General features: G+C 34.5%; 1 protein-coding gene across 9 annotated transcripts; it reads right to left on the bottom strand.

The window, feature by feature from the left end:
• Positions 1-42,645: 42,645 nt before the first annotated feature.
• LOC149828625 (protein MLN51 homolog) lies at positions 42,646-117,122 on the bottom strand. 9 transcript variants are annotated; one of them, XM_090016923.1, is made up of 8 exons: positions 116,139-117,122; positions 114,813-114,915; positions 114,404-114,615; positions 114,248-114,303; positions 113,450-114,139; positions 112,434-112,548; positions 103,599-103,730; positions 51,986-52,101 (listed from the first exon to the last, which is right to left on the bottom strand). In XM_090016923.1, exons 1-8 carry the CDS (start codon positions 116,705-116,707, stop codon positions 51,999-52,001), a joined length of 1,980 nt encoding a protein of 659 aa, XP_089873049.1. In that variant the 5' UTR covers positions 116,708-117,122; the 3' UTR covers positions 51,986-51,998. The 9 variants fall into 9 exon arrangements, with proteins under 9 accessions (XP_089873044.1, XP_089873047.1, XP_089873049.1 ...); XM_090016924.1 differs by having other exon boundaries at positions 114,455-114,615; positions 116,139-117,121; XM_090016918.1 differs by lacking the exon at positions 51,986-52,101 and adding an exon at positions 42,646-42,755 and having other exon boundaries at positions 113,450-114,303; positions 116,139-117,121.
• Positions 117,123-144,179: the final 27,057 nt, after the last annotated feature.

The following is a 144,179-nucleotide window of genomic DNA, read 5'->3' as shown; positions in this document are numbered from 1 at the left end:
ATCCTAGCAGAGCCACTCTGCTATAGCATGAAAACAACAAATTTGAGAAAACCCACCTGTCAATAGGAAATTAGTTTCAGTTTCTGATAGTTCATGCTCATGGCTAAATAACACTTGTTATATCTCCTCAATAAACAACAAATTGTTAACCGCTGCCTTAAACCTCAACTGTAATGCAAGCTTTCCATGATGTGGCAATCTTGACGCAAAATTCAAGATGGAAGGTATGATCTCTACCTTCTTATCCTGATCGAGTCTTTTATCAAGATTTTGTGTTACGAGAAGATCTGTTCTAGGAGTTAGCAAAGTCTCCACAAATAACAAGAAGAAATTTAGATACAGAGATATTACCTTATTTTGTTACACTGTTAGCTTTTACAAAATGCTAGATTACATTATAGCATATGCCTCATTATTTTCAATAAACAACAACAATAACAGAAAAATGAGGTAACACAGGAACTTAACTTGCCAATTGGTTTTCTTTGGTAAATGGATTTCTTGCAATGGTAATACATTATGCAGTAAGTTGGTTTCCCAACACATCTTAAGAGGACTCTCTCTCTTTTTTTTTTTAGGTAAGTCACAGTCATTGTGATTCCCATTCAATAAACCAAGGTGGTTTCACACGGCTACAGAGCATGTAACTCCTTATTGATCAAAAGTCCAGTTTTGATCAAAGCATGTGTCTGACTTTGAATTGGCAGGGCATGGGTTTGACAATCAATGCAATAAACTGAACACAGTGAGGGTTGTGAATGGAAAATGCATAAAGGGTGTGACATTGGTGATATAGAGAACTATAGTGAAGTGATATGCAAAAACAGGTGCCATGGGTGACATTATAAAAGTGCCATGGGCACTGTGCTAGTGAATGTGCACAGGTGATGAAGATAGTGAGTGATGAAAGTTGTGGGAGTCGTATGCAATGAGAATGCAACAACGTGAAGGTGCCAGAGATGAAGGCTATGTGGGTGAGGCAGACGGTGCTGCTATGAAAAGGGTATAACAAGTAAGTGCAAAGTGCCTGGGTGCTATTACATGTGCAAATGGAAAAGTGCAGGAAGTGAATGTCCTTATTACTGAAGCATGGATGACAATGGTGCTACCACCAGATGGCAGTGGATGTATATGAGTGAAGCAGAGAATATGCAGATGGACATAAGATATGTGAAGAATATTGCAGGGGACGACTGTTGTAAGGCAGGGTGCTTGAGAAGTTACGACAATGGCAAAACGACCAGTCTCACTTCTATGCAAATGAATGCTCAAGACTGAATCGATGAATGCAAGGCATAAGTCTATGTGAATGCTATTTACATATGAGGTGCGATAACGATGCAGATGCCATGCCACCAGAGATATAGAGCGAAACAAAAGAACTAAAGAAAAGTGGAAATTCAGTAATGTTAAAACAACAACTATCCCCACCCAAAAATAAAATAAAATAAAAATAATTACAAGTTAATAGATGAATAAATAAAGCTGGAACCCAAAATAAATGATGCATGAGATTGGAATAAAATTCATAGATAATTCAAGCGCAGTATACAAATGATGCTATTGAAACTGAAAAAGATAAGAAGAATGAAATGAATGGACATGAAATGATGGGTAGATGAAACTGATGTTATGAAGATGCCAGGCGACCTTGAGCAGAGGATATCCCTAACCGATATATATATGGGTGTAATAGAAACATAATGAAATGGAATGTACAGAGAAAAGGGGATGCAGCAAAAGGGAAAACATCAGGACATCCTACAAGTTATGGAAAACAACAACTCTTATTTAGCACCCAAGAGGATATGGGATACTATCATCCAAAACATGAAGTGCTCTCAAGAAGTATCATACTTCATGATAGCGATAGAAGAGGAAGGCCCAACAGAAGCCCAAGAAAAATTTGAACCAAATCATAGTTTGAGACCTCATCTTCAGAATGAGGTAAGCAGGATTTAAAGCAGGGCAATGAACACAAACAGACGATTCAAAAAAAAAATTGATGAATCTGAAGATATCAAAACTAAGAAATAAACACAAGCAGACGATAAATTAAAAAAAAGAAATATATAGAAGGAAAACAGAAAAGAAAACTATGTTGGAATGAAGCATTCTGATTATTGTTGCACAAGGTGGGTGGAGATTGCCACAGGCAACTCAACGTCACCCATGGTGCGTTAATGGAGATAAAAGCAGGAAAACAAAGAGGAAAATTCAAAGAAAATCCAGAAGAAAAGGATAGGGCCTTACTTGATTCTGCAGATATCCAGAAGGAAGGAGCCAAGCTCGTCCCCTTTATTGTAGAAGCCTTTTGCTACTTGTTTGCAGGGATTTCTGAAGAAGGAAGGAGGAGGTCTCGAGAAAATGCAGTGAATAGGTGAATTGCAGACATCAATGGATGAGGTTGCTTCTCGGTCTCCTTTTCCCCTCTCTTGTGCCTCCTTTTATAGAGGAAGGGAAGATTCGGGAAGGAAATGGGTTCGTTGGGGATCAATGATTGAAGAACGAGGATGGTGATCGGAGGGTGGAGAAGGCGATTCCAGCGGGAGAGCGTGTGAGAGGGGAAGGAGGCAGAGGTTGTTGATGATCAAGGGTGGATGAAGGATGAATGGTTGTGATGGAGGTATGCGATGGGGAAGCTTCTGGAGGGAGAGTGTGCGAGAGAGAGAGAGAGAGAGAAGTTCGTGATTACGGGAAGGCGAGAGCCGTTGAAAATTTTCCTAATTTTTCAAAAAAAGGGTTCTTCTAAAAGGATTTTTCAAAAAGGTGGTTCTCACTACAAACGGTTTTTAAAGATTTTTAAACCAAAATTTTCCGTATTTTCTTCAATTTTTATATTTTTTTGGTATTTTTGAAATAAAGTTCTAAAATCTAAGGGAAAACAGGGGATTTTAAACTAACTTTATAAAAAATTGAAAATATTTACAAAAGATAGGCTTTCTGAGATTTCAAGTTTGATCTTTTGGAATTTCTTCAGAAAACGGGTTTTTGATCCAAAATTTGAGGAAATATTCGAGTTTTTAACCTCAAATTGAGAAATACAGAGTCGTGAATCCAACTAGATGTCGGATGGACTGTCTATGTCATTCAAAAATTATTTTTGATATTTTTTGTTTAAAATTGGATAACGGGGCTCAGATTGGGATTTTGAACTATATCCAGATCTGAAACTGAGTCAGATATAGAAAATGAATTTGATTCCAGTAAATCCGAGAATAACTGAAATTGAAATTGACTCAATTTTCTTAGAAAAATGGGGTCAAGGGTAAAAAGAGAATGTTTACAATATTTTGAAAAAATTGGGGTGTTCACAACAGTAGACCGAGGATGAAAGCTTAGCCAAATGGATGTTAAAAATGCATTCTTGCATGGGGTTTTAAAGGAGGAAGTATATATGGAACAACCTCCTGGATATGCAGAGAAGGATCCTACTGCATGGGTGTGCAAACTAAGAAAATCTCTATATGGGTTGAAACAGGCATCTCGCTCTTGGTTTGAAAGTTTCTCCATGCAAATTCAAGGCTATGGTTTTCGAAGATGCTCTCTAGACCACTCGCTCTTTATTTACCAAAAGTCAGACATTGTTACACTTCTTCTCATATATATTGATGATATTGTGATCACTGGAAGTTTAGACAATCATGTGCAAGAAGTAAAAAAAAATTGATAAAAATTTTCAAGATTAAAGATTTAGGGGAGTTTGAAATTCCACTAGAGGGGGGGTGAATAGTGAAATACGATGCAGATCGATAAAATAAAAAATAAGGCAATAAGGCACAACATAATAAACACAGGATATATACTGGTTCGGCCGAGTTACTGACCTACATCCAGTCCCCAAGTAAAACACTTGAGCCTTCCACTACAACATCCGAGTTACCGGATAAATAGTACAACACCCTCTTCCTTAGAGGTCTACTTCTCTCAACAGAGAAGGGAAACACCCTCTTCCTCAGAGGTCTACTTCTCTCAACAGAGAAGGGAAACACCCTCTTTCCCAGAGGTCTACTTCTCTCAACAGAGAAGGAATATAGCAGAAATCAGAAAGTTACAACACTTTCCTATAGAACCTTCAGAATGATATGTAGAGTATGAATGCATGTATGAAGATTCTCAGAATGATCTTTTTCTTTTCTTACACACTTGTATTTTTATGAGAGCTTTTCTTGACTTTTTCTCTTTCTTTTTCTCTTTCTTTTTCTCTTTCTTTTTCTAAGCTCCTTTCTCAGAGTGTCGAGCAGGAATTTTTCTCATTGAAAGCTTGCTTCCGTTTTCACACTGTTGTGTTTGTATATATATAGTCTTTAGAAAACTAGTCGTTGTCTTTTTGAAATGATTGTCCTTTTGGGATATGAGAAGTCAGGTCATTTCAAAAACAACTTAGTGTGAAAAAGATAAGTGTACTATATTGCTTTTTCAAAAAGTCTTTTTTCCATACGAAGCATTTTTGGAGTACACTATTCGTTGGTGTATTTTAAATGAGTTATTCTTTGTATTAGGTCTTTTCTCATAATAAATGTTTTGTAGTATTTTTGAATGTTGAAGTGTAGTTTATCATGTAGTTTTGTCTTTACTTAATTTAATGGTTTGTAGTACATTGAACGTTGGAATATATTCTATCATGTAATTTTGTCTTTACTCAATTTAATGAATATTAGTATATTAATATTTTTCTTACAAGTCGTCACTTACAATAAATGTATGTAAGTGTGATAAATGTTTGTTGAGTACTTTATTTATAAATGGTCATTTCTTAAAAGCTTTTTGGAATAGCTTTTAATGTTTACAGAAAGAATGATGACTTTAAGTAAGTCGACATTCTTGAGTGTGGGTTTTATTTATAAATAAATAGTCATTTCTCAAATACTTTTTGAGGTGGCATTTAATGCTTACAGAAAGAATGATGACTTTAAGTAAGTCGACATTCTTGAGTGTGGGTTTTATTTATCAATAAATAAAGTCTTTTTCAAACACAATTGTCTTGTATATAAAATAATATTTGTTTTCTCAAATTGACAATTCAAGATGAATGGTTGTGAAGTACACTAAATGCTTGAGTAATACTTATATTACAAATAGTCATTTCTCAAATAAATGTTTGTGTATTATCTTTTCATAATTTATCTTTTTTTACATAAATGTTTATGTATTATGAACCAAAATTTCTTACGTAAATATCTGTGTATTATGAACTAATGCATTTTGTCTTTTCTTACATAAATGCTTATGTATTATGAACCAATACATCTTTTCATATTTTGTCTTTTCTTACATAAATGCTTATGTATTATGAACCAATACATCTTTTCACATTTTGTCTTTTCTTCATAAATGCTTATGTATTATGAACCAATACATCTTTTCACAATTTGTCTTTTCTTACATAAATGATTATGTATTATGAACCAAAATTTCTTACGTAAATGTTTGTGTATTATGAATTAATTCATTTTGTCTTTTTCTTTCATATTTGAAATCATTAGCTTTTATATCTTTTCAAGTTGTCTTTTTCATAAATGCATGTTAGAAGGTACAATTAATGCTTTTGAAATCATGAGCTATTATATCTTGTCAAAATGTCTTTTTCATAAATGCTTGTAAGAAAGTAAAATTAATGCTTTTGAAATCATGAGCTATTATATCTTGTCAAAATGCATTTTTCATAAATGCTTGTAGGAAGTACAATGATTTGTTTCAAAAAGGTGTTTTTGAAATGCTACAATATACATAATGTATCCTTTTATGAAAGCTTAACTTTTTGTAAATAAATGGCTTGTATGATTTCAAAGCATATAGTCTAATATGAAATATGCATGCTTCTGAAGGTTCTGTTACATATGACTCTAAAGAAGAAGAAAAATCTTCATCTTGAGGTAGCCGATCTTCTTGGATAATCTATATGAATGTATGGCCCATCAAGCTTTTTCTTCAAAGTAGTATGATTGCATCAAATAGTTGCACTTGATCAAGTTGTCTTCACTCTTCTTAAGTGAAATAACCTTTCTTCAAATACTCGTTAAATACATAGCACATCATATCCAGTCATAATATAACATATTCAGTTTCACATATGAAAGCATATCATATTTATCATATCTCATGAAAGCATATAATGTATTTATCATGTATCATATATATGCATCATGAAAGCATATCATATTTATCATGTATCATCAAAACATAGTTTCTCAACATTCTCCTCCTTTTTTATGATGACAATATATGCTCCCCCTGTCAATAAGCCATATATATTATGATGATTTAAATATGATATCAGAAATAAAAAATGCATAGAAATAGTAATCATAAAAAACACCAAAATTAACATAAAAAATGTGTGTATACTTCATGTGTATGAGATAAAGAGTTAAAGGTTTTTCTCCTACATAGGAGAGGTAGGTTTTCTCTCCCCTTTTGTCATTGACAAAAAGGAGGGATCAGAGTCGAAGAGTTAATATTATAGACCAAGTTGAAGCAAGTTGAGAGTTGAAGACAACAAGTCAAGAAATGGATTTCAAAAAATACATGGGGTGATCCATTGTTTTGAGACAGAGTAAATAAGGAAGTGAGCTCAATTCATGTGAGAGAGATGAATAGAGATAAAGTCAAGCTGAAAAGACATAATGAGAAATTTTAAGTTGGGTGTATGAAGAGAGTGATGACAGACATGGATTTTCAAATAAGACATGGATAGAGAAGAGGACAAAAATAATTAATGAGTGATATGAGATGAAAGAGATAAAGAAATGTCATGATTGCTTATTTAATATATAAATAGTTTTTATGGATAGACATGAAAGGAAATATGTCATAGGGTGATCATGTGATGTGTACTTTGAAAGATATGACATTTTTGAAAGAAAAGAATGACTTAAAAAATGTGTCATGATTAATGTGTTTTCATATTTGTAATTTTTATGAGTATACGTAAATATGAGAAGGACACACTTTGACTTTGAATAGTGGTAAGAGAGATGATGAGACAAAAAGAGAAAGAGTCAAAAATATATTCGAAAAAAAAATAAGAATTGATAAATGATAGATTAAAAAATAAGAATAGACATAAAGGAGTCGGATTCAAAAATCTAAAATATATAATAAAAAAATGTATTCGAGAGATGAAATAAGGAGACAAAAGATATTCATGAGTGCAGAGTAATAATTGCTTATATAAGAAGTATTTTTATGGATATGCATGGAAGGAGTAAGAGTAGACATAAAGAAAAGTGAGATGACATATATGGATTTTCAAGTAGGATAGGAATAAAAAACAAGAAAAAATTCATGATTGATATGAGATGAAAGACATAAAATAAAGTTATGATTGACATGAATTAATGTTTATTTGATAAACATATTTTTAAAGAAACTCGATTTGAGGAAGTTCATAGTTTTTAGAGAATAAAGTTAAGTTTTAAACTAGTAAAGGAGTCAAAATCACGGATTGAAAAGAATGGAGGCTCAATTCGTATGAGAGAGAGAGAGAAGGATGGTACTAAAGGTACTAATGAAAAGAACATTTAATAATTAAAAGATAAGATGAAAGACAAGTTTGTCGAGAAGGAGTCTTTTATGGATTTTTTTTTTATAGAAAAGTGTGAAAGATGATAGGACAAAAAGTAGATTGTACTTTGAGAGATAAAAAAAAAATGACATAAAGTCTTTGTTTTCAAGGTAACATGTGATGTACGTGAATACATGGACCCTTTTTTTTTAACTTTGAAAAAGGTGGTGAATGGGATGAAGACAAAATAAAAATAATAAGAAATACAAACACTCGATTATGATAAAAAATAATTTGTAAATGAAACCAAGATTTGACATAAAGTGAATTTACCATTCAGCTTTGGTTAAGATGAATTTTGTCAAGTAAAGATTATATTTTAATATTTTATAAAGGTGAACTCGAGTAGACTCATTTTTCTATATTTTAATTAGTCATATGAATTAATTTTATAAATCACTTAATTTACATATTCCTAAATCTCTTTTAATTCTTACAGAGTCTTCATTTTTTTTAAAGGTTTAGTGAAAATGTCTGCTAATTGTTTATTAGCGGGTATAAATTCCAGTTTGATTATATTGTTTAGAACTTGTTCTCTTAAAAAGTGGTGTCTAATTTGAATGTGTTTAGTTCGAGTGTAAAATAGAAAAGTTTTAAGTCTCGTACCACGCACGAGGTGCTTATTTTAATTCATATAAAGCACGTTTTAGTTTAAAAAATGATCAGGAAATTGTTCATTTTCAAAACCTGGAGGTTGTTTTACATAAACTTGTTCATTTATAAAACCATTTAGAAAAGCACTTTTAACATTCATTTGATATAGTTTAAAATCCAGATAGCTTGCATATGCTAAAAACATTCTTATAGATTCAAGTCTAGCAACAGGAGCAAATGTTTTATCAAAGTCAATACCTTCCTCCTGATTGTATCCTTGAGCCACTAGTCTTGCCTTGTTTCTTACAACATTACCTGATTCATCTAGCTTATTTCTGAAGATCCATCTTGTCCCAATGATTTGATGATCTTTTGGTTTTGGTACAAGATCCCACACATCATTTCTTTGGAACTGGTTAAGTTCTTCAGTCATTGCTAGCATCCAGAACTCGTCTATGATGGCTTCATCAATCTTTTTAGGTTCAAGTTAAGAAATGAAGGTCATATTTGCAATATCTTCCAACTGAGCTCTTGTTTGAACCCCCTTGGTCAGGTCTCCCAAAATCTGCTTTTGAGGATGATCTCTGATTTCAGCAAATGTTCTTTGATGATCATCTTCATTAGATTCAGATGTGTTATCTAAAAGAAAATTTGTACTTTCGAGATCATCAACATTAGTCTTATTATGAACAGATTGACCAATAGATTCATTAAAACTGACATGCATAGATTCTTCAATAGTATTAGTACTCTTATTGAAAACTCTGTATGTTTTACTATGACTTGAATATCCTAGAAATATGCCTTCAACAGATTTATCATCAAATTTATCAAGGCTATCTTTTGTGTTCAGGATAAAGCATTTGCACCCAAAGACTTTAAAGTAATCTATTCTTGGAGTTCTGTCATAGAATAATTCATAGGGAGCTTTATTCAACAAAGGTCTAATAAGTACTCTATTTGAAATATAGCATGCAGTATTAACAACTTCATCCCAAAAATATTTAGCAAGATTGTTATGTTGAAATATAGTTCTAGCAGATTCATGAAGGGTTCTATTCTTTCTTTCTACTACACCATTTTGAGGTGCAGCTCTAGGAAAGGCAAAGTTATGAGAAATACCATGCAAGTTACAAAAATTTACAAAAAGATCATTATCAAATTCTCCTCCATGGTCACTACGAATTTTAACAATTGTAGAGGATTTTTTTATTTTGTAATTTTTTACATAAAATTTCAAATTCACAAAACGTATTACTTTTGTTTTTCAAAAATATTACCCAAGTGAATCTTGAGTAATCATCAACAATGACAAAAACATATTTATTATGACTAAGACTAGCTACCCTAGAAGGACCAAAAAGATCCAGGTGGAGAAGCTCTAAAGGTCTTTTACTTGACACAACATCCTTTGATTTGAAGGATGATTTTGACAATTTTCCTAATTGACAAGCATCACAAAAAATAGTCTCTTTTAAATGGTATTTTAGGTAACCCACGAACCAAGTTATTTTTAGCCATTTTAGAGATATATTTAAAGTTAACATGTCTCATTCTCATATGCCATAAATTTTGAAAGTCATTATTTGCTTATGAGACAATGTTCAGTAATATTATCTAAGTATAATTCATATACATTATTTTTCTTTATACCTTTTAAAACAATATTTTCGTTTGTGTCCACTATGAGGCATGCATCATGTTTAAAACTGACATTATATCCTATGTCACACATTTGACTGATGCTTAAGAGATTGTGTTTTAAACCTTTAACAAGGAGAACGTCTTTGATAAGAGGTTTATTGATATTACCAATATTGCCAATACCAATTATCAAACCTTTGTTGTTATCTCCAAAGGTGACGGTTTCTCCTTCTTTATGATGAAGAACAGCAAAAAGATCTGGATGTCCTATCATATATTTTGAACATCTATTGTCTGATATCCATCTGTTCTTCTTTTTCAATGCATGCAAAAGATTAAGTAGAAACTCTTTTTGGTACCCGATCGGGTCCCTTTTTGTTAGATTTTGGAACCCATATCCATTTTGATTTGGGTTTATCTATAATCTTAGAGTAGTACATAAAATTACAATTATAATACTCCTATTTAGGTTCAGCAGAACCTTTGACAAAAGTGGTCTTTTGATTCGAACAAGAAGGTTTATTATAATGAGAGTAATCAATACCATTCTTGTAAAAAGAGAATTTTTGAGAGGATAGGAGTTTGTCCAAGTTCTCTTTTCCCTTGGTAAACTTGAAAACCATTTTCATAAGGTTTTCAATTTTACTTTTTAATTCTGAAAATTCTACTTGAAGATTTTTAGTCTTGGAACTAGTAGAAGAGATTTCAGAAGTAAGCAAAAAAAATTTCTTTTTCAACTCAGAATTTTCAATACTGAGTTTTTCATTTTTCTGGGAAAGCTCTAAATTTTCATATTTTAAAACTTTATTTTTGAGACTCATTTTTCTAGATTCTTCAAATAGTTCTTGAAAAGCATCTAGAAGTTCTTTAAAGGAAAAGTCATAAATTTTACTTGCAGAGCTTTCGTTTGCCATGAAGCACATGTTTGCAGTTTCGGCTTCATCATCACTTGACTCTTCACTGGTGGATGGTTCTGAATCATCCCATTGAGCATGGAGAGCCTTCTTCTTGAAGAACCTTTTCTTTGGTTCCTCGACTTTAGATTTTTTTTTCAGAAGCGGACAATCACGTCTTACGTGACCTGACTTATTGCATTGATAGCACATGGTATCTTCTTTAGAATCTTTGTGCTTTTTGAACAGCCTGTTCTTTCTCATAATGCGCTGGAATCTTCGAGTAAGTAGCGCAATTTCAGATTTTTTTCTGAGTCCTCATTCTCAGAAATGGCTGGGAAGGCTAGATTTTTCTTTGGAGGTTGTTCTTCTTCCCTTCTTTCCTTCATATGAACTTCATAGGCCATAAGATTGCCTATTAAGTCATCCAGAGTAAGCTTGGAAAGATCTTGGGCTTCTTCAATAGTTGTAGTCTTTTTCTCCCAGTCAGTTGTGAGAGATCTCAAGATCTTTTTTACCTTATCAGTCTGGGAATGAGTTTCTCCCAGAGATTTAAGATCATTGGTGATATTGGTGAATCTAGTGAACATTTCAGTAATGGTTTCATCTTTGATCATCTTGAAAAGTTTGTATTTTCGAACCAATGATGTGATCTTAGCTTCTTTTACTATGTTTGTTCCCTCATGAATAACTTCCAGAGAATGCCAAATATCATGAGCAGAATCACAAATGGATATTCTGTAAAATTCATTTTGGTCTATGGCACAGTATAGAGCATTCATGGCTTTTGCATTTAAGTTTGCCATTTTTCTTTCTTCATCAGTCCATGAAGAGTAGTCTGATATAGGAGAAGAATATGAATATTCTACGATATTCCATACAGCCAAATCTACAGACTTGAGAAATATGATCATTTTATATTTCCAATAGCCATAGTTAGTGCCATTAAAAAAAGGAGGGCGAGATGAGTGTTGACCTTCGATGTCACGAGCATAAGAGGTTGATGCCATTTTTATGTCGGAAGACTTGTTATGTCGAAACCAGCAGAACCTGCTTTGATACCAAATGAAATTCCACTAGAGGGGGGGTGAATAGTGAAATACGATGCAGAACGATAAAATAAAAAATAAGGCAATAAGGCACAACACAATAAACACAGGATATATACTGGTTCGGCCGAGTTACTGACCTACATCCAGTCCCCAAGTAAAACACTTGAGCCTTCCACTGTAACATCCGAGTTACCGGATAAATAGTACAACACTCTCTTCCTTAGAGGTTTACTTCTCTCAACAGAGAAGGGAAACACCCTCTTCCTCAGAGGTCTACTTCTCTCAATAGAGAAGGGAAACACCCTCTTCCTCAGAGGTCTACTTCTCTCAACAGAGAAGGGAAACACCCTCTTTCCCAGAGGTCTACTTCTCTCAACAAAGAAGGAATACAGCAGAAATCAGAATGTTACAACACTTTCCTATAGAACCTTCAGAATGATATGTAGAGTATGAATAGACGTATGAAGATTCTCAGAATAATCTTTTTCTTTTCTTACACACTCTTGTATTTTTCTGAGAGCTTTTCTTGACTTTTTCTCTTTCTTTTTCTCTTTCTTTTTCTAAGCTCTTTTCTCAGAGTGTCGAGCAGGAATTTTTCTCGTTGAAATCTTGCTTCCGTTTTCACATTGTTGTGTTTGTATATATATAGTCTTTAGAAAACTAGTCGTTGTCTTTTTTAAATGATTGTCCTTTTGGGATATGAGAAGTCAGGTTATTTCAAAAACAACTTAGTGTGAAAAAGATAAGTGTACTATATTGCTTTTTCAAAAAGTCTTCTTTTCATACAAAGCATTTTTGGAGTACACTATTCGTTGGTGTATTTTAAATGAGTTATTCTTTGTATTAGGTCTTTTCTTATAATAAATGTTCTGTAGTATTTTTTAACGTTGAAGTGTAGTTTATCATGTAGTTTTGTCTTTACTTAATTTAATGGTTTGTAGTACATTGAACGTTGGAATATATTCTATCATGTAATTTTGTCTTTACTCAATTTAATGAATATTAGTATATTAATATTTTTCTTACAAGTCGTCACTTACAATAAATGTATGTAAGTGTGATAAATGTTTGTTGAGTACTTTATTTATAAATGGTCATTTCTTAAAAGCTTTTTGGAATAGCTTTTAATGTTTACAGAAAGAATGATGACTTTAAGTAAGTCGACATTCTTGAGTGTGGGTTTTATTTATAAATAAATAGTCATTTCCCAAATGCTTTTTGAGGTGGCATTTAATGCTTACAGAAAGAATGATGACTTTAAGTAAGTCGACATTCTTGAGTGTGGGTTTTATTTATAAATAAATAAAGTCTTTTTCAAACACAATTGTCTTGTATATAAAATAATATTTGTTTTCTTAAATTGACAATTCAAGATGAATGGTTGTGAAGTACACTAAATGCTTGAGTAATACTTATATTACAAATAGTCATTTCTCAAATAAATGTTTGTGTATTATCTTTTCATAATTTATCTTTTCTTACATAAATGTTTATGTTTTATGAACCAAAATTTCTTACGTAAATATTTGTGTATTATAAACTAATGCATTTTGTCTTTTCTTACATAAATGCTTATGTATTATGAACCAATACATCTTTTCATATTTTGTCTTTTCTTACATAAATGCTTATGTATTATGAACCAATACATCTTTTCACATTTTGTCTTTTCTTCATAAATGCTTATGTATTATGAACCAATACATCTTTTCACAATTTGTCTTTTCTTACATAAATGATTATGTATTATGAACCAAAATTTCTTACGTAAATGTTTGTGTATTATGAATTAATTCATTTTGTCTTTTTCTTTCATATTTGAAATTATTAGCTTTTATATCTTTTCAAGTTGTCTTTTTCATAAATGCATGTTAGAAGGTACAATTAATGCTTTTGAAATCATGAGATATTATATCTTGTCAAAATGTCTTTTTCATAAATGCTTGTAAGAAAGTACAATTAATGCTTTTGAAATCATGAGCTATTATATCTTGTCAAAATGCCTTTTTCATAAATGCTTGTAGGAAGTACAATGATTTGTTTCAAAAAGGTGTTTTTGAAATGCTACAATATACATAACGTATCCTTTTATGAAAGCTTAACTTTTTGTAAATAAATGTCTTGTATGATTTCAAAGCATATAGTCTAATATGAAATATGCATGCTTCTGAAGGTTCTGTTACATATGACTCTAAAGAAGAAAAAAAATCTTCATCTTGAGGTAGCCGATCTTCTTGGATAATCTATATGAATGTATGGCTCATCAAGCTTTTTCTTCAAAGTAGTATGATTGCATCAAATAGTTGCACTTGATCAAGTTGTCTTCACTCTTCTTAAGTGAAATTACCTTGCATCAAATACTCGTTAAATACATAGCACATCATATCCAGTCATAATATAACATATTCAGTTTCACATATGAAAGCATATCATATTTATCATATCTCATGAAAGCATATAATGTATTTATCATGTATCATATATATGCATCATGAAAGCATATCATATTTATCATGTATCATCAAAACATAGTTTTTCAACAGAGTTGAGGTACTTCTTTGGTGTGGAGGTTGTCAAACAAAAAGACACATTGACACTCATGCACCAGAAGTACACTCTTGATCTTTTGGAAAGGGCCAGGATGACGAATTGCAAACCAGTCAACACTCTGAGTGTATTACATCAAAGGGTGAGCTCTGAAGATGGTCACCTTTTTGACAACCCTACAACGTATAAAAGTCTTGTAGGGATGCTGTAGTATTTGACTTTTACCAAACCTAACAGTTTATGTTGTCAATCAGGTATCTCAGTTAATGCATGCTCCAACGGAAGGTCATATGGAAGTCGTGAAGCGTATTCTACGTTATTTAAAAAGAACTATAGGAGACAGACTTGTTTATCGCAAGAATGATAACCTACATCAAGGACATGAACTCGTCACTTACACAGACGCAGATTGGGCAAGTGATCCAGATGAGAGACGATCCGTCTCTAGATATTGTGTATACATTGGACATAATTTAGTGTCTTGGAGCAGTAGAAAACAAAAAGCAATGGCACGATTGAGTACAGAGGCAGAATACATGTCAATGGTTGTAGACACGGTGGAAGTTATATGGATTAGACACTTATTAAGTGGTCTTGGGGAGACTGTTATTCGATCATCTCTTCTATACGACAATCAAAGAGCAATAAATATTGCATGTAACCCTATTTAGCATAGCAGAACAAAGCATATTGAGATTGATCAACATTTTATACGGCAAAAAGTCGAGATGAAAGATATGGAACTATGTCATGTTCGAACAGAAGATCAAGTGGCAGACTTGTTTACCAAGGGGTTAGCGGGACGTCAATTTTGGTTGTTGAAGAGCAAGTTATACATGCTCCAAGACCATATACAACTTGACGGACGGTGTTAAAATAGAGCATGTGTATGGATTTGGATTCAGCTCCATACGCACGATGTTGTTGACGTGTGTTTCACATTAATAGAGAATGATGTTGTTAACGTGCATGCATTTTTATTCTCATTAATGGCATTTATGTAATATAGTCCCATTATAAATTACTTTATATATGTGACAATTAGGGCTCGGTGGTTGTGTTCGGCCACCCAATCCATTCTGCATCTCTCTCTCTCTCTGCCTCTTCTCTATTTTCTGTTTTTGTGCAGCTTGCACTGCGGTAAAGACCCCTCACCACATCTCATAATAAGATCGTATTTTCTACCTTTGATAGGTGGTGCCCTTTGATGGTATGAGTAGCTTGGCCTCTAACATGGAAAGCCCACATGGCCTGCTTTTGAGGACTGAATCACAAAGAGATTCGATATTTAGGATTGTGGCCTTTGGAGGCCCTAATCCCTGCATAATCAACAAAGTTGAATACCCTATCGACAGATTTGCCACCGACAGTGATTTCTCCTCCAACAGGGCCATCACAGATGCCATAATAATGCACCCTGGACCAGGAGCCGGATGGCAGCTCAAATAGCCCATAGAATGTGGATGCACCCATGATGACAACAAGAAAAAATTTTGTAGCACCACGCCTACAGAGGAGGACGCCTTTGTGTCGAGTAAAGAATCATCCTTGTGTGCATCAACGACCTAGAGTACCTAACCAGCAATGATCAATGCACTCCCAGGTGTGCAGGGCACTCAAACCAAGCTACTCTTGGCTCGGCATGACCAACAACCAAATGCACCCTCCTGACCTCTCCTACTACAACTTGTGAACTTAATTATAGGAAATGTTTTTGCAAACATGTTAGGCCATCAATCGAAGTGTGTGCAAGCACTCACATGCCTCCCATCCTGCATGACTTTATGAGCAGTGTGTTCTAGCCTGGAACAAAGGATGAGCATGCTCAATATGCCATCTTGGATTTGATTGGGTCACTGAGTTACGCTTACCTCAACTTCGTTGCAACAGGTGCAGCATATCAGAAGGTGGTATTTGATCCCAGAGGTGATCAACATCATGTGTGCCACTTGTGCGAGGGAGTTCCTACTATCATCTTGGAACTTAGTCACTACAGATCGCGATCTAGCAGACAATCCAAACACGTTACAAGTGGTGCCATAGACTGTTGTCGGAGTGCGCAAATGAAAATCTTTGATCCTGGTGGAGCGGCAAAGTGGACCCACTTTGGGAGGAAAGTGGTGTGGAGTGTGATGGTCTATTATGGTCCGATTTTCAAGAGACGCCTAGGATCCGTGTTCCAAATCCCAAATGTCAAATCATCCCCATAGGAGGTGATTTTAACATGTGTGTGGAGTATATTATGTTGATGTGGAAGCTTATATAGCATAATACAATGTGAAAAAGTCAATGAACACATGTTCATATACCAGAAGGAAAGTGAGCTTAACACATACCCACGTCAAAACCAAGGAGAGCCACCCAATGGGGCTCACATAGGGGGTGTGAAATAGAATACCAACATGAGACATCCTCCATTTCCAGATACTTCATATCTTTTAAGAACTTAATTAATCATTAATTAGCTCAAGTCATAATTGTGCCTCTTTTGTAATTGTTTAGGAGTTTTAATTAATGTAAGAGTCCTGATAGAGATTGGCCTTTAGGGCCCCTCTCTTATTATGTTTCTTGTTCTTCATAGGATTCTTTGTGAAGCCACAGTTGGTTTAGGATTAGGCTCCAGGCCTCCACTTTATAAATATGGGGTTGACGAACCCCTTTGGATGATGGATTGAATTGATTTCCTAAACTTTTCTCTCTCTATAGACACCCCTTTCTAGACGTCTTTTTTTTTCATTCTCTCTCTCTTCTATCCTCCCACATGTTTCTCTCTCTCCTCTCTGTGATCCACGTGAAGCCAAGCCTCCCTATATTAGTTATTCATCCATTCTAATGGCTCAATCCCTTCTTGTACTTGTATCTTCATTACAGAGTGATCCCTACCTTGAAATTCATTATAGGAGCTCTATCAGCCATGGTTCTTATAATCAGTCTTCCTTATGAATATGTCTTAGCTATTTATATCACTCTCTGGACCTCTATTATATTTTAGGACTAATTCCTAACTTTCCTTAAAACTGCCTAAGTCATTTAGACCAAGATCGCATCTATAGAAGCAGTGCAGTCTTGTTTTTGGGGTTGTTTTGCCTTTTCTGACCCTCTACACCTTATATGACCTTTCTTAAATGTGTATATCCCTTTAAGACCTCCCTAAACCTGCTACACAACCCCTTAAACTGATCTCAGCCTTAGCTAAGAGTCTACCCATGTTTGGAACCTAAAACACTAAAACTACATTTTATCGATTCGGCAGAACGTGTAATTTTGCCAGTTTGACCTCATAAGCCCCTCCAATGACCCAACCTGACCTCTTTGACCCTTGGTACTTATATTTGACCTTAATACACAACCCTAGGTTCCTCCAAAAGCTCTGGATAAGGTCCTCTCAGATATAGACTTAAATTCCTTGTTGATTCATGTATCAGGCCTAGTTTTGACCTACTCAATTTAGTCATTCTGACCTTACAGCTTTTCATACCTCTTAAATCATCATCATTAGAGGCCTTAGGCCCCTACCACATCGTGTCAACTAGGACATAGCCTCCTAGACACGTCAGCCACAGGCCCAGAACTGCAAACACAATCATCTCACTTTTGTCAGGTGTCATGCATTTATTTTAGCATTTTATCATATTAATTCATGCATGATCCGATGAATAATTGTATTAAATTCTCATAATTATCGTTAGTTTTGAGAAAAAACGTGAAAAAGGTAAAAATCAAAAAGCATAAATTGCGAGTTCAAATTGGCGATTTAGGTCGTTTAGGAATTAGTTAGAGATATTCTCTTTGGGATTTAGATTTTAAGTAGTTAGATTAGAAAAAATAATTGGCGTTAGAGTTTTTAGGAGTTTTTAGGAGTTTTTAGGAGGTTTTAGTAGTTAGTGTAGGTTTTTAGAGTTTTTTAGAAAACATTTTTCGTTTTAAGCCCTTTTTAAGAATTTTAGAAAACAAGTGAGGCATTTTCTAAAAACCCCTCTCTTTAAATAACCCATGTATGGGTTTAGAGGGGTTGTCTTCTCCCTTGAAAAGCCCCTCTTTCCTTCCCCTTCCTCTCTAACTGGATCTCTCTCTTTCCTCTTTCTTCCCTCTCTCTTCTCTTCCTCGATTCCTTCCCTTCCTCTTTTTCGGTGGAGTGCAATACGGCGGCGGTGCAAACGGTGGAGGCCAATCTTCTTTTCCCAACCAAGATTTTCACGGTGAGTTCTTCCTTCTCTTCTTCTTCTCTTCTCCTTTTCTTCTTCTCTTCCTCTCTTCTCTTTTCATTTTCGTATAGAGTTAGATTAGATCATTGAATTCAAAAAATTTTAAAAAAAAAATCTAAAACTCAGAAATCTAAATCAATAAACTACACAATTTAACTAAAACACTAAGCAACAGAAATCTAAAAACAAATGCATAACACGCAGAATTAAATTGAGGTTTGTTTTTTGTTTTTGTTTTTTCAATGATCTAATCTAACTCTATACGAAAATTAAAAGAGAAAATCAAGAACAAAGAGAAGACGAAAGAGAAGAGAGGAAGAGAAGAAGAAAAGGAGAAGAGAAGGAAGAACTCACCGTGAAAGTCTTGGTTGGGAAAAGAAGATTGGCCTCCACCGTTTGCGCCGCCGCCAGATTGCACTCCACCGAAAAGGGGGAAGGGAAGGCAGAGAGGAAGAGAAAAGAGAGGTAAGAAAGAGGAAAGAGAGAGAGATCCGGTTAGAGAGGAAGGGGAAGGAAAGAGGGGCTTTGCAAGGGAGAAGACAACCCCTCTCAACCCATACGTGGGTTATTTAAAGAGAGGGTGTTTTAGAAAATGTCTCACTTATTTTCTAAAATTCTTAAAAAGGGCTTAAAACAAAAAATGTTTTCTAAAAACTCTAAAACCTACGCTAACTACTAAAACTTCCTAATAACTCTAACGCCGATTATTTTTTCTAATCTAACTACTTAAAATCCCAAAGAGAATATCTCTAACTAATTCCTAAACAACCTAAATCGTCAATTTTAACTTGCAATTTATGTTTTTTCTGATTTTTACCTTTTTCGTGTGTTTTCTCGAAACTAATGATAATTATGGAAATTTAATGCAATTATTCATCGGATCATGCATGAATTAATATGATAAAATGCTAAAATAAATGCATGATCAAATACCCCCATGCTTATCATTTGCTAGTCCTCGAGCAAACTGAAGCAAAAATGCAAGAAATACAAACTAACCAACTAACTCACTTTTGTAAGAATCACGATTGCATTTAGCTCATGCAACAAGCCCTTTCAACCCCTGGGTTACCTCAGTGGATGAGTAAGGTCTCGTGAAGGTTTGCAGTAATGCTACCTACAAATATCTCTGTCATGTATGCATAATATTACACATCTTCACAAGTAGTAGGTAATTAAAACTTTGTTTTTACAAATATTTCTTGTTATTGCAAAATCAAAACATAATTAAAGCCTTTTATATACCACCACAGAAAAAGAATTTCTTTCACTTTTCTAAATATCATAATTATTTATGTTTTATTCTCGGAAAGTCAAATAAAAACAAGTTATTATTTACTTATCCTCACTCATATGTTTTTTGCACAGCTTTTCTCAATCACACTTCTAAGTAGTGAACTTTTTCTTTTTAAGCTCTTTTCTTTCTTGATTTTTAATTTTTCACATTTTTTCTTTTTGCGCACTTATTTTTATTTTATGGCTTGCGTATGGTCTGCTTTTATGCCCTGTGCAATGCCAATATCTTTTATACCTTTTCAATGTATACCAAAAGATATTGACTAAGACACAAAAGTGACTTCCTTCATTTACCTTTTCGACATGAGACTCAAACACTTCAACTTGTGTGTGTTCTGTAAACACCCCAAATTTTCACCCTCATCCAGTGTTTACATTTCATGTGTCACTGCTGGTCACTGCATGCATTTGGCATATTATTTCATTACATTGAATAGCATTGCATGTCATGTCATTTTATCTCATCATCAAGATCCAGAATTCCCGTTTTCAAAATATTAAATCCAGATTCGAGTTTTTTAAAACTTTTCTTTCAAAGTCAATTTCAAAACCTGGGTTTTGAATCGACATTTTATCATTTGTCAACCTCCAAGATCTTATATTTTGAAGTGTTTTTCTCATAAAACAATCTGGATTCATTTTAAACTCAATTTCAATTAATTTCAATTCTCAGATGAGACCCATTTAGGTGGTGTCACTTCTGGATCCCTTTATTTATTAAAAATCTCAAAAATTCCAGAGTCCTAGTCGGATCAGGACTCTGTATTTTCATCTTTTTGAATCTTTTTAAAACCCCATTCTGATTTTAAACCAGTTGTGGTCATATCCTTGCCCATTCTCGTCGTTTTTGGCCAAAATTTTAGAATCTCAGTCCAATCAGGACTCTTTTTCTAGAACCCTAATTGGATCAGGACTCTTTTCCCAGAGTCTTAGTCGAATCAGAACTCTATCTTTTACTACCCTATTTACCTGTTTTTTAGAAAAATTATCAAAGTCCTTTATTTTGACCAAAATTCTAGAGTCCCAATCAAATTAGGACTCTTTCTCAGAGTCCTAATTGAATCAAGACTCTATTCTAATTTCGTCTGTTATTCATGTTCTTCACTTGTTTTCAAAACCTTCTCATCTGACTTTCAAAATTTTCTATTTTAGCCAAAATTCTAGAGTTCTAACCGGATTAGGACTCTTTCTCGGAGTCCTAATCGAATCAGGACTCTATCTTTCGTTGGTATTATGCCTACTTTTAATCAAATATTTTTAAAATCTTTCAAAATGAGTCAAAAACTCAGAGTTTTAGTTGAACCAGGACTTTATTTGAAGAGTCCCAGTTGGATCAGGACTCTGACTCTAATTTCAATTTTGAGAGAATCTTTCAAAAATCCTTCTATTTATCTCTTCAAGAATCAAAATTTTGGGATTTTATCCCAGAGTCCTATCCAAAGTTTGTTTTCTCACTTCATTTTCACTGGTTTTCAAAAGCTTTGTTTAAATCTCAGCATTTGTTTCTCAGAAAATCCAAAATTTTGAGTGTCCTAGTCCAATTAGGACTCTGCCCCCAGAGTCCCAGTTGGATCAGAAGTCTGTTTGATTTCAATACTTGTCATTATTTTTACTATTTTTGCAAATTATTTTATTTGTTTTTCAGAAAATACCAAAAAAACTAGAGTTTTTATCCGATCAAGACTCTATCTTAGAGTTCTAATCCAGTTAGGAGTCTATTCTGAAGTTTGCTTTCACTTCTATTTTCATTCATTTCCATTTGTTTTTCAAAAATTAGGTCATTTTGCAGAGTCTTCGTTGATTTAGAACTCTATTTCAGAGTTTCGGTTGAGTTAGGACTCTAACCCTGACTGTATTTTCTGACTTATTTTACCAGTTTTGATGAAATCTTTCAAAAAACTTTTTCATTTAGCTTTCAAAAATGTAAAATCTTGGAGTCCCAATTGGTTCAGGACTCTGGTCCAGAGTTCTAGTTTACTTAGGACTCTATTTTCAAACCTTTGAATTCCATTTATTGATTTTAACCCCTTTTTAAAGCCATTTTCAGTCTTTATTTCAAATTTTTCAAAACTTCGATGTGGGGCTCACCCAGTTGGTGCGACATTTGGAGGAGTTCTAACCCACTCAAAACTCTGTGTCATTTCAAAACTTTCAATTCCAAGTTTACTTTTAAAACTCTTTTGAAAAGCTGCTCATTTTCAAGTTTTAAAATCGTTTTTTAAAATTCAAGTGGGGCCCACAAGAGGTGGCGCCGCATTTGATAAAGTAAGGGTTAGACTAGGGTTAGTGAATGTCCTACTTAGGTTAGGAATTTAGAAGAGTCCAAACTTGATTTTAAATGTCATATTTTTTTACTTTAGATTTTAACCTTGATTTTAAAGTTTTAAATTAGGGTTTTTTGAAAAGTGCCAAGTGGTGCCACATTTGGATTTTTTTAGGGTTTTTTTAGAGTCAAATTAAGAGTCAATTAGGGTTAGCTAATTAGGGTTATAGTTAGGTTAGAATCCTCTAGGAAAATCGTTGCTCCTTAGTGGATTTATTAGAAAGAGTCCTGGAAAAAAGAAAAACCTCTTAATTAACCCTAATTAAGTGACTTTTTGAAAACCTATAAAAGGGGGGACTTCAAGAGGTCAAAAGAGGCTCTTTTCTCTCTCAATTTCATGGCCTCTCTCTCTTCTCCAGCCCCTCCTTATTTTTCCATTGCAGCTGCATCGCCCAAGGTAATTTTGTATACTTTATTTTATGCTTTTTATTAGTTTTTTTATGATTTTTCAATAGATTTCACCATGGGAGCCTCATGTTTCATGGATTTAACCATGGAATCCATCCAAGAACCTCAAAAACGACCCAAGAAGATGATCTAACTCAATTTGAGGGTGATTTCCAGGATTCTAATTTATTAGAATCGATGAGAGGTACGTCATTTATGTTCTTAACCGACGAAAGATGTGATTTACCCGTTAAATGGGCTAAATCCATCCTTTCAAAGGTAATATCAATTTCAGCCATGGATTCCTTGTTTTCTTTTTATTTTTTAGCATATTAATGTTTATTGCATATGTTTCAATATTAAAATAGATTTTGTTTTGGTGTTTAGATATTTTTTATTGTTTTTCATTGTTAAATCATGCTTTTCTTTAGGGTTTTCTTAGATTTTCATGTGTTTGAATCTAAATCTGTAGAAATCATGTTGTTTCATATTTAAATATGTGTTTAAAATTTCTAATTGTTTTTTATATGTGATCCACGGATGTGTCAGTGAGTCTGTAAAAAAATCAAAGGTTTTGGGATTCAGGAACTCTGTTAAAAAAATACAAAGTCAAATCAAGATTTTTGTTGATTAAAATCGTTGTTCAGAATTAAGTATAACTTGTAGATGTGATATTTCTTTCATCTGATATCCAATTTGAGATCAATAAAATACAGTGGCTTCTTGTTAATGTCATATATTTACTGAAAAATTTTCACAATTTTTTGTCATTGTTTAATATTTTTCCTTTGTCAGAAAGTCAAATCCATGTTTTAAAACTCGTTATGATTTACTAAAACTCTAATTCAACTTGTGTTGATCATAGATCATTAATCGTAGATTTGATTCATGATTTGTAAAAAATGAAGTTAATTATTTATCTGTCTATTATTTACTTCTGAAATTTTAGAAATTTTTAATGAGTTTTGCTATTTTTCCCTATATTTGCAATCGAAAGTGTCTGTTTTGATCAATTTTATATTCGTTAAATTCAAGTACAGATTGTCGGAATGATATCTCCCTAACCGAAGTTGATTTTTCCAATTTATAAAAAAGAAATTCTTTGCTTTTATGTCTATTTTATTTTTGTAAAATTTAAGGAATTTCCATGGTGAATTGACCCCTGATTCAGGTCTGACACTGGCACTGGTATGTGACCGCGAGTAAAAATAGTATATTTTAGGGTTTTAATGTAATTTTTGAATTGAAATAATATCAAAAATATATTTTTATGATTCCAATCTCATTTTAGTGTGATAACAAGTGTAGCTGATGATTTTTTATGAATTTTTGAACCCATTTGATACTTTAATGAGCCAAATTGCAAAATAGGGTGCCCGCAGGATCCCGAAACACTGCCAAAATCATGTTTTTCATGATATTTTTGAATTTTTTTGTATAAGTTCATGTTTTTAAGGTTTTTTCATGTTTAGAATCATGTTAGAACACTTCATGGTCTATTTGGTTGTTATTTGATTTTATTTAAACCCTAAACCCAAAGTTTTTACCAAAATATTTTTTGAAAACCCTGATTTCAAGGCCATAGTCTTGCTATCGGTGGCATTTTGGTCATTTGACCTCATTTTTTAAATATCTGACTTTGATTTTCTTTTTTTCAATCATATCATATCATTTTATGTTTGATTTATTCTCATTTGAATTTTAAAAGTTGCATTTTACAAAACATCTTTCTGAAAACCCTGATTTCAAGGCCATAGTCTTGCTATCAGAGGCATTTTGGTCATTTTGACCCAAATTCCGAATTTTCAAATCTCATTTTCGTATTTATTCCATTTCATTTCATATTTCATTATGTTCATCTCAAAGAATCATGGAAAAAGGCTCATACATAGCAAAATCTAGTAATTTCCAGATATTACTGGATAAATCTAGAAAAACTGACATATCTTTATTAACAAGTTTTCTAGTTTTGCAGGGATATTTCAAGGTTGTATTTTCCTTTATTTTCATTTATTTAAATTCAATTAGTGATGTAATTTAAATGTAAACTTTGAAATAGGAATTTCAATTTCTACTTAGAATAGGATGCATTGCATATAGTTTGATTTTGCAAATATCAATATCTGATGTATGTCAATTCATGCATATTTTTTTACAAATCCACTATGTTCTACACTAATGGCACATGCACAAGCTCTTAGGGAGTTGACAAACTTGGTGGAATTCGTATTCATGGTCATAGTCAGAATACGAATGAGAACCAGATTTGTGATCTTCGTATTAGCCACATTCAGCCTACACTCTTAGGCTAACTTCAAAATGCACTGCATTTCTTAAAACTCAAAAAGATTTTCTCAATTCCTTAAAGAAATATCTTTCAAATCCATATTCATTCACTTTATTCAATTTGCAAATTCCAATTCTAATTCAGAGAAATCAATTTTCTCAAAATTTTTTAAGTTTTCTCAGAAAATGATTTTCTCAAAATTCTGAGCTTTCAAATGATATTTCAAGTATTTTTCAAAGTTCAAAATTCGATTTTTCAAGTTATATATTCAATTTCAAAGTTTGGATTCAGGTAAATCAAATTTTCCAAAGTTACTTGAAATTCCTCATAAATCCATTTTCACAAAACACTTGGATTCTTCAGAAATCGATTTTCATTTTCCTTAGAAATATTCTTTCACCATGATTCACGATTTTCCAAGTGACATCTTTTCCAAGTATTTCAAATCTTAGAAGCAAACATCATGTTTTCAAATCTGCATTTTCAGAAAATCCATAGCACATGCCTCATTCTTTGTGAATTTAGGAAATAGAACACGATTTAGACAAGTTGAGCAAAGCTAAGCACACTTTTGATCCTTGGTTCAATTACCCCTGGTAAAGGCTCCAGGAACGGTTGAACCTTATACCGACAGGCGAGTCTCATTCTTCGAATTTATTCCATATTTTTAAAACGGAGGTGAGTTATTTTCAAAATCTTTTCAAAGGTCAGTTTGATTTGCAAAAGTAAAATTTTGCGATGATAACATGTTCTCAGCTGCTAAGGATCACGAAGTTTTTCACTCTTCTTTTTGAAATGAAACTCAAACGCTTCAACTTGCGTCTAAGTTCCATCTACTAGGGATTGTGAAATTATCCAAACAACCTAACGCATTCTCTTTTTCACTTTTGAGCTCATTTTTGCGCTTTTATTCATTTGCTTAGTTTTTTCAAAAATAAAACTGTGCATATTCATATTTGTGATTCAAAATATACTCTAACATGTATCTATCATCATTTCTTTGAAATCCACATAGACAATCACAATTTCGAGATCCATGTCAGAAAAAAAATTGTGGGGCTTAAAAATCCTCTAAAACATTAGATTTGAAATAACATTCATATAAGTTCAAACTCTTTCTTAAAAAACCTACTTTTTGTGAAAGATGTGTAAAAATGTGTAAGAACGTAAATAGAAATATCAGGGTGTGCAAACTACACCCTCCCCCATGCTTGAATGGCACTGTTTCAGTAGCATTCCCCCATGCTTATATGAAACTAAGTGAATGCACATGAGACACAATTGAAAGTGCACTAGGATAGAGGCAACGAGCATTAGAGGGGGGTGAATAGTGCTTTTAAAAAATTGTCTGTGGAATATTTAATGATTTTGCAAATCTCAATGCAAACACACAAAGAACACAAGATTTTATCCTGGTTCGGTCTAACCCGACCTACATCCAGTCCCCAAGCAAAACCCGCTTGAGATTTTCACTATCAACCTTGTAAACTACATGATCACACAGACCATAACTGGTCCCACTTTCAGTAACAACCCTACTGAAAGCAAACAACTCCTTTACACCAAGGAGTCCTTCTTTTTACAGAAAATAAGTAACAACTTACAAAACAACCTATGAGCGTTCCTTTTGAATGCAAATGAGATGCAATTGGCTTTTGAGGTTGTTGAAATACTCTTACTCACGAATTCACTATCTCTCAAAGTGATTTGAGTGAAAAACTGAAGTGAAAATATCACGTGAGTGAGAAAACAAATACTTGAATGAATAGGAGTGAAAAGCAATAAGTAAATGATTCAAATCGATTGAATTCTTGTTCTTTTTTAGTGTACAATGCACTCATATTTATAGTTAAAGTTTTCCATATGTTGAGGGTATGAAAGGGTATCAAAACTGTCCATTTCGAATGATCAAAATGTTTGAAAAATGAAAAGATACGCCTTTTTGAAGTTTCAGGAAAACGGCAAAATTAGTCGACTGAAACATCAGTTAGTCGACTAATAGTTAGTTATTAGTAGACTGACAGTTATCGTCGGTCGACTGATCTGTTAATCGAGCCGTTTGAAAATCTGAACTTTTGAAACTTAGTCGACTTGAGAAAAGTTAGTCGACTGATAATATCATCAGTAGATTGAAAAACCTTTTACTCGACTGCTGCTAAAATCTTCTGAAAAACAAACATTCTGTTTGGTCGACTGATAAAAAGCATTAGTCGACTGCTGCTAAATTTTCAGAAAACACATGTTCTGTTCAGTCGACTGATAAAACCATTAGTCGGCTGCTGCTAATTTTCCAGAAAACAGACATTCTGTCCAGTCGACTGATAAAACCTTCGGTCGACTAATTTGACAAAAATGACTTTTTAGAAAATATGGCGCGAAAGGATTAGTCGACTGGTAAGTCTATTGGTCGACTAATAAACATGAAAATTTAAGAAAAGAGTTTTCTAAAAAGATTTTCATGAGGGTTCTTTTTAGAAAAGTTTTTCTAAAGACTTTTAAGGTGAAATGCAACCTAAATATGCACTCTAAGTAAGGCTCTTACAAGAATCTAAGACTTTAATGAATTAAACATTTGCACACTAGTCTTCAAAGATTCTTCACTGAATTCTTCAATTTCTTCATAGCCTTAGCTGAAATGCAGTTGATTCCACTTGCTCATCATCAAAACCTTGTACTTGAAGTATCATGTATGGCTTCATTGTCGTAACAATCTCCCCCTTTTTTATGATGACAAACTTAATCAAAGATGAAGCATTTAGATGCATAGATGGAGATTTTACTCCCCCTATCAATATGCTGCAAAACATTAAAAGTTAGCACATTTAAAGCACATATATCACATATTGATTGGTTTGCATTTCCATTCATCATTTCTTCATGCATTTAGAAATACATTCATTCAAAGCTTTCTTTTTCTCTTAATTTTGCATTTCTCATGCAAGATCTCCTGCAATTTCGATGTAATTGCTATCATCTTTTTCTCCCCCTTTGTCAGAATCAAAAAGAGTAAGGGCAGAAATAGCATAAGCAAAATAGAGATACAAGTTTAAAAAAAAAAAATAGAGTTACCAAAAACAATGACGACTTCCAAATGATTTTCGGCAGAAGTAGAACGCTGTCTGGCGATGTGAAACAGAACCAGAGGAGGATACAATGGCTGACGGTGAGTGAGAAGTCGGCCACAAGGGGATTCCGGCAATGCACTGTCACACAAGAGGGTTCCGGCGTGTTTTGAAGATGCGCCAGTTACTGCAGGAGGATTCCGGCGTTTCAAGATCACGACCAGAAGATTCCAGCGTTTCCCTGTCACGGCAAGAAAATCCCGGCGAAGATGGAATCGAACGGCACTCCGAGGGTTTTTTGGAAGAGAGAGAGGAAAGAGACCAAAAGGGGTTTTCGTTTTTAAGGGTTTCGTTTTTAAGAAAAACGAAAAGATACGAAAACGAAGTGAAACGATGCTTATTTTAAAAAGAACAGGTGTTTTAAAAAAAAAACCAAGGGGTATCGGGTCCCTTCATTTAAAATTTTTTAAAAAAATTTAGTCGACTAAATCTTTATCGGTCGACTAAGAATGTGTGACTCATTCTAAAAATATCATCAGTCGACTAGAAATATATCGGTCGACTAATATGGTGCGATACATTCCAAAATTTAAAACACCAGTCGACTAGAATTTTATCGGTCGACTAATATAGTGCGATTTTGAGATTTTGTTCAAAAATCGACATTTTTATAAATCCAAAAACGAGCAAATACCTAGTTCTCTCCTAATTCTCATAAAATCTTCATTTTTAAGAGGTTTAGTGAAGATATCGGCATGTTGTTCTTTAGTGGAAATAAAATTTAACGAAATATCTCCTTTTAACACATGATCTCTTAAAAAATGATGTCTAACTTCAATATGCTTAGTTCTTGAGTGCTGAATAGGATTTTTCGAAAGATTTATAGCACTAGTGTTATCACAATAAATAGTTGTTGTGGAGTAATTCAAACTGAAATCTTTTAAGGTCTGTTTCATCCAAAGTACTTGTGAACATGCTAAACTAGCCGCTATATATTCTGCTCCAGTTGTTGAGAGTGATACTGAATTTTGCTTTTTGCTAAACCAAGAGACTAAGGAATTTCCTAAGAAATGACAAGTTCCACTAGTACTCTTGTGATCAGATTTACTTCCTGTAAAATCTGCATCACTATATGAAACTAAATCAAAGGAAGATGATTTTGGGTAAAACAATCCGAAATCTGAAGTATCTTTCAAATAACGAAAAATTTGTTTTACTGCAGTTAAATGAGATTCCTTTGGATTAGCTTGAAATCTTACACACATACAAACACTAAACATAATATCAGGTCGACTAGCAGTTAAGTATAATAGAGATCCGATCATACCTCTGTAGAGCTTAGTATCTACACTTTTACCATTTTCATCTTTATCAAGAGAAGTAGTTGTACTCATAGGATTCCTTCTTGATTTCGATGAGTCCATCCCAAATCTCTTGAGAAGTTCTTTTGTATACTTAGCCTGATTGATGAAGATTCCTTCTTCAGTTTGCTTTATTTGAAGTCCAAGGAAGTAGTTTAATTCGCCCATCAAGCTCATTTCAAACTCTTCCTGCATAGCTTTAGCAAATTCTTTACAGATAGAATCATTAGTAGAACCAAATATTATGTCATCAACATAAATTTGCACAATAAGAATATCTGAATTAAGATTTTTTAATAAATAAAGTGGAGTCTACCCGACCAATGGAAAAACCAGATTGTTCTAGAAAATTTCGTAGTCTTTCATACCACGCTCTTGGTGCTTGTTTGAGTCCATACAAAGCTCTTTTCAATTTGAAGACTTTTTCTGGATATTTCTCATTTTCAAAGCCTGGAGGTTGCTCTACATAAACTTCTTCATTGATGTGTCCATTTAAGAATGCACTCTTAACATCAATTTGATATAACTTGAAGTTCATGTAACTAGCAAAAGCAAGCATCATTCGAATTAACTCTAATCGAGCCACTGGTGCATAGGTTTCATCAAAATCTATGCCTTTTTCTTGATTATAGCCTTGTGCCACTAGCCTTGCTTTGTTACGAATGACTTCACCATTTTCATCCAGCTTATTTCGGAAGACTCATCTTGTTCCAATTACCGGATGATCCTTTGGTCTATCAACTAGATCTCAAACATCATTCCTAGTAAATTGGTTAATTTCTTCAGACATGGCCAAAAGCCAAAATTCATCAACACAAGCCTCATTGATATTCTTTGGTTCTAATTTAGATATGAAAACAACATTTGCAATATATTTTTCTAATTGCCTTCTAGTTTGGACACCACTCTTTATTTCACCAATAACTTGTTCATGTGGATGATTAGGAACTTCTTTCCAAACCGGTTGAAGAGGAATATTTTCTTGAGAAGTACTCTCTATCAAGGGTTCTTCTTGAAGTATTACTTCTTCTACTTAGCTTAGAGGTATAACCTTCTCACAATTCTCATCAAATGCAACATGTAAAGATTCTTCAATACAAGATGTTCTTTTATTGAAAATACGATAAGCTTTACTTCTAGAAGAATATCCAAGAAATATTGATTCATCTGATTTTGAATCAAACTTATCAAGATTATCTTTGGTATTTAACAAGAAACATTTACTACCAAAAATTTTGAAATATAAGATCTTTGGTATACGATCATAATACAATTCAAAACATGTTTTATGTAAAATTGGTCGAATAAGAACACGATTTAAGACATAACATGTTGTATTAATTGCTTCAGCCCAAAAGTATTTTGGTAAATTTTTATCTTGAAGCATGGTTCTAGCACATTCTTGCAAAGTTCTATTCTTTCTTTCAACAACTCCATTTTGTGGAGCCGCTCTAGGAAAAGCAAAGTTGTGAGATATACCATGTAAATCACAAAACTTTAGAAAAGATTCATTTTCAAATTCACCACCATGATCACTACGAATTTTAATAATAGATGTAGATTTTTCATTTGTAATTCTTCTACAAAGTTTAGAAAATTCTGAAAAAGCATCATTTTTGCTTTTTAGAAAAATCACCCATGTAAACCGAGAATAATCATCTACTATAACAAAAGCATACTTGCTACCATTCAAACTTTGAATTTTAGATGGTCCAAATAGATCTAAATGTAAAAGTTCAAGAGGACGTTTTGTTGAAACTATATCTTTTGCTTTAAAAGAACTCTTGATTTGTTTACCCCTTTGACAAGTATCACATAAGTGATCCTTTTTATATGGTATTCTAGGTAGGCCTCTTACAAGATCATTCTTGGATAACTTTGAAATAATTTTAAAGTTAACATGTTCAAGTCTCTTGTGCCATAACCATTGAATTTCATTTGAAACAATAAGACATTTTTCATTAAAAGAGGGTAATTCATCTAGATATAGTTCATACACATTGTTTCTTCTTTTACCTTTAAAAATGATTTTTTTAGATTGAAAATCAAAAATTAAGCATAAATCATTTTCAAAAGAAACATGAAAACCTTTATCACATAATTGACTGATAGATATTAAATTATGCATTAAACCATCTACTAAAAGAATATTTTCTATCAAGAGAAATTTTGGATTACCAATATTACCAATACCTATCACTTTTCCCTTGTTATTGTCACCAAAGGTGACGGTTCCTCCATCTTTATTTTGGAGGGTGGAAAATAATTCCGGCCTTCCAGTCATATGTTTGGAACAGCCGTTGTCCAATATCCATTTGCTCCTTATGTTGTCTACCTACAACAAAATCAGAAAACAGAGCATTTGACCCCTTTCTATTTTTGGGTCCATGAGAGTTAGTCTTAGGAACCCATATCCATTTGGATTTTGGTTTCCTTTGATAATAAATATTCTTTCTATAAAAGGATTTAGAATAAACATGTCTAGAATAATCATATCTAGATGCATTTCTATTAGAACTAAAAAGTTTAGTTTTATGAACAAAAGGTTGAGAATAATGTCTTTGATTTTTCACCACATAGTTTGGTCTATTTTGAGTATCAAAGAAGCTATATCCCAATCCGGTTTTATTAACCGAGCATCTTTGAGAACCAAGAAGTTTTTCTAGATTCTCTTGACCGTTTGTGAATTTGGTCACTATAGAAAGAAGATCATTTGACTTTTCTTTAAGACTAGATATTTCTTTTTGTAAGAGATTGGTTTTAACTCCAATTTCTTTTATCTCAAGTGCTTGGAAAGAATTTTCCTTCTTGAGATCTTCTATTTCTTAAAGTAACACTTTATTTTGAGAGTCAAGAGTTAAATTTTCAGTTTTTAACTCTTTATTTTTAGAACTAAGACTCTTAAATTTAGCATATAAATCATTAAATGCTTCAAATAACTCATCATAGTCAAATTGACTTACCGAATCTTCTTGTGCTACAAAACACATGTTGGCGACTTCTTCATTTGATTCTTCATCGGAAGAGGAGTCACTATCATCCCAACATGCTTGAAATGCCTTTTTCTTCTTGAATTGGTCCTTGGGCTTGATTTTGAGAAGAGGACAATCTTTCTTGATATGTCCTACCTTTTTGCAGTTAAAGCACTTTACTTCATTGGGAATGGAAGAATCTGCTTTCTTTGTCTTTCTTTGAAATCTTCCCTTTTTGATGAATCTTCTAAATTGCCTTGTGATGAGGGCAATATCTTCATCTTCATCTTCTTCTGAATTTTCTGAGTCAGAAGTAGCCTTAAAAGCAAGAGATTTCTTCTTAGGCTCTTCTTCTTGTTTGTCTTGAAGTTGGACCTCATATGCCATTAGGTTACCAACTAAGTCTTCAAGAGTGAGAGTATTGAGATCATTTGCTTCTTCAATAGCAGTGGTTTTTCTCTCCCATTCAGGAGTTAAACACCTTAGAATCTTTCTGACTAAATCCACTTGTGAATATTCTTTTCCAAGGGATTTCAAAGTGTTAGTTATATCGGTCATTCTAGTTACCATGTCCGATATAGATTCATTTTGCTTCATTTTGAACAATTCAAATTTATGAACTAAAGAAGCAATTTTGGATTCATTTACCTTTGACGTACCTTCGTGAGTTACTAGAAGAGTATGCCAAATTTCATTTGTTGTAGAGCATTGCGAGATGCGATTGAATTCTACCTTGTCAACGCCACAATATAATGCATTCATGGCTTTGGCATTTAGTGAAGCAGTCTTCTTTTCATCATCGGTCCATCGGCTGAAATCAGTTGATGGAGTTTGGTACTTTTCTGAAACAACTCTCTAGATATCGAGATCCATGGATTGCAAGAATATTGTCATTCTTATTTTCCAGTATCCATAGTTTGTTCTGTCGAAAAGAGGAGGACGAACAGAGGAGCATCCTTCTTTGTGCTGAGATGTTGTAGTTGCCATGCTAGATGATGGTCAAATCAAAGTAATAGCAAACATGTGCTCTGATACCAAATGAAAGTGCACTAGGATCGAAGCAACGAGCACTAGAGGGGGGTGAATAGTGCTTTTAAAAAATTATCTGAGGAATATTTAATGATTTTGCAAATCTCAAAGCAAACACACAAAGAACACAAGATTTTATCCTGGTTCGGTCTAACCTGACCTACATCCAGTCCCCAAGCAAAACCCGCTTGAGATTTCCACTATCAACCTTGTAAACTACAAGATCACACAGATCATAACTGGTCCCACTTTCAGTAACAACCCTACTGAAAGCAAATAACTCCTTTACACCAAGGAGTCCTTTTTACAGAAAATAAGTAACAACTTACAAAACAACCTATGCGCCTTCCTTTTGAATGCAAATGAGATGCAATTGGTTTTTGAGGTTGTTGAAATACTCTTACTCACGAATTCACTATCTCTCAAAGTGATTTGAGTGAAAAACTGAAGTGAAAATATCACGTGAGTGAGAAAACAAATACTTGAATGAATAGGAGTGAAAAACAATAAGTAAATGATTCAAATCGATTGAATTCTTGTTCTTTTTTAGTGTACAATGCACTTATATTTATAGTTAAAATTTTCCATACGTTGAGGGTATGAAAGGGTATCAAAACTGTCCATTTCGAACGATCAAAACGTTTGAAAAATGAAAAGATACGCTTTTTTGAAGTTTCAGGAAAACGGCAAAATTAGTCGATTGAAACATCAGTTAGTCGACTAATAGTTAGTTATTAGTAGACTGACAGTTATCGTCGGTCAACTGATCTGTTAATCGAGCTGTTTGAAAATCTGAACTTTTGAAACTTAGTCGACTTGAGAAAAGTTAGTCGACTGATAATATCATCAGTAGACTGAAAAACCTTTTAGTCGACTGCTGCTAAAATCTTCTGAAAAACAAATATTCTATTCGGTCGACTGATAAAAAGCATTAGTCGACTGTTGCTAAATTTTCAGAAAATACATGTTTTGTTCAGTCGACTGATAAAACCATTAGTCGACTGCTGCTAATTTTCCAGAAAATAGACATTCTGTCCAGTCGACTGATAAAACCTTCGGTCGACTAATTTGACAAAAATGACTTTTTAGAAAATATGGCGTGAAAGGATTAGTCGACTGGTAAGTCTATTGGTCGACTAATAAACATGAAAATTTAAGAAAAGAGTTTTCTAAAAAGATTTTCATGAGGGTTCTTTTTAGAAAAGTTTTTCTAAAGACTTTTAAGGTGAAATGCAACCTAAATATGCACTCTAAGTAAGGCTCTTACAAGAATCTAAGACTTTTAATGAATTAAACATTTGCACACTAGTCTTCAAAGATTCTTCACTGAATTCTTCAATTTCTTCATAGCCTTAGCTGAAATGCAGTTGATTCCACTTGCTCATCATCAAAACCTTGTACTTGAAGTATCATGTATGGCTTCATTGTCGTAACAACAATAAATGAGGGAAAAGAGTAGAAACACCTGATATGAATTATGAATGCACGTTCTATGAATGCAATGGATACATGACATAACATGAAAATTTATGAATGAAAAGAAAAAGGAAAAATAAAGCTTAATAAAATCTATAAATCCTAAAGGCAAATCTAATAATATACAAGATATGGGTTGCCTCTCATAAAGCGCTAAGTTTCACGTTCCTAGCTAGACGAATCCCTGAAAATACCCTTTATCATCCATGAGATCAATGGACATGAAGTTACACTCAACCGGGCTCTCTGAAGAAAAGAGGGTCATCTATAACACTACGCACAGTGTTCCCTCCCACTCAACCCCTGAAAGTGGTATCATGACTCTCACTACAGGAAGGACAAAGATTAGTCTCCTTTGGGAGACTACTCTCAAAAGGAGAGTCTAGGACCGATCGACTATCGATATATGAAACATCAAACAAGGGGTCGTCATGATCCTTCTTGACTAGGTCAAGCGTCTTTTGCATCTGCACCTCTTGCTTACTAAAAGCAAGTGACGGTCTGAATGCTTGGGAGACTGGGGCTCGGTGAATATATGATGATAATGCAAGTTGTTGGCCTTGCCCCTTCTCTGGAGGCCGAATGGAGGAGATCGACTGGTCAGTGGGTATGACATTGAGCTCATGAGTCGATTCCTAAATGGGGTGATACACCTCATTTTGAAGGAATGTAACAGATTTGACCTACGTAGGGTGTGAATCTATGGGGTGTAGATCAAATGACATGGAATCATCTGCCTTTGAGATGACAACAGGCTTACTAGAAAGGTGCCCCTCGCTTTGTCTGCTGAAGGTCTCAGTCAACTGTCTCATTTGAGTCTCTAGCTTGGCTATTGACTGTGTATGGGAACAAAGAGTGGCCTTAATATAAAAAAAAAAACTCTAACATATTCTCCTGAAATGATGTGGTCGAAGTGTGCTTCTGAGGAGAAGGCAGACTACACTAGGGGTGGACCAGTGGAACTATGGAACGCGAGTAGCTTTATGAAAAGTTATTGTGTATGTTGTGTCTGGGAGGGCTGATGGATTGGTTTTCCCATCTTGGGTTATATGTGGGTGCAAATGAATCATGCACGGGTCTAGCGAAACCTTGGGCAACCTTCACTTGCTCCTTAATGAATTCAGGATCAAGCGGTGCTTCCATACACTCAAAAACACAGTGTGCAGGGCTAGTGCATAGCTCGCACACTCTTCCTACTGGACTTCACAAGGAATTAGCTAGGAATTGATCTAATTTTCAAGTCAACAGGTCAACCTTAGTTTGTAAATCTCTCTCGGACCCTACTTCATAAATCTCTACTTTCCTAGGACCACTAGGCACAGATGTAGTCCTATCGAGCTGTGAAGACAAGGCATGATGCATTGCATTCTCTCTCAAAGTCTCAAATAAAGACCAAGCCTCATCCTCACTCTTGAGCATGAAAGTGCCCCCACATGACGAATCAACCATTTGACGGTTCTTCTCAGTAAGACCGTCAGATAAATATTGCACCAGTTGCCAGCGAGGCACCTGGTGATGGGGACACTTGCAGAGAAGATCCTTCATCTTCTCCCAAGTCTCATGAAACATTTCTTCCTCTATTTGCGAAAAGCTGGTGATGGCCTTTCGATAGTGATTTTTCTTACCAATTGGGAAATATTTCTTTAGAAACTCCCTTTGCATATGTTCCCAATTGGTAATTTGAACCGTATCTAATGCTTTCAGCCAATGCTTGGCTTTATCCTTCAGAGAGAAGGGAAATAAGGTCAACCTCATAGCATCATCTCCAAAATTGTTGATTCGCACTGTCGAGCAAATCTTAAGGAATTCGTCGAGATGACGATATGGGTCTTCATTGCTAAGGCCATAAAATGAAGGTAGCATCTGAATCACATTGGCCTTAGTCTCAAAATGGTTTGCTCCTACATCAAGTTTCGTGATGCAGGAGGTGGGAGTATAGGTATTGGGCATGAAGTACTCCCTAAGTGGATGAATCATTTGTTGATCCTCAGCCATGGTTGCAGCTCTATGGGCTCTCTTGATAAGGGACTCGGGGTCCTCGATTGGCTCGACAAGCTTGGGTTCAAGCGAGCGTCACCCTTGCATACACCACGCGGTAGACCGGCGTAGCACACATCCTAATTTAGGGTTTTCTATCTAACTAACGTGCTAGCAGCCAAACCACGCAAACCACAAAGCGAGTAAACAAAAACAAATACAAGAAATAAATAAACACCACATACTTGTACTCAACAGGGAATTTGCGAAAAGCAAACTATGAGCACGGTACCAATCGTGCACGATCACCTCTAAGGGAATCCTATAGGTGGGTTGTGTAAGAAAAGTAAATTGTTCTCTACGTTGTGCAAACACGTGGTTCTAATCCTAAGTACAAAAAGCAAACTAAACAATCCTAATTAATCTACTAAACAAATGTAAATAAACGACGCCAAAAATTTGATGTCTCTTTTTGATAAATGATTTTTTAAAAGATATTTTATGTGAAAAGCAATGTGAAAACCAGACATCAAATATAAAAATTTGTTCTCACTAGTAATAGAGACCGGGTCGAACTCAGGGAACAGGGAATACAAAGTATTTAAACACGCAACTAAACTACGCTTTATTGCCAAAATGGAAAAGTACGAGAAAAATAAAACTACTTAACTATTACATCAAATGATTACCCTACGCAGAGGGTTTAGAATGGTTTTATTACAAACCCAAAAATTAAATTAAAATTCTAATTCTAAAAGAAAAGTAAAAGGTGTCTTCTACGCTCATGCCTTGTGTCACGCATCGAATATGCACCACCACGTATCTCGCTCGCTTCCCTTCACTCCGCGCTTTCTTGCACAACACAAGCACACAAAGCAGAAATACGAAACAAATAGTGCTATACTAAAAAAGAATATAAACATACTGTAAGAATGTGCGAAATAAAAGAATGCAATACGTAAAAACTAAAATGACTAAAATACCTAAAAATGCCTAAAATGTACAAAATGATATATCTAAAGTAAAGCTAAATGCAACACGTAAAATAAAACTAAAATGTAATGTTTGAAATGCAAAATAAAATGATATGCCTAAAATGAAAATAATGTAACAATCAAAGAAAAAAAACTAATGAAAATAAAATGTTTTACCTAATGAAACTAATGAAGTGTTGTGACATTGAATATTGCACACAACTGTGAAATTTGGTTTTAAAAACACACAAGCCCGTGAATTTCAAATGTTTTTATAACATACAGTCATGAAAATCTTTTTAAAAATAGTCTTCCCTTTAAAAAAAAAATGGATCCCCTCTTTTCTCTCAACCCTTCTCCTCTCCCCCACCGGATCCTCTTCTTCTCTTCTTCCTTCCTCCTCATCTCTTCTCAAACCCTCTGCTCGTCGGTGGTCCTCGATCCTTTCTTCCTTGCAACGGGAACGTTGACGCTAGGGAACGACCAATCTTTTTTCCAACACAATCTGGTTCGTGTGGTAAGCATCTCTTTTCCTCTTTCTTCTTCTTCTTATATCGTTCTCTTCTCAGCATAATCTTGTATCAATATTGTAGGTTCTGGTTTTCATTTTTGCATTTTTGTTGCATCATCTTCTTTGCCTCTGTTTCAGCATCAACATCCACCATGTTTCATTGCATCAGTTGCATCTGATCGGAATTCATTAGCATCATCAGAGGATAAATTATCATGATCGATCAATTGATTCATTAGCATTAGCATTTACTAATTTTTCTGGCAGCATCATCATTTACTAATTTTTCTGTCGATCGACAGTGGTTTGTGTGAAGGAGCATTGTGATCATCTGATCTACTAATCTTCAGTTTGATCGGACGTCTGGATTGATTCTATTCTATAGGAATTAGTGTTGTTGCTGTTTTTTATTTCTATCAGAATTTTATTAATCACTGTTGCTAATTCTGATTCCCGACGATTATTGTTTCTAAAGCTGATCAGCGATTTTCGAGTATCGATTCCCAAGCTGATTTTCGGTTTGGGATTTTGATTGAGTGCAGTCCAGCAATCAAACACACAAGTTGTGATCAGCTGAAATTGAATATCTGAATATCGATAGAAATTCAGAAGTTCTGATTGCCAATTTTTTACTATTCTCCGGGGACTGTGCTGTTACGAATCTCAAGTTTACTGGATCGGTTTGATCGGATGATTGGATCCGGTTGGAGCACTGAGATACTGCTTGTCTACTAGATTCGGTGATTGTTACTATGACTGATGTCTGGATTGTTTACTGTTTATTGGATCGGAATAGCATTAGTATTGTTTACAGAGTAGTGTGGTGAGTGTGTTAGCATATGAGTGTGAGTGTGTGTTGAGTGAATAGCAATAGTGTTGTTTACAGAGTATTGTGGTGAGTGTGTTAGCATATGTGTGCGAGTGTGTGTTGAGTGAATAGCAATTGTGTTGTGAGCATTGTGAATTGAGAGTAGAGTGTGTTATGGTTACAGCATTTTTGAGTTGAGTTGTGTGTTATGTAGCATTTACTAAGCATTTAGTTAGCATTCATCACATACATATCACTCATTTAGTTAAGCCGATCACTCTTGCATAGCAACTAGCATCGGCATATCATTCACCTGCACATTAGTTAGTTAAAATCTTAATTTTGTATGGTTACTTGCATTCATTAAATGTGTGGGTGTGTTTAGTCTTTTGCTTTACATTAGTATACTTTAGCATCGTCATGTGTGTATGTTTTAGCTTTTTAGCTTTTTAGCATTTGATTGTATTTGTATTAGCATTTAGCTTTAAGTAGTCTCTTGTACTTTTGAATTATGTAAGAAATCGTGGAGAAAGCAAGCAAGCGATATCTTGTGCACGCATCTGACACGCGACACGAGGCACAAGCGTAGAAGACATCTTTTGCTTTTCTTATAGAATTTAGGAATTCAATTCAATTTTTGGGTTGTAATAAAACCATTTTAAACTCTCTGCGTAGGGTATTCATTTGTTGTAATAAGTAGTTCATTTTTCATACTTTTTCAATTTTGGCAATAAAGAATAGTTAATTGTGTGTTTGAATACAAAGTATTACCTGTTCCCTGAGTTCGACCAGGTCTCTACCACTTGTGAGAACCGGTTTTATATTTGGTGTCTGGCTTTCACATGGTTTTTATATAAAATATCATTTTCAAAAGCGTTTTCATAAAACTCACACCATCAAGCTCCAACTAGAATAGTCGTATGTTGCTAGCCCAGGACTCTCTTTAGGTCCAAGTTTCGAACCTTCAAAGCCAGATCTAGAGGAGGACCTAACAACTTCCAAAATTAACTTTTTTATCCTATCATCAACTTGAAGACCACTTAGTGCAGTAAGGTCATGGTCAGGCTAGTAGGCACTTATGTGACGCAAGCAAAATCGTGGATTACATCCGATTTTGATGCATAAATGAGATTTTTTAAGGCTTTAAAATCAATGGCTCATAATCTTCATAAATATTTAAGCATTCAAAAATCACATTTTTCAACAAAAATACATGATCCAATAGTTGATTCCTAGCAAATTCACCGTGCTAAGCACATCCACATGGTTGGATTTGCAATAAAAGTGTTGGAAATGCCCATATTTCTAGTTCTCATATTCTAGTGACTATATATCACATTTTTCATCGAAAATACAAGATGTAATGGTTGATTCCTAGCAAATTCACCATGTCAAGAGCATCCACATGGTTAGATTTACAAAAAAAAAGTATTGAAAATGCCCATATTTCTAGTTCTCATATTCTAGTGACTATATATATATATATATATATATTTTTATATATATATATATATATAACAGTGGACAACATACAAGTTGTCTATTGTTAGTGGACGCGCACCCGCCACTGATCGTGAGCGTTTAATGCATTTGTGACTTTTAGCGCAGTTCTCGACCCCTGCTAAAAGTGAAAATCGCAAAAAACAACAATCGGACAGTTTGTGAGGCGATGGGGTGTCCATTGTTACGCCCAATCATACATATATTATATATGAGCTTTCTTTCGCTCAGCTCGTTTAGCTGGGAATTTTTATGAGCTCAAGCTTTGCTCAGCTCGACACATGAACGAGCCATGCGGGAACACCCTATGTTCGGTTGGTTGGCTTGCTTACCAGGGCTTGGCGTATGACGAATGTTCATCATTAAATTACATTTCACGAGCTTTGACTTTAGAAAGAACTTGGTTACCTAGCGCCTTCAATGTGAACAGTAAGGGTTTTTTTATTTTGAGGATAAGAAAAGAACAGAATAACGTTAAGTGCTTCAGTCACGTCTTTTAGTCTGTTGAAATTGGTGGTTTTCTGTGATCTTTGAGATGAAAAAAACTTCTACTGAAGCATTGACTTTGAAAGGATCCTTAAAAATGGTCTCTGATCCTGAGTGTGTCCATGTATATTGTTGTGTCCCCCTGCACAAAGGATCCTTAAAAATGGCATGTGGCATACTTCAACACATTTATTTACTTTAAAGAATTATTTGATTCTCATGAGCTATTCTGATCCCTAGAAAGCAATTTCAAAATTAGTTAGCTTATGCAATTTCCATTTGTACTGTCTTTAATAAAATAGAAACTGATCGAAATACATTAGGATGAAGGAAACCCATTTGTACTGTCTTGTAATTAGATTTTAAATTTAGCGCCGAGTTTGATGAAGTATTCATTAATATATGTGTGCGCATGTGCATGCCAATTGTTATCAAGTATTCATGCGCGTAAGTGTATGGAACATAAGCACATACAACAGATAAAGAGAGGACAAGGAGAAGTGCGATCGACCCTACACTGAACATATATGGTATTATCTGGGTCACTTTGATTATGTTCAAATCTGGCAACTCAATAATAACATGCATTGATGGTTACCACTGTACATGACCAATCACTTGTAACTACCAAATTAGTTCCATGAATAATTTAAAATAAAAATGTGTTTCTCATCAATAACGTTTCAGTTATTACATTTAACCACCTGCTTTTATAACTTATATTTCAAAAACACGCTTGGTCCTGAATTCAGTCATTTGACCTTGGCTGAGAATGACTAAAATACCCTAGTTCTTAAAAGAGAGAGAGAGAGCTCTCTCTTAAGAACAATGGGTATTTTAGTCATTTTTTACTCTGTCAAGATTAACTGATTGAATTCAAAACTAAGTGTCTTTGAAATATAAAATTTAAAAGTAGGCGGTTAAATATGCTACAAGGATGAGGGTCAATAGCGGCAACTCTTTAACGATGAGAAAAAAGCTTGCTGTTATTAATGAAGCAATAATGGCGAGAGTTGTGTTTCTGCTAATTGATAGGCAATAGATGTGACATAAATATTGCACTTTTATTACTCTATTATGGCTATGCATCTCGTCATTATTGCTTAATCAATAAGAGCGAGCTCGACTGGGTCGTGAATCCCTTGCCCCTAATATAACTCTCATCGTTGAAAACACATCTATAACAGCGACATCTGGATACGTAGTTAAAGATATGTTTATAACGATGAGACTCTATGGTCATTAAATATTGCCTTTAAAACACTTTAATGGCAATATTTAGCGGCCACAGAATCTCGTTATTATCGATCAATAAAGGCAAGATTTGAATCTCGCCGTTATAAAGTTCTACTCTATAACGATGAGAGTTTTATCATCGTTAAAGACATGTATAACAGTGAGATTCTTGGCCGTTAAATATTATCGTTAAACCACTTTATAGGGTTTTACTTTATAACAGTGACATTTGGATCATGCTCTTATAGGGTTTTACTCTATAATGGCGACAGTTATGTCACCGTTATGGAGTCGTATCTAAAAAGTGTTTGCTCTCTCTCTCTCTCTCTCTCTCTCTCTCTCTCTCTCTCTCTCTCTCTCTCTCTCTCTGCGATCTTGTCAGCCACCTCCAATCCTCCTCCTCCCTTCCCCGCCAGATCACTGTCGATCCATCTTCAGATCTCTCTCTTTGCGATCTCATCGGACCACCACGGGACCTCTCTGCAATCTCGCCAGACACCTCTAATCCTCTTTGATCCTTCCCACTGGACCACTGTTGATCCACTGCCGGACCACTGACAGACCATCCCTATATATAGATATGTTAGAACATTTTTTTATAAGACCTGAACCTATATATATGTAGAGTTTTTGTCTGTATATGTTTGCATATGTAGGGTTTTGTTTAGTTGGTTATGCTCGCTATTAGCATAACAGAACTTTAGGGCATTATATATTTAAATGCATTGATCTGGAATATTATTTTTCGAATTTAATTTTTTGAAGAATTACATGTTTTCTTGTTTACAACATATTTATTGGGATTGTTCTTGCATATGTGATCTTCATAGTCAATATAGTTAGCACTATATTGGTAGAGAGGGAAGAGGGAAAGTGACTAATTAAGGGGTTTTCATTGTGCTTTGATTTCAATGAATTTTCATTAAATTCCGAAAGTCATATTTATGTGAATGTTAGAAACTTATAATTTTAGGGGCATTTTTATGAATTTTATAAATTTGTGTTTTTATTTGTAAATGCCACTAATCAACAATTCTCTTGTTGCATATAGTGGAGTCGTCGTCTATGAATATGGATCAATCATGGAAACACATTCATGACAGAAGTTATGAACCTTATACATCTAGAATTGATAAATTCTTTGAAGTGTTATGTGCTCATATCGATTTTGCTGGTAGAATATGATGCTCATGTCGGGACTACAAAAATAAAAAACATAAAGTTCTACCACCGATCAAACTACAATTGATTGGATGTGGTTCTACATGGAATATACTCAGTCCCGTGTGAGTGTGGCCCAAACTCACGTAAATGCAGTTCATGTACATCATGATGAGAGTGAGGATATGACAGAAGTTCATGATCGGGTTCAAGAAATGTTGAACAACGTCATTATGGGAACAACATTAAATCCAGCTCTGGACGATGGTGGTGAATGCAGGCCCTTGCAAAGACTTAATGGGTGATGCTCTAGACAATCTATATATAGGCTATACAAAGTTAACAAAACTAGCTTTCATTCTCAAGTTGTTACATATCAAATCAATGAGCAATTGGAGTAACAAATCGTTTGACATGTTAATTGATTTGTTAAAGGAGGCATTGCCCGAGTGAAAAAGTTTGTCAAACTTTTACTACGAGGCAAATAAATTTATGAATTGCACGGACTTTAATTACATGAAGATAGATGCATGCGTGCTTTTCTAGGAGGAGCATGAGAAGAAAGAAACATGCCTAAAGTGCAATGCTTTAAGATGAAAATCACACAAAATCAAGGGAATGAAAGTTTCTCAAAAGATGATACGACATTTTCTTGTAAAATTGAGGTTGTAGTGCTTGTTCAGGACAACGAAAACAACATCAAATATAAGGTGACACAAGACCCAACATGAAAGTGATGAGAACATACTAATCCATCCATCAGATTCTGCAGTGTAGAAGGAGTTTGAAAGAGAACGTATATCATTTGTGGTGGAACCTCGCAATGTTTGTCTCGGCTTGGTAAGCGACGGTTTCAATCCATTCAAAAATATGATCCTGTCATACAGCATGTGGCTCATACACTTTTCCCTACTTTTCCCTAGACCAAAGACATCTGAAAATGAAATAGATGTTTACATGCAACCGTTAATCAAAGATTTTTAAGAGTTATTGGATAAAGGCATTAGCACGTAGGACGCATCAACTAAAGGGATATTTCATATGTGAGCGGTGATAAAGTGAAGTATCAATGATTTTTCAGCATATACCAACTTATCAGTGTAGTCTATGAAGGAAAAGCTTGTGTGTCTAGTTTACAACATCGATACAAGGTTAGATAGGTTGAAGTTCAGCAAGAAGAATGTTACATGACACACCATTGATTTTTACCAAAAAATCACCCATGGCTTCGTCAAAAGAAGGAGTTCAATGGTAAGTAGAACTTAGAGGGCCACCAAATGAATTATCTGGAAGTAAACTAGAGGTACAGTTAAGTAACGTTATTATTGATTTTGGAAAAGTATGTGTTGGTGGAAAAAGAAAAGAATGTGCTGACAACAAACGGTATCTAAATTAGACAAAAAAACATATGTTTTTTACTACTATATTGGTCATCACTGAAGCTAAGATACAACTTAGGTGTGATACATATTGAGAAGAACATATATGACAATATCTACACTACTCGATGTGAAGGAAAAAATAAAAGACAATGAAAATGCATGGAAAGATTTAAGACTCAGAAAGATATGTCATCACCTGCACTTAGTTAGAAGTGGTACAACAGTGAAGAAACCACATGCACAGTACACATTTTTGAGTAAGCATAAAGAGTTTCTTGATTGGTTGAAGGATGTGAAGTTTACCGACGGCTACACATCTAACATTGGGTGATGCGTTAACATAAATGATGCTAATTTTTTTGGAATAAAGAGTTATTATAGCCATGTCTTCTGATGATGCATAAATATCATGTTTTATTAATACAATTTCATTGCATAAATGCATCATCTATAGGTTTAAAGCATAAACTTAGGTGCATAATGATGTTAGGAAGCTCTGGCTCGAATTTCATCAAAATCGGAGTTAATTTGAAGGAATTATGGCATTTACAGTGTAACGGGCCAAATATCGGATCCGATTTGAGAGATTTGGATCCAGATGCCCATTTGGACTTTGGATCTGGACCAAATTACATGGATTTAACCTAGATCTAGCCCACTTAAGTTTTGTAAAAACATTTTCTAAAAACCCCCTGCAGAAAGAGGCGCCCAGTAAATATTTTGTTTTTAATCCTGTTTTTGATAATAAACCCAAAGAAGCAAAATCGTCAAAAGAGGGGGAGATGCCCAGCCATTCTTTGTCTTTGGCTTTGGATGTGACGTCCCTTGCAGTGCCTCTAGCTCCAGCCCTCTTCCCATCTCACGTTCCATCGCATCCTCCATTGAAGATTGATTTTTGCTTGGTTTCCAAGCATTATTCTCTCTCCCGTTCCATTTCTAATCACTTCTTTAGCATCCTTGTTGTGTTTTCTCACCATTTTCTGGATTTTTGCAGTTGTAGCAGAGGTGGAGACCATTGACCTTGTATGGGAGTGCGAAACACACCAACAAGGTGAGCCGGCCCTACCTCCATCCGGTTTTCTACGTCCTCTGATCGCGAATCGGCAACCGCTCCATCTTCGGTGGATCTCCAACGTGTTGAAGCTGCAAAAGTACTGTTCGTGGTGACATTCCAGCATTCTCGAACCGTTCGGGACCTCAAGACCAAGCCACTGTCCGCTCTTCTTCTTCCCCACGATCGTCGGATCGCCCGAGAGGTAGGTCTTCTTCTTTCTTCTCTTCTAAGTAAAACCGAATTGTGTGTGGATTTTATTTTATTATTTTTCTGTGTGTTTCTTGTTTTTCTTTTTGTTTCAACCTTAGAATAGATCCCGTGCATAGACCAGCACGTTAGATTAGGTTTATGTCATTGTTTGATTCGTTTGCATCTTGATTTTTCAACGTTTTTCTCCCAAATCGTGTAAATTGGCTAGATCCTCATCTAGCCGATTCTTCAAGTCTGTCCAGTGTGTTTGTGGTTCTGTTCCTACAGAAAATCCAATTAAAAATTTTTCACTTTGATTCATTTTTATCATTGGGTCTGATTGTTGATCATTTAGTGAAAAGAAAAGAAAAATCGGCTAGATTAAGTCTAGCCGATTTTTAGGTTTTAGCAAGTCTATGGTCTGTCATTAATTCATGTGTGTTGACTGCGTGTTATGAGTTTATTCCATTGTTTCCAGTGTCAAGTTACTTTCGTTTTAGGGTAGTTTAGATTTTTCATGTGTTGAGTGAATGTTTTTACCAAAATAGTTGAATAAAAGTTTGAAATTCGTGAATTGCGTGTGTCGCCATTGCATAATTTGTTTAGTCTGTTGTGTTTTGGAGTTTAACAGTTTTGAAAGTTGTGTGAGTCTAGTTCATCGTTTTGGGATATTCCTAAATAGGTTTTGGATGTTTTTGTATGTTTTAGTTTCTAGGAAAAATATAAAAATTGAGTTTTTCTTATGTTCTTAAGTTTTAGTATTAGCTTATTTGTTATTTTGGTTATTTGATTTTTGTATTTTAGTTGATCTTCTTTCCCAAGGAGGGGCGGCAGCCATTAGAGCTCCCCTTGAGCTCTTGGTCGAATTTTTATTAATTACAATTAGGTAGGTGTAATTAGGTTGTCTAGGTTCATTGTATTAGGGTTTAGTGTCTAAGCCATTTTTAGGGGTCATTTAAGGAAGTTTTGGGAATTAGAATAGCTCATTCAATTAATTTAGGAAATTGTGTTTTTCAAATTAGATCCTCTAATTACTTTAGGTAGATTTTAAATTCCTTAGTTTAAATAGCCTTAATTAGTGTAGACGATTTTTGAGGAGGAGGGCAATTAATGTATGGAAATTGGGAAACTCTTTCTTGGAAAGAATTGAATTTTCAAAAATCGTGTGGAGTAAAGAAAGAAAGCATTAAAATCCGATTATTTATTAGAAGGGAGTTACGAAGTGAACTTTGGAAAGTGATTTGAAAATTTATTGAATTTCCCAAGTGAGAGGTTATGATTTCAAGAAAGAAGTAAGTGCTTTTAATTTCTTTTTGGAAAGTCCAATTCGTGGGGTTCTCTAGACTAGACGTTTCCATTTCCCAATTTGAATTTTAATGCCATTCTTAATGGGGTTAGACGGTTTTTGATATTCCAATTTTCTAAAAATCATCAATGAGCCTTTCTTTCTTCTTAGTTAACCTTCCTTAGTGGATTAAATTAGAGTAGGGTCTAATTAACTTAGTCATAGTTGCCTTAATTTAGTTTTGTTTTTTGTTTTTTAAAAAAATCGTGGAGTTAAGTTAGGTCGAGTCAACCAACCCTAGCCTAAACTCATTTGAGTCTAGTCAAGAGCACACCTAGGTCGAGTCTAAGACCAAAACCCAACCTTAGTCAAGCTTAGTGAAGTCAACCCTAACCTAAGTTTAGGTTAACCTAGTCAAACCGAGCCTAGGTCGAGTCAACTCTAGTCTAGTCAAACCTAACCTAGGTTAAACCAAGTTGAGTCAACCTTAGCCAAGTCCAAGACCAACCCTAACCAAGTCTAGTCAAGTCAAACCTTGGTCAAAGTTAAAACCTAACTTTAGTTCGAGTCCAAGACCTAGACCTAACCTTAGCCAAATCAATCCAACCTTAGCTAAACCTAAATCGAGTCCACCTAAGTCAACCAAACCTAGTTGACTAAGGCAACTCAAACCCGAACCCATTTAGCTAAGTCAAACCTAGACCGAGTCCAACCTAGTCCAGGTCAAACCTAAACTCAACTTAAGTCAATCAAGCCTACCTAACCCAACTCTATCCTAGTCAAACCAAACTGAGCCCATCTAAGCAAACCCGAACCTAGCTAAGTCAAGACAGAGCCTAGTTGAGTCAACCCTAGCCCTATTCCAAAGTCTGCACCCCATGGTTCTTTAGTGGTCTCTTCTCCTTTAGATTTAATTCATATTGTCTTTAGAATAGTTAGTTTAGTTATTTATTTAATCATTTTAGTTAGATTTTATCATTGGTTGATTTAATGTGTACTTGTTAATGTCTTTTTATTATTAATAGTTTAGTTAGCATAGTTGTATCTAGTTTATGTGTATTGCATGTCTTATGCATATAGCTACTTGCATGTATTAGTACTTTAGGGACATTTGCATCATTAGCTCATTCAGGGCAAAGTCATGAAATGCATATCATTTGTTATTTAGATCTCATTTAGTTTTATCATATTCAATATCAGCATATAATCTGTCATATAGGATTATTTAAGTCTGCATTATAGTTAGATTTACGTTCATAGTGTTTAAAATAGATTCATATAGTGAATAGTGCATTGAAAGAAAAACCAGATTTTTGCCCCATCGCACTGCCATAATTTCATGTGCAAAAATTCCGAGTTTTTAGAAAATTCTTTTTCTATTCACTTTATCAACGTGTTAGCTAACTGCAGACCAAATTTCAGCTCAATCCGAGTTGGTTTGGTTTGATTTTTAAGCGTTTTGTGAAAACCGCTTTTTCTGGTTTTTAAATTACAGGACCTTCGATATCCTGATTTTTCCCAGATTTGAAACGCTTATATCTGGAGTTCCAGATACTGTTTTTCAATTCTTTAAAAACTGTCAGATTGTTTAATCTGTCAGTTGCAGAACAGAACAAATTTCGGGAAAATCAGATCTCGTTTGCCCTGTCAAACAGTGGTTTTTCGATAACCTGTCAGAATGCTATTTTACACTAGTTAGGGGCAGTTTCGTAATTTTCTTAGTTTCGGCAATTTAGACTTGTTTTCAGTAGTTTCTGCATTTTAGGAGTTGCATAATCATCATACAGCATTAATAGAGTTAATTTGGTTAATTTTAGAATTAATTTAGTATTTTATTTAATTTTTGCTTGATAAATATCATTTGTTTTATTATTTTCGTAAAATTAGAAATAGTTTTAGTTATTGTTTTCATTGGTAGAATAGAAAACTAACTTGGTATTTTTCTGCATTTTTAGGTTGAAAAGCATATTTAGTTTCCAGGGTTATTGTCCAAGTGAGAAGATTCTCTAAGTGGTGAAAAGACGGAAATACCCTTGGTGTGGAGCAGAAGACTGAGTGCTTGTTTACTTTTCTTTTAGTGATTATATGTAGTTGTATTAACTTTATAATTGTAGATTGACATTTATCATTATCTTCTTTCAGCACCTACTTCTTATTATAGTTCATAGATATCTAAAGAAGACAATCGACATGTCTTTAATCTGTATGAGTGATATGTTCAGACTATTGTGTGCAAGAACGTTGAAAAGAGATGCTTTAACGAAGATGAAAGAACATATTTCAGTAATCTTATGCATTTTGGAGAAGATATTTTCACCCGCATTTTTTACCATCACGGTGCACATAGACATTCATCTACCACATGAGGTTGAACTTATTGGACTAGTACAATATCGTTGGATGTATCCGATCAACAAATTTTTTGGTAGATTAAAGCAAATCGTGAAAAATAAGGCATGAGTGAAAACTTTCATTGTTGAGGCATATATTTCAATAAAATATGCAACATTTTGCTCAATGTATCTTAGTAATATTGATACTAGATTTAACCATCGAGGTTGGCATGATGATAGACTCAGCATGACAAGGATAGTTAGTTTGTTTATATTCTCACATGACATTCATGTGAAAGCTTAAGGTGATTTACCACTTGTACTTTCATGTTCGGAATATGTGAGAGCTCAACAGTATATACTGAACAACTGCATTGAATGTGAGTCGTATCTAATGAAACACATACAAATAGTCCACAGCTTGTGCAATAATATTCAAGAAGCTACAATATGACATAACCAGGAGTTTACAAGTTGGTTTCTATAAAATCATGAGGACGATTCTCCATAATTATGAATTCTCGTAAGAGGACTTGAGTGTGAATCATAGTCCTATCAAACTTGTGATGTGAATGTAATCAGGTTTCATACATAGTCTCACGATGAAGGTCGTAATTCTTAGAATAGTGGGGTATTGGTTATGTATGAAGGCATTGTCAGGGAGCCTAATGTGGACTACTAGTGTGTTCTAAAAGATATTATCAGATTTAAATATATAGAATGAAATTGAGTGCATACATTTAGATGTAATTGGTTTGATAATGACACATATGTAAGGACGACTATTTTACATGTGTCAACATGTCTCACCCAGTATACCAAGAAGATCTTTTTATTTTAGCCTCTCAAGCTATACAAGTATTTCATATAAAAGATTCCACAATCAGCAAAATACATAAAGCAAAGAAGATAATATCAAGAAATGTGTATGAGATTCTACTATCTTTATCTGAATAGAATGAAGAACAAGATAATAGTGTGTATCGAGAGGACGGTTGCAGAGTAGTTGTGGAGTGGTTAATTCATTACCCCCCACACCATCGACGAAGATCCCATGTTGTTACACTGAGATGATTCATAGAATGGTTAATAAATATTCTAATATATAATTTCGTAAAATATAAAGGTTGCAATGGAATCCAAATAAAATCACCACAAACTGACTAACTTTTGTGCATCAAAAGCAAATCAGGCAACGAAAGGCTTCAGTAACTATCAAGCCTAGTACATTTTTGTACCTTCAAAAGTATCATACGAGGGTAAGTTTTTTATTTTCTAAGTATTTTTATATAGTATAGTGCTAAATATGTTTGATCTAATAGATTCTTAATTTATTCTTTACGGATTGAAATAGATGGATAGGAACCGACGGCGAGTGCATTCAATAAACTATGGATCGTCTTCATACCTCTAGAAGTATTATATAAGGGTAAGTTTGTTATTTTCTAAGTTTTTTTTTTCATATAGTATAGTGCTAAATATATTTGATCTAATATATTTTTAATTTAATGTTTCCAGGCTGATTTATGTGAATAAGATGATATAAGGAGTATAAGGGGTTTGTATTTGAAGTGTGTTTGTTGTAGGCTTGAAGATGATGTAGTAGGTTTGTATTTTTGAAGTGTATATATTTTTTTGAAGTGTATGCATACTTTTTTAAGTGTATTTAAAGTTTTTGTTGAATGTATATTTGAAGTGAATGTGTAAGGATGTATGTTTGAAGTGTATGTATGTTTTTTGAAGTGTATTTGAAGTTTTTGTTGAATGTATATTTGAAGTGAATGTTTGAGGATGTATTGGGTTTGCATTTAAAGTGTGTTTGTTGCATCCTTGAAGTGAATGTAGTGAGTATGTATTAGAATTGTGTTTGTTGCGGGCTTGAAGAGGATGTAGGGAGATTTGTATTTGAAGTGTGTTTGTTGCTGGCTTGAAGAGGATATAAGGGTGGTTTGTATTTTTGAAATGTATGTATGTTTTTTAAGTGTATATATTTTTTAAAGTATATTTGAAGTTTTTGTTGAATATATCTTTGAAATGAATGTTTGAGGATATATGTTTGAAGTGTATATATGTTTTTTGAAGTATATTTAAAGTTTTTGTTGAATGTATATTTGAAGTGAATGTTTGAAGGTGTAGTGGGTTTGTATTTGAAGTGTGTTTATTGCAGACTTAAAGAGGATGTAGTGAGTTTGTATTAGAAGTGTGTTTGTTGAAGGCTTAAAGAGGATATAATGCCCCAAAATTTAACTTAAATTTATTTATTTATTTTTACAGCAAAAATATTCAATTTAACCAGGCTAAGCATTTCAGACGCATCACAGGAATCATCAAAGCAATTAACATTCATTTTATTTCTAATAAAAGTTTAAAACATAAGATTAGAGTTTGAAATAACTGAATAACATATTTAATAATAACCGAATTGGAATATAACATCCCGAGAACACAATGCATCATATATCTTGGTCCGCACACTATCCCATAACCGCTCTTGATCTTTTACTCTTCTCCTAAAAAATAGTAAAATAATTTATGTCAGACTACAACCAGTCTACGTAGGAGAATACTATGATTTTGCAGATGTACTATGTAACAAGTATGCAATGTAATTGAATAAATATGAACAGTAAAGCATGAGACTAAGCATGTCATATTTACACAATTAATAGGAACTGATCAAACGAACAGTTCTATTTCATAAACTAGCATGAAATGAATCATCACATATTCAAGTAAATAATCACATGCTCAAGCACTAATAACATGCTCAAGTAACTAATAATATGGTTAAATAACTAATCACATGTGAAATATCTAATCACACGTACAAATACAAAATTTCGCAATCTTTTGTCTAAGTGATACACAAAAAATGTTTAATTTAAGTTTTACTTGAATTATCCTGCGGGTACTCGCAGACCAAGGTAACCGTAATAGAAAAGAACATTTGGGGGTTTGTTATGCTTGGTGTTTTGTTAACCCGAACTTCTAACTAAAACTAAAATCCTAAGGGAGCGGTTGAATAACCGAGGGAACTTCTCAAAGGCCCAAACAACAGGATGCATCACTAACTTCTGCAGAAGAACATGAAGCTACCGCCTAGGACAAAATTTTGTAGTCCGGGTTCCCTAACTCTGAAGGCGGGAGACCAACGAGTCATTGCCGCTCGAAGCAAAAAACATGTCTCCGGCGTTGTGTACCACCTACCCTCTCCTAGGTAAGCCTGCATTTGAGTGGGTTGCGATATTATTAATTTGTATTACCCGATTTGTCAGGATCTCCTTGATCTGAACACAGTAGCTCAAAGACACTGGAGTTCTAAAAAATATTAAATCATACCACAGTAGTAGTAGATCCTCAACCATTCATACCTGAAATAGGTATGTTAACCGACCCTTATCCATTTAATTGTGCAAACCCACCCAGAGTGCTTTGGTACCTTTAAACTGTCAAACATGAGTGCCCTGGTACCTTTAAACCAGTCAGACGCAAATATACATATATGTTTGAATCTACATGTGTATTCATTTTATAATTTCGAGGGCTAGTGTGTGACTCTCAACACACAGGCTTGTCACTTATGTGCCCACAATAAATCGATCTGTAGGCTCAGTTAAGAGATCGTCATTTCTTTTTACCAATGGCAAATTGCCACAACCTACCATTAGGTTTTACACTTGCAACGTCCCACACGTGGTGATGTGCACTGGCAGCCTTTGCCAAACAAGCAGAGACCCATTTGATTCATTTAGAGATCATGCTATGTAATCTCAAAGATTTTGTAGTACATTTGTATACATCTATTCTCAATCACCTTTGTGTTCGGTCATTCCAGATGATATACAACTTAATGGCATTTGAACGTCTCAGGAAATATGCAACTTTATATGCATGTGAACATCAATTTAATATGCCGTTAAATATGCGATTGAGCATCAACTTAATATGCAGCTAAATATGCATGAAGCATCAACTTATTATGCGGCTTCGTATGAAATTGAATATTGACTTAATATGCAGTTAATTATGCATTTGAGTATCGACTTGGTATGCAGCTGAATATGCATTTGAATCTCACTTGAATATGTGGCTATACGTGCATCGAGTATCAATTGAAGATATAGCTAAATAGGCATTCGATCAACCACTGAATATGCTACTAAATATGAAATTGAACATCAACTTAATTTACACTAAATAGTCATTGAGCATCAACTTATTATGCAGCTTCGTATGAAATTGAACATCAACTTAACGTGCAGTTAATTAGGCATTTGTACATCAACTTAAAGTGCAGTTAATTAGGCATTTGCACATCAACTAAATATGTAGCTATACATGCATTTGAGTATCACTTAATATACAACTAAATATGCAGTCAAACATCAACTTTATATGCAGCTTAATATCCTGAATTGAAAATCACAAATTACCACATGGTAACCAAAAAGGTTGATTCCACTAAATAAATACCTATATCAGTCATTGTTCACTGTCATGGTTGTTCAAATAAGATCCAGACTTTCATTATATAGCAGTCGACAACTGCAGGATACAATTGCAATACATTTAAAACAGAATTTCTAATGTTTTCAATGTCCTTACAATATAAACAATGGTTAACCTATGCTATGTGCCTAAAAGGCAATCCATTGGGTTGTTTGTTTCATCTGACACTTCAATTGAATCAGTGAAACCAAAAAAGGTACAGAACTTTCATAGTCGTATGAATAAAAGACCATTTAATGCTTGAGTAAGAGCAGCTGCAAAGCCCAATAAAACTTCTATGATTCATGCACATACCAAGGACAGGAGGATTATGCATATCATCCTATAATACCCTTTTTGGCAATATCCCAGGCAGTTTAACATAAAATGAAATCTATATCTATGTGTAAAATTAACTCCCACACACAGTACCTGGTTCTGGACAGAACTACAAGATCAAACTACCATGCATACAAAACGATCAAAGGTCTTATCGTTTTATGCCAAGATCAAACGTAACTTAGGGTTGGACAAGCCTCAAAAATTTTACAGACTGCATGTTCAGGAATTCAAATTATTCACAAAACTGTTTACATATTTTCTTGTAAAAAAAAAGTCTGAAACACAAATATTAATATTGTCTCTGTACCAACAACGCACCGACAATAAGGTTCTACCAAATCGTCAATTTTATTCAGAATCTCTTATTCCTTTCATTGACTTTACCTATTTATCAATGCATAGTACTACAGCCTTGAGCATTTAGGTGTAACAAGAATTGAAATCCTACATGAAAATTGACAACTAAAATTTCATTTTACGACAAACAATAACATGGCCGACAGAGATACAAGACTCGCAAATTCAAGTTATGATAAAAAAAATGATAGCAAGTCTGATTAACAATATTGAATCTAAAGAACTTGAATCATGAACAGAATTTGACGAGCACAACACCCAATCATATGCACAATACTTAAATCAAGGTACCTGCTCATACTCAGGGACTTTATATATATATATATATATATATATATATATATATATATATATATATATATATATATATATATATATATTCAGAAAGCATGCAGATAAATATGCAGGTCGTATACTCAAGTAATGCAAAGGAAATCAGCTCATCCCAAAAGAAAACTCTCATTCATGTCATTAGATAAATAGAACACAGAAAAATCGGCAGTGCAGGGATTTTCCCTTTTTTTGGGGTTTACGGTGAGACATTTCATGCTTGAAACAGGTATGTAAGCAACAAGCATAGTGAATCCTACTTGTGAATCAGGAATCCCAAATTTTTTTGTTGATTTCTCCCTTCCAGCTATCGTAACTCTATGAATTGCCTTCTTTATGCACCGTGCAAGGGAGAGGGAGAGAGAAAGATAATGAGAGGGAGAGAGAAGTGGGTTTGAGAAACACGTGAGAGGGGGGGAGATGGAGGAGGATATGGAGATCATGAGGGGGGGAGGTGGGTCGGTTACCCCCTTCCCAGCTACGTGAAAGGCATTTTCACGCAACTGCCACCCCTTCACATCCTTAACAAAAAGAAACGTAAACCCTACTTAGGGTTTACGTATTCACTCTTTTAATACACTTTACCCCATTTTTTTTTGCTTATTACCTTTTTAACGTGTATGCGAGTTTGGATCGACCGATCTCATGATCCGCAACCCACTTATAGTTGGGTCCACGTTTTGGGCCATTCGGATCCATCCGAGGATCCGACTCTTTTAAAATTTTGAAGTACTAAAATTTTTTATTATGAACCCAAATTAGATTTCTATGGATCCAATTCCGTTATCTTGGATTCCAAGTGACTTGTTATGGATCCAAGTAAAATTTTAATTGGATCCTACCCTTTTTATCTCTCCGATGTCTAGGATCCAAATGAATAAATGTGGATTTAGCCATTGCATGTGCTATTGCGGATCCCTCTAAAGTGTTATAGGTCCAATATAGAAATTTATCATTAGAAATCTGATTTAAACTTCGTGGATCCACTCCTTCATCCTGGATCCAAAATCAAATCTGACCATGATATGGAGGGTCCAACGCCAAAGATGTGATCCATTAAACCAATATCTACTATTAAATATCCAAATAAAATGTTCGAGATTCAATATCTAAGATCCAAATGAAATATCGAAGATCCGAACAGAATATTAGGGATCCAACATTGAAGATCCAAACTAGATATCCGAGATCCAAATACGAATAAACAAATAAAACCATAAAAATAACCTTGTACCAGCTTAAGAACATAAATTTCAAGTTTATTTATCTGATAAAATTCATGGGTATTACAGAGGATGTAGGTGGATTTGTATTTGAAGTGTGTTTGTTGCAGGCTTTGAGAGGATGTAAGGGAGGTTTGTAATTTTGAAATGTATGTATATTTTTTGAAGTATATTTGAAGCTTTTGTTGAATGAATGTTTGAAGTGTATTTGAAGTTTTTGTTGAATGTATGTTTGAAGTTGAATGTTTGAGGATGTATATTTGAGGATGTATGTTTGAAGTGTATATTTGAAGTGTATATGAAATTTTGGTTCAATGTATGTTTTAGTTGCAAGTTTTTTAATGTAATTTTTTTTACAGTAATTTTGAGTTTTAAATTTGCAGGTTCATAGCCTATAACGATGACATTTATATCTCGTCGTTATAGACAAAATCTATGTCTCGCTGTTATAGCCAGCTTATAACGACGAGTAATTCTCCTGGTTATAGCCTACAATGGTGAGCTAATGCCAGCCGTTATAGGCTATAATGGCGCGAATGAATGATATAATATATAGGTAGCCTATAACGACGAGCCATAGATCTCGCCATTATAGGATATCTCATCATTATAGACTACCTCGTCACTATCAATGTTTCCAGTTCTGGCAAGATTATTCGTTGGTATTGGTTCATCCTTTAACAACGACTTATAAATGTCATCATTAATGATCAACATAGGCAATTTTTTTGTTGACGCCATATCGGCGAGAAATATTACCATTATAGACCAATAGCGGTGAAATCAGGCTATTGACCCTCATCCTTGTAGTGATATAATAATTATAATGTTAGGCATTTGTTTATAAATAGATGATAAGTTAGGCACTTTTTTTGTAAATTATTCTAGTTCTATTCATGGTTACATTTAAAGTTGATCAAAACACTAAATTGAATTTGAATAGATGACATAATGATAATATAGATGCAGAACGTAAATTCGGTTGCATTATATATATATATATATATATATATATATATATATATATATATATATATATATATATATATATATATATATATATTCTCACTAATCACTCATTAATTTAATTTGGCACTCACACGGCACTATACTCACTAATAACTCTTTGATTTCCTAATGTTTGCGATAGAAATTTTTGTCAATTTGACTGTATTGATATGATTTTGTTGTCTTTTTAGTGGAGCACACAAATTATGTTAAGAAATTAGTTAAAGCAAGTTTTAGAAATACAGCTTATTAAAAAAAAGTTTTAGAAATACAAATTTTTAGAACCTAATTTTAGCATATGAATGAATGAACTGACGGTAAAAAAACAAAAACTTCGCTCACTTTCACTTCCAGCAACCATCCGAACATTTGTTGGTGGAAATGGTTGGAAAGGTGCGTACGACCTACCTATTTTCGATGACATAAGGCCGAAAAGTATAAAAAGACTTGTTTCATTCACCGTTTTTCCGATTGACTTTCGGCTCATGGGTGGACGGCAAATTGTATAAATACAATAAGAATCCTGGCACTCATTTTCCGGCACTTATGGTCGGATGAGTCGCAAGGAAATGAAAAGGTAAATTTGAAAGAGGGGGATCGATGTGGGAGAAAGGGGCCTACATACATGTGGTTTGAAAAAAATGGTTATAAAGAAATAAGTTCCCACCATTTTCAAAAAGTTGACTTTTGACAGCCATTCTTGCTATAACCTACCCCTCTTGGCTTTTGACATCAGAACAATTAATCTTTGAACGTGTTTTTTACTAACACAATGATGGCAGAAAGCACCTACTAGAGCATTGTCTACGTGGGCTTTATATACATACGACAAATTTGATGCATTTCATTAAATGCTCTACAAATTTTGAAATCCGCCCGATGTTCAATTTCACAGGTTCTTAAATTTTTAGGACCTTTTTACCCTTAGCACGTACGAATGTCTCCCAATTTTCACAATGCACTCCTGTCTCGCGAAATCTCAGTAAAAATAAAATTTGTACTATATTTTCACAAAAATCACCAATTTAGCATAAAATAATATACTATCACGACATTGCTTGCGAAAATCCGTTACTTGTGAATTTCATTAAGAATTTTGCATTGGTGGTTGCAAAAGTTTGTCTTTCAATGTATAATTTATAAACAGTTTGCGGAATTCACAAACTTTTGCATGTTGTTGACTTATAATGATGCAAAATTTTGTTTTAGCATGCGAATTTACATGTATATATAGGTGATTAGAGTGTGAATTTCGTCAAGAGTTTCGTATCAGTTGTTGCAAAAGTAATGCAAAATTCATAAAAAGTTTGCAGTATTCACGAACTTTTACATGCTATCTATTTTAAGCGATACGAGATTTCATTTTAGCGCGTGAATTTGCCTGTATATATATATATAGGCATTGGTGTTCATTTTTTTGTTTGTATATAGAAAGAGCGATTGTGGTCGTTGCAAAAAAAAAATTAAACTCTCGCAAGTCCACTTGACCATTTGAAAAAAGTTTTGAAAAACTCGCCTCTGTTTTTAAAAAATGTGAGAAAATTGAGAAATGGGATCCGCCTGTCGGTACGAGGTTCAACCCTTCTTGGCGCCTTTACCGGGGTAATTGAACCAAGGATTGAACTGTATGCCTTGCTTTGCTTAAATGCCTAAGTAATTATTCTAAGTCCTAAAATGCACCAAAAATCATACATGTGTTATAATTTTTGAAAAATGTTGTTTTAAAAAAATGATGCATGCTTTACAAATTACTTTGGTTTGAAATTGCTTTAAAATATTTCAAAATTGAATTCCAAGTGATTTCGAAAATATACTTTGAAAAATTGCTGGAAAATATCTGAAAATTGGCTTGAAATGGTTTCGACATTGATTCAAAATATCTTTGAAAATCATTTGGAAAATTACTTTGAAATAATTTTGAAATTAATTTGTAATTACTTTGAAAATTATTTGGAAAATGTCTTAAGAATAATTTGAAATGATTTCAAAATTGATTCAAAATTACTTTGAAAATATTTGTTAAATATCTTGAAAATAATTTAAAATGATTTCAAAATTGATTCAAAATTACTTTGAAAATATTTAGAAATTGGATTGAAATGATTTTGAAAATTACTTTGAAAATATTTGAAAATCATTTAAAAATGTCTTGAAATCATTTTGAAATGACTTTGAAAATTAAATTTAAAAATATTTCAAAAATCATTTGGAAAATGTTTGGAAATTGGTTTTGAAAATCACTTGAGAATGATTATGAAACTATTTCGAAAATCATTTGGGAAATGTTTGGAAATTATTTTGAAATGACTTTTGAAAATGATTTGAAACAAATTTGAAAATATTTCAAAAATCACTTGGAAAATGTTTTGAAATTGAAAATGAAATCACTTTGAAATTGAAATTGAAATTGATTTGAAAATGACTTTGAAAATATTTTAAAAATCACTTTGAAATTACTTGGAAATTATTTTGAAATTGAAACTTGAAATTTAAATTGAAATTACTTTGAAATTGAAATTGAAATTAGATTGAAATTGAAATTACTTTGAAATGGAAATTGAAATTACTTTGAAATTAGATTGAAATTGAGATTACTTTGAAATTGAAGTTGAAATTGCTTTGAAATTGAAATTACTTGGAAATTGAAATTGAAAAGAAGATTTTTGGAAAATTCGAAATTCTGAAAATGCCTTTGAGATATTTTTGAGAAAATTGATTTTTGAGAAGAAAAAATTCATATGATTTTAAGAAAATCGATTTTGAAGAATATTTTCTTATTTTTTTGACAAGTTTGAGAAAAGAAAAATCTTTGTAAATTTTCTTTATTTTGAATATTGTTTTTGTGTTTTTACAAAATTGAATAAAGATGAATTTGCCACATATCCATGACTATGGCCACAAATATGTTTTAAATGCATCTTATTGAAAATATCTTGAAAAACTTTTGAAATATAAAATGTTTTTGAAAATAGCTTAAAAGTGTAGGCTTTTTTAACTTAAAAGAAATTAATAAATCTGAATTTCGTTCATATTCTGACTATGGCCAAAAATATGAATCTCATTAAGTTTATTTGACTTATTAGAAGAATGTGCATGTGTCATTCGTGTTGACCATTGTGGAATCTGAAATATGTATATGACAAACCATAACAATTTAATATCGGAAAAATAAATTATATGCAAATGCAATCTATGTAATGCAAAAATGGAAATTTTCACTATTTCTGATATTTGATTATAATTTACATCGAATAATTGAATAATGAAATAAGAAAAATAAAAGAGGAAATAAAGGAGAATATCATCTTGAGATTTTCCTACAAAATTAACAAACATGTTAGTAGAAAATGTAATCTTTTCTGGATTTATCTAACAATATCTAGAAATTGAAGGATATTTTCAAGAAATAAGCCTTTTCCATGCTTTTCATAAAATCAAAAATCATAAATGAAATAAAGAAAGGATGCATGATTTGATAAACTATCAAAATAAATCTATTTTGGAAAATGAAATTCAAAATTAGGGGGAAAATGACCAAAATACCCCTAAAATTAAAATTATGGCCATAAAATTAGGGTTTTCTGAAAGGAATTTTGAAATATGTATCACATAGAAGATCAAAAGTTTATGAAATTGATTGGAGAGCTTGTTAATATGATTAATAATATTATCATAATTTTAAATCATGAAAATAATATTCAAAATTGAGAAATTAAGTGAGAAAATGCTTGATTTGCCCTTATTTTAGCAAAATTTTAACTTTTTAGAAAACTGGTTTTGAAAAATTCAATGAATGAGATGCTAAATGACCTTGAAAATTTATGAAAATTGGTATGAATACTTCTAACAACCTTAGGAACAATCTAGAATTAAAAATTTTGAAAAATCATTATAGAAAAAACTGAATTAGGGTCTTCTATCAAACTAAAACAAGAATTTGCAAAAATAAAATTTACAGGAAAATCTGTCATAGTGTTTCGGGTGAAAAAAGGCCTAAAAGAACTCAATTCAAACCCAAATTTAGTCCATGGTATCAGAACACATCAGAGAAATATCTCATTTTTACAGAATGTGAAAATCATTTCTAAATATTGAGATATTAATGAAACATTAGAGAATTAAATTTTAGAATTAGGAGATTGAATTTAATAGATAGGTTTCTGTAATTTGGGTGTTTTAGATACTAAACTGACTCAATTTCTCCCAAATTTATGGGAGAAGTTGATTGAAAAAATGAATAAACTACCCCAATTTACATAAATGAAAAATCTATTTTGGTTTGGGCGCGGTGACTCTGCAAAGGCACTATTCTATCTCAGGAAATGAACCTGTTACAGAACATAGTGTTTTGTAACCAGTCACAATTTTCAACAGAAATAAAATAGCAAATGATCATAAAAATTTCTAAAAATTGGCAAAGATAGGTAAATAAAAAAAATCCCTTTTACAAATCTAAAAAATGATCTCCCATTAGAGAGATATGATTCAAAAAAGTTGATCCTAAATCTTATCAATGACTGAGATTGCAAACAGACAAGGTTATGGTTTTTAATAAAAATAAAATAGAAATCGACCACAGAAATTGCTAAACACTGACAGAGGTAAACTAGACATGTAAATGAAGAAAACCTTTTTTACAGATCTGGAAAATGATCTCTCATTAGGGAGATATGACTAACAAAATGAACTAAGGTCTCAGCAGACTCAGGTGATGCAGAATGACAGGGTTTGGGTTTTTGATCAAAATCAAGCATGAAATGACCATAAAATTGTTAAAAATTGACATGAATAAGATAAATTCAATCATGGAGACACCACTTTTTACAGATCGGAGAGATCATCTCTGGTTAGGGAGAAATCACTCTGGCAAGTCGGTCCTGATTCTGCTAAAATCCTGTCGGTGCAGAATAACAGGTTTTGACTCTTGATTTTTAAAGTGGGTCATCAGATCCCCAAAATTTGTGAAAAAATCATAGATTCATGGAGACACAATCATGAATCTCCTATAAAAAATCAGATCAAAAAAATGAAGATAAACTCCAAAAATTATAGAGCTAATATGAGGTCAGTATCAAAATACATGCAGAATGTAAAAGAGAATGAAAGCATTTAATCTAATAATACATAAAATAAAAATAAAAGCTTAGATGCTATATTTTTGGATTTTAGATGAAGGAAAACAGTAATCTAGAAATAAAATAGCATCTAATACAGAATCAACAAAACCAAAATCAAAACAACAAAAGGCATGGATCAATTGCTATAGCCGATTGAAGATGAACTTGATTTTATGAAAAAATTGAGTTCCATCTTCATGATGGCTGGAATAAAATGGGATTTCAGCAATATATAATGGAAATAACAGCAAAATGAAAGATAAAAGAGGGAATTCTACCTATTAGAGAAGACCTCCAAGCTTTGGGTGCAACTCCAATGGAGAAGAAATGAAAAAGGAGGGTGGTGGCTACTTGGAGAAGAAGGAAGAGGGAAAGGAGAAAGAGAGAGAGAGAGGGGCTGGGATCTTTTTCTTGGGATTGGCACCACTCTAAGGCATCTATTTATAAGTATTTTGGGCTGGATTTCAGGGTTTCTAGAGGTTTTCTCCTAATTAGCCTAATTAAAGCTTAATTAGGCTAATCGATCTTCCTAATTTGATTTTAATGGAAATTGGTTTTGTTTTTTTTCTCTAACTAACATTTGTTTTCATTTTTTTATAGCTTTAAACTGACTAAAACTTTAAATGGAACCCTAATGTGGCACCACTTAAGTGGGCCCCGCATTGGATTTTAAAAGCATTCAAAGGATTTTTAAAAGGAAGCTTTAAAATCAAAGTTAAAAACAAAGGGATAAAAAGGTGAAAACAAAGTTTTAAAACAAGGCTGATATGAAAGGGATGGTTCAAAAGTGACACCACCTAGGTGGGTCTTTTGGATCAAATTGAATCTAAGATCGTTTTCAAAATACAAGCTTGATAAATTCCAAATCAAAAATTTGATCTGGATCCAGATCTGATATATTGAAAAAGATATTTTCTAAAAACATTTTGAAACATCCTATGTAAAATACTGGGTTTTGGATTTAAAATATTTGTTTTGAACCCAAGTTTGAAATCAGAAGACAGCTTGAATTTAGATCTAGATCCGAAGTTTGAAAACGATAAATGGATCTGGATCTCGGATCATGAGTTTGCTCCATGTTTGAAAAATGATGAAGGAATCCTGGATCGAGGATAAAAACACTTAAAATAGATCTATGATGATAAAAAGAATAAACTGGATCCTGGATATGAAGATGAAGATGAAATTGGAAATTGGATCCGAATCAAGATGGAAATGGATCTTGGATCCTGAAAATTGAGGAATGGATACAAAAATAATTGATTGGATCCTAGATATCTAATGAGATAATCTAGGTTAAGAAAGTAAATTGGACACTGGATATAGATAATAGAATGAATTGAATAAAAGATCCAGGTTCGAGGTAGAAACTGGGTATTGGATATCAGATCCAACATTGGATCTAATATTGAAGTGGATCTAAGATCCATTTTGAAATTTGGGCTTTAGAATGAAATCCAAATCGAAGTTTTAAATTGGATCCAGATTGTTTTTCAAAAAGGCTTTTTAAAACATTGGTTTTGAATTTGAAATGCAAGGATTGATTTTGAAATTGGATAAAAAATGGATTTTGAAATTGGATCTGGATCCGAGGTTTTGAATAAAATTGGATCTAGATCTCGAATGATGAATGAAATGATGGGGTGAATCCTGAATGATGATCGGGCCCCAGATATAGACAATAGAATGGATTGATTGAAAATTGTGGGCCCAGGATTAGAAATTGGATATTGGGTATTGGATCCATCATCGAATCAAACCCAAAATGAAGTTGGATCTCGGATATAGAGAAAATATCATGTAAAGGAATTGGTCCGAGTTCAGATTGGGAATTGTCTCAGCTTAAAAATTGACAGAATTGATGTCCTAAGCAAATTATTATTATTTGTTTTGCCTTGCAGGGTGTAGAGTGACATGCTACTGGAATGGTTTGAACTGAATTGAAGGTCAATTATACTGAGGTGAACTAAATCTAAAGCTAAAACACTAGATGAGCTGACTGGGGTTAGCTCAATTTTGATTGAAATGAGCTGAAATGAAGGTCCAAGAATGTGGGAAGTGACTTTGAACTGAAATTGGACCATTTGAACTCCTAATGAGCTCAAATTAGACACCTGAGAATAGGATCTACTAAAATTTGACTGACTTAGAGTCAATTGGCTAAAATTTGAGCTAGAAATGAGCTCATTTCACCTGAAATGAACTAAATTTAGCTGAAATAAAACGACATTGTTCATCATGAGCTCAAGAAAACCAGAAATGACCGACATTCTAACTCCTTTGAACTTAAAAATGAGTTTGGTTGGGTCTAACTAACAAGGGTTTAGGGTGACTTAGGGATAAAATGATAATTTTGTTGATGAAATGTGGTAAAATGGCCTTTAAACTAGAGTAGACCTAGGGGTGAGGCTCTTACACTGTACTAAAGAGGGTTGGCATCTATGAAAGGAAGGTGTCCTGAATAGATCTAGAAAATTTGGGGTGTTTACAGGTATCCATTTTCCCTCTAGAATCCTAACCATTTTTTTATGTACTCTTGCAGTGATTCTTGTGAAAGTTTTTTCGCTCCATTCCAATGCTCATCAACTTCTCTGGTTAGTTTTTTCACTCTTTTTCGATAATTACAATTGTTTTCAAACTTTTTTCTTTTTCTATGGATGAGCAGCTAATAGCCTTTTGGTTGTTGTTGTGGATGTTTTATTTATGCAACCCTATATTTTATATGAATAAGAGGCGGCACCAGATTTACCGTTTAGGGTTTACTATGTTTAGGGCTTTTTTGTATAGATATATATTTATTATTTTTGCATAGATAGATATATATATGTGCACAAGCATTAAATGGGGGTTACAAGGGTTATTATGGGTTATCATTTTTCTGAGTGGTTGTTGCTAACTGAATGATATGTTGTGTGGTTGGTGTAGGCAGTTATGATGGCTTTTGAAAGGGTAGGAGTATTTTACTATAGCATTGATCAACCTATTTAGAAATCTGTATTGGTCTCGAAAAATAGTAGCTATGATAAATTTGTAGTATTAATGTCTGGTAAAACCAAATATGCGAAAGAGTCAATGATTATTCAGTTCTGCAAAATTAAATGGCCAATATATATGGATACATGTCTTGGACGATGATGATGTAGAATCAATATTATATAGTAGTGATGTTTACTTAATTGCTTGTAAAGATATAGGTGCTAGTAAAGGTAATAAAAAAGCCATTGTTTATGAAGTTAAATAAGAAGTTGATTGCAAGGTTATACAAGAAGCAGTCAGAAGTGATGTAAAATAAGTAGTTGATGAAAATCTTGTGGATAATGTGCATCTATCACAGGCACATTTATGTATTGAGATCAGTCCTTTAGAGAACATCTTACTATCCCAAATAGTTAACGATGAGAGGAATGTTGCAGAGGATGTGGAACCACGTGGGCAAACCAGTGTTGGTGATCTTTATCGCAGTAAGTTGGATGTCACCGAGCCTTCCAATATAAATGAGAAATCTAGGTAAAGGTTGTTGGACTTTCTAATTTATGCTTGAGTTCAATATATTATTTTTATTGTTAATCTTGAAAGATAGTATAGTATTCGATATTTGTCTTGATTTTTGTATTATCTAGATAATGGCAATTTTGAGGCATTTTTCATGATTTTTGTGTATTTGATTATATTTTTATAGATTTCTCAAGAAGAACGATCTGTATTTCATCAAAATCGGAGTTGTATCAAGTTTGAAGTGTGTATGACAAGTTTGGGGGAAATTATGGTTAATTTGAATTTGTTCTAGGGGCATTTGTGTTGTAAGGGTCATAATCGTCCAACCCTATCAGTCAACTACGTGACGAACTGTTGAGAAACTCTATTTTGATGTCACATAATATGATACACTGTCTTATTTGATTTCATATGATATGATAATATGTCTTCTTGAAAAATGTTATATTATGACTGGATATGTTTTGCCATATATCTAACGAGTATTTGATGCAAGGATATCTCACTCAAAAAGGATGGAGACCTCCTGTTCAAGTACAACTATGGTGCAATCATACTCCTTGAAGAAAAAGCTTGATGAGCCATGCATTCCTAAAGACCATCTAAAAGAGATCGGCTACCTCAAGTTGAAGATTTTTTCTTCTTTAGAGTCATATGTAACAGAACCTTCAGAAGCATGCATATTGCATATTACATACTCATTCATAAAAGCTATTTCATAAAAGTATACGATAGTTTCAAAAAGCTCCTTTTTTGAAAACCAATAATTGTACCTTCTTACAAAACCTTTATGGAAAATGTATTTTGACATGATATAATTCATGATTTCAAAAAGCAATAATTGTACCTTCTATCATATACAAGACAACTTAAAAAGTAATGATTTCAAAAGTAGGAAAAAGACAAAACATGGAAATCGGCTACACAAAGAAAAACAAATATAATACTTGTTGAAAAGACTTTAGTTACCTTTTTAAAAGAAATGATTTCAAATGTGTAGGAAAAAGACAAAACATGGAAATCGGCTACACAAAGAAGAACAAATATAATACTTGTTGAAAAGACTCTAGTTACCTTTTTACAAACCCATAGAATGTCAACTTACTTGAAGTCATCATTCTCTTTGTATAGCATTTAATACCTCTTGTAAGAAATCCTTGTTAATATCCTTCTCAAGAATGTCGACTTGTTTAAAGTCTTCATTCTCTCTGTAGACATTGAAAAATACATCATAAAGAAAACTCTTGATATGACTATGTACAAATAAATATCTCAAAGCATTTATTGTACTTACACTCATTTAAAGTAAAGAAGTACTTATGTACCACAAATCATTAATTAGGATAAAGACAAAACTACATGACAACCTACAATCCAACGTTCAATGTACTATTGTAAGAAATAGACTTTTTACATAAAATATATATTACCTAAAATATTACAACGACTATTGTACCCTATATTTTACTTTTATGGAAAGAAGACTTTCTCAAATTTCTCTAAAGATGTTTTTTGAAATGACATTACATTTCACATCTCAAAAAGACTACGATTTCAAAAAGATAACGACTATTTTTTTAAGCTATATAAACACACTCAAATAAACTATTCAGACAAGGAATGGACATGTGAGCTTACAACGAGAAAAATTCTTATTCAATATCTGAAAGAGAGCCTAGAAAAAGAAAGAGAAAAGAAAGAGAAAAAGTCAAGAATAGCTCTTTGACAAAGAGTATCTTCTGAGTGAAAAGAACAGAACATTCTGAGAATCCTTCATTTCTTGCATTCATAGCATTCTGAAGGTTCTATAGGAAGTATTGTAACTTTCTGTTATTCACTGTATTCCTTCCTTGTTGAAAGAAGTAGACCTCTGAGAAAGAGGGTGTTGCCCTACTCTGTTGAGAGAAGAAGAGCTCTGTGAAAGAGGGTGTTGTCCTTCTCTGTTGAGAGAAGAAGACCTCTGTGGAAGAGGGTGTGCCCCTTCTCTGTTGAAAGAAGAAGACCTCTGAGGAAGAGGGTGTTGTACTATTTATCCGGTGACTCGGATGTTATAGTGGAAAGCTCAAGTGGTTTGCTTGGGGACTGGATGTAGGTCAGGGTTTTGACCGAACCAGTATAAATTCTATGTTTATGTGTTGTGCCTTTATTGCATTATATTTTTAATTTATTGATTTATATACAATTTCACTATTCACCCCCCCTCTAGTAGAATTTTATTTGGTATCTGAGCAGGTTTGCTGGTTTCGACATAACAAGTCTTCCAGCACAAATGGCATCTACCTCTTATGCTCGTGATATTGAAGGTCAACACGCATCTCGTCCTCCTTTCTTCAACGGCTCCAACTATGGATACTGGAAGTGCAGAATGGCTATATTTCTCAAATCCATAGATTTTGCTGTATGAAAAATTGTTGAGCATCCATACACATCTCCATCCGCAGACTATAACTTATGGTCTGATAAAGAAAAGAAAATGGCAAACCTAAATACAAAGGCTATGAATGCCTTATATTGTGCCATTGATCAGAATGAATTCAATAGAATATCTATATGTGAATCTGCATATGATATTTGGCATTCTTTGGAGGTTATTCATGAAGGAACCAACAAAGTGAAAGAAGCCAAAATCTCATCTCTTGTCAGAAAATATGAGTTGTTCAAAATGAACAAAGATGAACCCATCACAGAGATGTTCACCAGATTCACCAACATCACCAACGATCTGAAATCTCTGGGTGTAACCCACTCTCAGACAGAAAAGGTGAAGAAAATCTTGAGATCTCTCACAACTGATTGGGAGAAAAAGACTACTGCTATTGAAGAAGCTAAAGATTTGTCCAAGCTTACCCTGGACGATTTAATAGGCAATCTTATGGCCTATGAAGTCCAACATGAAGGAAAAAAGGGAAGAAGAACAACCTTTAAAGAAAACTCTAGCCTTCCCAGCCCTATCTGAGGATGAGGACTCAGAAAAAGAAACTGAGATTGCGCTACTCACCAGAAAATTACAGCGCTTTATGAGAATGAACCGGCTTCCAAATAAGCACAAAGAAAGAAAAGACCCAAAGGAAGATTCTATGTGCTACCAGTGTAATAAGCCAGGTCACTTAAGACGTGACTGTCCTCTTCTCAAAAGAAAGTCCAAGACTGAGGAACCAAAGAAAAGGTTCTTCAAGAAAAAGGCTTTGCATGCTCAATGGGATGATTCAGAACCATCCACAAGTGAAGAGTCAAATGATGATGAAGCAGAAACCGCCAACATGTGCTTTATGGCAGAAAGTTGTGTAAGTAAATCCCTTGATTTCTCCTTTGAAGAACTTCAAAATGCTTTTCAGGAACTTTTTGAAGAATCAAGGAAAACGATTCTCAAAAATAGACATTTGAAATCTGAGAATCTAGAGCTCACTCTGAAAAATGAAAAACTCAGTATTGAAAATTCTGAGTTACAAAAGAAAAATCTTCTTATTACTTCTGAAATCTCTTCTACTTGCTCCAAGACTAAAAATCTGCAGGTAGAAATTTCAGAATTAAAAAGTAAAACTGAGAACCTTATGAAAACGGTTTTCAAGTTTACTAAAGGAAAAGAGAACTTGGATAAACTCCTATCCTCTCAAAAAATCTCTTTCTACAAGAATGGTATTGGCTACTCTCATTTCAACAAGCCTTCTTGTATGAATCAAAAGACCACTTTTGTGAAAGGTTCTTCTGAACCTAAAAAGGAGTATTATAATTTTAACTTCTTGAACTCCTCTAAAGTTGTAGACAAACCCAAATCTAAATGGATATGGGTTCCAAAGTCTAACAAAAAGGGACCCGAGTGGGTACCAAAAAGAAGTTTTACTTAATGTTTTGCAGGCTCCAAACAAGAACAGATGGATACTAGACAGTGGATGTTCAAAACACATGACTGGACATCCAGACCTTTTTGATGTTCTTTATCATAAATAAGGAGGAATCGTCACCTTTGGAGATAACAACAAAGGTTTGATAATTGGTATTGGTAATATTGGCAATATAGATAAACCTCTTATCAAAGACGTTCTCCTGGTTAAAGGCTTAAAACATAACCTTCTAAGTATTAGTCAAATGTGTGACACAGGTTATAATGTTAGCTTTAATCATGATGCTTGTCTTATAGCAGACACCAACGAGAATATCATCTTAAAAGGTATAAGAAGAAATAATATATATGAATTATACCTAGAAAACATCATTGAACATTGCCTTATATCTAATAATGACACTCAACATTTATGTCACATGAGAATGGGTCATGTTAACTCCAAATACATGTCTAAATTAGCTAAAGATAAGTTAGTACGTGGGTTACCCAAAATATCTTTTAAAAAAGATTATTTTTGTGATGCATGTCAATTAGGAAAACTGTCTAAATCATCTTTCAAATCAAAAAATATTATTTCAAGTAAAAGACCTTTAGAGCTTCTCCACCTGGATCTTTTTGGTCCTTCTAGAGTAGCTAGTCTGAATCATAATAAATATGTTTTTGTCATTGTAGATGATTACTCACGATTTACTTGGGTAATATTTTTGAAAAACAAAAGTGATACGTTTTGTCAGTTTGAAATTTTATGTAAAAAATTACAAAATGAAAAATCTTGTTCTATTGTTAAAATCCGTAGTGACCATGGAGGAGAATTTGAAAATGAACTTTTTGTAAATTTTTGTAACTTGCATGGTATTTCTCATAACTTTGTCTTTCCTAGAGTTGCACCTCAAAATGGTGTAGTAGAAAGAAAGAATAGAACCCTTCAGGAATCTGCTAGAACTATGCTCCAACACAATAATCTTGCTAAATCTTTTTGGGCAGAAGCTGTTAATACTGCATGCTATATAACAAATAGAGTTCTCATTAGACCCTTATTAAATAAAACTCCCTATGAATTATTCTATGACAGGACTCCAAGAATAGACTATTTTAAAGTATTTGGATGTAAATGCTTTATCCTAAACACAAAAGATAGCCTAGATAAATTTGATGTTAAATCTATTGAAGGCATATTTTTAGGATATTCAAGTCATAGTAAAGCATACAGAGTTTTCAATAAGAGTTCTAATACTATTGAAGAATCTATGCATGTTAGTTTCTGTGAATCTATTGATCAATCTGTTCATAAGCAAACTAACGATGATGATGTTAAAAGTACATATTTATTTTTAGATAACACAGCTAAGTCTAATGAAGATGATCATCAAAGAACATTTGCCGAAATCAGAGATCATCCTCAAAAGCAGATTTTGGGAGACCTGACAAAGGGGGTTCAAACTAGAGCTCAGCTAGAACGGATTGCAAACATGGCATTCATTTCTCAACTTGAATCGAAGAAGATTGATGAAGCCATCATCGATGAGTTCTGGATGCTAGCCATGACTGAAGAACTGAATCAATTCCAAAGAAATGATGTTTGGGATCTTGTACCAAGACCAAAGGATCATCAGATCATTGGGACAAGATGGATCTTCAAAAACAAGCTAGATGAAACAGGTAATGTTATAAGAAACAAGGCAAGACTAGTAGCTCAAGGATACAACCAGGAGGAAGGTATTGATTTTGATGAAACATTTGCTCCTGTTGCTAGACTTGAATCTATTTGGATATTTTTAGCATATGCAAGCTATATGAATTTTAAACTATATCAAATGGATGTTAAAAGTATTTTTCTAAATGGTTTTATAAATGAAGAAATTTATGTAAAACAACATCCAGGATTTGAAAATGAACAATATTCAGATCATGTCTTCAAACTAAAACGTGCTTTATATGGTTTAAAACAAGCACCTCGTGCTTGGTATGACAGACTCAAAACCTTTTTAGTAAAAACTGGTTTTTCTGTAGGCAAAGCAGACTCTACTTTATTTGTAAAAATAGTGAATAATCATACCCTAATTGTTCAAATATATGTAGACGATATCATCTTTGGATCTACTAACAGCACTCTCTGTGAAGAATTTTCTAAGTCCATGCAGAATGAATTTGAAATGAGTATGATGGGAGAACTCACCTACTTTCTTGGACTGCATATTATGCAAACCAAGGATGGAGTTTTCATCAATCAATCTAAATATGCTCGTGAACTTCTGAAGAGGTTCAACATGAACTCAACTGCTTCAAAAACCACTCCTATGAGCACAACCACTGTTTTGGACAAAGATGAAGATGGTAAGTCTGTTGATACAAAGGTATACCGAGGTATGATAGGATCACTTTTGTATTTAACTGCTAGCCGTCCAGATATTATGTTCAGTGTTTGCTTGTGTGCTAGATTTCAGTCAAATCCAAAAGAATCACATCTTAAAGCTGTAAAAAGAATAATGAGATATTTAAAAGACACAGTTGATTTTGGATTATTCTATTCAAAATCCTCTACATTTGATCTAATCTCATACAGCGATGCTGACTTTGCTGGAAGTAAATCTGACAGAAAAAGCACGAGTGGAACATGTCATATGTTAGGGCACTCACTAGTTTCATGGTTCAGTAAGAAACAAAACTGTGTATCATTATCAACTAGAGAAGCTGAATACATTGTTGCTAGCCTAGCTTATACACAAGTTATCTGGATGAAACAAACTTTGAAAGATTTTGGTTTAAATTTTGAAAATACAACTATTTTCTGTGATAATACTAGTGCTATAAACCTATCTAAAAAACCTATTTTACACTCACGAACTAAGCATATTCAAATAAGACACCACTTCTTAAGAGAACAAGTCTTAAACAACATAATTAAACTCGAATTCATACCCACTAATCAACAGTTAGCAGACATTTTTACTAAACCATTAAAACATGAAGACTTTACACGAATTCGAAGAGATTTAGGAATATGCAAACTAAGTGACTTATAATTAATCTCACCTACTAAGACTAAAACATCTTATGAGTTCTATTAAAATTTTATTTTATTCGGTTTCATTCTTATCGATTTCTCATATTTATGTTTTTAAAAGGTTTAACTATGTCTCTATATTCACGTATACTCTAAAACACTTATAAAAACACATTCATCATGACACATTCTTTATGTCTTTTAACTTGTCATCTTTCAAGTACACATCTTTAATGACTCCTTGTCCTATTTCCTTTCACTCATATCCATAAGAACTAATTATATTAAGTAAAAGCTATCATGACATTGTTCACATCACTCATCTCATAACACCTTTTATTACTTTTTGTCTTCTAGTGAAAACCTCTCTTACGGTAAGCTAGCCTATCTTCAAACATGATATTGTATTCCTCACTTATTCTATTTTTCATATTCATGCAATATACTCTCTTTCATGAACTTTCCTCAAAAAAATACACTTCACTAAAATCTTCATACCTTTTATATAAAAAAATTCGAGTGATTATCCTTCCTATTTGTTTTACCACCTTTTAAGTTGTTATATTTCACGTAAATTTTTTTTACTATATCATCTATTATATCATTGCTTAAGAACAATCAACTATCGTCCTTTCATTTTTCACACCCTTTATAAAAAAAAATTATTATAAAATCTCCTTTTTGACAACTTACACTTTTCTTCCCTCTCTCTCTCTATCTCATACGAAGTGACTCTCCATCTGTGACCATGACCTCCTCATATATTTTATATCTCTCTCTCCAATCGAGATTCTTTAAAACCATGTCCTTTAGAAAAACTTCATTTCACGTCTAACTCCACTTTATGTCATACATCTCATGTCTAACATCAAGTGATTATTGTCCTTTATAACTATTCACACTCCTTCCACGCATACCAAAAATATAGTCTTCTTAAATAAGAAATTATTGCATCTCCTCATATATTCCTGTTTGTCCTATTTCAAACTCTTTCTTCACGAATTTGGAATGTTTTCACATAAAGTAAATTTTTGAAAAGTTGTTTGTTTTATTCGGCCATTATTCACTCTATAACTTTTCTTACATGATCTTCACGAAATCTTTAAAATCCTTGAAACATTCACTCTCTTGAGTTTATTAAGACACTCCATACTCAATACATGATATATCTCAAACTTCGACAAACTCTCCCATAGTAAACCTTTCTCTATATAGAAACATTTCAAAACTATGTCCTTCTTAACATACAATACACTATCTTCCAACAACTGATTTGATTTGTCATTCACAAGCCTCTTTATTTCCAACTCACGCATTTCCTCTTTCAGCTAAAATCTAAAAATCCTTCACTTCCAATGTCATTCATTTCTTATCACCTTTACTTTTCTCCTTCTATTTAATAGATTGATTCATCTCTCACCCAATTCCCCACGAATATCTCTATTCTCTTACAAACTACTACTCTTCCCAAGCTCGTCTCGCTTCGTCTCTGGTTTTCTTAAGCTCTTGCAATGGCCTCCTCCTCAACCAATGTGATCACTGCAGCTGATCTCAGGTTTCCTGATCTATTTCACTTTTACAACTCTCTTTCCTCACGTCCAATTCATGAAGGCGAATTGGTTCACTACGATGACTTCGCCTCTTTTGGCCTTGAACAATCTCCCCAAACTTAAACACTTACTAGACACTTCATCCCAAGTTTCCTACTATCCAGAACTGGTTCATCTCTTCTACACAAATCTTTCCACCAATCATAATCGTATTACCATCACCACCAAGGTCCGAGGACGCATGATGTTCTTTGATGCTTCCTCACTAGGCAATATTCTCAACCTTCCTTCCACCGGCACCGATCTAACAAACATAGTACCACTCGACCACTCGGTACTTCGAAAAATTCTTCTCTGTACTCACCGCACACACCTTCCCTGGCACATGAGAAATCTCCAACCTCATGCTCAATTGCTTGCTCATATTCTTCTTCACAATATCTATCCCAAGGCCCCTCGCAAGGGATTAGTGCCACGAAAAATCTCTCTCCTCCTCTACGCAATCTTCTGCTCTACTCCATTAAACTGGTCCACCATCATCTTCGTACACTTTATTCGCTATCAAAAATTTCAACCTCTCCTTTTTGGGTGTTTTATAACTCCCATTTTAAAATTCTTCAAAGTACCCCTTCAAAATGAAGTTATCTTCTATCCTTCGCAGATCCTCACTACTACTTCCTTCAATCCAAGGTCCCTGCATATTGATAATACAGGCTCTGATGACATGGATTCCTCATCCGAATATGATTACCTTTCTGCAATCATGGATGTCCAGCACACTCAGGATCTTCTCCTTCGGAATCAAGCCTCGGTGCAGCAGACCCTTCAAACTCTCCAACAGGATCAAGCCGCCCGTACACATCAATCCACTCCACCTTCGGAGTAAACTTATTTGTTTTTGTTTTTTTTTACTGTAATAACTTTACTTTTTTTTGGTTTGTAATAACTTTACATTTTTTTTTTCTGTAATAACTCTGCTTACTCTGATCCCTTCCTTTTTGTCCATGACAAAGGGGGAGAAAAACCTGTCTCCATTATTGGAGAAAAATCCTCTCTTTGACATTTTTCAATGTTTTTATGATATTATTATTTCTATGCATAATGACTTTTTGACAGGAGGAGCATATTTTGTCATCATCAAAAAGGAGAAGAATGTTCAGAAACTCTATTTTGATGTCACATAATATGATACACTGTCTTATTTGATTTCATATGATATGATAATATGTCTTCTTGAAAAATGTTATATTATGACTGGATATGTTTTGCCATATATCTAACGAGTATTTGATGCAAGGATATCTCACTCAAAAAGGATGGAGACCTCTTGTTCAAGTACAACTATGGTGCAATCATACTCCTTGAAGAAAAAGCTTGATGAGCCATGCATTCTTAAAGACCATCTAAAAGAGATCGGCTACCTTAAGTTGAAGATTTTTTCTTCTTTAGAGTCATATGTAACAGAACCTTCAGAAGCATGCATATTGCATATTACATACTCATTCATAAAAGCTATTTCATAAAAGTATACGATAGTTTCAAAAAGCTCCTTTTTTGAAAACCAATAATTGTACATTCTTACAAAACCTTTATGGAAAAGGTATTTTGACATGATATAATTCATGATTTCAAAAAGCAATAATTGTACCTTCTATCATATACAAGACAACTTGAAAAGTAATGATTTCAAAAGTAGGAAAAAGACAAAACATGAAAATCGGCTACACAAAGAAAAACAAATATAATACTTGTTGAAAAGACTTTAGTTACCTTTTTAAAAGAAATGATTTTAAATGTGTAGGAAAAAGACAAAACATGGAAATCGGCTACACAAAGAAGAACAAATATAATACTTGTTGAAAAGACTCTAGTTACCTTTTTACAAACCCATAGAATGTTGACTTACTTGAAGTCATCATTCTCTTTGTATAGTATTTAATACCTCCTGTAAGAAATCCTTGTTAATATCCTTCTCAAGAATGTCGACTTGTTTAAAGTCTTCATTCTCTCTATAGACATTGAAAAACACATCATAAAGAAAACTCTTGATATGACTATGTATAAATAAATATCTCAAAGCATTTATTGTACTTACACTCATTTAAAGTAAAGAAGTACTTATGTACCACAAATCATTAATTAGGATAAAGACAAAACTACATGACAGCCTACAATCCAACGTTCAATGTACTATTGTAAGAAATAGACTTTTTACATAAAATATATATTACCTAAAATATTACAACGACTATTGTACCCTATATTTTACTTTTATGGAAAGAAGACTTTCTCGAATTTCTCTAAAGATGTTTTTTAAAATGACATGACATTTCACATCTCAAAAAGACTACAATTTCAAAAAGATAACGACTACTTTTTTAAGCTATATAAACACACTTAAATAAACTATTCAGACAAGGAATGGACATGTGAGCTTACAACGAGAAAAATTCTTATTCAATATCTAAAAGAGAGCCTAGAAAAAAAAAGAGAAAAGAAAGAGAAATAGTCAAGAATAGCTCTTTGACAAAGAGTATCTTCTGAGTGAAAAGAACAGAACATTCTGAGAATCCTTCATTTCTTGCATTCATAGCATTCTGAAGGTTCTATAGGAAGTATTGTAACTTTCTGTTATTCATTGTATTCATTCTTTGTTGAAAGAAGTAGACCTTTGAGAAAGAGGGTGTTGCCCTTCTCTGTTGAGAGAAGAAGACCTCTGTGAAAGAGGGTGTTGTCCTTCTCTGTTGAGAGAAGAAGACCTCTGTGGAAGAGGGTGTGCCCCTTCTCTGTTGAAAGAAGAAGACCTCTGAGGAAGAGGGTGTTGTACTATTTATCCGGTGACTCAGATGTTATAGTGGAAAGATCAAGTGGTTTGCTTGAGGACTGGATGTAGGTCAGGGTTTTGACCGAACCAGTATAAATTCTGTGTTTATGTGTTGTGCCTTTATTGCATTATATTTTTAATTTATCGATCTATATACAATTTCACTATTCACCCCCCCTCTAGTGGAATTTCATGAACATGAATAGAATTTTTTAATTTATTCAAGTGGCATTTTTGTGATTTTTCTACTTGAGAGAAGACAGAAATGGGTTTGAAAGACTCATTTGGGATTTATTTCTCATTCAAGGGAATTTTGGTCTTTGCAGGGCCTGGCTGCCATCCAGTCCAGCCAACCCCAGCAAGTCAAACCTTGCCAGGATCAACTGGATCCAGCCAAGTGACTGGGCACTTTTGGAGGTTGGTTTCTCTCTGGTTGAGGCAACCAGGCTCAACTAGTAGACCCACACCCACCTTATTGGGAGAATTTGATTGAATCATGGGCGGATTCGGGCCAGACCAAATTTGTGCACTGACCTGAATCCGCCCCTCTTAAATCCCTCTCCCTTCATTGACCTTCTTTTTCTCTCCTCTCTCCCAAACCCTTTCTTATTCCCCTCTTCTCCCCCATCGCTCTCACTTCCTCCTCCATCGGCGTCGACGAGCTGCGCCACCTCCATCTATTGTTTTCCCCTTACCTCCTGTCGTGGAGCTACCCTCTTTCCAGTTTGCTGCTACGTGGAGACCTCACCCCTCTCGTGAGGAGCATTGTGGGCTGATTGACCAAGGGGTGTTGCAGCAAAGGATGTTGGTGGTGCATTGGACAACGTTGTGGTGATTTTTCTTGCCAGTTTTTGCAAATAGAGGAACCAGCTCGGCTAACTCACTCATAGGTAGTGACATGCATAGGGAGTAGGTTCTTACCCTCCACTCCTTAGGTTGTATTATGTTTAGGCTAGGTTTTCTTGGGTGTGTTGTTGTGGAGTTTGGTTCAGCATGATGTTAAATAGAAAAATATGTTTTGAGATTGATTTAAAACACAATAGAAATCAATTTGAGATTGATTTTAAGCACAATAGGAAATCAATTTTAACATTGATTATAAGCACCATAGAGAAATCGATTTTATCTTTTTTTTAAATCCAGACTCTTAACATGAAACTTGTTGGGATTTTCTCCTAATTTAAATCCCTATTGTAATGTTCTAATATCTAGGAATTTTCCTAATTTAATCTTTGCTGGAATGTTTTGATATCTAGGAATTTTCCTAATTTAAATCCTTGCTATAATGACATGAAATCTGTAAAAAAAAATTGTTTTATTGGAATCTGGAAAATTTTTCTTTTTGAGTGATTGAGTAGTTGAAATTCATAAATTTTTTGTTTTGGTGATTGTATAGCTGAAATCTAAAAAAAAAGAGATCGTACTGATGTGGTTTACTTAATTTTTGTCATAACAGCAGAACTGTTTCTTTACTTTGGTTTGGACTCATGTTAAATGATGTATTTTGTGAGAGCACACAGAACTACGTTGGACTTGCAGCAAATCTCATATGAACTGTCCATGTAGTGTGTTGTTTGAAGTATAGAACAGATTGTGTTAAGTACACTTTTTCTCTCTGTGGTTTCTTGCTGAAGCATTTTTGCACATCCTAATTCTTGAACTTCATGTTGTATTCATAGGCTGATTGAAAAGATTTCTGTATATGCTTAGCTGAAGTTGAAATTCTGAGTTTTGGTAGGTGCTAATTGGAAATAAGTATGGTGCCTATGTGATTGTTTTTAAAAAAATTATGTAGTGAGAATACCTATGTTGCCTATGTGTTGAGTTTAAAAAAAAATATTATGTAGCATGAATAAATATGTTGTCTATAAGATTCGTATTTTGAAAAAAAATTGTTCTAAAAAGTATGTTGTCTATATGATTTTTTTTGGAAAAAAAAATGTTCTTAAGTATGTTGCCTGTGTGATTCATTTAAAAAATAATAATTTTGTTTCTAAGTGAGTATGATGTCTATATAATTCATTTTTTAAAAAACATTTATGATTCTAAGTAAGCATGTTGTCTATGTGATTCATCCTTAAAAAATACTTTTGTTTCTAAGTGAGCATGATGTCTATGTTATTCTAAGTTGAAAAAACATTTTTTTTGTAGCATGTTGTCCATGTTGTTCTAAGTTGAAGAAATAATTTTTTGTAGAATGTATTCATGTTGTCCATGTGGTTCTAAGTTGAAGAAAAATTTTGTGTAGCATATGTGCATGCTATCCATGTGGTTCTAAGTTGAATAAAAATTTTGTGTAGCATATGTCCATGTGGTTCTAAGTTAAAAATATTTTTCTATAGCATATGTGCATGCTACTCATGTGACTTAGTTACAAGAAAATTTTTATTTGAGATTATGCGGCCCATGTGACTTAGTTAAAAAAAAATCTGCATTTGAGATTATGATGCCTAGGTGATTAGTTTGAAAAAAAATCTATATTTTGAATATCTATGCTACCTATGTGATTAATTTGAAAAAAAATATGTATTGTGAATACCTATGCTGCTTAAGTGTTTAGTTTGAAAAAAAAAAGTATACTTTGACTACCTATGATGCCTATGTAATTAGCTTTTAGAAAAAAAAAATTGTTAATCATATATTATCTACGTATGTAATTAGTTTTTGAAAAAAAAACTGTATTGTGAGATCTATGATGCCTATATGATTAGTTTTTAGGAAAAAATTATGTATATAATATATGAACTGCATATGTGATGTAGTCTTGAAAAAAAGTCTGTATTGGGAAAATATGAACTGCCTGTGTGTAAGTATATGTTGTCTTCATGAAAATGGAGTTTGTTTTTTTATGTTGGTGGACGTTAATTGAACTCAAGGCCTAGAGGTTGTAGCATTAAATGAATAGTGAACACTTATCTTATGTTTGAATGAGAATTGGACTTAGTTAGAAGTTTTTGTGAATATACTATTTTTATTTGGGCTCTTAAATGAATTATTTGTTGATCTTTTGGTATGTAGGTCTTAGTAGGTCACATATGATGTTGTTGGGATTCGTAGAACTTAGAGTTTGTGATGTTTCTCAAGTTTTTCTTTGTAGTGGACCACAGAAAATTATTTTTTCAAGTGTGAGCCTAATGTAGGATGACAATAGTGCATGATGCTTCTAGGCATAGGGTGACATCATGTATGCAATATAGTGATTGAAAAAGTTAATATATATATTTCATAAGTCAAGGAACTTGGTGTATCTTTTTGGGCAAGACCTTGGGTAGCGAGTGGGTATAATGTGAACTTATGCATAAATGAACATTAATTAATTATGAAATAAGTTACACAAAGATGTTTGGTTATACCTTGAAAGATGGGGTAACTTGTCACCTTGAGTGACCGTGTACTCATCTTGTGAGCGTGTTTGCAACAGCCTTGTGGGATGTATTGAGTTGCCGACGAACTCCTCAACTAATGTGTACTAGTCTCCAACCACAGTGTCTTAGGAGACAAAGACTCATTTGTGTTGGAGGTACTGCTACGTACACTAGCAGTAGTGCACTACAACTTTGTTTGAATAAAAAAATGCATTGACAAAAGGTTCTTGACCTTGGTACTAGTGTAACCGAGTTCTCTTGAAGATATTAAAAAATATAAAATATCAATGTTTGAAAATACACCCCCATCTAGACTGGTGAGCGTATAGCGGCTCGAAGCAGTGCTGCCTTTGTGAAAACAATAACTAATATTGAAATAAAGTAATTGTATTTGCATTATGTAGAAATTAAAAGAATAACCTAAATGGAGAAAGAAATTAAAATATATTCATGCATCGAAGTTATGCTTGTGTTGCTTTTTTTCTTGAGTTAGAGGTTGAATCGAGTCTGATCCCGTAGGGAGTCGGGTGTTGGACTCGCGTTGAGTTGTGGACTTGGTTGGAGTACAGTTTGGCTCATCGATCTATTCATGTTCGTTACCGCGAGATAGAAGGTTAACTTTTCCACTGAAACGTGTTTGGTCTCACCCCTGCTTTCTTTCTCTTTTTCAGGTAACCACGGGTAGGCGTGCTTTGGTAGCAATAGATGCGGTGGACTCGAGTATCTATGGAGCTGGATCATGGACTCATTCTAGTCTTGGGACTTCTGTGTGTTTTGGGACTGTCATTGATATTATATGATTTGGAAATTTTATAAAAAAAAGTAATTATAGTTCACTTGATTTTCTAAATGAAACTTGAAAGTCAATATATAAAATGTTTTGATTCACTGTACATTGAATTGCTTTTTGTGATTGAATTTCCTTTCATTTGGCTTTCAAAAAAAATTTAAAATGTTTTTTTCTTTCGTTGTGTGCTTATTTAAAAATCACAGTTGGAAATACAGGAATGTTGCATGCGTGAAAGCAAAAGGAGTGATATATACGATAAATTTTGATTTAGTTTGTGTAGCCAATCAGTCCATTTGGAGTAGTAGCGATGACGACCATAATGGAGAATCAGATAATAGCGATGATAATGACTATACAATATCAATTTAGCATGAATTAGAAACGATAGGAGAGAACCAAGATAGTGATGATATAAGACAAATAATGGAGATTGAGAATGATGCATGAATGGTATTTGAGAAGTCAAACCCTCGGTTCTCGTTCAATGGTTTCTCACTCAATGAAGAGCAAATGAAAATCATTGAAATGGAGGCATTTGAGTTGTATGACGAGTTGCATAACGAAAAACTCAATGATTGTAAATAGTTTCAGTGGCTAACAACAGACTCAAATGATAGAAAAATTACTTGCGATAAAAGGTTTAATGATCTTGAGCTCTGTTGCGAATTTTTGAAAGATCATATGATCAAGAATAACTATAAAACAAAATTTATGAAGAGTTGCAGCAACAGTCAATGTCGTATGCACGAGAAATTACCTGGAAATTATAATTGATTTTTTCTAGAAGATCCATTGCACAAAGATGCACGAAACACTTGTCTTTCTAGTCAAGAATTATGAAATCGAGCATACATGTGGTGAAGTAGTAGGCAACCTCGTAGTGGAGAAAATGACTTACAAGTAAATTTCACATGTTATTCATGAATGCTTGTATGATAACCCAAAGATGACTTCAAGAGAAATCATGAATGACATAAGTCATGAGAAAGGTATTGAGGTTAGTTATAAACAAGCATGACGTAGACGACAATTGAATATGGTGGCGATATATGGTTCATTCGCCACCTATTGCGAACATTTGATGACGGCTAATCAAGGATCGCTAGGCATCATTAAGACTGATCAAAAAGATCAATTTCAGTACTTGTTCTTATCATTTTGTTCATGCATTGATGGGTTTTTTAAATGATGACCTCTAGTTCTTATGATAGATGATATGAGTATATCGTTGTTGGCACATGATATTGATCCTAGAGGTGAGATGTTTCCTATAATATTTGTAGTTGTAGATAAGGAGTCAAAAGAGTTATGAGTGTGGATTTTTAGGCATTTGAAAGAAGAATTCTCACACTTCGATAATGATAAATACAAAGATAAAGTAGAGTTGATAGTTGTCTCAAATAGATGTATAGGGCTTCAATATGTTGTCTCTCACACATGGCCTAGATGTCATGTTGGATTTTGCATGAAGCACCTGATAGAGAACTTTTCTAAAAAATTTGGTTCACCACTCAGTGCACTATGGTGGAGCGCAGACCGAACAGTCGTGAGACAACATTGCAATTATTTTATAAAAAATATCTAGGAGTAAAATGAAGTCGCATACTTGTATATGACTGAGAAAGTGGTTGAAAAATACTGGGCTAAGAGTCACTTTTCAGCAAGCAGGTATAGGTGCTTAACCTCTAATATAGAGAAGAACTTCAATTTATGGATTCTTCTCATACGTGACAAGCCCTTAGTGCCTCTTATTGAGAGGCTTCATCTCATGTTGATGAAACTTTATGAGAAAAGAAAGATTAGCGGGCAAAAAATGTTCGGCATTGTTGTACCTTAGGTAAAAGATAACCTAGATGAACTTAAGAGAAAAGCACAATTACTACATGTGCAGGTAGTGCATTGCCTCTGACTTCAGTACGAATCCCATGGGCAATCTCACAGCTACAGTGTTGATCTTGAAAAGCATACATGCTTTTGTCAAGAATGGCAGTTTAGCGGGATTTCATGCTCATATGTGATCTTAGGCACTTTGTATGAGGGCAAACTACTAGAAGACTATTGTGACAAGTTCTTTATAGTTGAATCGTATCGAGCTACAGATAGTACATATCCATTCTTTCTGATGGTGGATAACATCTCGCATATCACTCTTTTGACTCTTATTCATATATATCCACCAAAAGGTGACAAAATTTGAGTCCAATAAACAAGACGTAACAGTCTAGAAATTCTGAAGACGGCCATGAATTTACAACATTGTATACTATATAGATTATGGCAAAATGAGGCAATGACAGCATGGAGAAACTGCTTTGACAATTATATCCTTTCCTTACCCAACAGAGCCATTAGACAAAGTGGGGAATATCTGATTGACACATCGTCCTAGTTGATTATAAATACAACTTGACATCCTTATTTCTTATGGAATCAGAAAAGTCCTAGATATTTTATGGTTTATTTACAAATGGTTCCAAAATTTGTGGTTCCCCAAGCCACCTAGAGCTTTACATCCACAACAAGAACACATGGTGATTAAAATTTTAATCTGAGATAGCAAATTTTTTCAAATAAGAAAAGCAACGTTATTGTTAAGATTATACTAGATCTGAATCCCAATCCAAACCCGACTAAGGTTGTACCAGCCTTGTATTTATCCTATTGTAAAGGGGCAATATTGTAAACTACTTCACACTAATATAAAAAGAAAAGGACCGCCATCCTAGACTGATGACGTCTATTCAGTTTTCCAGATTCTCTCTCTTCCTCTTTTCTTTCTTGTCTGTTTGTGCATGACAACTTCCAGCAGCATATTTCACATGGTATCAAAGCCTTGAAGAGGTAAGTTTCATCGGTCTTGGCTGGATCTTCTTTCTTCTCAAAAATCTCGTCCTAGATTCCTTTTGTTCTTTCTGTTTCAAAGTTTTCCAGATCTGATAAAAATCCTAGAGATCTGGTTCTCCTCCATCATTTGTTTCAAATATCTCTTTGTCTCTACAGATCTAAAAAAACACATCTGAAAACCTTTTCCCTGTCAAAACAGATCTGGTTCTCTTTTTCTATTTTTTCGTTTCAAAACCACCTTTCATTCTACAGATCTGACCAAAACAAAATATATAATAGCAAATATTTTCCTTTAGCGTCAGATCTGGAAACTCTCTTTTATTTCAAGTGGTATTCAAAAAATATATATATTTTTCATATATGATCTGATGATACAGCACGTCAGATCAGTCTCCCCAATAACGTCTGACAAGATCTAACATGATCCTTTGTTCTTTGCGTTATTTTCAATCTCTTTTTTTCGGACCATCAGATCGATACATATTCTATTTGATCTGCTGTGAGTGACTGATTTGTTTGTTCTCTGTTCCCAAAAAAAAACAGAACATATATTGTTTACATCAGTCTGTTACATCTGCGATTTATTGCTTCCCTTATTTGTCATGATATTCTTATCTTTACTTTGTTTCCCTACCATTCCTTTTGTCATATCTTGATGGTCGCGATTAACGCATCATTCCTCAGTTATTTAGTTATCGAAAAACTCGATTCTTCCAATTTCATCACTTCGAAGAAACAAATTATTCCTTTCCTTTGCAGCCATGATTTGATGGAGCACCTCGATGGGTCGATCCCTACGCCCTTGGAATTTGTTTCCCAGACAGCTTCAGTACAAGAAGGAAACGTAAAGAAAGTCTTAAAAATTGCGATTAAAAGTCCAAAGTTGGTTGCATGGCAAAAGAGTGATCAGTTAGCAGTGGCTTTTATTACAGCCAAGCTCTCCCATGAGGTTCTTTTACATATTCCATCAAGAGTCCCAGCGAAAGTGTTGTGGGATATACTGCATCAGTGGTACGAAGAGATTTTCACTCTCAAGGTATTTCAGCTGAAAGCGGAGTTTGCCGATTTGAAAAAGGGTGATTCTCACCTTGTGGAGTATCTAAACAATATCAAGGCTCTTGTTGATCAGCTTGCTACCATAGGTTTCCCTTTCTCAGATGAAGACCTATACAGGAAAATGGTTAGCGGGCTTGGACCAGAATACAACATGTTTGTGACGGTTTACACCAACACTACGCCTCGTCCACCTTTTGATAAATTGAGAGTCATGTTATTGGAACATGAAGCAATGTTCAACATATCTTTTGAGACTCAAAAGGATGAGGTAAATCATGAAGCCATGGTTGCAGCCCAAAACTTTAACTCTTCTCAAGGAAGAGGACATGGTCGTGGCGCAACTTTGGTAGACGTTGGACAGGTATCTTACCTACACCTTCATCTTCTTCTAATTAAGCAATTATCATATGTCAAATATGTGATAAGTGTAATGAGATATAGCAGAAATATAAAGAGTGCTTACAAGCACTTACAACAATGAATAAAAGAGACAATATCACAAATCCACAAAGGGACAATACAAGCACAAGCCTTTAAGAAGGCAACAATATAAAAAGCCTCTTATTGAAAAGAGAGAGAGCTCACAAGAATAAAAAATATACAAGGGGATCACCCCTATTTATACAAAAGGGAGAGGAGAGAATGGGAGGCAAAATGCCTCAAAAGGAGAGCCCAAAACGGGGCTCCCATGGAGTCGTTGGGGGCTCCAACGACTCTATGGTTGGAGCCCCTTTTGGCTTTTAAGAAATACAAAAAATAAAATTAAAAAATAAGAAAAGAAAAAATACATTTTAACAAAAACTGAAAATAGTTGTTTTCTAAAACAACTATGTGAATTTACAAAAATACCCCTATCAGGTATTGATGTAATATATATATATATAAGAGATACATTTTAACACCCACCCTCAAACTTTACGGGGAGATGACGGAAAGTTTGTCAAGAAGAAACATGAAGCGAGGAGCCGGAAGAGCTTTAGTAAAGAAGTCTGCCAACTGATATTCGGAAGTGACATAAGGTAGCGCAATTATTCCTTGTAAGAATTCGTCACGAACATAGTGGCAATCCATTTCGATGTGCTTTTTACGCTCATGGAATGTATGATTGCTCGCAATATAGATGGCACTCTTGTTGTCGCAACATAATTTTGAGGTTTCGGTAACATAATTTTGAGGTTTGCGATAGTGATGGATGAGCTTACGAGATCAATTCAAGAAAATGTACCGTGGTGTATGTTGTTTGCTGATGATATTGTTTTGATTGATGAGTCTAGAGCTGGGGTTAATGCTAAGTTAGAATTATGGAGACAGACATTGGAAGCTAGAGGTTTTAAGTTGAGTAAGAGTAAGACGGAATATATGGAATGTCGGTTTAGTAAGCAACGAAGTAGTGATGGGAGTGTAGTGAAGCTCGGTGAGCAAGAAATACCGGTGAATGATTATTTCAAATATTTGGGATCCATCATTCAAAAGTATGGAGAAATTGATGGGGATGTAAATCATAGGATAAAGGTTGGGTGGATGAAATGGAAAAGTGCAACTAGAGTGTTGTGCGATCGTAGAATGCCATTGCGGTTGAAGGGAAAGTTTTATAGGACGACTATTAGACCCGCTTTACTATATGGTTCGGAATGTTGGGCTGCCAAGAGACATCATATTCAAAAAATGAGTGTAGCTGAGATGCGGATGCTTAGATGGATGTGTGGAAATACAATAAAAGATAAGATTCAGAACGAGGAGATACGTAAGAAGGTAGGTGTTGTACCCATTGAAAATAAGATGCGAGAGAATCGTTTACGGTGGTTTGGACATATTCGGCGAAGGCCTAATGATGCTCCAGTTAGAAGGTTGGAGAAATGGGAAAATATATTAGTTAAAAGAGGTCGGGGTAGGCCTAGGAAGACTTGGATGGAGATGATAGGAAAAGATATGAATGCTTTGAACCTCACCGAGGACATGGCATTGGATAGAAATGATTGGAGGAAAAGGATTCATGTGGAAGACCCCAAATGAATTTCTTTTTTGGTTCATATCGCTGACCCCAATGGTTTTGGGATGAAGGCGTAGTTGTTGTTGTTGTTGTTGTTGTTGTTGGTAATATCAACCCCCATGTCTTTAAGCAGACTGCGAAGCCATACAAGTTCCATTGTCGTGGTTGTCATGGCCCGATACTCAGCTTCCGTAGATGACAGTGAAACTTTTTGCTGCTTCTTGCATCGTCAGGCAATCAAAGAGTCCCCTAAAAAAACACAAAAACCAGTAGTTGAGACTCGATCATTAGGATTACCTCCCCAATCTGCATCAGTATAAGCAAGAAGATTCAAGGAAGAAGAGGAGGATAGAAATAGCCCTTTATTGATGGTATTCCGAATATAGCGGATGATTCGGATAACAGCACTCATATGCACAGTTGTAGAAGCATGCTGAAATTGGCTAACTGAGTGAACCGCATGGGCGATATCTGGTCTGGTGATGGTTAAATAGGTAAGAGACCCTATGAGTTGTCTGTAAGGTGTGGGATCTTCCAGAAGAACCCCATCCTCCAACCGTAATTTGGCATTAATAACCTCGAGAGTCTCTACTTTCTTGTCATCAGAAATCCCAGACTTAGAACAGATATCTGCAGCAAGCTTCATCTGTGACAAAATATATCTTCGAGGAGAATATGCAACTTCAATTCTAAGAAAATATCGAAGAAAACCTAAATCAGACATATCAAAATTATTTTTTAACATATTTTTAACATCAACAATACTATTTTGATCATTCCCAGTGATAATCATATCATCAACATAAAGCAACAATATTATGATACTAGTACTTACATTTTTAACAAAAAGAGCAGTGTCAGTATAACAAGAGTGAAATCCTAACTTTACCATGATATCACTGAAACGATCATACCAAGCCTTATGAGCTTGTTTGAGGCCATACAATGCCTTCAAAAGCCGAAGTGTTTGACCTTGCTTAACATTAATTCCGGGTGGCGGATCCATGTAAACTTCACTTAAACTGCCATTTAAAAATGCATTTTTTACGTCAAGTTGATAAATAGGTCATTTTTTGGTTGATGCGACAGCTATTAAGGTTCTGACACTGGTCATTCGAGCTACGGGAGCGAATGTTTCTTCATAATCAATGCCGTATTCTTGGGAGTATCCCTTAGCGACTAATCTAGCTTTATATCGTTCCAAAGAGTCATCGCTTTTAGTTTTAACTTTGAAGACCCAGCGACACCCAATAGGTTTTTTGTGTGAGGGTAGATTAACTATTTCCCAAGTATTAGCCTTTTTTAATGCATTTAGTTCAACTTGCATTGCTTCAACCCAATGTAGTATAGATTTAGCTTGATTATAGTGAGCGGGTTCAAAATAAGAGTGTAGGGTTATTAAACATGCCCGATAGTTGGGGGTCAAGGAATCATAGGATACAAACCTATTTGGGGGTATTGATATTCTAGAAGAATGTCTAACTTGTGGTTCCTCAGTAGATTTAGAAATTTGAGAGTATTTTTCGAGGGCACTAATAGGATTTTCTTGATTTCTTCTTGAGTAAACATTTATATTTGTATCACTATCATTTATATTTGAATCATTATCATTTGAGGATGTTATATCAAGATGGGACACTTCACGTGTATCTTCTATGTTTTCAAGAAAATCTTCTTGTATATCATCAATAAGATCATATAAGAATATATAATCAATTTCATTTGTTTCTTCTATTTTATCAAAACCATTCTCTTCTTCTAGAAATGTTACATCTTTTGAAACATATAGTTTATCATTCTTAAAATCATATATATACCCTTTTTTATTTTCACCATATCCTAAAAAAACACATTCAATTGCTTTTCGAGACAACTTATCCCTTTTATGTAATAGGACAAAACATTTGCAACAAAAAATACGAAGACGATTGAAATCGGGTGAAAATTTAAAGAGCTTTTCATAGGGAGAAGCATTTTTCAATTTGGAAGAAGGCATTCTATTGATTAGATAAGTTGAGGTTAGAACGGCTTCGGCCCAAAACTTCTTTGGAATATTCCTAGAAACAAGTAATGTTCTAGCGGTTTCTATAATGTGCCTATGTTTCCTTTCCGCTAGGCCATTTTGTTGAGGAGTCCTCGGACATGACTTTTGATGGAAAATTCCATTTTGGGTTAAATAGTTTTAAAATTCATGAGATAAGTATTCACCACCAGAATCGGATCTTAAAATAGATATGTTATTTTGAAATTGATTTTGAAAACATATAGTTTATCATTCTTAAAATCATATCTATACCCTTTTTTATTTTCACCATATCCTAAAAAAACACATTCAATTGCTTTTGGAGACAACTTATCCCTTTTATGTAATAAGACAAAACATTTGCAACCAAAAATACGAAGACGATTGAAATCGGGTGAAAATTTAAAGAGCTTTTCATAGGGAGAAGCATTTTTCAATTTGGAAGAAGGCATTCTATTGATTAGATAAGTTGAGGTTAGAACGGCTTCGGCCCAAAACTTCTTTGGAATATTCCTAGAAACAAGTAATGTTCTAGCGGTTTCTATAATGTGCCTATGTTTCCTTTCCGCTAGGCCATTTTGTTGAGGAGTCCTCGGACATGACTTTTGATGGAAAATTCCATTTTGGGTTAAATAGATTTAAAATTCATGGGATAAGTATTCACCACCAGAATCGGATCTTAAAATAGATATGTTATTTTGAAATTGATTTTGAATTTTTTTATGAAAATCTTTAAAGGAAGTAAATACTTCCGATTTATGACTAAGAAAATAAATCCAAACATATCGAGTAAATTCATCAATAAAGGTAACATAATATGAATAACCCCCTTTAGACATAACCGGAGAAGGCCCCCAAACATCCGAATGCACCAATTCAAAAGGTCTAGATGAAAGAAAAGTTCTAGTTGGAAATGGAATAGACTTCATTTTTCCAAAAATGCAATCTTTGCAATTAATTTTTTTTTCCTTACAAAATTTGTTTCCAAAAGGAAAGAGATGCATTTTGAAATAACTTGGATGACCAAGTCTTTTATGCCAAGTTTCCATGTTTTTTTCTTGGACATAAGAACAAAAATAATTTGTGGGGAGATCGAGATGGTCCATATAATAGAGGTCTCCCTTTCTATGGCCTTGCCCAATCCGCTTCCCGGACCGGAGATCCTGCACAAAGTAACCATTAGAAGAGAAAGATATTTCACATCCATGGTCGGCAATTTGAGAGACCGAAAAAAGGTTCAAATTTAGTTTGGGAACAACTCTTACTTTTGGAACACAAAAAATTTGAGAATCTTTAAAAGAGCCAATACTTGAAATTTTTAAAAAGGTTCCATCGACCGTAGAGACACAAGAGTCTTTTGAATTGGTGCAAACATCAATAAGTGCATTTTCATGGGGGGTCATATGAAAAGAAGTTCCGGAGTCAAGGATCCAAGAATACGTACCGGGTGAAGATGTCGAAGTAATAGCCGCACCCGATGTAGAGGAAGAAACTTTTAGAATTTGTTGGAGAGCCATAGATATTTGTCCAAGAGTTTCTTTGATGTCATTGTTCTTGCCTTCATCTTCTTTGGTGGTAGTTTCTTCAAGAGAGGCCACCTTAGGCTTGAAAGTTCCATTAAGCTTTGGGCAAGCGGGTTTAATGTGACCCGGCTCATAGCAATGATGACAAACAATCATTTTTCTTCCTCCATTGTAGTTTCCTTGTTTCTCAAAATGAGGAGGTTTATAGGTTCTAACATTGTTACCCGGTTTTGATACGGCAAGTACTTCATCAACATGTTTACTCATGCCAAGCCTTGTCTCCTCTTGAGTGATTTCGTCAATAGCATCCTCAATAGGAGGAAAAATAGATCTATGGAGAAGTGAGGATCTCACTTGCTCAAATTCGGGACGTAGCCCAAAAAGGAATTGAAACAATCGTTCTTGTTCCATTTGCTTGTCTTAAATCAATATCTTCCATAGAAACCCATTTTGGCTCCAAGAGAGCCAATTCATCCCATAGTAGGTTTAGGGCACTATAATAGTCTTGAATGCTAGAATCACCTTGTTTGGTGGTTCTAATCTTTTCTTGCAAGAAATATGCTCTTGCAAGATCCTTTTGGGTATACATACCCTTCATAAAGGACCAAGCCTCATTGGCTCTACAAAATTTAGCTATATTAGCACATACTTTAAGCTCAACATTGTTCATAAACCACGCAAGGATTTTTGCGTGATTGATTTCCCAATCATCCACTTCTTTTTTATGATTTTCAATGGCCTTGAGGTGAGCATCTCCTTCAAGAGCCTTTTCTTGACCTTCTTCGTCCTTTGTGAGCATAAGCTTAGGTTCCGGAACGGTGCCCATGACAAAACCCCAAAGTTTCTTACCTTTGAGATTATTTTCCATTGCCGATGCCCACATCATATAATTCTTTCCATTGAGCTTGAAGGATAGGTCAATCTTTGCCTCCATGATGTTGCCAAGAAGTGAGAAGAGATTCACCAAATATAAAATACATGAACCACACCTTTCCTTCAAGAATCGAGTGGCTCTGATACCATGTAATGAGATATAGCGGAAATATAAAGAGTGCTTACAAGCACTTACAACAATGAATAAAAGAGACAATATCACAAATCCACAAAGGGACAATACAAGCACAAGCCTTTAAGAAGGCAACAATATAAAAAGCCTCTTATTGAAAAGAGAGAGAGCTTACAAGAATAAAAAATATACAAGGGGATCACCCCTATTTATACAAAAGGGAGAGGAGAGAATGGGAAGCAAAATGCCTCAAAAGGAGAGCCCAAAAGGGGGCTCCCATGGAGTCGTTGGGAGCCCCCAACGGTCACATTTGTGACCGTTGGGGGCTCCAACGACTCTATGGTTGGAGCCCCTTTTGGCTTTTAAGAAATACAAAAAATAAAATTAAAAAATAAGAAAAGAAAAAATACATTTTAACAAAAACTGAAAATAGTTGTTTTCTAAAACAACTATGTGAATTTACAAAAATACCCCTATCTGGTATTGATGTAATATATATATATAAGAGATACATTTTAACAATAAGAAGGGTCATACGTGCTCGAATTGTTATTAGCGATATATCACGACTTATCGGCCACCCACCGTGCTCATTCTTGCTCGATTTCGAGCCTTGGATGTTGTAGCTCCTCCATCGGCTGGTTCCAGTCCACGTGCTGCAACTTTATGCAGGGTGCTCCAACAAATTTTATGCAGGCTGCTACCATTGATACTCTCCTTCAATTGCAGTTCTCATGATCGAGGCACTCAATGCAGGCTTTGGACACCATAATTTTCAGCAGCAGCATCATAATCCTTTTGAAAATTCGTGGGTTGTGAATATGCACTCTTCATCTTTGGCAGTGTCTTCTACTACTTCGTCTCAGGGTTGGTTCATGGATTCAGGGGCAGCACATCACATTATCGGAGATCTATGTCACATGGGTGCGGGTGCGGCGCAATTTCAAAAATTTTGGACACGGGGACTCGGCTATATATATATATATATATATATATATATATATATATATATATATATATATATATATATATAAAAGACTCTGTCAAAGTTGTGCCCATTAGGGGACAGGTGATGAGTTGTGAAGCTTGATTCAGGGTTTTTTTCCTTACAGGAGGGCGGGGGGGGGGGGGCCCAGGCGCGGGTCCAGGGGGCCGCCCCTAGCGGGGGGTTATAAGGGGGCAGCGCTCCCCCCCCCCAAGAAATTTTTTTTAAAATTCTGTAGCCCAGAATTTATTTATTTTTAAAAAAAAATCCAAAAAATGAACCAAAATGACCCTGGGTGCGTTGACCGCACCCAGGGTCGGGTTGACCGAGTCCGAGCCGCACCCGTGTCGACGCAGGTGCCTCGACCTTGGAGCCGAGTCCGTGTGACATAGTCGAAGATTAAGGTACTCTCTCTCAGGCTGAGCCTTATCATGGTAGAGGGAGTTTGATTACGGGAGATGGAAAGCATCCCCACATCACGGGACTACCGTCATTCCTACTAGTAGAGAAACCCTTTCTTTGTCTAATACCTTGCATGTTCCCAATATTCAAAAAAATCTTATCTTTGTTTCTCACTTTGTCAGGATACTAATTCTTGTGTCTACTTTTCTTCGTCTTTTGTTCATGTGAAGGGAATCCACACAAATAAGACGCTCGCTAAGTGAAAAAGATACGGGAACTTATATGTCTTGAATGAAGCTCCGAAGTCCATGTCATCACTAGCCAGAAATTCATTGTTTGCATCATCATAAAGTCCAGAAGTTCACAAAGATGTCTATGTTTGGCACCGTAGATTAGGCCATTACAATTCTAGAGTTTCTTTGATCTTTATGTAATAAAGGATTGATTGATGTCAAAAAGAAAAACTTGTTTCTTCCACTTATTGTGTTAGTTGTCTTATCCGTAAGAGTCATGAACTTCCATTTTTTAGGTCGAATAAAAGAGGTTTTTTCCAATTTGAGCTTATTCATTTTGATGTTTGGGGGGCTTTCCCTGTTGTGTCTTCGTCTAAATCCAAATATTATGTAATTTTTGTGAATGATTTCACTCATTTCACTTGGATATATTTCTTAAAATCCAAGGATCAAGTTTTTTCTATTTTCTGTAGATTCAAGTAGTATGTCGAAACTTAGTTTTATCGAAAAAATCCTAGCCCTACGTAGCGATAGTGGTGGTGAATACATATCGAATGAACTAACACGATTTCTACATGATAATGGAATCCAGCGTGAGTTGAGTTGTCCCAACACTTCTCAACAAAATGGTGTTGCTGAACACAAACACCGACATATTATGGAGACGGCCCTGACCATCATATATGATGCTAATCTCAAGACAACCTTGGTGGAAATTCCTCCTACTTTCTTCTATATGAAATGCATCCTAATTACTCTTGGTTACGGGCATGGATGACGGTGCTTTGTTCATATTGATGATACGAGAGATAAGTTCTTTTAGGGCAATTAGGTGCCAATTTATCGGATATGATGATGAATACATGAGCTACAGATGCTTTGATCATGATAGAAATAAAATTATTATTCCACGTCATGTTGTTTTTCAAGAACATATGAGAAGAAATGGATCATTGCCCTCTAACAACATTTCGCTGCAGCCCTTCTTTCCACACAAAATACAGCATGCAACCCATAATGCGATTGCAGTTGAATCAATGTGCCAAGAAGGTCTGCCTATAACTCATGTGGTTCAGCCAGCCAAGCAGCCACCTTTTCCTTTCTTTCAACAAGTATACAGTAGAAGACAAACATCGCAGCCTACCACCCGGGGTGGACATGCTGCCCTGCATAGTGAATCAGCCAATCAATCAGTAACGTCCTCTGCTGATCTGATCCATGAGCAGGTTCCCTGTGAATCTGAAAATGTTTCAGCATCATCTCAGGGTCCTACTCATGTTGAACCAATTCTGCAGCAAAGTGTCTCTACACGCACGTCCAGCAAAATCTAACATCCTCCCGACATGTGGATTAGTTATGAAGCATTTTTCTTGGACTTTCGGGTTTATGCTACAACACTTGATATCATTCAAAAGCCGAGATCTTTTGCTGAAGCCAGTCGAAATCCACGATGGACAGAGGCTATGAATGAAGAACTTGCAGCTCTTCATGAATGTGGTATATGGGATATTGTCCCTAGGCCTGTAGATAAGAATGTCGTTGGATATCGCTAGGTGTATAAAATCAAACGAAAGTCTGATGGTAGCATTGAACGATTCAAAGCAAGGTTGGTAGTCAAAGGCTATACTCAAGAACATGGGTTGGATTTTGATGAAACATTCAGCCCAGTCGTTCGCATGGACACCATTCAAATCATTTTAACTCTAGCTTTCTCCAATGGATGGGACTTGTTTCAACTAGATGTCAAGAATGCTTTTCCCAATGGCGATCTGTATGAAGAGGTGTATATGGAGCACCCACCTGGATATCCTTAGGGAGACATGCACCTCATTGTGCTTAAGTTAAAGAAAGATATATATGACCTTAAGCAAGCATCGCCGGCCTGGTTTGATACAGTCAGCACTGTCGTTCACTCTCTTGGGTTTGAGCGAAGTTACTATGGCTATTCTTTGTTTGTCCACTGCGACAAATCAAATATCACTATTGTTTTGGTTTATGTGGATGGCATAATCATTATGAGTAGTAATGAAGCCAAGATTGCGCAACTGAAATCTATGCTCCATAGTCGATTTCACATGAAATATTTGGGTCTTCGATTCTTTCTGAGAGTGCAGGTTGACCAACAACCAGATCGTCTTGTCTTATCGCAGCACAAGTATGCTCGAGACGTCCTTCAACGTAGTGGTATGTTGGAATGCAAGCCCATAAACACTCTTATAGCTGCTCATACTCAACTAGGCAATCTATCCTCTGATAATGAAGACTTTCCGGAACCAGAAAAATATCGCAGCATTGTTGGAGCTGACTTTTACTCGACCAGACTTGGTTTGTTCGGTGAATCAAGTTTCACAGTTTATGCATAAGCCCCAAGTGAAACATATGAAGGCTGTAAAAGAATCCTCGGATACATCAAAGGTACTCTCTCAGATGGTCTTATATATGTCATACCATCTTATATATGTCATACCTGATTCAATAAGCTCCCAAGTATCCATTAAGATCATTGCATATTCTGAAGCTGACTGCGCTCATGACCCGATTACAAGACCAGTCACAGGTTATGGAGTATATCTAGTTCATATCTTATATTTTGGGTCAATCGCAAGCAAAAGACTGTTGCTTGTTCAAGAAATGAAGCAGAATATTGAGCCATGGCCACAGTCACTGCAAAAGTTGCATGGATCATCAGTTTGCGTCAACATAGCTCCAGCTCATCAATATATTGTGATAATATAAACACCCCAAATTTTCCTCATTCAGTCTCAGACACCCCCTTTTTATCAGTGAAAATTTTCATTTTACCCTTAGGTCACCTCAGATCTCCGTCGGTTAGGTTCGACCAAGCTCATTTTTGAATTCATAACAGTTAGAATGTCAGTCATTTCTAGCTCCCCTAAGCTCACGATGAGCGAATCCTATTCATTCCTGACCATTTCGGCTAAAATTAGTCCATTTCTCAAGAAATGAGCTCAATTCTAGCTCGAATTCTAGTCAATTGTTTCCAAGTCAGTTATTTTCAGTCAATCATGTTCCCCAGAATCTAACTTGAGCTCATCAGGAGTTCAAGTGGCTCGGTTCCAGTTCAAATTTCATTCCCACAATCTCGGAGCCCATTTTAGCTGAAATTGAGCTAACTCCAGTCGGCCTAGCTAGCGTTTGAGCTCCAAATTTAGTTTATCTCAGTATAACTGACTTCTATTTCAGCTCAAACCCAGTATGTTTCTGTCACTCACTTCACTCCAGTGTTCATTTCTCACCATTTTCCTGAGAATTGGGTCATTTCTCAGTCATTCAGTCTAAGAGGTTAGTCAAGTCAGTGTCTGTGTAGTTTCTGTGAGTTTTGAAACCCTAAAATTTTCAGTTCTAGTTAGTGTAAACCTCACTCCTTGAGTGTCATTTTTGCCCTGAGAGGCAAAATTATTTCTCAAAACATTTTGTCCAAAACTTCAATTCTATCAATCTATCAAACTTGTACAAGTGCAAATCTGGGCTCGGATCAATTCCTTTCCTGAAAACTTCAGCTATATTTGAGACCCAATCCACATTTGGATCGGATCCAATGTCGGATCTGAAATTCAATCATCAATTCTCATCCTCGAATGGGAATTCCCAATTCATTGTCTCTGCCAGGGGTCTGGGACTTCAAATCCCTCATCCTGGGTCTACATTTGGCATATCATTTCATGTCATTTCATATCATTTCATCGCATTTCATGTCATTGCATATCATTTTCGAGATCCAGCACTCTTGTTTTCAAAATATCAAATCCAGATTCGGTTTTAAAACTTCTCTTTCGAAATCAATTTCAAAAACCTGGGTTTTAAATCGACATTTGCCATTTGGCCAACCCCCAGGGCTTTACATTCCTTTATTTCAAAGTATTTTCCTTAGAAAAACGATCTGGATTCGGTTCAAACTTGATTTTTAATCATTCTTGATTTTCTCCAAGTGGGGCCCACCCTGCAGGGGGCACCAAACCCTAATTTTTCCATCTTTATTCGATTTTAGTCCATTTCCATGTTTTGTCTATTTCAAAAATACAAAAAAAGTTACAAATGTAGGTTTTTTTTTAAAGCTTTTTGAAAATCATGTTTTTAAACCCCTTTATTTTCACCTTTCTAAAATCGTTTTTGAAAAATCAAATGGGGCCCACACTAGGTGGCGCCACATTTGAAAGTGTTTAGGTTAGTTTAGGTTTAGTCAGTGTTTCAATTAAGTTAGAAGTTTGAAAAGTCAAAGCTTGATTGATTTTAAAACCCCATTTTTATTTTAAAGTTTTAACCTTGTTTTTAAACCTTTATTTAGGGTTTCAAAAACCAAATGTGGGCCCACATTAGGTGGCACCACATTTGAGAATTTTCAGAGTCTGATTAAGAGTCAATTAGGTTTAATTAGGATTAATTAGTTAGAGTTTTGTTTAGGTTAGAATTCCAAGGAAAAATCGCCCCTTTTAGTTTTGAATTTTTTTGAAACTCTTTAAAATAAATCCAACTCTCTTAATTAGGTTTTTTGAAAAAACTATAAATACCCACCATAGGGGGTCGACCAAGCCATCTCTCCCTCAACCCTCTCTCATGTCCTTCTTCCTCCTCAAGCTCCCTAGCGGCCTTCATTGCAGCCCAAGGTAAGCTCCCTTTTTTTCTTCTTCTTTTGTTTTTTTTATTTTTTTATTATTTCCACCATTGCCGCCCCCTTTTATGCATGTTTTTCTTTCTTTTTCGTTCAAGAAGCCATCCTCACGATTCAAGATGATGATCGCTGAGTGCTTAAGGTGTCTTACACGTTTTTTATCCATAAAAAATGTTTGCAATTCGTTTATTATGTTAAATGCCCGAAAAAAACCGAGATTCGACCTTTCTATAAGTCGAATCCCTCTTTTAATGGCTAAATCAAATTCGTGACCATGCTTCCCTAATTTTTCATTTTTGTTTCATGTTCATGTTTATTTTTATTATTTCATGCATTTAATCATGATTCATAGCCTTAGACGCATATTTTTATGATTTTTACATGCATAAATCAGAATATGTCATGATTAGGGTTTTATTTATGAGATATGCAATTCTGGTCGTCTAATAATGATGTTGTTTCGCCTATTTATGTTCGCAGTTTAAATCTGAATTTTTTATGATAGAATCATGCATATGTCCACGGTTTCCCATAAAAAAGTCAGATTTTTTTGAGGTCTGTAACCTTGTTTTCAAAAATCAAAGTCGAAACCTGTTTTCTGAACCGGGAAAACGCTGTGAAAATCTAGGAACATCTTTCCGAGGTCGTATCTCCCTCATCGGAGATCGTTTTTCAAATCCGTAAAAAGTGTCGTGTTCGTCAGAGTGTCTAGTTTATTCTGTAAAAATTTTATAAATTTCTACGGTCGATTTCTATTTTTCTTTATCCTGAAATCAAACCCTGTGTTTCTTAAATTGCCAGGCCGGTTCGAATCTTGGTCTGTCTTGCCGAAGCGAGTTCTCCCTAATTGGAGATGATCTCTTTGATCCGTAAAAAGGGTTGCTTCCGTCTATGTGTCTATTTTTCATGGTGTGATTTTTATAAATTTTCATCGTTGTTTTCTATTTTCTTGAAGCTCGAGACCAGTGTTTCTTGAACCTTCAGTCGCAGTTCATAGGCAAAGTCAACTTGCGCGGGTCATATCTCCTTAACCGAAAATCTTTTTCCCAATCCGTAAAAAGTCATGTCTTCATCTGCATGTCTACTGTCTTCTGTGAAATTTTCATAATTTTTTATTATGTTTTGCTACCTTTCTTTAAACTGAAACCGGGGTCTGTCTGTCTTGAACCGTTACATAGGCCGGAATCAAGTACGTATTGCCGGAACGATTTCTCCCTAACCGGAGATCGCATTCCAGATCTATAAAAGGGGTTTATTCAAATGTTTAGTTTCTTCCTGTTAAATTTCATAATTTTTTATTACTGTTTGATATCCGATTCTGGTCTGACATCATGACAGGTACGGAACTGCAAGTAAAATAGCATATTTTTTATCTTTTTATTTAATATTTATATTCAAAAAACCACAAAATATATTTTTTGATTGCATTTTATTTTTAGGGTTATTAGAAGTGTCCATGTCGATTTTTATGATTTTTAAAATTCATTTGAGGTGTTATTTAGTTATTTCATAAAAACAGGATACCTGCGGAGTTCCGGTTTAACCGGAACACTGGCAAATTTCCGCTTTTTTTTGCATATTTCATTATTCTCATCCCTTATTTTCGTGATTTTCGAGTTTGATCATCTTCATAATCATGTTAGGGTGTTCTCCACCCGATTGGGCATCGTTTTGAATCCGTTTGATCCCCGGATTAAGCGAATTACAAGAATCTTTTCTGAAAAACCCTGTTTTACAATAAATGTCAATTTGTAAGGGTATTTTGGTTATTTTTCTCTAAATTTCGAATTTTCAAGTTGTTTATTTTTATTATTTATTCAGTTATACATCATCCATTATGTTATTTAATGATTTTTCTTTCAGAGAAGCATGGAAAAGGCTTATATCCGAATAAATCCCTCAATTCCAGATATTATTGGATAAATCCTGAAAACCGACATTTGTCACTAACAAGTTTGTTAATTTTGCAGGGAAGCTCAAGATTGTATTTTTCTTTTTCTTTTTCTTTTTTTTCTTCACTTTTTTAATGATGTAAATTGTAATATTAAAATAAGAATTTACTTTCCTGCTTAGCTTAGGCTGCATTTGCATATAGTTTGATTTTGATATATAACTATTATGCTTGTTATTCATGCATATATTTTAAATTCACAATGGTCTACATGAATGGCACGTGCACTCGCTTCTAAGGAGTTAATAAACTCGGTGGAGTTCGTATTTGTGGTCATAGTCAGAATACGAACGATACCCAGATTTATCATCTTCTTTTAAGCCACAAACGGCCTAAACTCTTAGGCTATCTTCAGAAAACATTACATATTTTCAAAAAAATTTCTAAGTATTTTCCCTTTTAGAATTAAATAAGATATATTCAATATATATTCGTGGTCATAGTCAAGGATATATACCAAGTTTATTTCATCGAAATTCTATAAGGCACATAAATTCTTTTAAAAAGGATTTTCTCAAATTCTTCAAAAAAAAATTTCACAAACTGCATTCATGCATCATCTAGGTTTAGATTGCATCATGAAAGAGTTCACGAGGCCACACGCCCATCCCTTTTCCAATTCCATCTCGGAAAAAACGATTTTCTCAAAGTTATTATGAGTCCTTTTCCTCAAAATCCTTGGTTTTTCAAGAAATTTTCAATCTTTTCTAAGTCTAGTTCATGATTTTCCAAGCTATCTTTTCTTCAAAAAAATATTTTCCAAGTATAAAAAAAATGATTTTTCAATCATCCATTTTTCCAAGAATTTCCAAATATTCCAAGCATACATTATGTTTTCAATCTGCATTTTCCAAAGTTCATGATTTTTCGTGCATTTAGGAATAGAACCACGATTTAGACAGTTGAGTAAAGCAAAACACATGATTGATCCTTGGTTCGATTACCTTTGGTTATAGTGCTAGGAACGGTTGAACCTCGTACAGACAGGCGAGTCCCTTTTTCGCAAATTTTTTGAAACATAGGCAAGTTATTTTCAAAACTTTTTCAAATGTCAGTTTGACTTGCAAAAGTAAAATTTTGCAATGATAACAGATAATCATAATGGGCAGTTGTTATTTCTACAAATCTAGTACAACATGGCAAGATGAAACATACGGAGATAGACCAGCACTTTACCAAAGAGAAGATGGAGGCCAAAGAAATCCAACCGGTTTTTATCAAAGGAGAAGACCAAGTCGATGATCTTTTCACTATGGCCCTTACTGGACATCGACATTGGTATTTGAAGTCCACAATTTTGCATGTTAAGATTATACTAGATCCGAATCCAGATCCAAATCCGACTAAGGTTGTTTTATCCTTGTATTTATCCTATTGTAAAGGGGCAATATTGTAAACTACTTCACACTAATATAAAAAGAAAAAGATGCCACCCTAGATGGGTGAAGACGTCTATTAAGTTTTCCAGATTCTCTCTCTTCCTCTTTTCTTTCTTGTCTGTTTGTTTTGTTTGTGCAGGATACAACTTAAGTAGCATATTTCACAGTTATAGGAACACATGCATTTTGAACCACTCCATCTCAAGGGTATCTTTAAATGACTGAAACCAAAATGTTCAACAAGGTGTTTCTCGTTACAAACACCATCTAGTGGCATAAGCCAACTCTCTAAAGAATCTAGAAACAACCATTTACTCAGGAAACTCTTTTGGAATGAAGAAACTAAAAAAATAAACATACACAAAATATTTTTTTGATACTTTTGAAATGATTCAATGTAGAAAAAATCATAAAAAATAAAATTTAGGCCCTGTTTGGATCTATTTTACTTATTGTTACATATACAAATTTAAGCACATTTTATAAAGAATCTTGTCTTTACTTTTTAATTAAGTGAATGTTTGGATCACCAACTCTTCAACTTATAATGAAGAAAAAAGGATTAGTGGGTAGTGGTGATGATGGTGACGATAGATGGTGACGGTGATGATAGTTGTGGTAATGACAATGGTGATGATGGTTGTGGTGATGAAAATGGTAGCAACGGTGGTGGTGGTGGTGGTGGTGGTGGTGGTGGTGGTGGTGGTGGTGGCGGCGGTAATGGTAATCATGGTGGTGGCAATTGTGATGATAGTAATGGTGGTGAGGGTGAGGGTGATGGTAATGGTAGTGATCTATGTCACACGGACTCGGCTCCAAGGTCGCCGCACCCGCGTCGACATGCACCGACACGGGTGCGGACACGGGTGCGGCTCGGACTTGGTCAACCCGACCCTGGGTGTGGTCAACGCACCCAGGGTCATTTTGGTCCATTTTTTGGAAAAAAAAAATTGAAATTTTTTTTTTAAAAAATTTCTGGGCTACAGCTGTAAGGAAAAAAACCCATCACAACTAAAAAACCTGTACACTTTCAAGTTTTAAGTACAGAATGGGCACAACTCAAGTTTTTGTGGTTTTTTCCTGTATGAAGAAAGTGAATTATTACAGTGTATGAAAAAAGTGCCCAAAAGTGAATTATTCCTGTATGAAGAAAGTGTACAGAATGCCTTCACAACTCATCACCTGTCCCCTAATGGGCACAACTTTGACCGAGTCTTATATATATATATATATATATATTTTTTAATATATATATAGCCGAGTCCCCGTGTCCAAAATTTTTGAAATTGTGCCGCACCCGTGTCGCACCCGCACCCGCACCCGCACCCATGTGACATAGGTAGTGATGACAATGGTGATGGATATTGGTGGTAGTAATGGTGATGATAGTAATGGTGGCGATGGATGGTTGTGGCGGCGGTAATGGTGATGATGGTGGTGGTAATGGTGGAGAAGTGGTGATGGTGATGGTGATGGTGGAGAAGTGGTGGTGGTGATGGTGGGAAAGTGGTAGTGATGGTGGGCATGATGGGGGTGGAATGGAAGAAAATAAGTTGTAAAAAAAAAGGTCCACCTATTTTTGAAAAGGGGTGAAATTTATAAAATGTTATTAAAAAAATAAAAGTAAAAGATCCAAACACCAAAACTTGCTATTTAAAATAAGCATAAATGACATGGAGCAACTTATAAAGTGATCCAAACAGGGTGTAATAAGAAGTTGTCACCCACTTAAAAATGTGCAATAACATATGATGTTTCAACAATAACAGCACCCCATAAAACAATCTTAAAATCACTTCACAAAACTCTTATAAGAGTATCATGATATCTTCAAAATATTCAAGATGTTTGTGGCTATGAATCTTTCTTAATCACCATGGAAGTCCATGCAAAGAACCAATTTGGTAATGGATGAAACCCAACTAGGTGACAGCCCTAATTGGTCTTACAATGCCAAAGTTAATTGGGTCTTGCCACAACATAAACACAAGACCAAAAATTAGGCATAACAGCGTTCTAAAAGGAAACACTGAGAAACATGGTTGAAATAAATGTATATTCCAAACTCTGAAAACATGGGTAAAAATGTTCTGGCTAGCAAAATAATAATAGATATGACAAAATAAATAATAAATATCATATCAATTTCAGATCTAGATTTAAAAAAAAAAGCAGTAGAAGGAAAATAAACAAATATAAGCATGCAGCAACAACAATGAAAAAACATAATAAATAACACAAGTTTTACCTGGAGGCCCCAGCTGATGATGTTTGCCCTGATGGGCGAGTATAATATCCACCATCAAAAGCAAAGTAAGGGGAACAATATGAAGCTCCTAGAGCTCCAGCAGCACCAGCAGCGCCAGCCAGAACAGGTAACCTGAGACAAAAATGGAATTTACATTACCATCCATTTTTCACTGAGGTAGACCACAAACTTGATCCCTAAAAGCTAGGTGCATTTTAAAAAACAACACAAGGGAATCTTGGATACGTTTCAGCAAATTAGAAGGCAATTCCTAAAGTAGTTGTTTTGGCTACCTTAATATTGTCTACTATGATTATCTCTGTCACAGGGATTCGGCTAGCAGGGTGCCGCACCCGCGTCGACGCGACTCAACGCGGGTGCGGGTGCGGCACCGGGTGCGGTCAACCCATTCTTGGGTGCGTTGACCACACCCAGGGTCATTTTGGTCTATTTTTTTGGATTTTTTTTTTTTAAAAATTGCCCTACGAAATGGGCTGCGGAATTTAAAAAAAAAATTCTGATGACAGCTGCTTGTTGCTGCTGCTCTTGTTTTATAAAGGGGCACTTGTGTCCACAACATCTGACGAGCTTTGTTGGCATCCCATGCTATTCCTGCCTCCAAAAAATTAATTTGCAGTGTTGGAAAACATACTGTTAACTTGGAAATGATGATCCATCTTCCTCAAAAATTAAAAGCAAAATTCAAGAGCCTTTTGAAGTCTTTATCCTTCAACCATCCAGATCCTTCTTCGTCAAGGATTTTCTCGCTCCATAATAAATGATAATGGTGGTGGTAGCCTTGGTGGCTATTAGTATTCACTTTTCTCCTGACGAGATGGGTGCTCTAGCCATAGCCTTGTGTAGACCTCTCTTTTTCACATGTCAAATCCAATAAATTTCTTTTAGCTGTCATATGTGTGCAATTGTATATAAAATGAAATTTGAAGAACCCTAGGCAATGGCGTGGCAGTGGAGCCGTAGGCCTCGTGAAGACTCTCTCTCCAACAAATCACATCAAACCTTTCACTTATATTTTTTTTCGTGAAGACCAGGGAGTTTCAGACATGTTGAATCATGACAGTCAGCAGAACGCAGCAGGCTGGGTCAGATTGCCAATCCTTTCGGTTCATCAATTTTGTCCCGTTGTGCCAAAGTACACAACAAGTAGAACGTGGGTAACAAGTCTTCAAACAAACACACCAGCAAAAAAAAAAACTGGACCCCCGACCCGCGCTTGGAGAATCCCCAGACCCCCTTCTATATATATATATATATATATATATATATATATATATATATATATATATATATATATATATATATATATACATTTTTGCCCCTGCCGCACCCGGGTTTTTTGGAAGTGTCGAATCCCCACACCCATGTGACATAGATGATTATTTACATCTCATACACAAAACATGCAACAAAATATAACAATTCCAAATTAAATCCTATAGCTAGATCACTATGAAACCATCAAGCATTATATCATGCACATGCCGATAATCCAAATAGGGGCATTTGAATACCACAGTTCTCAGAACCGTCCATTGATTTGCATGGATTTCATACTCAATTTTTAATGGAGAACAAAAATAAAATATTGCCCAGTCCAGCTTGACCAATGTTGAAGGTCCAATTTAAATCCATATTTAGTAAGAAAAAAAAACTCAGACCATGTGAACAAAATTTGTATCTTGGGCTAGGCCACTGGCAAAGCCATGAAGGAAGAAATACCAGATTATTTTCAAAATACATGCACATCCCATGGCATCAGTAAGCTACAGAATTGGCTAGCCCCAACTTTGTGTAGGCTTCAGTTAAATTCAATCTCAAGTAGAGTTTGTGGAAAGGCCCTCGAACCAGCCTCACTAAAAATAAGATCTAGGCTTCAGACTACACAAAAGCATATGAAGGGGCAGTAAAGAAAGAGGAATGAGACCCTACAACAACACCTTCATGTTTTTACATATACACACATCTCAACAACTTTGGTCCAAGCTTCTGTAATGAAATAGCAGAAAATACAAAAACAATGTCACTAAGGGCTTTACAAGATTACGATCATAAAAATGCATAAGCACAAACCAATGCCACTAAGGGCTTACAAGATCGCAATCACAATGTGCACAAGCACAAGTCCACTATAGGACAAAATAATAGCCAACAAGGGACAAAACAATCACTAAGTGCATATAAAACATTAAGGAACTAAATAGAAAAACACAAGATGTAAAAAATATTAATCTTTACAACGACAACAATAACAACTACGCCTTCATCCCAAAACAATTGGGGTCGGCGATATGAACCAAAAAAGAAAATCATTTTGGGTCTTCCACATGAATCCTTCTCCTCCAATCATTTATATCCAATGCCATGTCCTCGGTGAGGTTCAAAGCATTCATATCATTTCCTATCATCTCCATCCAAGTCTTCTTAGGCCTACCCCGACTTCTTTTAACTAATATATTTTTCCATTTTTCCATCCTTCTAACTGGAGCATCTTATTTTCAATGGATGCAACGCCTACCTGCTTACGTATCTCGTTTCGAATCTTATCTTTTATTGTATTTCCACACATCCATCTAAGCATACGCATCTCAGCTACACTCATTTTTTGAATATGATGTCTCTTGGCAGCCCAACATTCCGTACCATATAGTAAAGCGGGTCTAATTGTCGTCCTATAAAACTTTCCCTTCAACCGCAATGGCATTCTACGATCGCACAACACTCCAGTTGCACTTTTTCATTTCATCCACTCAACCTTTATCCTATGATTTACATCTCCATCAATTTCTCCATACTTTTGAATGATAGATCTCAAATATTTGAAACCGTCATCCACCGGTATTTCTTGCTCACCAAGCTTCACTACACTCTTAGCACTACTTCGTTGCTTACTAAATCGACATTCCATATATTTTGTCTTACTCTTACTCAACTTAAAACATCTTGCTTCCAATGTTTGTCTCCATAATTCTAACTTAGCATTAACCTCAGCTCTAGACTCATCAATCAAAACAATATCATCAGCAAACAACATTACCACGACACATTTTCTTGAATTGATCTTGTAAGCTCATCCATCACTGTAGCAAATAGGAAAGGGCTTAATGCAGATCCTTGAGTATAAATGATTCAGAAAAGCATTAGTTACAAGAGAGTGGTTCAACCTTTATTTATACACAAAGGGAGAGCATGGGGCTCTATTGAGGAGCTCCCAATGGTCACAAATGTAACCATTGGGGAGCTCCCAACGACTCTATGGCCTTTGAAACATAGAGCCCATGCTCTTTACAAAAAAGACATTAAATAAAAAGATAAAAAAATAAATAAGAGAAAAATTGTTCCTAATGAACAGTATTGTTACACGAGTAAAATAACAAAAATACCCCTAAAGGGTATTTACCTATTACATCATTATATATATATATATGAAACAAATATGTGTGCATGACAATATATATATATATGTAAAACTTAACACCTCCCCTCAAACTTACGGTAAAATATACCGAAAGTTTGGAAATACAACAAAGATTCAATGAGAAAGCTTCAAATCCCAAGTGTCTTCAATGAAAATCTCCATCTTTAGGACATATTAGAGAGTTTTGCAAATACAAGTCTTTAAATGTTTTTTATTGGTGATCATCTGCAATCGCCTTCATCGGCTATCTTCATCTTTATGATGCATCGAAGATATTCTTTTCTCAGTCCATCGCATCTTTAAGAACATGTAGAGAAAACAAAACACAGGTTTCAACTACAAAAAGAAGTTATTCTAACCAAATAGTTATGAAGTTTTAAAACAAATATATATATATATATATATATATATATTTTGAACAACAATAACATTTAAGGAAAATTTTTTAATCAAAGTGTTGATAATTTTTACAAATATTAGACAACCATTAAGAAAGACAGTAAAAGCATACTTCAAAAGAGAAATTTTTATTAAATCAAATTTAGACAATCATAAACTCAAAATCAATATATTTTTCAAGAAAACATAAATATTGATGATAATAGAACTTAATCACTAAAAAACATATCAATTATCAAGAAGAGATAAACAATGATGTATTGGTAATATTTCAAATTTTTAAAAAATCTCTTTAATTAAAACAAATCATCAATTTATACTAAAAACGACATGCATATAAAGTATAACACTAAAAAAATAACCCTCAAGAAAAGAGGAGTTAATTAAATTTATGCATGCAACAATGTCAACAAGATAATCAATATGAAACACACATATATATCCAATACGCAATTAAAGCATATTTAATACACATAAGACGACAATAAAAATAACTATTTTTATCAATAAAATGCATGATTGTAATATAAAGAATCAAATAGCCTTCAATTACGAACAAAAAAATGTCCATCAATATCAAGTGAACAACACTCAAGTGTTTTTGTAAGGAACACACTCTCAACACCCACAAAGGGAAACACACAAGAAGGCTCACAATATAAACAATAAGATTTTTATTAAATATCATAAGTATGCAAAATCCATGAAATTTTTATCAATAAACATTTTTCCCTGTATAAGGAAACGCATGTAGAAAACATTTTGAAATTTCATGGAGAGATTCTAAAAAAACTCTTATAACAAAGGGAATGATACTTGCAAATTAACACTAATTTGCGAAAAATACAAAGAGATTTAAATTCTCATAAATATCAAGAAGTGATATTTTGCAAATTTCAACAATAGTTTGACCACCACAAGCAATTACCCCACGAAGCCTCCAAACCTCAAACATCAAGTGTATCAGCGACTAGAAGAAGAGCATAATCATCATGCCATTAAAGGGCCAAAGACACACACGAAGGTGTGTATAAACATCTCTTGTTTACATATAATGACACTTAAAAACAAGTGTACCATAGACTAAAACAAGAGCATAATGCCAACGATAGGCTAAAATCACACGCAAATCACATACGAAGGTGTGAATAAACATTTCTTGTCTACATATAATGTCACTAAAAAATCAAGTGTATCAACAAATTAAGAGTATAATGCCAACGAAGGGCTAAAATCACACACGAAGGTGTGAATAAACATCTCTTGTCTACGCACAATGACACTAAAAAATCAAGTATATCAACGACTAGATCAAGAGTATAATGCCAACGATAAGCTAAAATCACACGCTAAGTGAATAAACATCTTTTTGTCTACGTATAATGACACTCAAAAATCAAGTGTATCAGCGACTAGATCAAGAGTATAATCACAATGCCAACAATGGGCTAAAAATACACACGAAGGTGTGAACAAACATCTCTTGTCTACATATAATGACACTTAGATAAGAGGCATAATAGGAGGAAACACAAAAGAGAGCTTGTAACGAAAACACACTAATATTATCAATAAAAATATCAATATTAATCATCTTTCAAAACACCATGGTTTCAAAAATAGATAGTCATCACAGATAAACAGAGTTACGTGTATCCATAATAACAATGGTCATACAACAAATGAGTGATACAACACACTCAGATCCAGAGATCAAACAACTGTCAGTTAGAGCCAAACCATAAGTTGACAATCTAAACTGACATAAAGTGAGGTGCCCACAACTCACCCTAACAACATCTTTGAATAAAAAATAACAATACAACAACAACAACTACGCCTTCATCCCAAAACAATTGGGGTCGGCGATATGAACCAACAAAGAAAATCATTATGGATCTTCCACATGAATCCTTCTTCTCCATTCATTTCTATCCAATGACATGTCCTCGGTGAGGTTCAAAGCATTCATATCCTTTCTTATCACCTCCATCCATGTCTTCCTAGGCTTACCCTGACCTCTTTTAACTAATATATTTTCCCATTTCTCCATCCTTCTAACTGGAGCATCATTAGGCCTTCGTCGAATATGTCCAAACCACCGTAAACGATTCTCTCTCATCTTATTTTCAATGGGTGCAACGCCTACCTTCTTACGTATCTCCTCGTTCCGAATCTTATCTTTTATTGTATTTCCACGCATCTATCTCAGCATACGCATCTCAGCTACACTCATTCTATGATGCATCATATAGAATTCTATGATGGACACAACAAATGCCCTAAGAAGGCAATAAAATACTCATGAAAATCATTTTTCAAACAAGTGAGTTCAAATATAAGAACCGATTTGAAAAAAATGAAGTTTCAAATAAAGTCAAATAACGATAATTGAAAAACTTAGACTGAATATAGTGTAATATATAGTGCAATCATATGCACATGCAATCATATGCATCATTAATATAAGCAAGCTATAAAGAGAGATAGCTCAATCTATATTACAATTCTACTAAGAGACAATCAATGCCATTAAAGAGGACCAAAACATATATAGAGATTTTCAAAGTACCATACAAAAAATCAAGTGCATACACAAGTACAACTAATCATAGATTCTCACAAAGAGATCAAAAGAACTCATGTATATGAGTAACTTAAAGCCACATGTCTTATACAAAAGACATGTATAGGAACAAATTTAAGCATTTATGCAAGTGATAAATTTAAGGCATTAAGGGCATAATATAAAAATTTATATTTTATAAATAACAAGTATGCAATGAAGCAAGAGTCTTTAATCAAGAACACACATGTCCACTAAAGATCTAAGTGGACAAACACGTCCATCAATAATGAACAAGTACTAAATTGAATTATGAGAGAAACACATATAACTTTCAAAAGAATTTTCTCATGATTCTCAACTTAATATTTTATTAAAAACTAAGTATGCAACACAATATTTAAATCCTATGCAAAGCATGTAAAATAATGTCATGAAACCAATAACATAATCATAAGTACCACAAAATGGATCAACAACATAAACACCTAATATCATAACTATTGTCTCACAAAAGACCCATAAAAGACATTTATTAAAGTGAATGACTTCCCATAAGAAATTATATTCAATACAATCATATGTGCATAAGTATCAAATATCAATAAAATTTATTTTATAAGCTAGATCATAATTTTTAACACTTCATATGTTACTTTTAATACACCAAGAGTAAAGAGAAATATTAAACACAAGTTTAAGCAAAATTTTATAAAATTATACTTGTGAAATACATACATCATTATTTTGAAATATCTCAAATTATTTTAAAATATATAACAATTTATCAAAAAAACAAAACAAAACAAAGTTCAACAATACAAACATGATTTGCAATTTTTAATCATGATTTGTTCAAATAAAGCATGTTTTGAAAAAATTAAGATTCAAACATGATTTCAAAACATACATATATCTAATTTCTCAAAAATAAACAAATAAGTCTTACAAGATATTTAATAAAAAAATAAGTCCAACGATGATTAAAAAACCATTTAAAGAGATTTTTTTTAATAATAATAACAAATATATGTGTATATATATATATATTTAACGATAAAGAGAATAAGTGTTTTCTCATGCATAATGCATGGAATAGATAACATAAGAAATTCTTAAAAATATAAGATACATACTGGGTCTATATTTCCCTTGAATCTAAGCCACACAATGATCATAAATCCTTCACGAAGCACGAACTCGAACCAAAAAATCTCAAGACCCAAAAGAGGCAAAATGCCAAGAATAATTTCTTGACTCTGATACCATGTAATGAAATAGCAGAAAATACAAAAACAATGCCACTAAGGGCTTTACAAGATTACAATCACAAAAGTGCATAAGCACAAACCAATGCCACTAAGGGCTTACAAGATCGCAATCACAATGTTCACAAAAACAAGTCCACTATAGGACAAAACAATAGCCAACAAGGGACAACACAAGCACTAAGTGCATATAAAACATTAAGGAACTAAATAGAAAAATACAAAATGTAAAAAATATTCATTTTTATTGAGCATAAATGCTTAAGAGAAGCATTAGTTACAAGAGAGGGGTTAAACCCCTATTTATACACAAAGGGAGAGCATGGGGCTCTATTGGGGAGCTCCCAATAAAGTGGTTGGGAGCTCCCAACGGTGGGGAGCCCCCAACGACTCTATGGTCTTTTGACCGTAGAGCCCATGCTCTTTACAAAAAGGACATTAAATAAAAAGATAAAAAAAAAAAAGATAATAAATAAATAAGAGAAAAAGTGTTCCTAATAAACAGTATTGTTACACGATTAAAATGACAAAAATACCCCTAGAAGGTATTTACCTATTACATCATTATATATGTATGACAATATGAAACAAATGTATGTATGACAATACATATATATATATGAATATATATGTATATATGTACAATATGAAACAAATGTATGTATGACAATATATATATATATACAACTTAACAGCTTCGAGAAAATTCAGAAAAAAAAGAGCCCTTCTAAAGCTCAGTAACTGGACATAAGGTCATCTGGCAAGCAGCAAAGTAATTTAAAGCCCAGTTCACATGCAAAATGCATCAAGAGAGCCTCAAAGTAAAAAATGAGGAAAAGGAAAAGGAAATGAAGGAGCCAGACCGGTCTTCCAGGATGAACTAGTGAATGATGCTTTCCATGCATTTGGGTTTTTCTAATGTAAACCCAACATAATCTGTTCATAATGCTAAATCATGCTTCATATTTCATAACACCAGCTTTTGTCCAAATGTATATACAAATTGCATCCTTGAAGGACATATATTTACTGCAATCGTGCTAGCATGTGTACACACACACACACACACACACACACACACACACACACACACACACACACACACACACACACAGATATGGATAAATTGAGTATGAAATAGAAAAAGATTGCAGAAACATGAATACCATGTCATCTCAGAATTTCCAAATCCTGCTTGTGGTTGTGCTACATATCCAGGGAATGCCATGCCAACAGCAGGAACTCCAAGACCACCATGATGCTGAGCTCCAAATTGCATAACTAAAGATCCAGAAATTAAATTAGAGGAACTTTCACCATTTGTTAAACAAATGAAAAGGAAACTTGATTGAGCACATAAATACTTGATGCATCTGAGCTTATCAAATGTTATCATTTGCATATAAATCAAGAAGGGAAGGAATAAAAAAATGGCATTCAATTGCAAAATGCAGGTAGCCAGCAATCATAACAAAAAAGCAACCACACCCAATTTTCGAAGCAATAGTGGAATGCAGTGATCATAAATTTTTAACAATAAAGAGATAATATTCAACCGACCATCTTCTGCAATGCAAGCATTTGTTATTCAAAAAAGTCAATCGAGAATTGGTTGTTCTGTCTGTGACTTTCCCACAACTGGGTGGTCATAGACCTTGACCACAAAATGTCATAATAGACTTCTTATTGCTATTAGCATCAATTACAAATAAGTCTAATATTCCAATTCTAGTCCTGCTTTTTGAACACAGAATTGTACTTCTGACTGTAATGGTTACTCAGTAAATATGATGACATCATTTAGAGCCTCTAAACTTAGAGGTATATAAAGCACCCATTGTGCACCTCTTGCACTTGCTCTCAACAAAGAGTACTGAACCACTGGTTTGAAAGACTCTCTAAGCAATGCACTCACTAAGCTAAGCACTCTATTCTTTCTCTGCTAACTGTAACGAGAGATGAAAGATAGGATTTGGCAACCTAACAAGCTTACTGCTACTTGCTTACCAATAATTGATTGAGAGACGAAAGAGAGAGATTACACATCTCAAATGCCGAACAAATCCAATAGTCAAACTCAGAACTAACAGCATGCAGCATTTAAGTGGAAGAATGCATGAAATAAACCATTGCTCAGGACACAAAAATAAATCTTAGAAAAGGTTCATGAAAGAAGCTTTACCTGGCAAAAGTGCAGGAGTCGGAGTAAAGTTTTGATCACCACGGCCAACGGCTGATGCACTTGCAGCTCCAATAACTTGTGCACCACTGTACAGGAAAGATCCCTTTCCACTTCCTTGAGTAGCAACTTTTCCTGTCCCAACCAAATCAGACTTAGACTTACTGGATCCTGGGGGAAATTCCACTTCACCAACTTCAGGCAGGCTTGTAACAGATTGACCTTGAGGAGCAGATGATGATTCCTGAGGTCCACCTCGTGGACGCTGGCTCAACTGCTGAGCTGAAGACCTTATAGTTGATCGACTTTGAACTGACCTTTGCTGAGCAGCAACTGGTGCTTGGGGAGAAACTCTGGCCATTGGGCTTGCAGATGGAGTGAACTGATAATTCATCGGCCCAGTGGCTGCCAACCCTCTTCCCTGAACCTTGGGTTGAGGAGACTGAGCAGCACCAACAGATGAAGAAGATCCAGATGTTTGTATTTGAACATTAGCCAATGCCTTCCCGATAACAGGACGCATGGCCTGTTCAACATAAAGTCTATCCTGCCCAGTAGGATCAACAACTGCCTTTCCACGTACTGACAAATTAGAGTTTGAACCCTTGATATTTTCATCTGTGGAGGTAGAACTTGGTATGCTTCTTACAGTATTTCCATCTTGCAGGTCCCTTCTCTGGGTAGCAGAAATATCTTGACCAGATGACCCAGATGGATAGAAGGGAGCAGAAGCAAAGTTTAAACTCGAGGCAAAAACATGTTTACGAGGAGGTACTGGCTCAGATTGCAAAGTAGTAGTACCTGAGGATGATCTCCCTCCACTGGTACTTGTAACCGTATCATTAGATTTTGTAGGCCTGAGAAAAGTAATTTAACAATCACAGCATAAAAAATGGCAGCCATATCTAACACTTGACTATATTAACCCGCAAAAGGAAAACAATTTATAGTGCTCACTGCTTATCATGTGATGGCAGGGTATCAGCATTATGCTTTGCGGCGTCATACCTCCTTGGCCCTCTGCCTTTAACACTCCTCTGTGGTTGATTTGGAGTCCTGTCAATCTTATTCTCGTCGTAGTTTCTAGATCTGTTCCCTCTTGTGAAGCCCAGTTCTGTGCCCCTAGTTTTACCACGCCCTCTAAAATTCCCTCTGGAACCTCTTCTTTTCTACAAAAGTAAAACGAATCAGTTTTGATTTCCAGCTAGAAGCAATGCCATAAGAGCTTGAATGTAAATTGTGTTTTCACAAAAAAAAAAAAAAACTGCCTTCTCATAGACAAAAAAAAACAATGCACCCATTGGTTGGAAACAAAAAAAGGGATTATCCTAGTAATGTTACTGCTAGAAAATCCACAGTAAATTACCTCATTGTATTGCTCCTCTTTCAAATTCATTTTCTCAAACCTATCATGCACCCATGCTCGTTCATCCTTAGATTCCCATAGCTTTCGTCCACCAGGAATATGCCTGCATATGTTATAAGTATCCACTCAAGCACTATATAAGAAAAAAAACCTTACCCGCAGTACACAAGGGCCTCTGAAGACAAAGTCACCAAAAAAAACTTCACAACAATCATTTATCGTTCAGTAACAAACTAGGTTCTACTCCATCAAATGGCCGCGGGAAACAAATCCCCAGAAAACAAAAGCAATATTCAATGATAAAGGGGCGAAACCTTTGTAGGATGTTTGGATGCAAACATCTATGCAGGAAGTGGATAACGTTGGATATTTCATTGAGCTCAATGGTATCCCACCTTAACACACTTTTCTGAATAGGCTGCATCCAAACACCCCAAAGGTTTACACTTACATGTACGCTTAATAACACATAATCCTGACGACTATCATGATAACTATATCAAATGGCACGACTCAAAATCAAATAGAACAAGAGAGTTAAGTTAAAGGTAACAAGACTTAGAACGTGAATGATGTGGTCCAGATAATACTCATAATTTATACGTCAAAGTTTTCAAATGTCACTAGAAGGCGCTCTTATTTTGGGAGGAAAAAAAACCGTTAGTCCAAACTGCAAAGCTGGCCTGGATTTGATTCCAGTAAAAAAGGACGAAGGCAGAAGATAAGATGGCCAAAAGTTGAAAATTTGTGTTGGGGTTGTGTAGCACTAAACTTGGCAGAGCTCCAGCTTCGTTTCTTACAACACCCCTTTAATTCCTTTCCATTTCGTGTTGATAGCATAATAAGATGGATGTTGCTTTTCCTAACTCCATCATTAAGGCAGTTTCAACCGTACCAGTGTCAATCCCAAGCTTGGATAAAGGATGAGGATAGTCACAAGTGGCAACCAGCCTTGAAACTTTAACCACATCCTAAGAACACGATTCCGTCTTTTCCATCATACAATTCGAAACATACAAGTGTCCTGTGAACCCTAGATAGATGTGTATTCTAAGTTAACATCACCAAAAAAACAAGAACAACTGGATGAATAAGCAAGCCTTTATCGAGTTGGCATGAGGCAAATGAAGAAAAAAACACAAACAGTAAAAATTCAAGAAAAAAAACATGAGTAACTCCAAGTAGAAAAGAATCAGATTTCTCAACATCCGATACTATATCCGTTGGAGCTAATAACAATTCAAGAGGAAGGTTCGCGGATTTGAGGAATAAAGATAAAAAAGTGGCAACTTTTTTAGGGTAATCAGCAAGAAGAGAGATAAACACCTGCGGTGGGCACCGCCATTGTCACGAAGTCGATCGTCGTGCATGTAGAAAGTCCCTGCAGTCGGCACTGCAAACGGTTCGCTCTCCTTCTTCTCCTCAGGCGAAGCTGCTGTCCGATTCTTCGCTTGAAAATCTGGCGCTGCAGGTGTGGTTTCAGTCTCCCGGGCTCGAGATCCCCTCTCGCCTGCCTCACCAACCACCGTTGGCACCACCTCAACCACGCTTTCGCGAACATCGAACCCTTCCCCGACATCCTCTTCCATCAACTCCTCATCTTCATCTTCCTCCCCCTTCCCCTCCAACTCCACTTCCTCTTCCTCTTCCTCCTCATACGCCGGCGGCCTGCCTTCCCCCTCAGAATCCCCATCAGATCCGATCACCACCCGCCTATCCCTCCGCTGACGAACCTCATCCACCTCCCCGTCTTCATCGTCACTCGCCTCCCTCCGCCGAAGCGATAACGGCACCACCGCCTCGGGATCACTCTCATACTCGCCTTCATCGTCGTCCTCCACAGGCTTCCCGGCCGGCTTCGGCGACAATTCCGGCTCGCCTCCCTCCATTGCCATCGCTCCTCCCAACCCAAAACCCCGCAAAAAATTCGAAATTCCTCCGCAAGAAGAAAAACTCTAAATTTTTCAACGCTCTATCCCAATGATCAGGCCTCGCGTCGAAATAAATCCCTAAATTCTCACGCCGAATCCACCGCAGAGAAGTGAGAAGAGGAAGAGAAAACCCGAACTTTTCCGGCGTCAGATCGTACGACCGATTCTCCCCCGGTGACGATACCGATGGAGTTGGGTGAGGATCCGGATCGATCGCCCCCCTTCAGATGCAAGGTTTCTGCAAACAAAATCTAGAAAACAGAGGCGTTCTCGGTCCTTCTCTCTACATATAAAAAGAGCGGCAGCCAATGGTTCTCCCGGAAATTTCAGGATTATCTAGGGATTTGATAATCGGGAATTTAGATTAATTGCTTGATTAGATTTGTACTATCGGACCGCTTGCATTAGATTTTCCAGGTAGGTGAGTAATACCAGCAAAAATTTTGATAATTATTTAAATAAATAAAAATAATTTATTATCTTAAAAATAGCTTTTATTTATTTAAATATGCACATCAATTATAAATTAGGTGGTACATTGGTTCAAAATGAAATTTGAAGTGAATTAAAATTTTATCTAAAGATAAAATAGAATTTAAATTTAATTCAGAGTTAAAATCATGTAAATTAGAATTTAAATTTAATTTAGATGTTTATAACTCTTGTGACTTTTTAGAGCATCTTAATAAATAAAATAATATTAATAAAAAATTTTACATGAAAGGAATGTAAAAATGAAGATTAATCTAGGTTGAATTTTAGAAGATATGTTAGTAAGAATTAAAATTGATTTTAGTAAAATTTGTGCTCAAAATCAAATTTATGAAAATTTAAAATTTTATTAGAATAATTGACAAGTTTCGTCGAAACAAAGTCGAATAGGATTTTAGATGAATTTAGGTTTAATTTGATATGCATGTAATGTAATTGTATTAAATTAGAACTGGGTTTGTATGGATTGAAATCTAAATTATAAAATAATATAAAATATTTAAATATAGATTTTATAAAATAAAAATTTTGAATTAACTAAGTTTAATAAAATGGTAGAGGTTCATAGGGTTGGGCATATCCTTATATGGGCACATCCTATATAGCACCTCATGCTCGAATTATATTTAAAAATTGTAAGTTAAAACCCTTGAAATTGATATTTCAAAAGTTTTCTAAAAACAAAACAAGTACAAAGAAAATAAATTCAAAACTTAGCAAAATAAGTTGTATAGTAGTTCTTAAGCTAAAGGGGTTAGAATTTAGAAAGTTTGGGATAGAAATTTAGGAATTTGCAAGGTTTGAAAATAAGAATAAAAAATTGTATAAAGAGGCCAAAGAGGGGTTATGCGTTTTATTGGGATTTATAGAATTTTGCCTATTTTCTCTATCTTTTTTTTTTCTTATTTATCTCTCTTTCCTCTTTTCTTATTCTCCAATTCTTGAAAGAGGTTTCAGCAGTCATCTAATGTGTTGGATTTCATTGTTGAGGTAGGTACCTTTATCATATAGGCTCGAAAATGAATTTTGAGTAAATAGAGAATGCAAAATCAAGATCAATAGTGATCCATGATGGATCATACATAAGTATTGTATTAGAGAGGTTGTAAATGTTTGTACATGACATAAGTCATGGTGTAATGTTTCAAAAACATCGATTTCTTTGAAAACATGCGTTGTTTGGGGGCTTTTACCAAAAACAATTTCGAAAAATCATGTAGTATTGAATGTTAGATGCAAATTGATTTTTATATGATTGTTTAAGGATTCAAATGCATGATTCAATGTGATGATATTAGAATTGATGTGAACAAGGTTTTTATAAATATGGAATCAAACTTGTTTTGCTAGATTTCATAAAAAGTTATGAAAATATGTTTTTTCAAAGATGTGTTTTAGATCTTGGTAAGATCATGTATGTGATTTGGTTTTAATGCATGATTCAATTTCTATTTTATGTTACAACATCATGTTTACTAGATTATGTGCATACCATGCTTAGAAATCCATGAATATACGTTTTTACACATGAATTTTCATATAAATAGTTTAATTAAGAAAATAACTATGTGCAGTATGTGTTTTCCTAACTAAGTAATGTCGGTAGGAAAATCTTAACACTCAAACGAATTGGAGTTTGATGAAATCCTTTTATGTGGGTAACGTGGACATGTGCATCAAGTCCCAGTAAATAATGTTTGGCCAAAAAGTGGTTGTTTAAGAGTTATAGCTTTTGTGATACGAACCAGAAAATTTGACTTGTATACAGAACCAAATCTAGTATGTTTTACCAAAAAAAAATTAATAAATCCCCCTTATAGATTTTTTTGCCTGATTTATGGATGGGTTGTTAGACATCTTGTAGATCCTGTAAAAAAATAAGAGAAAAATTGCAACCCTTGCCAATTAGTACCATAACTTCATCTAGGTCGGTGAAATTCTATTACTTACATAAAATGAGGACCTATGAAATTCCTTTACAGGAGTCCGGTCCAAAATATGTTTAAAAATAATGGCATCGAGTTTAATAGCAAGAGTGAACTTTGCTGAAAGGTAACAAATAAAGCTTTTACCAGAAAAATATATAAAATTATGAGCCTTTGAAAAGGATGTTGAATCACTATTTCTTTGTAGAGTAGAGTTTTGTATCTATAACTGTTGACAAAAAACAGTTTCAGTCCGAGAATTACTACTATAAAAATTTAAGAGGTTTTCCAGATCTTTAAATTGAAGATGTTAGGGAACACATGTAAGTGTTATCGAGAATTTTTGATTGATTGTTGGTACTCTGTATGAGTCGTGGCAGAGCCTATAACAATAGCATAATTTGTATAATTTTATTGTTTGTAAGTATGCTTTTTAAACCTACGTGATTCAATGCCTATCATGCTCACACACACATAGTCAATGTATAATTTCGTGTACAGTGTATGAAATGTGTAAAATCGATATGTAACAATATGATAAGTGTATGTATGATTATTATGATGAATGTCATGTTTCTTGATGTAATGAATGATAATAAGATAAACCATATATGAGGATAATTTGCATGAATGTTGCATAAATGGTTTATGTTATAGACATGAGCATCATGCATTGTGTTGAAAGATGTATGTAAAGCATGTTGGATGTGACATGGGTTGTGAGGGACTCTACGTGCACATGGCCCATGAGTGAGCCCAGGTTCAGTGGAACTATTGTGGTGGTTGAAAGCATTATGTTATGAATAATTGTAATGCATGCACATACATTCATAAACCTCAAGGGAGGTTTGACTCAAGGGTACTTCCGATGGAAGCATATTACTGCAAGTCTGACTCAAGGGTATCTAGGAACGGAGATATGATACTGAGGGCTTGGTTTGAATGCATATGTTGTTTTGTGTTTGTGAGAGGGACTTGAGAAAAGCTCGGACTGGAGGGCCCTTGGTGCTGAGGTACTTGAATTGACTGGTGAGTCTAATTAATTGACACTAAGTAACCCGTTCAAACTAGTGTCTACCTTAAAAAGGGTTGGAGGTACACACGACCAAAGAAAGAGATATTTTTTTTGGAGAAAGAGGTGTCTCCCCGGTTCTTCATCCTCGGTGTAGGGAGTCAGGTCTACCTGATAAGGCCTAGGTTGGTAGATCTATGTCTCTGTAGAGTAGGAATTGATTTCTTAAACCACTAGTGTCTCTCGATTGTGGACCGACCCAGTGGGTATTTGTAGATCCTTCTGAGTTCATGGGGATAATAAAACACATGAAATAATGAACACCCCATCAGATTGGTTGGATCGAGGTTTGAGTCTCTGAGAGTATACCCTTATAAGGCAAGAAAGAAAAACAATGCATTATAGATGAGGTTCACCTGCACCTGGTTCACATGTTTGCATATTTTATAGTGAGATGTATGAAATGAATGTATGCAATGTTACACGATTTTGATTATTGATGATCTTTTGTGCAGGTACCAAATTAGAGAGTAAGTAATGTGGTTTATTTACCTTTATGTTTATCTGCACTTAATGTAATCTGAATTTTTGGGTTAGGTGTTTTTTACATAATCAATTGCATATTTTGCGTGTTTGTAATTTATTTTCTTATCTATATGGTAGAGTGTTACCTACTAGAGCATGGTTTGACCCCCTACTTTATCATTCTTCAGGCAATGAGTAAGTTGGGTGATGCGGCATGCTTGCAGTAGTATAGAATGTTTGTCATATCTCTACTCCCGACACTATGGCTCTTGGGCTTCATAGATGTTTAGGACTTTTAATTTATTTGTTTTAGATTGAATATTTAAATTAAGGAATGGTTTGTTAAACTTTAGTTCAATCTTGTTCATGTGGTTGGTTCGATTATAACATGCCCAAGTTTATTCGAGTTTGTGTATGGTTTGGAAATCACTTCTGTTGTTTAAAAAGAATCCTCAAAATTTGTCCGATACGAATTTGGGGTGTTACAACTTTGCTATGAGAGCCCAATGAGCCAAAGGGAAGAGTATGATGATTCAAGCACACCTAGCAGTATGACCTCACTGTAAGTATGTTCCAGCTTAGTAGGCTAGCGTAAATTTGCCTTGTTTGAATTGTTGATTGATAACATTGTGTGTAATTGAGAACTTAGCCTAAGGTAGAATCACTACATGATGGGTTGGTATGGGAGAATTTAGAACACACCTAGGAACTCATTGCAATATGATTTCTTGGATAGATGGTATAGCAGAATCGATGAAATGACATCATAGACATGCTCAATATCCTCGTAAAAGGTTGTTGGATAGTAGGTGACCATGATGCAGGCCATAGGAGCAAATCTGCAATAGGTTGCCTGGGATAAGCATATCCCTTGAGGGGGTATGTCCTATAAGAAATTCATGGACATGGGGCCACTGACCTTCAAGGGGAAGTCTGATCTAGAGGTTGCTAAGTGTTGGGTTCTAGATATCGAACATATATTTTGATTCTTGGAAGTTTCTGAGAACCAGACGGTGGATTTCGGGGCTTACTGTTTGATAAAGCAGAAGGGAAAGTGGTGGGAGACCACCTATACTGTGAGGTTCCAGAATGGGCCAGTGACTTGGGCCCAGTTTCTAGAGGTGTTCAACATGGTGTACTTTCCAAAGCATGTCCGTGATAAAAAACTACAAAAATACTTAGACCTGCAGCAAAAAGGTATCTTGGAGGAGTACATCGACCACTACCACAGTCTGGCACGCTATTGTCCCAATTTGTACACGACAAACTAGGAACGAACCATGAAATTCACATGTGGGTTGAAGCTAGCTCTGCGCACAAAGGTTTACATGAGAGGGCCGAGGACCTTGGATGAAGCCATCGAGGTGGCTACCCTACTTGAGGATAACTGGACTGAGAGTCAGACGACTCTATGGAAGAAGCCAGGACATCAGCAGTCCGACAGACAAATAAGCAATGGTAAGACGAGGTATGGCAGGAAGAAGTCCACACCACCTGCCAAAAGGCATCAACAATAGAGGGACACTCGGTGTCTGAAGTGTTGTTGGGCCCATGAAGTGAAGTTGTGTCCACGAGACATAGGACCTTGCTTATAGTATGGAGAGATGGGTCACTTCGTCGAGGAGTGCCCATAGAGGAAGAATAATGGAGAAAGACGTACCACTAGAGAACAACCTCAACAGTTGTGTTAGTCTCAAAGATAAAAGAAGACTATGGGTCGCATCTATGCCACTACTGCAATCAAGCTTGAGTAGGATATAGATGTGATTGAAGGTATTATCCCTATCACATGCTACACTGCTAGAGTACTTTTTGATATAGGTGCCACACACTATTTTATTATTATATGTTTTGCTAGCATGCTAAACTTACCTTTTGTCACTTTGGGTTATCTGTTAGAAATTGTTACACCCTCGAGCGATAGGGCGATGGCTCAAAGTTATTTGCCAAATGTAGAGGTAATGATTTCAGGACAGAACTTGTCAGCCAACTTGATTATTTTAGCAATGATCAGGTATGATACAATCTTATGTATAGATTGGTTGTATAAGCACTATTCTTGTATGGCATGTCATGAGAGGCGAATCCGATTTGTTCGCCTTGATTAGCCTGTCCTAGAGTATCAGGCAGGAACACCCTTAGAGAAGGAAAAATTGATCTCAGCTCTGAAAGCTCAAAGGAAGGTGGAGAACAAATGCGAGGCTTTATGGCTAGTGTTTGTCTAGTTGAACCCAAGACAGCTCCTTTAAAGGAAGTAGATGTTGTGCGAGAATTCAAGGACATATTCTCTGATGAGCTACCTAGACTACCTCCGGTGTGGAAAGTTGATTTCATGATCGAGTTGGCGCTTGGTACGGCTCCAATCTTAAAATTTCCATATTGTATGGCATTGATCAAGCTCGAGGAGCTTAAAAACAACTGCAAGAATTGATGGACAAATGATGTATCCGACTGAGTGTATCACTGTGGGGAGCACCAGTCCTGTTTATAAAAAAGAAGGATGGTTCTATGTAGCTTTGCATCGATTATAGGATGTTGAACCCGGCCACAATCAAGAATAAATACCTATTGTTGTAGATCAAGGATTTATTTGATCAACTATAAAAGGTTAAGGTAAATTCTGAATGGAAACTTTTGAATTAGATTTTTGAGTTTATACCTTAAGGAAAAGACATAACCATTAAAATAAAAATCTTAATTGAAGTTTATTGAATCTTGTTAAGGTGTTTTCTAAGATTGACCTCAGATCAAGTTATCATCAGCTCAGGATTAGAGAAGAGGACATTCCTAAGATGACATTCAGAATGTGATATGGGCATTGCGAGCTTATGGTTATGTCATTCAGAGTCACCAATGCTCCAACAATATTCATGGAACTCTTGAACGAAGTTTTTCGATTGTACTTAGACCAGTTCCTGATCATCTTCATATACAACATCTTGATCTATTTAAAGAGCGTGGAAGATCATGAAGCACACTTGAGGATCATTCTGAAGATCCTAAGAGAACACCAACTTTATGTGAAGTTCTCTAAGTACAAGTTTTGGCTCGAAAAGGTTCAATTTTTGGGACGTGATCTTGAAGGATGGAGTATTGGTAGATCCTTCGAAGGTGAAGAAATTCTTTCTGAAAATTGCTAAAGAATTGCATGGCATTTTTTATCCTTAAAGGTGAATCTTGGTTTTTCTGTTAGGTGGAGGTTGTGTTAGATTGGGGTTAGCCCAAAAATGTCACTAAAATTCGTAGTTTCCTTGGATTGGCATGCTATTATCTATGTTTTATTCAAGATTTTGCCAGTATTGCTCTGTCAATGACAAAACTCCTTCGCAAAAGACTGAAATTTGTTTGGGATGCTAAGTGCAAGGAGAGCTTTGAGTTGCTGAAGCAGAAGCTCACATCAGTGCCAGTTTTGACCCTGCCATCTGGAAAAGATGGATTCGTTGTGTATACGGACGCCTCAGGCATGGGTTTAGGGTGTGTATTGATGCAAAATGAAAAGCTTATAGCTTATCCATCTCCTTAGTTAAAGGTGCACAAGCGTAATTATCCTACACATGACCTGAAATTGGCGACAGTAATGTTTGCTCTAAAGATTTGGAGGCACTACTTATACGGTGAGCAGTTTAAGATATTCACCGACCACAAGCGCCTCAACTACTTGTTTACACAAAAAGAGTTGAACATGCTCCAAAGGAGGCAACTAGAGTTCATAAAAGATTATGAGTTCACTATTGCATACCACCCAGAAAAGGCGAATGCAATGACAAACGCCTTGAACAGAAAAGCAGGCAGTATGTTGGCTAGCCTATAGAGCTTGACAGAGAATCTTATTAAATGGAATCCTTTTGGATCAAATCAAGGAAAGATCAACATGTCTAGTATGGCCATGAGGACCGAAGTGATGGATCAGATCATTGAGAAACAGAAAGAGGATTCGAGTTCACATTGATGTTGGATGCATGTAAACAAGATGAGTCATCTTTACATTTGGAAGAAGACAAAAGCACATGGTTTGGGCACTGGCTATGGGTGCCCAGTGACTCACAGATTCGAGAGGAGCTTCTGAACGAAGTTCATAAGAGCAGGTACACCATCTACCCTGTTAGTACCAAGATGTACAAAGATCTGCAAAAAAATTATTAGTGGACGAGTATGAAGGGGAAGGAGTTGAGTATGTGTCTAGATGTTTGACATGCCAGCAGGTCAAGATAGAGCACCAGGGACCTGGAGGGTTGATAAAGCAGATCGAGATCCTTCAGTGAAAGTGAGAAGGAATCACGATGGACTTCATGGTTGACTTACCCAAGACTCGTAAGGGTAAGGATGCTATATGGGTGATAGTGGATCGACTCACCAAGTCAACCCATTTTCTCTCTATAAAGTTCAGTCAGACCTTAAAGAGCTTGACAGATTTGTATGTGAAAGAGATAGTGTGGCTACATGGTATGCCACTATCAATCATATCAGACAAGGATTCGAGGTTTACATCCAAGTTCTAGGGTCAGTGGCAAAAAGCCTTAGGTATAAAGTTGAAGTCTAGTACGACCTTTCAATCTCAGACAGATAGACGGTCAGAGCGAATAATCAAGACATTGGAGGACATGTTTAGAGTGTGTGTTTTGGACTGGAGAGACGAGTAGGACAAACATGTTGTGATGGCAGAATTTGCCTATAACAACAATTACCATGCGAGTATATAGATGGTGACCTATGAAGTATTGTACGGACGACCGTGCTGATTGCCTATATATTGGGACGAGGTCAGTTGAGTCACCTATAGTGATTGAACATTATACTAAGCAGATGTAGAAGATATATGACAGATTACTGGTTGCTTAGAGTAGGTAGAATAGCTATACAGACCAACGGCGATAAGAACTCACATTTGATGTGGGAGACTTTGTCTTTGTTCAAGTTTTTCCTACTAAGAGTGTATTTCGTTTTGGTAAAAAGGAAAGCTTAGCCTCAGGTATGTAGGACCATTTGAAGTCCTAGAGAGGATAGGGGCAACGACTTACCGAGTAGCGTTGCCACCTCAGTATGCTCAAATTCATGATATATTTCATGTGTTCATGTTGAGAAAGTATGTACCAGACCCATCTCACGTAATCCAATATGCGGATATTGAAATACAAGAAGACTTGACTACGGAAGAACACCCAGTTAAGGTTGTGGATCGAAAAGAGCAGGTGTTGAGGTCGAAGACCATTCATCTAATGAAAGTATGTTGGCAACATCATGTAATAGAGGAATGTACATGGGAATCAGAGTTAGCTATGCGAGAGAAATATGACCACTTGTTTGAGTAGTTTAGTATCAAATTTCGCAAACAAAATTTCCTTTTAAAGGGGGTAGAATATAATGCCCGCAAAAATTTTGACAAATATTTAAATAAATAAAGATGATTTATTATCTTAAAAATGACTTATTTATTTAAATATGCATGTGAATTATAAATTATGTGGTACATTAATTCAAAATGAAATTCCAAGTGAATTAGAATTTTATCCAAAGATAAAATGGAATTCCAATTTAATTTGGAGTTAAAATTGTATAAATTAAAATTAAAATTGAATTTGGATGTATATAACACCTATCATTTTTGAAAGCATTTAATAAATAAAATAATATTAATAAGGATTTTTATGTGAAAGAAATATAAAAATATAAATTAATCTAGGTTGAATTTTAGATGATACATTAGGAAGAATTAAAGTTGATTTTAGTAAAATTCACACTCAAAATCAAATTTATGAAAAAATAGAAATTTAATAGAGTAATTTATAAACTTTATCAAAAAAAAGTTGAATAAGATTTCAAATAAATTCAGGTTTAATTTGATATGTATTAATGTAATTGTATTAAACTAGAATTGGGTTTGTATGGATTTGAAATACAAATTTAAAAGAAATATAAAATATTAAATATAGATTTTATGGAATAAAAAACTTGAATTAACTAAGTTTAATAAAATGGTAGAGGTTCATGGGGTGGGGCATCCCCCTATATGGGCCTAACGTATGTGGCACCTCATGCTGGAATTAAATTTAAAAGTTTTAAGTTAAAAACCTTACTAATTGATATTTTAAAAATTTCCTAAAAACAAAACAAGTAAAGAGAAAAAAATTCAAAACTTACCAAATAAGTTGTATAGTAGTGCTTAGGTTAAAGGGGTTAGAATTTAGAAAGTTTGGGCAAAAAAATTAGGATTTTGGATGGTTTGAAAACAAGAAGAAAAAATTATATAAAGGGGCCAAAGAGGGGCTATGCCCCCTTATTGGGATTTTTTAGACTTTTTCCTATTTTCTCTCTCTTTCTATTTTTCTTATTTATGTCTCTCTCTTCCTCTCTTATTCATCAATTCTTGAAGGAAGTTCCAATAGCCATTGAAGCAGTACCTGAAAGTCACATAATGTGAAGGAGACATCTAATCCGTTGGATTTCGTTGCTAAGGTAGGCACCTCTATCATATAGGCTCGAAAATGAATTTCACGTATGTACAAAATGAAAAATCATGAGCAATAGTAATCCATAGTGGATAAACCATAGTTCTTGTATTAGAGAGGTTGTAAATGTCTGTACATGACATAAGTCAAGGTGTAATGCTTCAAAAATATCAATTTCTTTGAAAATACATGTTTGGGGGTTTCTACCAAAAATGATTTTGAAAAATCATGTAGTATTGAATGTTAGATGCAAATAGATTTTTATATGATTGTTTATGGATTCAAATGAATGATATAATGTGATGATATTAGAATTGATGTGAACAAGGTTTTTTATAAATTTGGAATCAAACTTGTTTTGTTAGATTTGATAAAAAGTTATGAAAATGGTCTTTTTCCAAGGATGTGCTTTAGATTTTGTTAAAAACATGAATGTGATTTGGTTTTAATGCATGATTCAATTTCTATTTTATGTTAGAACATCATGTTTACTAGATTATGTGTGTACCATGCTTAGAAATCTATGATTAGATGTTTTTACACATGAATTTTCATGTAAATAGTTTAATTAAAAAAATAGCTATGTGTAGTATGTAATGCCCCAAAAATCCCAGACATGTAACTTTTAGGAAAATTTTTGAAATCCTTGAAATAATTTGTTTATCAGAGTTTTAAATAGTAAATTCAGTGAAAAATGGTATTTTTGAAACAAGTAAATGAACCTTGGGCGCATTACTTGTAAAACCTTTATGCAAACTTATAGAAATGTCCTCAGGAGCGAAACGTCAAGAAGAGAGTCTCATCTTGATACCATCACGTCATCGTGTCATAGCCTGTCTCTTAAACCTAAACATCACTTGTACCCATAAAATGGGTCAGTTTCATGAAAAATTGGTAGGTGCATAAGTAAGACAATATGAAACAAAAATTAAAGCAAAGCATATTATGTAGCATGACAAACAATTTAATTCAGTAATTAAACTACACTAGCGTGGGCATTTGACTACACAAGAAGAAATCTATCTCTAGCATTAGCATTTGATTCACGCAAGCAAATAAGCAGTTAACTAGCATAAGATAAGCAATTTATAGTCACAAGCTATAAGTAGTTAATTAACACATATAAACAATTAATTAACATAATAGGCTCAATAACAAGTATTGTGAATAAAGCTAACATATGCATCAGATGCATTCATGATACACAACTCAACAAGTTAACGTGAACAAATCTAGATTTGATAAGTAATATAAACTAATTTAGATTCAATAGTAATATGAGCAAGATAACTTTTGTTTCGATATTAGCTGGCCTTGCGGGTACGCATAAGACATGACATGTAGAAATAGTTGAGACTAATTCGAGGGTTTATTATGCCACGAATTTTAGATACCCTGAGTAGCTAGCTGAGTCTGCTCCTAAGGGGACGACCAATGACCAAAAGACAAAATTCCCAAAGGCATTCGTAGACAACAGATACATCCTACTTCTGCAAAAGTCAATGAGATCTACCACCTAGGATAATTTCTAGCAGTCATGCTCCTAACTCTGATGACTGGGGACGCCGAGTCATTTGCCCGAGGAGTGGTTGTTAACAACCTGTCCATCGAAGTTTTGTACCAATTCATCCTCTCTCTTGATGAAGTCAATGGGTCGAATGGGTACATCAGAAGTTATTTAACTAAAGACCCATTCTATATGCTCTGGCCTTTTGACCCACTCGTGCATCTTGCATGTAAAGGTAAAAACACCACCATTAGGTGATTTCACCGTGCCACTGCACGTTTGAGGTAACCACACACCTCTTATCCTACTCACCGCAGTATGCAACATACCTATCCAAAGGTACAACCACGATGAGAGGGGTCAACTTACTTGTGAGGGTAAAAACATCACCATTATGTGATTTCAACAATGTGTCATTGCACGTTTGAGGTAACCTCAGACCTCTCATCCTATTCATCGTAGTATGCAACGTACCTGTCTAAAAATACAACTACAATGAGAGGGGTATGGATTTCTCAAAAGAAACCTCAACTTTAATGTGCTGTGAAATAAACGATGTAATCATTTTAATTTATATTTAACATGCTCTGGTTCTTTAAACCAACATGAGCATCTTGTCGGTGAAGGCGAAACATCAACAACGTGCTATTGCACGTTCGAGGTAACCACAAACCTCTCATCCTACTCATCATAGTACGCAACATACCTGTCTAAAAGTATAACCCCGATGAGAGGGGTATGAGTTTCTCAAAAAGAAACCCCAGCTTTGTTTCACAAAAGAAGTGATGCAATAAATATTTAGTTTGACAAGATCCTATCTTTTAACCACTTGAACAACATTGTATAAAATGCAGGATACGAGATCGTCACAGATCTTTCATCCAATATATCGTAGCATTAGCATGCTACGCAAGACTTGCGATACTATTTATAATACAAGTTTTTTGAATAGGGAACTCTGTATTTTATCATTCTCAGGTCATCGTTTGTTGCCCTCACTATTTCTAACAGACTTTTTGTCCTGAATAATCTTAACTTATTCTCATTTCTCAAGGCCTTGTGAGGCCAATTGTCTCCTGTCGTGATTTTGCTTAAGGTGTCATTCTTTCTCAAAATGACCCACCTTTTCTGTTGATACGATCACAACTCACCATAATGCTCTATTCAATAAAAATTCACAAGATCCACGCCGGATCACCTGGTTTGAGAAATGTATGACCTTACAAAGAGTTACCGCCCTAGATGGTCTACCTGGTCTTGGACAATACACTTCCTCACAGAAATATACCATCTTTGCGGCTATCCACTCTTAGACAATGTACTTCCTCACAGAGATTTACCGCTCTAGCCAGATTACCTGATTTTGATCATACATACCCTCACAGAGAATCCTTTCGAGACAGTTTCTCAACAGGTACTATATTCAGTGAAAACTATTGTGATACATACATCAACACAAGTGACCACTCTCAGGGTCGATAGCCACCAACACGGGCACAAGCATATATACCATCAATATGCATTATATCATACATCACTTCATATGACACTTAAATCATAAAACCACACATTTCACCAATAAGGTTTCATGATCCATAATTCACTATTGAACTTAAACATTTATCGCATGCATTCATAATTTCAAATCATATGGTATTTAAGTCACATCATACAGAAGCATATTATCCTATGCATCATATTGTCATAAGGAACATTGTATTTCGTAAATTGAATATCAAAGCATGAGTTCTATGCATGTACACATGAATATGCACAATTCATAATATGAAGCGACTAAACCTTAACATACGTAACTCCTATATAGTTCGAGTTATGCACACATGATTCAAGTCATTTATGCATCTAAGACATTCAGATCATTGCATCATTTTCATATGCATTCATAATTCTTATATACAATAAGTCGAATCACATTCGACAATTCCAGCGTGAAAAACATGTACATACCTTCTAAGTAATTTAGCTAGATAATCATGATACACATCAATCATGCTATACATGTATGATATATTCAATCCAACAATCATAGCTCAATCATTTATCATGAAACTATGTAGGCGTGATATATCATTCACCTAATAAATTAAAACTAATCATTTATAGGCATGATGTGTCATTCATTTAATAAGTCAAAACTAATCATTTGTAGGTGTGATGTGTCATTCACCTATATGCTTTCCAACTTTACTTTGCAAAACTGTATATTTGGAAAACTGGATTCACAAAAAGAAATCTTTTTCTTAAGAATTTTAGCGCCCACGCGTAAACCTGCATCTTTCAAAAAAAAAACATAAATAGAATACGCTATAACCAAATATCTTATTTTGACATGATTTATCCTTCAAACCATGGGTATATCATTGTGCAATTTGCACAAAACGAGATCGCCATGGATCTCTCATCTGTCTATTGCAGTATCCGTATGCTGTGCATATCTTCGCGATACTGGTTTTGATAATCGGGATAAGGGTTTCTTAACAGAACTACACCCAAACACACGCTCGTGCCCCTAATCGGGGTTATCCGAGTTGTATCAGATATGCAAATTGAAGTAGTAAAAACACTTCTCCCAAATACATCGATTTGGGAGACTTGGTTGTGATCTCACAACAAGGACTTTCAATATACTATTTTACAAAACTATGCATTTGGAAAATAGGTTCGCACTAGGAATCCCCATTTTAGAGAACTGAAGTGCATAAATGCAACTCACATCTTTTAAAACAACGAGTGAAACAGGATATGCTTAAGGCTACACTTATGTAAGTGCAAGTCAGCAAAAATGTGAGCCCGAGCATAATATAGTGCGACTTCAAGATGCAAGTAATCCTCATTGTGCGAAACTGTGTATTGAGTGTAAAAATGCGTAAGCAGTGTATGAAGTACGAAATCATACCTAGGCTAAATAAATGCATAAAAAGGTAAATACATAAAGCAAATAGCCTGTGCACTAAAGCGCGACAGCGAAGTAAATGATATAAAGCAGTAGTCTGTGCACTAAAGTGTGCTGACGAAGTAAATGACATAAAGCAGTAAATGCAAAAAGCAGTAGCCTATGCACTAAGGTATGACGGTGAAGTAAATGACATAATGGAAAGGACAAGAATCACAAAACTATATCCTTGAGTTAAAATGCATATATATATACACACATATATATATTTATTTTCATTTAAATATTAAATGCTTAATTTAGTTCATCTATTGTCCTTTGCGCAACTTTCCCCTACCTTGAGGGTTTCGGCGTTGCGCTTGCCTTCGAGAGAAAGTAACGAAGGGCTCGAGCCGTAAAGCATGAGCGAGATCTGTCGTGCAAGCTGCGAAAGAAAAACATGAGAATCATATAAGCTAAACTGAAATGCTTGAATTAAAGAAACAGGGTCGAGACCCCAGATGGGTCGGGTTTTGCCCTTGCCCGCCAAACCACAAAAGAAAGATGAGAAGGGGCAGGGGCGCAACCCTTGCCCAACGATCAATAGCGAGAGAAGAGGTAGGCGCGCAGTTATGTCCGAAGAGGGAGGGGGCAAGGGTGCAACCCCTGCCCTACCTGATAGAAGGCGAGAGGGGGGGGGGGCAGGGATGCAACTCCTGCCCCGCCTGACCAAAAGGCGAGAGGGGGTAGGGGTCACGCCCCTTCCCTTAGGTTGGGAAGGGAGAAGGCAGGGGCGTAGCCCCCTATCTGCCTGCTTGCCATAGAAAGAGGAGACAGTAGGGGCGTCGCCACTGCCTTAAAAGGGAGCAGGGAAAGGCTACTCCCCTCCCATGCTAACAGAGAGAACAGGGAGGGGTTGAACCCCTCCCTTGTGAAAAGGGGAGCAGAGAGGGCTCAGCCCCTCCCTTGCAATCAGAGGGAGCAGGGAGGGGGCTCGGTCCCTCCCTTACACACAGAGGAAACAGGGAGGAGGGCTCAGCCGCTCACCTACAACAAAGAAGACACAAGGAGGCATGGAGGGTTCTGTCGACAACAAAGAGAAGGAGGGAGACGGGGGCATACCTGGAAGTCATCAACGCACGCAGGGGGTCCTTGGCTCTGATGAGGGTTCCGTCGGCAAAGGGAGGAGAAGGGGAGGTCGACGAGGTCATGCTAACCGGGTCACCGAGAAGGGGAGGGTCTGTCGCTCGGTGGGTCGCTAGAGCTCGAGGGCGGAGGGGGGAAAGCGAGCATCGAGAGCAAGAGGGGGGGGGGGGTGTATCGGGCACCCGTGTCGGGTGCTCAACTTGGGTGCGGGTCAGATCCGGATCCAACAATTTTTTTTCTGGGTTTTACAAGTATGTGTTTCCTAACTGAGTAATGTCGGTAGAAAAATCATAACACTCAAACACATTCGAGTTTGTTGAAATCCTTCTATGTGGGCATGTACATCAAGTCTCACTAAATAAGGTTTGACCAAAAAGTGGTTTGTTTGAGAGTTATAGCTTCTATGATACGAACCAGAAAATCTGGCTTGTGTAAAGAACCAAATTTGATATATTCTACCATGAAAATCCAGTAAATCTCCCTTATGGATTTTTTGCCTGATTTGTGATTATGTATTGTTAGTCATCTTGTAGATCCTATGAAAAATAAGAGAAAAATCATAACCCTTGCCAGTTAGTACTAGAACTTTATCTAAGTTGGTGGAATTTTGTTACTTATAGAAAATCAGGACCTGTAAAATTCTCTAATAGGAGTCTGGTCCATAATATGTTTAAAAATAATGTCTTTGAGTGTAAAACCTGAGATTTTTTCTTGATAATTAAAGTGAATAAATGATGAATTATCAGTGCATTCATGTCTGTAACTGTGAATTCTTGATTTTCTTGATTTTGATTAATTATGAACCTTTATCTCAAGTTATGAAGATTATTTCACAAATAATTGAAAAGCTAAAATATGTGGATTATACCAAAAAGTAAATGATTTCAGACTGGATTTTGGATTTGGATCTAATCTCATTGGATTGGACCAATAGTATCAGACATCATTATAGTTTTGACAGAATTTTTAGCCGATTAGTGAGTCATCTATTAAATCGGATTCAATTTTGATGTTCTTCATTTTGAGGGCATCAAAATTGACTATTTACATGCCTAAATTGGTATTGATTTGAGCATTTTATCATCAACCGAAGTTTATGCCTAATTATAAGTCAAAAATTAACATTTTTCAATATAAACTAAATTTTATTATCAATCTGTATGTTTAAGATTAAATCTAAGACTACCATGATAATCTACGTTTTAAGGGCTATCAAATCGACTATTTAAACATCAAATTATAATGAGTCTTTGGGTATGTAGGCCTCCTGGAAGGTTAGCATGTTACTAGAGCCCAAGCCAAGGTAAAAAGTCTCTACTTTTCTTTTTTAGCTTAAGTAATTTCAAAATATAATTAATTAGATCTCATAATTTATTAATTTTATTTTATTAATAAATTTTTTTAATAAATATTAACTTCTTATATGAGAGATGAGACTCTTATCTAAGCCCATCTATAAATAGAGGCTCTCATGAGAAGAATTAACAAGGTTAATTCTTCCACTTTCTTTCTCTCTTCTTTTTCTCTTTTTGTATTGGGTTTTCTCTCTCCTTCAAAACATGTAGGAGCCTTAGAGAACCCTTGTGCATCCATTAAACCTGCACTTAGTCATTGGGTGGTGGTGGAATAGGAGTCAGACTGTCTGTTTCTGTGTTCTAACCGTGAAAATCGATTATAAATAGGTAAGATTTACGTAGCCAATGTTTTGTATACACTTAGAGCATGTATGTTTTGATTATTTAGATTTTAAAAAACTTTTAATATATTCCTGATCTGTTCTTTATATTTTCATGGTTGAAGAATCTGTTTCTTGGATCGAAAACCCCAAATAATGAGTTTTCCCTTAAAAATGATTTTGAAAAACATGCAAAATTAGGGCTTTGTTATTATTTTATATTAGATTTAATCATAATATGATTCTTTATGATATTATTCATGTATTAATCTGTATTAAGTTAGATTAAATAAAAATAAATCAGATCCTAATGGTTTTATAAACTTAAAAAGGGCTTTTACAAAATTATTTTCTGTGAAACCTAAAGCTATGATGTCTAATAAATTTTTCTTGACCTGTTTCAGAAAAAATCAATAACTTTATGAATACTAGTCCAAAAAATCTAAACAAAAATACTACGCTCATCTTCACATCTTGATCTTGAATTTAGAATCTTGTTTCCCTCATTTTGGATACGTATAGATTTAGATATGCCTATTTTAACAGAGCCTCGATTTCTCGCTCTATTTACAGAATGATTTTGACCCATCTTTGATAAACATTGTAAACACCTATGAAAAACAACTCTAAATATTTTATAAAAAATTTGGGTGAATCTTAATACCTAATATCAGACTGTATAAAAAGGGTTTTGTTAAACACATTCTGAAAAAAATTCAAGAAACACCTTAATTTGATTAAAATCCTGCAGATTATAGATTTTGGACCAAAACTCTATCAGAATAGGGTTTTGTAAAAGATTTTTAATTATTTATAAATTTAATTTTTTTATGAATGGTTTATTGGGTTGTATTCTTGATAGATATAGGTAACCACGGTAAAAATATCATAATTTTATCAGTGTTTTGTTATTCTTGACAGATTTTACAAAATCGAATTACCAGAGATCCGAATTTGTTTCAACAACTTATACTTGTTTTTAATTAGGAACATGTTAGAAGCTTATGATTCTAAAATATTTTTGACATGTATTGAATATTATCAGTGACTATATATCATATTGCATCAAGATTAATGAGTTAGACATATGATAAGATCTGATTGTGATGTTTATGTGAATCGTATGTGTAATACATGATTTTTTTGCATTATCCTACAAATATATTATTCTAATTGATTCTAAAGGCATACTTAAATGGGATATAAATTATTTGAACTCATATGTCTTGTTTGCTTGAGAAACATGTCCGTATAATGTATGCTGAGATGGTCAATAAGATTTTTATGTACCTTTCTTATGCAATTATATCGAAGGTGATATATTGATTTATGTGGTGAAATAATGTATATATGACTTTCATCCAGTGTGCATAACTCGAACAATGTAGGAGTTACATATGTTGAGGTTTAGTTACTTTGTATTATGAAATGTGCATGTTCACGTATGCATGCATAGAACTCATATTTTGTTTATGCATGCCTCGAAGTTCAATTTAAGAAAATATAATGTTTCTTGTGGCGATGATTGATGTGTAGGATAATATTCTTTTGTATGATATGATTTAAATGCCACGTGATGTGAAATTATGATTTCTTGCGATAAATGTTTAAGTTCAATAGTGAACTAGGGTTTATAAAACCTTATTTGGTTAAATATATGATTTTATGATTTTAATACCATATGAAGTGATGTATGATGTGAGGCTTATTGATTGTATACATGCTTATGCCCGTGTTGGTGGCTATAGACCATAAGAGTGGTCAATTGTTTTGATGCATGTATGACAATAGTTTTCACTAAATATGGTACCTATTGAGGAATTGTTTCCAAAAGATTCTCTGTGAGGGTGTGTATGACTAGATCAGGTAATACGCTAGAGAGGTAAGTCTTTGTGAGGAAGTACATTATCCAGAAGTAGGTAGCCCGCGGAGATGGTATATTCCTGCAAGGAAGTGCATTGTCCAAGACCAGACATGCCATCCATTTAGGGCAATAACTCCTTGTGAGGACATATATTTTCCAAACCAGGTGATCCAACGTGGGTCTTGTAAATCTTTATTATGAATAAATGAAATATTATGATAAATAGTGATGATCTTTTGAGCAAATTGAGATAGCTAGTTATGAATCTATAAATTTAACTTTTCTGTTGTAGCATGATTATATGTTGAACTCAGATGTGATAATCAGAGTTTTATTGATTTTAGTTCTTGATATGAGGTTATAATTGTGACACTTATGTTAGCGTATAGGTGAATGACACATTATGCCTACAAATGACTAGGTTGACTTATTAGGTGAATGACAGATCACACCTACATAGTTTTGTTGCAAATGATTGCATTATGATTGTCTGATTCAAATATATCACACCTATGTATCATGAATATCTAACTGATTTACTTAGAAAGTATGTGCATGTGTTTCACACTTGAATAACCAAATATGATTTGACTTATTGTTTATAAGAATTATGAATGCATATAAAAATGATGCAATGATTTGAATGTATGAGAGTAGAAGTGAGTGATCATGATCATCATAGTGACACTTGTGTCCCTCCCCCGAGTAGAGTTCTCTCGGAGCGGCCGTTTCCTCTCATGATTTTTGGGTTCCGTCCTTGAGGCATATGACTGAGGGGGCTACTTGGGCATAATAAACACCCAAGCTAGTCAGCCTATTTTGGGTTGGTTTATGTCATACCCAGGTAGACCGAGAAATCAAGATGAAACATAAATTATTTGCTCACATTATTTTATTGTATTTTGCTTTACTTTACTTTATATTACTGCAAATTATTCTTGTTCCTGAAAGTTAGTGAATTCATGTTCACTGATATATATCTTATTCTCATCTAGAGTTTGATGTTAGTATATTTAAGATTGTTATTTTATATTTGCCTTGTTGATAGTTGATGCAAAATTCTGAGATACATATATCATGCAAGCTTTATTTGTTCTACATTGCATTAGCTGTGTGAGTTTTACTGAGACTTTTCAAAGTCTTATTCTTTCAAAATAAAACATTTTTCAAGAGACACATGATGGCTAGAGCGAGTGCAGGAAGCTGGAGGGGGTTGTACACACTAATATTTTTGATGATCCCAAGGGCTTCTTTTATTTAATTTTGGATCATTTCTTAATTTCTAAAAGACTATTTAATTGGACATTTGATTATGAGTTAAATTCTAAATTTCAATTACTTTATGCATGGTCAATTTCTATTCGAATATGTGATGGTAGTAGTCTCTTAACGTAATGTGTCCGAAGATTTAACCAAGAAACCAATTTATAAAATTGATTTCAAAAATCAATATTTTTTCACTGTGTTTACTCACCTAATAATAACATAAAGATTTTATCATTTAGATGCTTTAACTTTGAACCTTATTCTACGGAGCTATTAAACGCCGACACATGCTGACTCCCTAGAGCTTGATTCGATTAAGGCAAATCCAATGATGAAAAGCTTGGTATATTAATAAATTCTTTTATGTAATGGTTCAATCAGATTCGTTAATGGATGGTTCCGTACTGGATCTGGTACTAGGAACCTAAGACACACTCTCGCTTACTCTCAGGCGAGACGTTTAATACTTGGTACGATTGAAACAAGTTTGTTGATGAGACTGTTGAATTATTACATTTTAGAAAAAAAGAAAACAAAGAAAAGAATAGATTCAACGTTATAAAAAAATGGTATTTTCGGTTTGAAATTGTTCGGGCTGTTACATTGAGTTTAACAACAACTCTACTAAAAGACAACAAATAAAGCTTTTATAAAATAAAATATAAAATTAAAAGACTTTGGAAAGGATGTCAAATCACTATTTCTTCAAGGAGTAGAGCTTTGTATCTGTAAATGTTGACAAAAAAAAAAAAAACAGTTTTAGTCCGAGAATTACTACTGTAAAAATATAAAAGGTTTTCTGGATCTATGAATTGGAGATGTTAGGGAACACATGTAGGTGTTACACAAAATTTTTTATTTATTATTGGTGCTTTGTATGAGTTGTGGCAGAGCCTGTAACAGTAGCATAATTTATGTAATTTTACTGTTTGTAAGTATGCTTTGTAAACCTATGTGATTCAATTTCTATCATGCTCACACACATATAGTCAGTGTATGAATTCGTTTATAATATATAAATTGATAAAATTGATATGTGATAACATGATAAATGTAATTCCATGTTTCTTGATGTAATGAATTATGATGAGAAAAGCCATATATTAGGATAATTTGCATGAATATTGCATAAATGGTTTATGTTATCATGTTGGATGTGACATGGGTCATGAGAGGCATTACATGCATATGGCTCATGAGTTAGCCTGGGTTAGGTGGAACTATTGTGGTAGTCGTAAGCACCATGTCATGAATAATTGTAATATATGCACATACATTCTTAAACCTTAAGGGAGGTATGGGTCAAGGGTACTTCTGAGGGAAGCATGTTACAACGAGTGTGGCTTAAGGGTATCCCAGAATGGGGATATGTTACTAAGGGCTTGGTTTGAATGGGTATGTTATTTTGTGTTTGTGAGAGCATCCCGAGGAAAGCTCGGTCTAGAGAGCCCTTGGTGCTGAGGTACTTGAATTGATTGGTGAGTCTAATTAATTAACACTAAGTAACCCATTCAACCCAATGACTACCTTGAAGAGGGTAGGCGGTACACACGACCGAGGAAAGATATGTTTGTTTTGGAGAGCGAGGCATTTTTTTGGTTCTCCATCCTCAACGTAAGGAATCAAGACTACCTAATAAGACCTAAGTTTGTATATCTATGACTTTGTAGAGTAGGAATCGATTCCCTGGACCACTGGAGTGTCTATCAGTTGTGGACCGACCCAATGAGTGTTTGTAGATCCTTCTGAGTTTATGGGGATAATAAAACATATGAAATAATGAACACACCATCAGATTGGTTGGATCAAAGTTTGAGTCCTTGAGAGTGTACCCTTACAGGACGAGAAAAGAGAAACAATGCATTATAGATGAGGTTCACTTGGTTCACATGTTTGCATATTTTATATTGAGATATATGAAATGAATGTATGCATTGCATGATTTTGATTACTGATGAACTTGTGTGCAGGTACCGAATTAGAGAATAAGTAATGTGATTTATTTACCATTATGTTCATCTGCGTTGAATGTAATATGAATTTTTGGGTTATGTGTGTATGACATGATCAATTGCATACTTTGCATATTTGGAATTTATTTTCTTGTCTATATGGTAGAGTGTTACTTACTAGAGCATGGTTTGACCCCCTACTTTTACCATTTTTCAGACAATGAGTAAGCTGGGTGATGCGGCATGCTTAGAGTGGTGCAGAACATTCGTAATATCTCTACTCCCGATGCTACGACTCTTGGTTTTTTGGCTCTTGGGTGTCCTAGATGTTTAGGACTTTTAATTTATTTGTTAACACTCTGATTTGTTTAAGATTGAATATTTCAATTAAGGAATGGCTTGTAAAACTTTAGTTCAATCTTGTTCATGTGGTTGGTTTGATTGTTACTCACCCAAGTTTATTCGGGTTTGTGCATGGTTTGAAAATCACTTCTGTTATTTTTAAAAAAAAATCCTCAAATTTTTTTCGATATAATTTTTGGGTGTTACAGTGCACATTGGTATTGTTTGTTTGTGTAGCACCAAGGGTGCATATGCATGCTGGAATGATATTTAAGATGTGTATTTGATATGATATCGACCTCAATTTTGCGCTTGGACTGATATATGATGGTTTTAAAGGTCTACGAAACTCCAAATTGGTTTTTGTGAAAAACAATTTCTGGTAAATCCCATGATTCATGATAGTAGCTTGTAAAAATCATGTTTGATATTTTTAGATTTACGATGGATGTTTATTTAGAATGATCAATATATATAAACTATGTTAAAATTGATATTTTTGGTGTATAATCAAATTAATATCCAAAAAAGAAAATAAAACCCTGAATAGTGAAATTTGATTTTGGGGATTCAAGGTCTCCTTTTTTGGAAAAAAATAGCTTTTAGGGGTTTATGATACTATGTTTTTTGTTGAGATTCATGCACAGTATGATTTGAATATTATCCATATTAGATACATGATTTTTCAGTAAGGTTGAATTTAATTTCACAAATAAATTCATTTAGGTCATACTGATTAGGGTTTATATGAACATTTTTCGAGAAAAATGATTTACATGATTTTATTATTGGTTTGTGATAGATTAATTTATGATCAACCTATGTTTATTTATATTTGTGTTGGATCTGATATACATGTGCATGATTAATATATTATTCAGAAATTAATTCTAATTTTACGATACATGGTTTTAGTGTACAAGTATTTTTTTTGGAGAAAATAATTTCTGTGTTTTAGGATTTATTTCATGCATTGGATTATGTTGTGTACAACATGAATTGATTATATTTCATATCTAAACCAATATTGATTGAGTTATGTTGAATCAATCCATGTATAATCATGTTTATGTTGATTATTTTATGAAAAACATGAATTAACTATGTTATTTATGTAAAAATCATGTTATCCTATTTTTATGGGTCCAAACACTTTTCAAGATATTGAATGCCCAAACGATTAAGCTAAAAAAATTCAAATTTTAGAAGAACGTTTCAAACACATTGAGAAAGTTTCAGAAAAAAATGTGACTATGTTTGAGGTTTATATGGAGAAATATGACCTCTATAAGTCAGAACAAAATTTTTGTCCTGACAAAAATTCTATAGACGACTGACAAGTCTTGTGGATTTTATTTATCTTAATCTGTCCCATGGTTATAACAAAAAAATTTGTGTTAGATTAGATATTGAACAAGTTTCAGTAAAAATCACAGAAGATGGTTTCAAAACATGAAAATTTCTAGAACATATCATGTCCAAGAGCTTAACCATACTTTTGTCCGTGAATTTTAATTCACAGCCAAAATGGAGTTTGGACCTGATCTCTATAGAAGATTTTTTTAGACATATCTATCTAGCTACAATAAAATTGATAGAATTTCTCTCCTTCTGTAAATTTGTTGGTTGATGCTTCTTCGGAGGGACTGAACCAGATAGTTTTGTTTAGTGAACAAAAAACTAGTTTTGGTAATTTATTTATTTCCTCCTAGTCTTAAATCCAATTGAAGCAATGTTTATGGCTATAGTTAGCTAACACATTCATGCATCTGTTGTAAAAATTTTATATTTTTACTAACTGTATTATGGTCGTGACAAAATTTACACCGGCTGATAAATTTTGTCCATGCAGTTCCAAATTGAAACTCTTGTGATTTTTGTGTCCTGGTTCTGAAAGAGGACTAGTTGGACATGTATTGGCTCCAAATCTGAACCTGATGGACAAACTTCTTGTGAGAGTTCAGTGTGTATTTCCAATAATGTTTATAATATGCAATATGATGATGTTATATGCAACATGTGTTTATGAGATGTGTATGGGGTCGTAAATGTGTACAGGGTTATGAATGCAGTCAAAATATCTCCTGAACATACAAGTCAGATAGACTCTCAAAGAATTGACTAATCCAAATAGGCAGAATGTGTGCCAATTTGGTGAGTCGCTCGACTATAACCTAGATAGTATCATGTTGCTGATGAGTTTTGGGTAAACCCACCACAAAATTCATGGTAATGTTCTCCCATTTTTACTGCAGAATCTCTATTTACTGCAACATTTCACTAGGTCTTTGATGCTCAATCTTGATTTGCTCACAAGTCAAGCACTTCGAGACATACCGTGCAACTTTCTGCTTTATATTGTTCCACCAATACCTTCATTTTAGGTCCTTAAACATTTTAATACCCCAATGGTGCACTCAATTTTGTGTGCCTCATCCAGTAGCTCTTTTCCTCAACTTAGGGTTATTGGACACCCAAAGTCGCTCCTTCATCCAAATACTCCCATCTGCTTTGAGCCAAAAAGAGGTATTTTCCTACTGGGTGAGTGCCTTTAGCTTCTCATACTGAGGGTCCTTCTTTTCAGCTATTATCCTCAAGAGGATTTCAGGTTGGATGATCAAAATGGATAATCTGATTGCACCATGATTATCGATAAAAGGCTTCCAATGAACAAAAGCCTCTAATAATTTTCATCATTTTCTCAATAGTCTGGCAATCGTGCCACCGTCCTTGAAGCTAAGAGCATCCACTACCACATTAGCCTTACCCGAATGATAGAAAATAGTGAACTCATAGTTCTTAATAAATTTCAACCACCTTCTTTGCCACATATTCAACTACTTTTGTGAGAACAATTATTTAAGGCTCTTATGATCAGTAAACACTTCGAATTGTTCTTTATATAAGTAGTGCCACCATATTTTTAAAGCAAACACTATATCAGTTAACTCTAGATCATGGGTCAGATAATTCTGCTCATAAATCTTCAATTGTTGCTATGCATAGGCAATAACCTTACCACGTTGCATGAAAACACATTTCAAGCCTGTACCTGAGGCATCAATGTAAACTACAAAACCACCTTGACCAGATGACAAAGTTAGTGCAAGGGCAGTTGTGAGCTTCTCCTTCAACATATGAAAGCTTTTCTTGCACTTAATATTCCATTTGAATTTGACTATGTAAAATCTATAATTTTTTGATATTTTACGAGAAATAACATAGAATTAAAGTTAAAAATATTATTTGAGATTAAGATGAGAATTAATTTATAATTCGAACATTTATTAGGATTTAGAATAAATTTCCAGTGGAGAGTTTATTCTGAATCAGGGTTTTGATTTTTAATTGTGTTTGGATTTGAATTCGAATTTAATAAATATGTCTCAAATATTATAATTAGATTTTATTTTGATTCAAATCTAAATTAAGACTTAATCGAATGTTAATTCAAGTTTAAAAAATATAATAAATTACATTTTTGTTGAAATTGAATCTATGATTTTAAATTTAGTTCAAAAGAAATACATGTGATTCTTTAGGGTATTTTTAATAAATAAATAATAATTTTTATGAGAAAGAAGCGTAAAAATATAAATTAACTTAATAGAAATCATAAGAGATATCGTATGAAAACTTAACGTTGATTCAAGTTGATTTTTATGAAATTCGCATTTAGAATTGAATTTATGAAAAAGATTAGAATTTAATAAAATAACTGGTCAATTTCACCGAAATAAAGTTGAATATGATTTTCAATGAATTTAGGATAACTCGATATGTATGTAATATAAATTCAATAAATTTGAATTTAATTTCATGAGTTTGAAATCTAATCTATAAAAAAATAAAATAAAATAGAACACTCAAAATGACACTCGGTCCTACCGACAATGATAAAGATTACTTTCGAAGTTCATTTTTAAGAAAACACCATTTTAAAAAAATAAATTAAACAATCTAGATACTGATAATTTACGTTGAGTATCTACTATATAGGACTTAGACAAAATTTTTGAAGTGTAAGAAACACCCCTACACACCCAAGGGTCACAAAATTTTGATATTTTATGAGAAATAACATTTAATTAAGGTTAAAAATATTATTTGAGATTAAGATGAGAATTAATTTATAATTCAAACATTTATTAGGATTCAAAATAAATTTTTAGTGGAGAATTTATTCTGAATTAGGGTTTTAATTTTTAATCGGGTTTGAATTTAGATTTAATGAATATGTCTCAAATATTATAATTAGATTTGAGTTTGATTCAAATCTAAATTAAGACTTAATCGAATGTTCATTCAAGTTTGAAAAATATAATAAATTGTATTTTTATTAAAATTGAATCTACGATTTTAAATTTAGATCCGAAGTAATACATGTGATT

The sequence above is a fragment of the Nuphar pumila genome, chromosome 9, assembly GCF_984573655.1.
Source record: "Nuphar pumila chromosome 9, dmNupPumi1.hap1.1, whole genome shotgun sequence".
NCBI classification, from domain to species: domain Eukaryota; kingdom Viridiplantae; phylum Streptophyta; class Magnoliopsida; order Nymphaeales; family Nymphaeaceae; genus Nuphar; species Nuphar pumila.
This window is presented reverse-complemented; position numbering and strand designations above follow the sequence as displayed.

Bases quoted from the DNA above. Each gene is read 5' to 3' on its own strand.
- LOC149828625 (XM_090016916.1), bottom strand. From the start codon at position 116,707: ATGGCAATGGAGGGAGGCGAGCCGGAATTGTCGCCGAAGCCGGCCGGG. The intron at 114,304-114,403 runs GTGAGCACTATA...TACTTTTCTCAG, and splicing joins CTGCCATCACATGATAAGCA to GCCTACAAAATCTAATGATA. The intron at 52,102-103,598 runs GTAAAACTTGTG...ACTATTTTTTAG, and splicing joins TCATCAGCTGGGGCCTCCAG to GAGAAGAGTAAAAGATCAAG.